At 40.1% G+C, this 144179-nt stretch overlaps 1 protein-coding gene across 2 annotated transcripts; it reads right to left on the reverse strand.

The window, feature by feature from the left end:
* Nucleotides 1–19539: 19539 nt before the first annotated feature.
* On the reverse strand, nucleotides 19540–105711 carry npy8ar (neuropeptide Y receptor Y8a). Of its 2 annotated transcripts, none has more exons than XM_036140539.1 (5): nucleotides 105616–105711; nucleotides 41675–42289; nucleotides 38623–38864; nucleotides 23699–23845; nucleotides 19540–23504 (listed from the first exon to the last, which is right to left on the reverse strand). In XM_036140539.1, the coding sequence occupies exons 2-5, from the start codon at nucleotides 41972–41974 to the stop codon at nucleotides 23054–23056; spliced, it is 1140 nt and encodes a 379-aa protein (XP_035996432.1). In that variant the 5' UTR covers nucleotides 41975–42289; nucleotides 105616–105711; the 3' UTR covers nucleotides 19540–23053. The 2 variants fall into 2 exon arrangements, with proteins under 2 accessions (XP_035996432.1, XP_035996431.1); XM_036140538.1 differs by having other exon boundaries at nucleotides 23648–23845.
* Nucleotides 105712–144179: the final 38468 nt, after the last annotated feature.

A 144179-nucleotide genomic window follows, 5' to 3' on the forward strand; every position in this document is an offset into this window, starting at 1 on the left:
AATGATGGACTTCAAATAGTTCGGAGATGGCCTCGTAACATTTCCAAGCTTGATGGACAGTAACAATTGCTTCTCTCAGATCATTTCTCATATCTTTCTTCCTTGGCATTTTGCTAACATACATTTTCTCCAGACCTGTTTAACCCTCATAATCTGGATACCCTCCGTGTCCTGTAGGTCATAATGACTTCACTAAACCCACCCAATATAAAGAAGTTTAATTGAATTTTAAACACCAAATCTGTTTTGCCTGAAGGAACATCTTGCCATTCACCCCATATTGAGTGAATGCCTGAATTTCCACTCTTCACATGGGAGAAAGACTGCATTTATTCTGGAGATGTCACTCGCTTCTATGACTCTGTTAATTGTATTAGTTTTGTATAGGGAGTTATTTTTTGTATAGGGTGATTTATATTTTGATAGTAGCCTATTTCTATAGGCCGAAGTAGCCAAACTGTGGTGAAAGTAGAATTTAATGCATTTATTCATCTATATGTCATTTGTTTGTGCCAGTGAACAATAGCAGCAAAAAATTAATAAAATACATGAAAATCTTTTGATACCTCCTCCTTTTCTGAATCAGAGAAGAGGAGCTAGTCAACCTGTTCAACAGTGAAATGCACATGATTTGGGGTTTTGTGATCTGCAGCAGCTACATAGGCTGTGAACAGCCTCAAAGACTAGCAATAATGCTACAGCTGTACTTTCTCATATTGCCTCCCTGCTCTTTTTGCCCCCTGTAGGATGGGAAACTCCACACATACAGACCAGGTGGCAATATTGTTACATTTCAATCATGAGATTCTACAGTATATGTTCCCACATTTCTAGACACCTCCATCGGCTGCCAAATCCATTCTGCTGGAGAAAACCACATTCTAGAAAAAGTCGTCACATTTCAAGTTAAAAAGATATCATTTAGTTTTTTTCCCCCCCTGCTTCTAAACTCGTTTTGGGTCAATATGAACCGAAGGCAACAGGAAGGTTAAGACAGTAGTAGGACACATGGCTTTTAATCCTTGTTTAAACAATAATGGCAGTGTAATGGTATCTGTTGTATTTACTAGGCGCATCCAGTCAAACTGATTTTTTTTTTTTAGAATCTTATAAATATCTGGTGATTTTAACCACACCTCCATCTCTGTAACACTTTCAACGTTTCAACATTTTGTCAGCCGCTCCACTTGAGAAGACAAAAGATCAGATTTGTTTTGTGCAAACATCAAGGACTCCTACATCTCTAAACAAGACATCCTCTTGGCAAATCAGATCACAATCTTGTTTTTCTCTGCAGAAGAGTATAAACCTCTTGTTCGGAGGTAACCTGTAATAAAGATAACTGTGAGAAAATGAGCACAGGAAGCTGAGGAAGCCCTGCAGGGTTGTGACTGAGTATATAAACCTCTGTGTGGATAACACCATCCCCAACAAAACAGTGTGATGCTTCCCCTCCTTTAGTGACCTGAAGGAACTTCTTAACAAGAAGAAAAAAAGGAAGAAGTCTGGACGGAGCGAAAGGTCTGAACACATTATTTAATGGGTTTAGTTCAGGAACAAGCTCAGCATCCTCCTCTCCTGCCAACGGCCAAACAGACATGCTGCTTTTCTTTGACCTGAACCCTTCCTGTCACACCTCAAATGTTTTGTTTTCCACCTCGGGCATGGACCCATCTGCTTCTACACATTTGTCTTCAACCAAATCCAGGGATGCTGATGCTTCTTTTGGTTCCCCCTTTTACGCCCAGGCACTCTAACAGAATGGAGTGATCGACCGTATCAAATGCTGCGCTGAGGTCCAATAATACCAGCACTGTTGTTCTCCCACAATCTGCATTTATGTCCTTGCGGGAGCATATAGAATCTCATGATTATGTCATTAAACACCTTGTAATGTTGCATTATGCAATAACGTCGCAATATGTAATAATGTAATAAAATCGGGCATCAAAATGTAATAAAACATAATCGACACCGTACTTTGAAATAACTGACGCTAAATGTAATGAAATCATTGAACGCATTTTGTAAAAGAGAGCGTGAGAAAGAAGTTAGGCACTGGTAAAAACACAAATTTGCAGCATACACGCCAACTGTTTTTCTGTTTTTTTAATTAATTTATTTTTTACTGATACAAAATTAAGCTTGATAATGAAACACAACCAGTCGTTCTTATTCAGCAAGTCACCAATTAAAGCTGGGAGTCTAAAAACTATATTGTAGCCTTAATGGACAAACTTGTCACTGATAACATTTTGTTGTCTGATGAAGAAAACCATGAATGGGTTTAGCATTTACTGAACAAAGTTTCAATTCAATTAAATGTTATTCATATAGCGCCAATTCACAACACATGTCATCTCAAGGCACTTTACAAGTCAATTTCAATCAAATGATCCAGACAGATTGGTCAAAAAGTTTCCTATCTAAGGAAACCCCGCAGATTGCATCAAGTCTTGACAACCAGCATTCTCTCCTCCTGAAAAAGCGTAGAGCCACAGTGGACAGTTGTCTGCATTGTCCATGGCTGCAAAGAATTTAATGTGTAGTATCTGGGACATGATCATGATTACAAGTGTATTTAACAGGGTGAATACAAACTCTGGTTTATTACATAATGCACCACATTATCAATTCTAGGAGCATTTTGTAATAATCTGCACAAAATGTCATAATGTTATTACATATCATTATTACTGTAATACAGAATGTATTACAAAATGCGTTTAAGGATTTTATTACATTTTGCATCGATTATTACAATATTGCGGTTTCAAGGGCGGTCTCTGTACTGTGGTGTGCACGGAAACCTGACTGGAAAACCTTAAAGGGGCTCCTCATTGTTAAGAAGGTATTTAATTGTTTTCTATAATCTTACTGATAAAAGGGAGGTTTGAGATGGGCCTGTATTTCTGCAGAAGTAGTTTGTCTAAATTTTTTTTTTCAACAGTGGTTTGATAATTGCTGTTTTTAGAGACTGGGGGAAAACTCCTGACAGAAGGGAGGTGTTTATTATCTGAGTCAACTCAGATGCTATGACAGGTAAAACTTTTTTAAAGAAAGCTGTGGGTAGAACATCAAGACAGCATGAAGAGGAGCTTAGCTGCTGAATGATCTGCTCTAAGCTTTTGTAGTTTATTTGGCTGAATTGGGACATTTGCTTAAGATGAGGTCTGTCAGGGTTCTCTGTTTGGCCGGTGCTCTAACTCTGCTTCACAGGGGGTTCTAGTTTGCTGGGGGGCGTGGCTTACACCTGCGGCTTGTTTGGAGCGCTGTTCACTGGCGTCTTAAGGAAGGCACAGACAGATGGAAGACGCCAGATCCTTACCCAGTCGTGGTACGACGTGGCCTCTGACCTGATCCTGCAAACCTGAACTTGTGAGTTTTTTCGTATCTTTGGAACCTGACTAATTTGGGATCTCCTGCCATTCTTGTAGTTTTGTGTTTGGATTACTCACCCGCCTTGACATCTCGCTCGACAAACCACTCGGCCTCAGAGTTTCCCTCACCTTCCCCTCCCCGGTTCGCTCAACTAGATGGTAAGCGGCTCGGCTTCTGGGATTTTCTATCTGGTTTAGTCTTTCGTAAACACTCTCCTCCTCTTCCCACAGTTCCTCCGGCATTGACGTTCAGACCTCGACGGATGTCCACACCCGTGCGATCCCTGTACCTGAACCCTTTAATAAACACCTTTAAACTGCACTCTGTCTTCCGTATTGTGTCTGCATGTGGGCAAGACCATGACAAGGTCTAGTTGGAGACAGCTTTGGTTCTGAATTTGATATGGATGTACAAACTGATCCTCAAAGCTTTAGGATTTCCTCAGTAAAGAAGTTAGCAAATTCATTACAGGCTCTGGAGTGGAGTTCAGAAGACACGGACACAGGAGGATTTGTTAACCTGTTGACCATGGCAAATAAAGCATAAGTATTAATGTTTTTCTTGATGATCTCAGAGAAGAAAGATTCTCTTGCATTTTTCAGTTGTAAGTTATATCTTTAAAGTCTCTCTTTATAGATGTCATAGTGAACCTGGAGTCTATTCTTTCTCCACCTGCGTTCAGCTTTCCGACATTCCCTTTTTTCACTTCTAGCTGGTGGAACATTTCTCCAAGGAAATTTTTTTCTTTCCAGAAACAACCTTCATTTTAATTGGAACAATGCAGTCAATGATGTCTGACACTTTAGAATGAAACTTATCTACTAGTTCATCTACTTAGTTAAAAAACAAAGTTAAAGTAGCAGAGTAAGCTTGGATAAAAGTTTCAGTGGCACCTTCCTCAAAGATGCGTTTTCTTACGGCGTCCCTTTGGTTAAATGAGTCACTGGAAATGATACATTCAAAGGTAACAGAAAAGTGATCAAACAGGACAACATCATGTTTAGACCCTTAGTCTAAAATTTGTCCCTGTTTGTGTGTTGGCTGTTTAACTTGTTAAACCAAGGTCTCTAAGTGTGTCACACTTATTTTGCACTTCTGTCTTCAGTATTGTCAACATGAAAGTTGAAGTCTCCCACAATACTTAAACAGTCATAATCAACACATATCACAGATAGGAGGTCATTAAGATCATTTAAAAGTTTGATTTAGACTTAGGAGGCCTGTAAACATTCAGAAACATAGTTTGTACCGGGCTCTGGAGAGCCAAATATTCAAAAGAGTAAGAGTAAAATTTTCCCAGAAAACATCTTTTTACACTTTAGTGAATCACCAAAGAATGTATCCACTCCTCCACCTTTCCTTTGCTGTCTGCTCTCACCAAGAAAATTGTAGTTTGGAGGAATCAACTCCATCAGAATATGTGCTTCATTAAATTCATGCAACCATGTTTCTGTTTAAAAACATAACATCAAGATTATTGTGATTAATGAAGTCATTGATTAAAAATGATTTTCCTGACAGAGATCTAATGTTAAGCAAACCCAGTTTATATGACTTAGTGGTTAATATTGTCTCTGTGGCAGGTTGCATCTGACAGTTTATGACATTTAAGTATGATTTTTTTTCCCTGTTTGTTATCCTTCTTTAGCTTTCTGCCACGTATCATCACAATATTTCACAACTATCTCCAACAAAAGGCCTAAGCTAATGTCACGTCTGATAAGGTTGCTAGTTTTTTACACAGCTAACTGTCAGAATATCCTGTTCCTACACTCGCTCCTCCGCCTTTGCCACTCTTGAGCGTAGTTTATCTAACAGTGTTTTCAGTCCTTAGATGAACTGATTTTTTTTGGCTAACTTCTTGGAGAGAGCCCAGCTAACCGTTACTTTAAGGAAAATAAGTACATTTCCACAACACAGGTGATCCTATGCAATCGCCATTTTGCTAGCATGATTTGGGTAGCCATCGGCGGTAGGGTTGTTTGGGGTGTTTTAAAAGGTTTTAAGATTAACATCTTTGAGGAGCCCTTTGGGTACACTTCTGTCTAGCTTCCTGTCATTATGTAACCCCCCATTTCTGTCTAAGATTAACATTTGTTTGATGATTTTAAAAAGTTAAGTATCACAAAATAAAATCTGTAAAGGGGCAAATACTGTTCCATGGTACTGTATTTTATATTCTGAGACATTAATGTTAACATTGAGCATTTTGGATGTATGACATAATGTTCAGGAAGGTAATGAAGTTGACCTGGTTGTTCTATTCACAGCAGAACATCTAATAAATTCACTGTTGTGATGAGGAAACTAGTTTCAGATTTTTCTCCTCATCTGATAGCAACTAGCCTGATGAATTATGGATCAGATATCAGATATCTGCATCCCTGAGTTTTATTACCTAGGAGGAACAAACCAGAGGAACAAAGATGTTAGAGGATGGCATCATTTATTCAGCCTCCTTCATCTGTTTTTGCTGCCTGTCTGCGAAAAAGGGAAAAGAGATCTTTAGCAGTCTGCGACTTCATCCTTAAGAAGGAGTTTGGCACATTGACATCCATCACCAATTCTCTTTTATCCTTTTGTATGAGAAGGAGTCTTGAAGTGCAGTGGAGACAGATCCTGTTCTAGTGGGATAAAAAAAACAGTCTCCTTGGGGCTTTAAGGAGTGTTCTTGAAATACAAGAGTATTTCAACAACATCTTGATCAATACAACAAAAAGGTAAGCTTTGAGTGCCTTTTACTTAATGTCAGGGTCACCACAACCATTCAATGAACAAAAGTTGATCTAATAAAGTGGCCACTTCAATCTGACTTTAGGTAATTGGACATTTTTTCAGCTTCAAAGGCTGCTTTCTTTAAACTTTAAGAGAAAGTCAACCATACAGTATGGTTTCGAAAACTATTTAAAAAGAATACAGGTTAGACATAAATTGACTTTAATTATTCTTATTCTTATTATTTTTGATTCAATGAAGCCCACAGATGTCATAAAAGGACTGAAAAAGCACCATGCAGTACCTGTACTAGGACCGGTCCTTGGGGACAGGTGTTCTGAAACCTTTAGCTGCCTCTGCTTGAATCGAATGATTGAATGACCTTAGCATGTAATCAAGTTCTACAGAGTCCTTTCCAATGACCTAATCATTTGATTCAGGAGTGCTAAAGCAAAGACATACAAGTCACAGGAGTTCAGCTCCTAAGGGCTGAGGGTCCGGGGATTCCGTAATAATCTTTTGGGAACTGCCCATACCGGTATGATCCAGGATACCATTGGATAGTACTGGGGTCCCAACCAAGAAAATGTTACACACACCCGCCTACTACCGCATTTTAATTCTCTGTTTACCAGTGAGTACCAGATAGGACAAAATATGGGTTGTGAGGACAGTCTACTGGTTTCATCTTATTTTGCCCATGTGGTATATATGATAATGCTGAGCACTTACTGGGCCTAACTGGAAAAGATGCACAATCCCCCATCTGGGTACCATTAAATTTTGTGTCGAGTTTAAAGAACTTATTCTTGATCATTGTGAGATAAAAAATACTTATACCTAATAGAGAAGCAGAGAACAAAACATGAGAGGCTGATGAGCTGAGAGGAAAGGCAAAGCCATTGTACCTTTATAAGATGCTCCTTTAGTCTGAAGTTGGATGTGTTGTCTGCAATACATTCCTCTGAATAAATGTTTAAAGAATCTTTTTGAGACTCAACTGATTGATTAACGCTCTGTCTGTGTTTCATTGTGCAGACTTTATGCACCCCACTAAATCAATTCTACTTCTGCCACTTTTAAGCACATTGAAATGAGTAGATAATGCTAATATTTTAGATGTTGACATTTGAACCAGACATGCTCATAAATAATACAAACAGCTAATAAAGACAATAACTGTGTGTAGTACATGAAAATGTTAAAGGGATTGATACAAGCAGATTCTTTTTCCTTTGGAGACTGAAGGGAACCCATTTTTTCTTCATCTCCAGTTCAGTCTTACATTTAAAATATGCAACATGCTGAGTATTCAGGCTTTTAATTTTGAAAAGAATAAAATGGTTTAATTTCATCTGTTTCTGTCATACAGGACATGGCATTTTATCTCTATGGACTATATGATTCTTTAATGTGTCACATTATTTTTCTTTTTGCGCCATGCAATAACAAGGCTGGTAATGTTTTGGCAAGTTAAATTCAATTAAATTGCTTTTGATTCTCCTCAAAAAATATTCTGAGATTAGACCAAGTATCTTTTTTAGAACCACAACAATTGATTGGTGGATCCAAAAAGAGTTCATTTGTGGCAGGTATGGCCTGCATAATTACCAAATCTCAAACCTGAGCATCCCTGTGTTGTTGTTTTTTTTTTTTTTTTGAGGAACTGGCCCTGAAGCCGTGTTGTTGATTGACTTACTGCCTCTGGTTGCCACCCTGTTTTCTGTAATTACAGAGTAAAATTAGTCCTTCCCTCTAATAAATAATAGCATCATTAGTCCCTCTACATGAAGACGCAACAACCTTTCAATGACTTTAAAAAGTCTACACACTCCTGTTATAATGCTAGGTTTATGTGAGGTTGTCATAATTAGTTCCTGTCTGTCTTCTGCATGCCACCATGCCCACCTGTTCCTCTGTAATCAGCCTCTTGCATTGTTCTGGATTCCTGCACTACTTAAGTGCTCCACAGCCACCCAGCGAGTGGCAGATTATTGAAAGCTCTTGCTAGTAGATGTTCAGTGGTTTTCTTTGCCTGATCTTCCCGTTTAAGACCTTGTTTCTGTTTCTTGGAGTTCCCTGCTTTGCCCTTGTCTGAAGTATACTGAGCTTCTGACCTCTGGAAAACAAATCTGCTTCTGTACCCTAACCTAACGTTTGGATTTGATCGCCTGCCTCTGATTATCTGTGCATGACCCTCACCCTATCCCTTGGATTACAAACTGATCTCTGCAGTTCTTCCTGAGTAAAGCCTGCTCTCACCACTGGCAGGTAGAAATCTGTTTGCTGCTACAAAGGTTCCTTGATGAATCCAGATTTAAATAAATTAAATAAACCTTTTCAGTGCAACTCTGTGTCTGGCCTTGACAAATACCTAATTTCCATCTAAAGAAAAGCAGTGCCTGAGCACATTACTGCCACCGGCCTACGGGTAAGGGTGTTCTTTCAGTGGTCCAGTGCATTTTATGTGCTAAACACATTAAGAAAATTCCAGTTTGGTTCCATTAAACCATAAGACTTTCATCTTTAAGTGTTTGAGAGATTTTTGTCAGGCCTGAATACAAGAGAATCAAAACCAATTTGATTATGGACAAGAAGGCGCAGATGATTTTTTTAAGACCAGAGTTGTGTTATTTCTTTGTATCAGTTAAAATATGAACTGCAGCATCCAGAGCTATTTGTAAAAGTTAGGGGGATGATGGATCTAGAGTCTAGACCAGCAGAGAAATAATTAAAATAGTCCAGGTATGAGGTGATAAAATGATCAATAACCTGCTCAAGATCCTTAAACAAGACGTAGGGGAAGAGTGTAAAAGTGGGGTGACCCACTTTTTGATTTTTTGTTCTACAGAAAAACTAATCCAGGCATTTATTTTTAGTCGAATTGATTACTGTAACGGTGTTTTCACAGGTCGGCCTAAAAAGTGGATCAGACAGCTGCAGCTGATCCAGAACGCTGCTGACCGCGTCCTCACTAATACTAAGAAAGTAGAGAACATAACACCAGTTCTAAAGTCCTTACACTGGCTCCCTGTATCTCAGAGAATAGACTTTAAAATACTTCTGTTAGTCTATAAATCCCTGAATGGCTTAGCACCTAAATACATCACAGACTTGTTATCAGTGTATCAACCATCCAGACCACTAAGATCTTCTGGCTCCAGCCTGCTCTGCAGAACCAGAACCAGAACTAAACACGGAGAAGCAGCATTTAGTTCCTATGCTCCACTGATCTGGAACAAACTTCCAGAAAATTGTAAAGGTGCGGAAAGCCTGAGTTTCTTTAAATCTAGATTAAAAACACATTTGTTTAAGATTGCCTTCAACTGTTCTAGTTAACTGAATCACCACTTTTTTGTTCTTTTTTCTATCTACATTTTATTCCTACTTGCTTTTATTCTGTTTTATTTTGCTATATTTTAATCATGTAAAGCACTTTGCATTGTCTTTGTTCTGAATTGTGCTATATAAATAAATTTGCCTTGCCTTGCCTTATAGGCAAAATTAAACATGGTTCAATGGACAAAAACAAATGAAACGGAAATATAGTAAAGAGAAAAACATCTACTCTTATTTGGATTGTTGTCTAACAAATGAAAATATAAGGACGAGTCAATTAAAAACAGCTTTGACAGTATAACATCAAAGTGCTACAATAGCTTAATTTGTCCCAGGTATGAGGTTATTTGATCCAATCCGCAGGTTAAAGTTAGACATCTATTTATCCCCCATTTTTGTAGGCATAAAAAATGTATCTTTCCAGATAATGGCATTTTAATTAAGGTTAACTGAATCAACACACAACCAGCTCCGTATGGTTTGCTCTTCTTTTATTCACTTCTGTTGAACAATAACTTTAAGGTGACGTCATGGTGGAACGACCCAGGTGCAGATACAGATTCTGGAAACTTCAGCTCACTTGATCTTCCATGATGGAGATCCCACGACACAGCCCTGTAGAGCGTGACATGACCTCCTGGGGGAACTCAGGAATTATATGAGGGGAGCCCACCTGGACACCCCCAACAGAGAACTGAGGAACTTGAATGTGAGGTGGGTCAAACTGCCCCTTATTGGAGAACTCAGGAACAGACATGAGGCGGCTCATCTTTAAACCCCTCATTGAATTTGGGATCAGACAAACAAGGCAGGAGGGAGGTAGATGATGATAAACACCAGAAGGCAAGCCAGAAAAGTCAGTATGCCAGCTAAGACTCAGGGTTGAGCTGCTGTGACATCAGACCGTGTCTGAAGCGTGCAAAGGCAGAGGGGCAAGCCAGCACCTCAAAGCCAGAGACAAGTGGCTGCAGACAGGCAGGAAACACCGGGTTGGGCCTTAGCAGCAGCGTGGGGCTGAGCAGCAGAGGAGGGAGAACCTTTCTTTGCCTTCCTTGAACCACCAGGGTGCAAATTCATGTAATTCTGTTTTTGCACAGGGTAACAGTTCCCCCAACTGTTACCCTGAGCACGTCTTGATTCTGGAAATGGCTTCAGACACGATCTTTTCCAATTAGCGCTACTCGACTTGACTTGATAAGTCTCTACTCAACATGGTTGGTTTTGTTTTCCATTCCAATGGGGCTCGAAAGGGCACAGGATTTTGCAAAGCATTGTGGGATGTGGTCGCCGTTTTCCAGGGCAACGGCTTTTGTTTACATCTGTGATTCAGATGCCATGGTTTGAGAGAGACGCAAAGTGCTTGAAAAATCGATGGTACTAAAGAGACAGTTAATGGACAAGCTAGACCCTGTTCTGAAGGTTCAATATATCAAATAAATCTTTAGGGCATTGATCTATATGAGCATGATGACAGGATAAAGGATTTACATGATACGTTGCACCACCCATCACCATTCTCAGAAGCTGAGCCTGCTTTCTATCTCACCAATGGAGTCTTTTCATACCGGCCATGAGTTCAGAAATGTTTAGTTTTTAAGGAGTCATTGACAAAGCAACTTTGGGTACGTCCAGGATTTCTGAATTTTTCGTCTTAAAGAGAAAACTCAAATACACACCTTCAACTCACAGTGCACCTCCTCCAAATTTGTTTAAAATCATTTTAAGCCTGGCATCCACACTTTCTAAAATGAATTTGGTTCTAATAAAATATCACAGTTAACCTCCAAGGAGTGAGAACAATTTGTGATTTAATGTCTAAATTGATCTCCTATGCATGGAGGAAATAGAAGGTCTCCTTTCTTTGTTTGCTACCATCTTGTAAAATTAGGGTGATCAGACGTCCCCGATTTCCAGGCACAGGTCATCCAAAACGGGGATTTCAGTGTATCATGATGGAGTAAAAAAGTTTAGAGCAACAAGAGATATTTACCCGGTCCTGCCGCTGTCCTGACGTAGTAGCTGAACTGGGCCGAACGCATCTTTCCCGCTCCGTCGGCGTTGCAGATCAGGAAAAACAAACCAACACCAAGCCAAAGATTCTGCGACATCGTCGTAAAAAACAGTGTTATGGATTAAGGCTGTGTAAAAAAAAAAGAGTAGCTAGTTTCCAGATGCCCAAGTATCCCATAATGCAGTGCAGTTGTTATGTCACCCTTTCAAGTCCCATTGAGTAACATCTCAGTGTGGGCCTAGTTGTCATAGCAAGAGTCTGAAAAGAAATGTAATATGATTTATACACGACACAAACACAATGATATAACTGCTGCTCAGTCTACGGCTTTTTGTCAGACTCCAAGCAAAAAATAAAAGAAAGCTGAAAAAAGGATGTGGGCGGCAAGACAAAACATTCTGGAAAAGAACTGGAGAGTGTGGGAAACCATAGTCTGACTGAAAGACACATGTGAAGGGTAAGCTGTTGCAAATGTATTGCTGCAGACCTTAAGCCTGGGGATTTAACTGAACCTCCCAGTGGTGGGACGTGATTGCAGTGAGTGCAGAACTTAAGGATGTCTGAAAACTGTTTAGCTCCCTGTGCAACAAACTGCATCCAGGTCTGGAGCAACAAGATACACATTTCAGTGAATGTTTGCTGTCGAATATAGCAACCGGCTCAGTGTACAGGAGTGTTTGGACATCTTTAAGCAGTCAGCATTTCAACTGTGTGCATAAGTGTTTTGCTGCTGCAGATAGAAAATTTTTTATTGTTGTCTTCCCAGCTTTTTAAAAAATAAACTTTTAGTATTTTAGAAATTTCTCTGTTTTTGTTTTACCACATTCCACAAATCCTTTGTGACAACTGGAATGCGAAAAGAAGAAAGCTAAGAATAATAGATGGGTAAATCCCTTTGTTTGGAAGGATTTGGTTAACAAAATTATGAGCCATGAAGAAGTTGGTTTAAACAAATTATATTCCATTAATCACTAACTCAGTATCAGGAAATACAGATGCTAGTATGGCAGAGAATACCTGAATATAAAAGTGCTATCACTCCAGCAGCAATGGCACTAATTGTTTCTGATGGGAAGATCTAATTACAAAAACATACATGGACCAATGTGTAGTCCTTTTCAGTAAATTAGAATATGCATTGCGTTAGGTTGGTTTTTCAGATTAAAAGTAACTAAAAGAAACTAAAGTTTAAGATGGCGTTAAACATAATTTTAAGAAAGCCCGCATTACTGTTTACATAAACCTTTTCTTTATTGATCTGACATAATATTCTAATCTTTAAAGTTGTGTTTTCATTAGTTGTAAGTGGAAATTCATCATAAAAAACAGAAAAAAATGATTGAAAACATCTGCCTGTGTAATTAATCTATATGATGGGTTTCACTTACTGTAACATTTTATTAATACGACTCTAGAGAAGTGCTTTACCAAGATAGTTTTGGATCTAGAACCCATTCCAAAGCACCACTGACTTTTAGCAACACTGAAAGTAAAACGGGTAAATCGAAACACGACTCCGGTAGATGGAAAGTAAAGCAGACACCATCTTGGATTGTTCTCACCATTTATGAGCTTCCGTTTGAAGTCTAATCAGAATCAGAAATACTTTAATCTGGGAAATAGCCCATCTCTGTTATATATACTGCTAGTTATGATGTTTTAAATTAACTTTACTTCTTTTCTCCATACCTCTTGCTGCACAGTTAGCATTCACCTAGCAGAATCAGTAATGCATGGGTTCTCAAAGTTGATTGTGCCTCCATTACCTCTTTTTTTCTAGGCTTCCAGGTTCTGGTGGGATAGATGTTCTCATGTATGAGTTCACTCCATCTACATAAAATAGTTGAACAAGAATCTTATAGACTTTCTTTCGTGTTCCTTTTCATTTTTTTTGTTCTCCTGCCTTGCTACCATACTTTCTGTTGTCCACCATTGTGTCAAGGAATCACTGATGCTTCTGCCCCAGGGATAGCGTGACTGTTATGGACCAATGAGGACCATGACTGACAGGTAAGGCTAATGGATTACAGCGCTTCTCGTGACATGGTCTAAATCCGCTGGCCAATTGATAATATTAAGGCATTCTCCCTCCATGCATTCATTGAAAGAAAACTATTTGGGCTCCATAAATGTCTGGGCTCTCTGCAGAAGCCCCGTTAGATCCAGGGTTGAACATAGTTCTTTATATCAGATTAGTCATCCTTCCAACAAGTGCCCTTCTTAACCATTAATCAGAAATATTTTAGGTCTGAATGCTTTCTGTGGAAACTGCAGCAGTGTGGCCATATTTCCAAGAAATTCAATTCCCTTTTCATGTGCACACTGCAGCAAATTGTCTTATTTTAGGAGCAGCTAGTGTGAGGAAGAAGTTGTAGTTCTTCCTCTTGATTTACCGTGACAAGTACACAGAGATAAGATTTTTCCCAACAGCTTTTAAGTGCCTGAGAACACAGCTGCTCTGGGGTTGCTGGGACAGAGAATTTGACTCTGCACACAACCACCAGCCATCCTGGAATAACGCAAAAAACCCTGAACTGCACAGGGATTTGCCAAGCGTGTGCATGGGTGAGTCACACTGCATAAATTAGCATGAGTTTACCTCATAAGAAGAATAAACAGAGAGGAAAGCAGGGCAAGTGTAACTGGTTCGGCTTTAGGATTCATTTCAGGGGAGAAGAGTATGACTTAAGTAAGATTTTCCTCCTTTATCTGTCTCTACTTATGGCTGAGTGGGAAAATGGGAAGAAGTACTGTGTCTCTGTAATGCATCTTAATAATTCTCTAACACATTCTAAATCTAGAAAAATTACTAAAAAAACTGCTTTTTAGAAGCAGTGTAATATGATGGTTTGTGGGAATAACAAAAAAGTTTTGAAGCAGTTTTCATGCTGCATTTAGTTTATTTTTTTAGAACTCAAACTGAACATGTTATACAATCTCAGAAACATAAAACTGGGTGAACTGAAACAGAATGAGAAAAAGGGATATGGCATTTGTCATGATTTGTCTTGATGAACCCAAACAGAAGCACACACACACAGAGCTCGTTTGAGAGTTCTATTTAAGGATGATGGATGGTGGGATAGAAAACTAGAGTAGAACCAGAGGTGCAGTAGAGAGAGTTCTTTGGACTTGAGGCTGCAGTTGATTCAGCAGCGCAGCGGAGGGAGTTCCTGGCTGACAGACGGGGTGTGAATGGAGACTGATGACGATCCGGAGGCGAAGAGAAGACTGAGGGAGGCTCATAAAGGAGAGAAGACAGGTGAGCTGAGTCCGTGCTGATTGAGACGGCAGGTGGAGATGATCTAGCAGAGTGGAATCAGGGCTGAGCTGTGTGAGAGGAGGAGGTGCTGGAGAGTAACAGGGGAAACAGCCAGGCCAAAACCGCACCACGACAGCAATCACATATTTTTTATTATATTGTCAAAGTAAAAAAAGTTGTCTCTGTTTGTGAGAGATCTGGGTTGTTTGTGTGATATTTGTCTTTCCTAGGGGCTGGGGCTAAGTGGCTAAGGGGCGTGCTCCTGCACACCTGCTTTTCATCAAGCTAATCAGCTGCAGCTTTTGAGGACCTAGGCTCTATCTGAATTCCCTCAATAATAGCTACTGTTCCTTAACCTTTCATGGGGTCAACAGTAAGAACGAAAGAGAATAGGTGCCCAGGCTGAGCCCTGAGGTACCCCACAAGACAGGCTCCTTGAGACTGACATAACCTGGTTTGTCAAGACACTGAATGTTTTGCTAAAAAGAGAGTAGAGACACACCTGATAGACTGAACACACCTTGGAGCCTGTTAAAGGTGCGAAGCTACATTATATGCTTATAAAAAAAAGACCAAAAACAGTTTGGTCAGGATAAAATAAAGCTATATACACCAAGCCTCCATCTTGATAGTGTTTTTGATCCTTTTTGAGGGTAGATAGAATCCAGCACCGGGCGCGATGAACAGATATAAACAGAGGTGGCGCCATCTACTGACAGTATCGCAGAACTATCATAATGCCAGTTTGCTTAAATAATATTTCACTCGTAAACAATGCCGGACCGAGTCTGACCCTCTGCAATGCCTCGCAGTTAAGCGGCAGCTCGGCGGGATTGAAGACCAACCATCATGAATTAAATACACAGATCTATAGAAACTTTAAGAGCCTCATATCAGAACGTTTACTCACGTCAATCAACTCTGCAGTCACATCTGAGCAATCGGCTGGTTTAGCTTCTGCTTCAGTGAACATCAATGTTCATATTGTATTCCAATGACATTCCAGTCTTTTCCCTCTTGGAATCTTTTTTTGTTTGTTTTTTCCCCCCACTGGATCATGGACCATTCCCTGCTGCGCATACACAGTGTTGTACTTTCTCTGTTATTAAAAATAAACACGGAAGGCTTTATTTACTAACGAATACAGTAAAAACAAACCGTAAAACGCCAAAATAATAACTAATAGGCCAACAGGACGGAATAATCTTCCATAAAAGCTTTGACTTATACATTTAAAAAAGTCAAATTATGTGGCTATGCAGCTTTAATGAAATCACTGTGATCAACTGTGTAAAAAGCAGGAGAACCATTACAGTGTCAAATGTTATTTGTTTATGTTGTACTTTGACATGATTTAGGTTTGTGATTGGTAATTTTGGACTTTTCTTGGATCAGCCTTCACTTCTCAGCCACTATCCAATCAGCTCAGTCTCCTTCCAGCCAACACCTTGCTCTTAATCAGATCCACCTGCTGCACTAATTAGTCAACTCCGTTCACCTGTCTACATAAACCTGCCTTAGCCAACTCACGCCAGAATATCTGATCTCATCTCGTGTGATGTGCTTTGACTCTACCAGTTCCTGTCTGCTCAGCCAGCTGGACTCTTCAGTTCGCTTCACTGAAGAAAGTTGCCTGTGTCTGCATGCTGCAGGTCTGCCTGTTTCCCCGTGAGCTCCAGCCGCTTGCTCTGCCCGTTCTGGTGGTTTCCCCGGTCCACATTACCTGTTCTGGTCTGCTCACTACCTGCATCTTCTGGTCACCTGCTCATCCCTGCCTGTCTGCACTATCAGCCATTAAACCATCTGTCAGGTCTGGTTCTGCTTGCCTGCCTTACCTGCCACTATCCATCCCTCACAATAAACCTTTTAAAAAGTGTGACTCTGTGTCTGGCTGAATGTTGGGTTATCCAGCATTAATCATCACAGTACATATCGCTTATTTTGCATATAATATGTATACACCATTTTCTGTTGAAAACAAAATAACAAAATAAATAAAAGAAATTCATCACCAGTATGTCAACTCTGTTTAAGGAGACAATAAGAAGCAATTGGACCGGTTACTGTTAGAACTAGCAAGTCTGTATAAGTCTACTTTCATGTTAGCTTCAGCCGTTCGCTACACTTCTCTAACATGCGTGATTTGTTGTTCATTCTGGGAAGGCTTTAGGCCCTGATTTGACTCACACCATCCATGTGTTTCCCCTGTGTAATAACGTATGAATTAAAGACTGTAAAAAAACGGCACAGCAATCCAAAGCTCCTTTCCTCCCCACGATAGAGTTCTTACTTTTGACCTCATGGAAGGTCAAGGAACAGGAGCAAGGAGCTGCAATTAGAGTATTTCTGACGCAGCCCATGACCTTATCAGCAAAACAGAGAAAAGTCCATTGGAAAACAGATGTAATTGGTTAAAAATTTTTTTTTAACAGTTTAAATATTTCTGATGGCCCATTGATATTAAATTCATACCAGATATTGGCGGCAAACTCCCATATAATACAAACATACAAAGAAATTAGAGCAAATACACATACACACATTTACACATTTTGGGTTGCAGAATTGGAATAACCCAATAAAAATGAATTAAAAAAAAGAAAATTGTTATCAAAACAGTTTATTTGGATTCTTTTCTTCACAGATGAAATCACACATAAGAAGTTCATGTACTTTGATACAGCACCAATGTCTAATATACAAAAACCAACGTGAGAAAATACACAGCAGAAAAAATAAGACACTGCCTACTTAAATCAGACAACTATGAAATAAAACCCTCGAATATTATACAGATTTCTTGACTATATATTTTATAATGACATTCATTTGTGTATTCACTCAGAAACCACAATTCTTTTCCTCCCATTAAAATAGTCAAATTATTTAGCGGACCTTGTCAAGTAACATTTATAGATACATTTTATAATATGTTGATTATTCAGGTTTGCTTTTATCAGGATCTGTTGAGTGTCTTACGAATTGTTAAAAATAAACAACCGGTGCTGGAAACTACCTTTTAATTCAACATAACCTCAATTAATACTTTAAAATGATTTTCTTGACCGTTGACACAAAATGTATTTGGTCAAGTGTGTTAGCTACAGATACTTTGAGCTTTTCTTTCCCCAGCTTAGAATCGAGAAAGCCTGTCAAATGAAGAACAAAATGTTTTTTTTTAACAAGAATTGAACTCCACTTGATTTGCCTTTTCACTTTTTTGGACTTAGAGATATGTAGAAATTAAATATATTACTTGGTTTTTTTAACACAGTATTTAGTGGAGTAATGAAGTTTTATTATTACCAAATGAATTTCATTCTATGTCTATAAACACAATCTAAAAGCTTTTTAAAAGTAGTTCAGTTGGTCTTCTACAGGGATTCCCTAAGTGTGGTGCGTGAGCTGCCACTAGGGAGTGCGCGAGATGAAAAATGTCTTACAGTGCTTTTTTCCCCCAACAAAATAAAGATGTGTAAATACTCGTTTCCTTTTTAAAAATCCAAATCAAAAACTGTAAATTTAATCAAAAAATAAAAATGTATTGTAATGATCCGAATTAGACTTTATTGCTCAGTGCTGTTGCACACTTACTCTTCCTTTAAGTTAGATTGTTTTGGGTTTATACCGGAAGAAATGTGTGTGTTCCGGCGGGAGGAGTAGTGTTTCGGGAGACTGGCGGGGTGAAAGCTGTCCCGCTCTGTTCGTCCTAAAATAAAGTGTTAGCAGCAAAACCTCGGTCTGGGGCATGGGTGTCATAACTGAACTTTACAGTATTCACACGAAATTTTATTTATTTAGAAGAAATCTTCTACGCTTCATTTTAAGATGAAATATCCACATTGTGCTGTATATGCGCACCTGGCTTGTGGCCTCTGCTTCGATCATTCTTGCAAATATGCTGAGTTGGCTGAAATCAGGGAAACTGTCATGCAGCGAGACATTTAAGCTCAAAGTTAGTGATGAAGGAGGAGAGGAACCAAGAGAAAGGGAGGGATCAGAGGCAACAGAGGAGAGAATTGCAACAGATCCGGGAGAAGAAAATGAGCGGGAATCAGAAAATGTCTCTCTATCTCTCTCCTCTCTTGACGTCGTTTACATCAGTAGAGGGAAAATTGAATACCCGAAAGTTTTATTTGCAAGATTAAATCGTAAATAAAACACCTACAAACAGCGCTGCTCATGGTGCTGGGACTCTGAACCGGCGACAAACACCAATATGCATGTTATGCCCACACCGCTGATGCCACCGTCGTTGCTGGGGGGGAAATTGGTGATAGACGCGGTTTCTTGACTATGCTCCCGCACAGAGCTGTAATACTTCTCATTGTGATTCAGACAGGTGCAGTTCATTTTAAAGATGCAGTTTTAGCGTGTATTCAGACATGAACATGGAAACTGGCAACCAGTGGGGGGCGGGGAGCTGAGGTTGTTACCGCTGTGAAACAATCAGGAAATAACTATTTATTTCTCTGATTAATAACAGCTTTATTAAGCCGGGCGCTCTGTTATTGTTACTCTATGCCGCTCTACCAAGGTGTAGATCATCAGAGTTTAGTCCGTGAATCCACATGGATGGTCTCTGCTTCACAGACATTTCAGGTTGTGGAGGTGTGATTGATCTGAGTGTCTTTCTTTCTCTCGCTCCAGGCTGAGCCACCGATGCACCTGAAAAACCTCAGGATCCTGTTGTGGATGTTGTGTGTAACTTTATTACAATTTAAATCAAATCATGTTCTAATTTTATTTTCATAACTTTTGTTATGATGGTTGAGTTGTAACTGCAATGGCAATTTTCTTTTTTAAATTTTTTTTTGTTATGCCTGTTCTGGTCATTTGAGCATGCTGCCTTTAATGTGGCTATGAAAAGACTTGTTGCATTTGATTTTTTCTTTGATTTTTTTGAAGATTGGGGTTGTGTCACCCCCTTCTGTGTTGGAACACAGAAGGGGGTGCGTGGCTAAAAAAGTTTGGGAACCGCTGATCTGAAATGTTAGATTAACATCTGTGTTTAGTTTAGGACAAGGATACTTGTTGAGGAGAAGGGATGCACATACGGGGAAATTTATGGCATCCTTAACAGACTTAAGCTGAGCACAGTTACTTTAAGAAAAGACTCCACTTGAATACATCTACCTATTTGGAGAGTTTGTATGTATGAATGGCCTATTTATAGCCATGCCACAGCATCTCATATGGATTTGGATCCAGACTTTGACTAGACCACTTCTTTGAGCCATTCAGTGGTGAACTTGTTGGATTTTGTTAGATGTTTGTCTTGTTTCATAACCCAAGTATACTTGTACTCAAAAACTGATGAGTAGACAAATATGGTTAATCACAGCCAATACATTTAAGAATGAATGTGTGGGCCATTATATAGACAGATAGGGCCAAGTCAGTTTGGATAACTTTTTTTTCTCACAACAAAAGAAAACATTAAAAACTTTTTACCGCATTTACTGAGGTCATCTTTGTCTGACAGCAAAATTAGTTTGATGATCGGAAACATGGTGTGGCAAATTGTCCGGGGATTACCCCGCCTCTTTTCCAATTACCATTAAGAGATAGGTACTGCCCCTAAGGCCCTGTGCACAGATGGACAAATATAAAAATGTAAGTGTAACAAAAATGCAAAAACAGAATAAATTTGTAAAAGGGGCAAACACCTTTTCCCAGCACTGTACTATGCATGAACACACAAACAGAAAGTGATATAACTGATGTTTGATTAATTGAACATACCATCTCTGGTTTGATCACAAGCCTTAGGTTTCTCAACCAAATTTACCGTTTTGGAAATTTAATGGTGAATGTTGGTTTAGAAATTTTGATTCATCTGCAAATCATGCAATATAATTTGTAGCATGAAGGCCAGGATTGACAACTATGGAGAGGAGTTGTACTTGGCTCTTGGGGCAATACATGAATATGTTTTAATTGATGGCACTGACCTAGTGGTTGTCATATAAAACATCTTGTTCTTGCTCTCTGTTCTATGAAATGTTCGGGAGATATCAATGTGCTCTCGGTTCACCTCTCATGTAGCCAGTTTGCCTTGGATTGCTCAAAAAGTGACATTACTTTCTGACCTGGTATAGGGCTGTACAGATCGCCAACTTTAATATCAATTCCCACAGTCTTGTTTGAATGGATTACATCTATAAATGTCAGTTATTTAAAAGTACCTTTATGTATTTTCCCACAAAAAAGGGGAATTCATTCATGTTGAATTTATTGGTTATATTTGCTCAAACCTCTGAATGGTAGCCAACTTAACATTAAAACATCCTACAAGGTTTTACTTTATTCAGACAAAGTAAGGCAGAAGAGTGTCAATAAGAACAATATCTATACTCACAGATATTTTCTATTTGAAACTAAGACACTCAAGTGATTCAAGTATCTAAATGGTCCAAACATCAAATACATTACTTAGTAGATGACAAGAACATCTACAGTGTATAGTTATATAGCACATTGATGGTGACTAAAGTTCTACCACAGCATCCAAATAAATACTAATGATTTTGAGTGTTTCAAAGTTCTCACTAAGCGTATCAATGGGGTTAATTATTATTAAAATTTACTTTCCAATTTGCCTCTGTTCAGACTTTGTATTTATATGCATCCTGGCTAAATCAGGTACAAGTAGACAATCCTTAGTACAATGGAATCAGATGACCCAGGCTGATCGCAGCACAAGGTCTGAACGGAGGTAATTAAAGATGACATAGCAAGCTTTTAAATCCTTTTCACATTTGAATCATTCTGTTGTGGTCTATATAAAGTGGAACTGAAATGCTTTGGCCTGAATTCCTTGTTGTTGTTGCCCCACAGTCTCTCGTTTATCCCTGTTCTGAGGTGCATCTGAGAGTGGTTCGTTTTGGTGCTGTCTCTTTAAATCTAAAGGAGGCACTTCACTGCCTGGCCCCCTCCGGGTCACAGAGCATTCCGCTCCACCCTGTTCGGCCATTTTAGTAGTATGCTTTGGGATACTGTGATGAAGTCTGTGGGTTAATACATCCAAAGACCAAACTATTTGACTCATCCTCTTGTAGCTTCGGCATCCTTCTGCTTAGACCACAAAATCGCAGCAAGAAATAAAAAATGGCGAACTCACGAAACTGGTCAGCCACAAGTCCATGACCTTGTTTAGCTGTTCCGCAGCAAATACTGTGATGCAATTGTTCAAATAAATTAGACAATAGAGAAAACTGAATGGCTTGAAAAATATGACCAAAACAAATTGTAAATTCTACACAGCTCCTGCAGAAACTACATTCAACTTTTCGGCACTCCTAGAGACTTAAAGTGCACAACAAATGTAACCTTTTAAGATCCCATAATTGTAGCCTAAACATAGGCTTTTTGATGCCGGAAAATGTATCCATTTTACTTCAAACATACTTTTCTTTCTCCTGACAGATTTGTAAATGGGGCTGACAATTTATCAAACATATATGTTTGAAGAGAAACTAATCTTTTCCAGCCTTTTTTCCCAGTGTCTAAAAGCCTTGGTTTGGACTAAAGTTTTCAGGTATTAGGGGCTTAAGGGCTAAAAGTGTTTTTTGCAGACATGTCCCTGGACTGGTGTAATTAAGTTGTCAGTTTCTACGATTGCAGACTGTGTTGATAGGGGCAGTAGTTTCTCTAGAAAAAGATTTTTGTATTCATATAAAAGTTACAAGTAGTTATTTTCTTTTAGCATTTTTCATCAACCAGTTGTTTCTGAAAAATCTCCATTTCACATGCCACTCATTCCAGTGGACTGTTTGCGAGGAAGTCCTATACCAAGTTTTACAAACTCATAAATCTGTAAGCCAGCGGATTTGAAGGCACAAAATATACTAATTACGTAAAAGAAATTGGGTCTAATTGTATTTTAAGTCAAGATAGCTTGCTTGCAATTTGGAAAAATAAGGAGTAAAAGTTAAACCACACATTTGCACATGCAATTTACAGTCAAATTGAGTCTTCACCACTCTGGGTTTTGTGCCAACTTGTCTACTGTTTTCTGGGGTGTTGCATGATTTAGACCCAAGAAGTTCAGGTAGTTTGGTCTCCTCCGTTTTTGTGTTCTGGAAGTTACATCCAACATGTTCTTCCACCTTTTCTGATAATCAACGGTCACAATAAGTAAAACAGTCTGTTAAACACTGCCATGAAATAGTATCTGAACCATTTTGAAGTCAGGCCCCAGTGAGGACAGTGTTGGACTTGCTCAAAGTTTTTCAACAGTTCTTTGTGATCTGCTGTTGGGAATTTTCTGTCAGCTACACACAACTCAAAGTTCTGACAAACCACAGCAGGGATATCAGCGGAGAACTTTGTGGTGTGCATTGTTAGGAGTTAGCTGGTAATGTCTTCGTCAATAGAGCTGAGCTGATCTCAGGTCTGGGTGAGGGGACACACACCGATCCCATCCTGTTGAGCGAAGTAGCTTTTGTTATGCCTTCACTGCCTACGGTGGACAAAGGGAAGCTCTCGTAGCTCTCGCCTGCCCGGGTGCCACATTGGCAGCGCTGCAGTGTTGTCCTCAACTCCCGCTGGAAATTGCTGTTGAGGAAGCCGTACACCACGGGGTTGATGCAAGTGGATGCCATGGCTGTGAGGTGACAGGCAGAGAAGACGGCATCATGCTGACAGTCTGGGAGGGCCTGGTGATGCCAGTCAAAGAGAGTGTTGAAGACATTCAGAGGGAGCCAGCACAGCGCAAAGGCGATGACAATAGCCAACAACATGATGTTAATCCTTTGGGCTCCCCGAGTTCTCCTGCTGCGCTCCAGCATGTCCCTGGACAACACAGAATGATACCAGTAACCACGTAGTTCACTGGGGAAGTTTAACCTTAAACAGGGTTACGAAATCAAAATGATCCATAAATATTGTCGACAGAGAACACAAATGAGTCATCAAAACAATGGATTGGAAGACACCTGTGGTGAGAAGACTTTTGAAGTGCATGAGGGAAAGTATAGCTGTGTGACCTGCGTCGTCTCAGACGGATGAAGATCCTCAGGTAGCAGAGGAACACCAAAAGGAGCGGCAGGCAGTACTGGAAGATCAGCAGCGAGGTTGTGTAGGCAAGGCGATGTTTGTCTGATGGCCACAACTCCATACAGATCAAGTGGTCCCTTAAACATGTTAGGGGAAAAAAAAAGTTTTCACAACATAAACACAGGAAAAGTCTTTCTGGTAAGGTTAAAAGGTTAGTACAGATTTAGAACTGAACTGAGCTTCTGTGAAGTTATCAGTATTTGCTCATTTACATGTTGCAGGAAGAAGTCATAATCGCTATGAGCTCAATAATCCTCGCAGCAGTGTAAGCTAACAAGCTATATAGATGCACACAATAGCAATCAGCATCATTTGGAAGATCAGTATTTTCAAACTACAACACCTGGAAAGCACAGCAAAGTACAGTATTGGATCTGCTACACAAATAACACAAAACCTGAAAATTAAATCTGTTTTTGAAGGAGCTGGAAACCACAGACAGGTCAAAGGCGATCTGGTGGATTGATACAGCCAGAATGCTCATCCACACTGAATCATAGACATTACCCAGCTGGATAAAACTGCACTAAACAGTAGTCTCTTGTAAAATAGTAGATATAGCTAACAATGTTGATATTTTAGAGCTACATTTGCTACAGTCTAGGGCAGACTGACAGAAGCGAGGATGCCAAACAATTGGTGCCACCAAGCCCTCTGACCACTGTCAACAAGCAAAACAGGGGAAGTGTCTTGCACAGGGACACAAAGACTGAGACGGTCAGAGTAGTGGGTGTCGTACTCCCAAGCTCCTCTGCCACTGTCGCCCCAATCTAGCTTCCATCAGTCAGAGGATTTGTTTACTTTCAATTACCTCCTAGTACTGTGACATCTTTCTTCTGCAGGTAACAGAACTATTACCAATAACAGAGATTCACAGAAAAATCCAAACTAACCCTCTAAGCTTTGACTGCTTTAGGGTTTCACTGTGTTGTGCAGTTAAATGCATTCGTATTATTTATTAAATATTCAAATAACATTCTGTGTGTCAAGTACTGTCCTGTGAATGCCAGCCCAACTTGGTGATAGTATTAGGACAATAGATGAAAGTAAATAAGTTTGATGGTGAAAGGAATACATTTGTGACATCTCCTCAAAATATAAGAATTGATTAACAGAAATAATTCAACTCCACCTTACTTACTCTTTAATGAGGCTAGTGAAACTTAACTAAAACTTCTAAGCAAAATGTATATGATTAAACAAAACTAATGAACTATACATTTGTGTTGCTGTCATGAATTTTAACTTACACAGGACAGGTATATGATGTTTTATTTCTGGTCCGCTTCTCTTACTTGCTTCAATGTTTGCAGGCTGCTGCTCTTTTGCCAAAATAAAATACCAAATGCTGCGATCTGTTTTGGGAACCCTGGGAACTCTTATTTGACTGGATCAGGAACCAGGAAGTAAACACGGGCTACACTCTTAACCAAAGTAGTCCTGGACCGCACCTCTAGGTTTGAAAGGAGAAAAACATGACTAAGATATTGTTGATGGAGAGCACCAATTGTTTTTAGGTTTTAGGTTGTTTTCTCCCCAGACTAAACTCTGCATCATTGTCAACAGGGCCTTTTCTCTGCTGCACCTCATCTGTGGAATGTTCTATGAGAATGCTACAGACTGTTGAGCATTTTAAGAAAGAGCCGTAGACTTTCATTTTTGAACAATGCTATAGCACTTTAATGTTATAATCTTATGCTTTAAGGCCTTTTCCTCTTATAGCATTTTGAAAATTTAAAATGTAAAGTGCACTATAAATGTAATAATTGTTAAATATCATCATTACACTGAAGAATATTGTGGAAAAGTGACTCAACATTGTAAGCTTTTGCTAGAATACTGACATTTCTCCAATTACCATTTCAAGGAACATTACTTGACATGCAGAAACATTCCTAATGAGGAAAATGTTTCCTTTTTGCTTTAATCAAGCCTATTTCATCCATCAAACTTAAAGCCATTGCAGAGAACTGCAGATAATATTCTGACTGATCCCAACTCCAACATTGCTTTTAATTTCAGTCATCTCTTCATGTAAATACACAGTAACCTGTAGCAACCAATTTTGCATCATTAATAATAACACATCTTCATGTCTTTCAGTGCATGGCCAACCACTTAATGGCTTTCCTCTGATTATGTTCTCCTGGTCACTCAGAAAACATCATTGATGTTCAGACTCTTGGAAAGGAATTGTTACATGTGGTGTGCTACAATATAATCAAAATCAATTCACATAAAGGACATTATAAAAATAAACATATGTTTTTACATAAAAACATTCATATTAAGGTAAGGTAAGTTTATTTATATAGCACTTTTCAGTAACAAGACAATTCAAAGTGTCGTTTTATTATATAAAACAGTTTCTGAATGTCCGCATTCCAACGCATTTGGAGGGTGGACAGGTCTGCAGGAGATCGTACTGATGATAGAGTCCAGGAGAATTCAGGTCCAGAATAAGAATTACCGATATAAACAGAGAGCAATAAGTGGTGAAGGCATGAGGCAATGGTTTCTTTGTGAGAAGTGTTAAGCAACCACATGCAATGATACTTAGGTGACTTGTTAGCTCCTGTAGATCCCTGATAGACAGCAGGTGTTTGGATGCATCCACCAAGCTGCATCTGCATACCACCAACCAGCAGCTTGGTAAAGAGGAAAAAAGCTGTGCAAACCAAAACACACCCAGAACCTGATAGGAAGCTGATTTCAGAGTCGAGGTGTGGCCAGAGACTGGGTTCCAAAATAAAAGAAGGGGGGAGCCAATTTTTCTGTCCCCCTATTTCGCGCAGTTGTACAATTCAAAGCAGAGTAGGCAGCTGACCGGATCTGCCTGCACTGGTGGATATGCTGACGGATGAAGTTTTCAGAGATACTCTCTTCGTCAGAAGGGAATAGAGGTGGTTGATCGCCAAGAGCGATTTCAAAAGGGGACATGCTTGAAGACATGTCCTTTTTTTTCCAACTTATACGTGACAATCTAAATCCTGTCCAATCACAGCACACTAGTCGGATCCATCCATCCATCCATCCATCCATCCCAGGCCAGCCCAGAAATATAGTCCCTCCAGCGTGTCCTGGGTCTTACTCTGGGTTTCTTCTTGGTGGGATGTGCCCAGAATACCTCACAAGGGAGGCATCCTAACCAGATGACAAAGCCACCTCAACTGGCTCCTCTCGACGTGGAGAAGCAGCAGCTCTACTCTGAGTCCCCTCCGGATGACCAAGCTTTTCACCCTATGTCTAAGAGAGAACCCAGACACCCTACAGAAAAAACTAATTTCAGCCGCTTGTATCCACAATGTCGTTCTTTCGGTCACAACCCAAATCTCATGACCATAGATGAGGGTGGGAACATAGATCGACCATTAAATTGAGACCTTCACCTTTTAACTCAGCTCTCTCTTCACCACAGCTATATAGATATACACAGCTTCACTACAGCGTCTGCTTCCCTGCAGATGCAGCACCAATCCGCCTGACCCAGAGAAGGCACTCTACCCTTTTCTGGCTGAAGACCATCACCTCGGATTTGGAGGCACTAATAGTTGGATACACAGACAGAAAAACATTCTGCCCAGACATTGTGTTGAGAACAAGCAGGGAGATCCCCCAAGACAGGGTGAAGAACAACATGACATAATTTGCTGTGGGAGTGAGAACAAATCCCTCAGTTCTTGTGGAGTAGGTAGCAGCCTTTAGATCAAAGCATTTTTCAATGACCAGAGCTGTACCATCTGTTATTAACAAACATGTCCATCCACACCTCCTTCCTTGTTCTCCTTCGTTCTGTCGGCCCTAAGCAGATGGAACTGTGACTGTTGGTGTCCAGAATTTGCTCTTTGTCTCTCAGTAGATGCGCTGACACCGGTTTAACTTTGTTAATTCCTGTTTGTGGGAGATCTTACAATCCCCAAGATAATGGATAGAAAGTCTGTACCTTCTCCTCCAGCTATGCTGGCTTCTCCTCGCCCATTTCCTGCAACTCCTTCCCTTTATCTCCTGGGGAATTTCTGGCTGGACTACTAGCAATGCTAGCAGCTGATCCATGGTGTAAACAATAGCTGCATGTTGCGGCTATTGTTTACACCAGTCTTGCGCAGACAACTCATGTGATGTAAACATACCAACATGGCGGGCAATCAGACAAACATCTACACATGGTTATCTTGATCTTTATGTAGGAGGATATGCTGTGTAGAGTGGGCTCATTAGAAAAGAAGAATCCGAGGATGCTAATAGCCATAGCAAAGCCAATATTTGCGTTAGCAGGGAAGCAACACCAGACGGCACCATCTTTTGTTATTTGTGAGTGACAAATGTCTTTGCAGTTTCAGACATTCATAAAAATACTAGTTTCCCTACCATGCTACACGATTTCCAGTGATGATTCTGCTTAGCAGTGTGATGAACCTCAACGTCTGTCATTTCCTGCATCTGTAAGCCCTGATTAGACATTCGTTTGTCTTATCCACTTCCCAAAAGGTGACTCCATCAAGTAAATTCACCAAAGGTTGCCTTCTTCCCCTGACCCTCCGCAAAAAGCAATTATAACCAAGCATAACTTCCTGAAAGTTGCGGGCGCCGCAATTTTGATTTGCTTGAGTCCCTCCTTCAATCCCAGAGAGCAGTAGTACTGTAGATCGTCACTAGGAGGCGAGGAACCGTGCTCGGGTGATGTGTAAATGGTCGTCAGAACCAAGATCAGCATGGTTAACTGATCCAAGCTCGGTCCATTTCATGAATGGAATGGGTGAAATATAACAAATGTTAACAGAAATATACAGTAATTTTACTATTTAAAAACCATGGCTGAAGGAAGAAAAATAAAGGACACTTCTGCTTTCTATAAGCAAATCTGTATCAGATCTACGAATTTACTTAGACTTAGACTTAGACTTTCTTTATTGTCATTTTGTAGCACAGAGTGCATACAGAACGAAATTTCGTTTTTTCATACAGCTCAGAAAGATTGCAGTAACTCTACAGGATACCTTGCAGTGAATTTACAGTACAGGATAAGAAAAATGCAGTGGTAAATCACAGTCAAATACAGGATAACTTTCAATTAACTTTCGGATAAAGTGCAGCAGTGAGCAGTAGGCAGATTGAAATGTAAAAACAATGTAAGCAATGTAAACAATTATGCAGTAGGTGCAGCAGTGATTTAACAATAGACAGTTGCATTGTAAACAGTTTTGCAGTACGTTTCCGGAAAAAGTGCAGCAGCGATATTGAAGGATACATACAAATGTGCAAATCAGCGAGTCGAGTGTGGTACACAGTCCGTTTTTATACTTCAGCAGTTCAACAGTCTGATGGCAGCAGGGAAAAAGCTTTTGCAGAACCTGGTGGACCTGCAGCGGATGCTGCGGAACCTCTTTCCAGAGGGCAGCTGGGAGAATAGTCTATGGTGGGGGTGTGAGGGGTCCCTGATGATGTTACGGGCTCGAGACACACAGCGCTGCGATGAAATGTCTTTAATGGAGGGAAGAGGAGCCCCGATGATCCCTTCTGCTGTCCTCACCACTCTCCTCACGTTCTTCCAGTCGGAGGCACTGCAGCCTCCACACCACACAGAGAGACAGCTGGTCAGAATACTCTCTATGGTGCTTCTGTAGAAAGTCGTGAGGATGGGCGGGGGCAGGCGGGCTCTCCTCATCCTCCGCAGAAAGTACAGTCGCTTCTGTGCCCTCTTCACCAGTGACATGGTGTTCATAGTCCAGCTGAGGTTGTCCGTGATGTGCACCCCCAGGAACTTGGTGCTGCTGACCACCTCCACAGCTGAGCTGTTGATGAGCAGTGGAGCATGGTGAGGCCGGTTCTTCCTGAAGTCGACGATGATCTCCTTCGTCTTCTCCACGTTCAGGATCAGGCTGTTGTCTCTGCACCAGCCCACCAGCTGCTCCACCTCCTCTCTGTAGTCCTGGTCGTTGTCGTCTCTGATCAGGCCCACCACCGTTGTGTCGTCCGCAAACTTCACGATGTGATTGGTGGTGAACCTGGGGACGCAGTCGTGTGTCATCAGAGTGAACAGCAGGGGGCTCAGGACGCAGCCCTGAGGGGAGCCCGTGCTGAGGGTGATGACATCAGAGGTGTTCTGTCCGACCCGGACTGATTGAGGTCTGTTGGTTAGGAAGTCTAGCAGCCAGTTGCGAAGGGGTGTGCTGAAGCCCAGATGCTCCAGTTTTCCCACCAGATGCTGTGGGATGATGGTGTTGAACGCTGAACTGAAGTCCAGGAACAGCATCCGCACGTGCGTGTTCTTCTCCTCCAGGTGTGCCAGGCTCAGGTGAAGAGCGGAGGAGATGGCGTCCTCAGTGGAGCGGTTCCGTCGGTAGGCAAACTGGAACGGGTCGAGTGTTGGGGGGAGACTGGAGACGATGTGTTCCTTTACCAGCCTTTCAAAGCACTTCATCATGATGGGAGTCAGTGCAACAGGCCGGTAGTCGTTGAAACTGGTGACTTGAGGTTTCTTCGGCACCGGAATGATGGAGGCAGACTTGAAGCATGCTGGCACTGTGGCTTGGTCCAGCGAGGTGTTAAAAATGTCTGTGAGGACACCAGCCAGCTGACCTGCACACTCCTTGAGCACCCGCCCAGGTATGTTGTCGGGGCCTGGGGCCTTTCGCGGGTTGACTCTCCTCAGAGTCTTCAACACGTCGGCAGTGTCAAGGCAGAGGACCTCCTCTTCCTGATGGGGAACAGCTTTCACTGCTGGAGTGCTGTTTAGTGCCTCAAACCTCCCAAAGAAGTTATTTAGTCCATTGAGGAAGTCAGCATCAACTTCACCCACCGGGGGGGAGGGCGTGTTGTATTCAGTGATCGCCCGGATGCCTTTCCACATGCTCCTGGTGTTGCTGGCATCGTGGAAAAGCTCCTGGATTTTCTGGCTGTGGTTCCGCTTTGCAAGCCTGATGGCACGGTTCAGGTTGGCTCTCGCTGTCCTCAGAGCCTCCTTGTCACCAGACTTGAAGGCTGAGTTCCGTGCTTTTAGCGCTTGACGGACCTCCGCAGTAATCCAGGGTCGTTGGTTGGCTCGGGTGATGATGGTCTTGGTGGTGCTGACGTCCTCAATGCATTTGTTGATGTAGGCTGACACGGTCATGGCGTACTCATCAATGTTGATCTTGTCCTCATAAGTTGCTGCAGCTTTGAACATGTTCCAGTCAGAGCACTCAAAACAGTCCTGGAGCGCCTCCATTGCTCCTTCAGTCCACACCCTCACCTGCCTCGCTGTAGGTTTTGCTCTGATCAGCAGGGGCCTGTATGCAGGAATTAGCATCACAGAAAGGTGGTCTGAAGAGCCCAGGTGGGGGCGGGGGGCTGCTCTGAATGCTCCTTTTATGTTTGTGTAAACTAGGTCTAGAGTGTTCTCTCCCCGAGTTGCAAAATCCACGTGTTGGTAAAAATGAGGGAGAACAGTTTTCATATTTGCCTGGTTAAAATCCCCAGCAATGATGAAAACACCCTCTGTGTGTGCAGATTGCAGCTCAGAGATAGTCCGATAGAGAACAGTCATAGCCTCTTTAGTATCAGCGCTGGGAGGGACGTAAACCGCTGCGATGATAACAACAGTGAACTCTCTAGGCAGATAAAAAGGTCTGCAGCTAATAATCATAAGCTCAATGTCCGGAGAGCAGAGACTTGTGACTAATCTAGCATTTTTACACCAGGTGTTATTGATGTAAACGCAGAGTCCGCCCCCTCGGGTCTTACCGCAGAGTTCTGTCTGTCTGTCGGCGCGGAAAGTAGCTAGCCCCTCCAGGCTAACGGCGTTGTCTGGGATTGATGATGAAAGCCATGTTTCGGTCAGAATGAGAGCGCAGCAGTCCCTGAACTCTCTCTTTGTAGAGAGCTCGAGTTGTAAATGGTCCATTTTGTTGTCCAGTGAGCGAACGTTGGAAAGCCAGATGGATGGTAGCGGCGGTCTGAATGGGTTAGCCTTTAGCCTCGCTGCTAAGCCTCCTCGGCACCCGCGCTTCTTCAGCCGGCTACACCGCTTCCGCGTCGCTCTCCTCCGGCGTGAGCTGCTCGTCGAGGCCGCCGCTTCACAGGCCTCCGGGGCTGGTCTCCGTAGGACGCCACAGTCACGTAAGCAGACGAGCGTGGTATTTAAAAGTCCAAAAACACAACTTGATCGTAACTCCAACAGGCGCTCGCGGTCAAGTACTGATCGGCTGGGTAGATGAGTGGTTTCCAGCGAGTTTGGCGGCATTTTTATGCATTTTTATGCAAAAAGTCCGCGAGTTGGTACAGAGCTGTGTTCGGCTGCTGCCGCCAGGGGCGCCGCCGGAAGTGTATAAGTGTATACCAAGGCTTTCTCTCATTTTACACATGCTGAAAGTTATTAAGTTTCGTCTATAGAGTGTTTAATTTAAGAAATTTGTCTGCCTTTCCCCGCTGTCTATTCAGTTTGTTTGAAAACAAAGCATTCTGGATCAGTTTCTGTTTGATAGCAGAGATGCAGTCAGAGACACAATGTTATAGACCACTGCATCCTGGCTTTAATGGTACATAAATCTGCAAATCATCTGCATAGCAATGAAATTTCTCATTGTGCTGAGTTATGATCAATCAAAGTGGAAAGATATATATGGAAATAAGCAGAGGGCCTAAAATTGAACCTTGTGGCACCCCACACAAAAGAGGAGCAGTAGAGGTGAAGATGCCATTGAGCATGATAGAAATGGTTTTTTTAATCAAGTACAAGGTGAACCACTATAAAGTTGTGCTGAAGGTACCAGCATAGTCATGTAGGTGAGACAGGAGGATTAAAGGTCACTGTAAGGTCAACTGACAGAACAACATCATTAGACATTTTTTAAAGACCAAATTTAGTAGTATGCCTGATTATATAAACCAAATTAAATTCTTTCTAAAACAACATATATTTTCAGAAAGTGGTTGAATTTGCATAATTATTTTTTTCTAAAACATTGGAGAGTAAAGAAAGATTAGAAATTGGTCAAAAGTTTGATGAGAACCAAAGGATCATGGTGTGGTTTTCTAAGAAGTGGACATACCACTGCGTATTTGAAGGGAAAAAGAAAAGTTCTTAGACTAGGACATGAGTTAATAAAAGAGAAGAGATAAGGACTGACAGTGTTAAAAACTTCTGTCACCATATTAGAGGTAAGTAGGTCAAAGGGGTACTTTGTAATTTTCAAAGAATGAGCTATTTTCTTCCAGAAGAAAACACAGTGGTTCAAACTGCTCAAATAGAGCAGAAGCAGCAAGGGTAACAGAGAGCTCTGAGTAAACGTTAGCTGATGTACCCGTAGCCTGTCTAATCATTGCAGCTTTTTCAATAAAGGAGAGCAATTTCTCATAAGTGGTGACTGGCATCAAATAGGACTGATGTAGGTGGGTTTCAAAAAGAGTTAAGTGTATTAAATGACACCCTGGGGCAGTCGCTTCTGTCAGTGATTATATTGAACAAAACTGAGACATTGCCTCTTTAATAGGTCTCTGGTACTGAGCATGAGTAATAATAATGAGTAAATAATCATGCAGTTGGTCTTTCTTCTACTGCCATTTAGCCTTTCTGCACTGCTCCTTGAGTCCCTGCATGTTACAGTTGTTCAGCCAAGACTCAGATCTGAGTTTAGAACATTTGAATTTAACAGAAACAATATAGTCCAGGATCTCACAGCAAGTGTTATTAAAAAAAGGAGACAAAGTCATTGGGACACAATCATGTATCCAGACTTATTCAGGAGCAAAACTGTAGGTCAAGGAAAGCAGTAGTAAACTGTGTAACAGTAGCAAGGGTAAAAATGATGACAACCTGCCAGAACTGGCCTCCTGGCTGGATGGGAAGCTATAATTTGAATGAGAATGAGCAAGTGACCAAAGATGGCAGTCTCAGAAATTTCACAGCATGAAATGGACAGCCTTTGGGATATAACAATGTCTGTAGTACGTCCGGTGTGATGTGTTATTCCATTTATTGACTGTGTTAGTTTAAAAGAGGCAAAAAGCCGTGAAAACTCAGAGGCCAGTGGGTCAGTAGGGGAACAAACAAGGATGTTAAACTCAACATAAATACAATAATACTTTTATGCTATATCTTCACTACCTATGGCATTTCCCGTTGTCTGTATGTGCTGTGCGGAATTTATGATAAAGGTTCTGAGTTTGCATCAACGGCATAAGCAGAAAATTTCAAGAAGAAACCATTGCCACTGTTGGATTGCAGTCTAACGAGCATAAAAATGGCCTCAGCAGGGCCCCTTTCCCTCCACCTCAATTCAAGCTTTTTCATATAATGCCAGGTTATGGCCCATGGCTCTGGGAAAACTGCTCAAGACAGCGCTTTGCAGCTGCTTAGAAGATACTAGAGCCCTGTGTTTACCAAAGTTCATGGTGATAGTTAGCATCAACAAGTTCTACAGTTTTAAAGTGCTGTACCCTCAACAGGTAATATTGGGCGATGCAAAAGTATTCACATCCCTTAAAATTTTAAATGTCATGTTGTAACCACAACAATGAACGTATTTGTTTCAACTGTATATGGTAGATACAATATAATGTGTTCTTGTGAAATGGAAAGAAAATTTCCAAATTAAAAGGTTTTCAAAATTATCTACAAATAAAAATGTGTGCAAAAAAGTGTAACATCCATAAGGTTTAGTTCCCCTGCATCAATACTTTGGGGACCCACTTTCTGCTGCAGGCATTTTGGGGCATGTTTGCACCTGTTTTGACGAGACTGAAATATTCCATTCTTTTTTATGAAACTACTTAAGTTCTGTCAGAATCTGGATGGTGGCATCCCAGCGAGAAGCTGCCACTGCCACATTTTGCAGTGGACACTGTGCTCAAATTGATGTGAAGTTAGTGTTCTAATACATAGGATAAATAATCTTTATTGTCATTATGTAACCATAATGATATTTTGGTGAGGCACTGGCTCAGAATTGACACATAACACACAGACACAAATCAAAACATAAAAAGTGATTTGCCTGTTCAATTTTGGTTCATCTTATAGCGACATCTTTATGGTGTTTGCTATGTCCTCTACAGTGCTTGTGTTAAGCTACTGTGGAGACTTCTTATTGCATTCTTATAACAATAGCCAGTCTTCAAAAGACCAGATTTGTGAAGTGTACAACTAATACTTATTTTTGACTTGTTTATTTACCTGAGCTGTAGATGTCTGCAGCTCATCCAAACTTTCCATGGGCCTCTTAGCTGCTTCTCTGGTTAATTGATCATTCCTTGGCTTGTCAGTCTAGGTGGACGTCCATGTCTTTATAGTCTCTGCAGTTAGTCCATCCTCTCTCCATGTTCACATGATGGATTGAACAGAGCTCTGGGAGATGTTCAGAGTTTGGGACATTGTTCTTACAACTGAACCCTGCTTTAACCTTCTCTACAACTTTTTCCTTAACCTCTCTGCTGTGTCCCTTAATCTTCATGATGCTGCTTGTTCTTTAATGTTCTCCAAACAACCTCTGAGGCCAGAAACTGAACAGCTCCATCTAGACTGGGGTGAAATTACACACAGATGGGTTATATTTAATTAGGCGACCTCTTAATTAGTTGCACTGGATTTTATTCAGGGTTATCAGAGTAAAGAGGGGTGCATTGATAAATCAATAAAATCAAATCCCAATTTTATGGTTGTAACATGAATAAATATGCTGATAGGGTTATTATAAATAACCCCTTTATCCTACAAAGAAAACCACACAAACACAAGTTTAGACTGTTCTGCAGAAGAGGACAGAGAAAAACCCAAACGGAGAACTTTTACTTCCTGACAGTCTGGGATCATCTGCTCCGGGCTACCTCTGTCTTTCTGCCTTTATTGTCAGACATCAAAGAAGGGTCAGGAGGATTCAGGAGTTTACAACATGGGGGTTTAGAAACAAAGAAAGGAGCAAGTTTTATTGCGGGTGGTGATCAGTCACCTGCTTCATGCACAGCTGGATAAGGGAGACATTCCTTATCTGGGAAAACCGTTTGTTCTCCCTTTCTAAGGTTAAAAACAACAGAACCTTCCTGAAAGTAAACTCTTAAAACAAACCAAATGCCTGTAACCTGATAAAAATAAAAATAAATTAATTCACATTTCTTTAACATATGCCAAAAGTCAATGGGTCCCTGGACTTCACAGAGCGTTGTAAATACTGGGTCTAATTTACTTTTGTTAACACAAATTATGACACTGTTTAGGGTATGATGATGAGATACAGACATTGCGCTTTATTTTTAATAGAAGGTAATATACTATCTTTCTAGCTTTCTAAAAGATGGTTTAACTTCTTAAAATTTAGAATTTAAAAGTTTCTGATCATGCAAACAGAATAGTTTTTCCATTAAGTAACTGAACAACCCTTAAGCCTATAGTCTGGGCTGTATTTTGTGCACTTGACTGCACGCAACATGAAGCTGATCAAATCCTTTCTCATTATCATTAACATTATGTTTGCCCTCAAGGCTCCGTGAAAAAAAAAACATAATGGGAGTTATGCTGTATTCTATTTGCCTACGAAATAGGAACTTGGACCTGGCAATGTCTTCATGCCCAACTTCATCAGTTCCAGTTGCAAGTTGGAGAACAAAGCGTGACTAGACTACTAACTACATTACAGGCTGGCTGATAGCAACATGTTTCTCTGTATTCTAAGAATTACAACATTAAAGGAGGATGCCTACAGATAAATGTTGTATAGTACTATGTGCACTATTGCTTTAGTGCGATACAAACTGTTGCTGTGCCATGTTCTATATAGGCAGCAGCCATGTTGGATTTTGAGATTGTGGTTGATAAGGAACATTCGATTTCCAAGGGAAAACGCTGACCTTGGGGTCATCACAGTGGAATTTCCTTCTAGCTTTGAACTCCAAATATGATATGTTCAGGTACAGGTTGAAATGCACCATGTCTTGTTTCCTATCTGCATTAAGTCAAATCATGGAAAGAGCTATTTGCGAACAAACAGAAGTTTCTTTTGTTTGTTTGTTTTTTTTTCAAAATAATCTGTTTACAGATAATCAACATGCGTATAGATCATGTTATTCTACTGAAACTGCCATTCAAAGACTGACGATTGGCTCAGAGAAACAGATAGTAAAAAACAGTAGGGGCTGTTCTATTAGACTTTTCCACTGCTTTTAATATTATTGACTATGGTCTTTTACGAGAGAAATTGAAATGTTACTGCTTCAGTTTGCCTGCGATTGCCAGGTTGGAGAGCTACCTAACAAACAGGAACCAGGCTGTGTTTTACCATGGCAGCTTCTCAGAGATTAAATCTTTCTTGTGGAGTTCCCCAGGGTCGCTGTGTAGGTCCCTTACTGTTTTCAATTGTTACAGATTATTTCCCTTTCTGCTTGAAGAATGCAAAAACTATGATGTATGCAGTGTACTCATCTGACTTTAATTATGGAATATTTACCAATGTTTTAAATCAGGAACGGCAGGCGGTGGCTGAATCGATAAATAATAAACTAATTTTAAATGTAACAAAAATTAAAAGCATCATCATTGGCTCAAAGTATTAGCTCAAGGAAAAATCTGAATTAAACTAATTATTAAAGACGTACCAGTAGAACAAGTAAAATAAACTAAACTGTTAGAAATTGTACTGGACAGTGAACTTTCGTGGAACAAAGACATTGTTGTCTATTAATTATGACATCGCTGTTCATAATTTCTGATAAATATTACTATGCAATTAAGGCATCCCTTGTATTATCTCATTTAGATTATTGTTCATCTGTGTGGTCTGTAGCCTTGGGTACAGTAATATAAGAATTGGCAATTGTTCAGACTAAAGCAGTTTGGTTTATCCTCAAATGTGTTTTTAGAACAAATATCAACATGCTGGTTGTTAGTTTATCTTGGCTGAAGGTTGAATACCGTTTTATTTTTAAACTGGTTTATGAAACGGCCAAAAGACAATATACAAGAAGTTATATTTTAGTACCGATGTACACAGTTATCCTACTAGACATGCAGCTGACGGTAGATTCACACTTCCAAAAGTTAAAGCAGATTATTTGGAAAAGTTGGTCTTAAATAGAGCAACGGTTATACCCATGTACCATTAAATATTATTGAGCAAAATCAAATTAATCAATGAAGAACAATATTAAAAAGTTATTTCCAACAGAAACAACTATTATAAAGTATTTTACTTATTTTATATGTTGTATTTAGTATTAATTAAATGTATGTATGTGTGTGTCATATGTAACATATGTTTTTGATTTGCATGTAATATAGCATAACACAGCATTTACATGTTTTAGTTTTAGATTAGAATGACCTTTATTTTGTTCATTTTGCTGTCTCGTGTGTATTTGTGTTTTATGTAGGTTGTGTGAAGACCCCAGGAAGAGTAGCTGCAGGTAACTGCAGCTAAGGAGGATCCAAATCAGCAAACAAACAAACCAACCATTATATTTAATAGCTTAATAACACATCTTCCCAGACAGAGGCCTATGAACTAAGACAATTTAAATGATTGTATTTTTCTGTAATCGAAAAACAGAACTGGACCACAGCTTCCAAATAATAGAGCATCAGCATAAGACAACACGGGCGTAATGGCCACGAGTTGTCTTTGTTCTGGCCCACACACAATTACAGCTGATCCTGGTTACTTTTTTAATCTGTGAGTTTTTTCTGCCAATACTCTCTGTGTGAGATCATAGATAAAAGATTTTGGTAACTATACTTAGTTGGTCACCATGAGTAACCTGTGCTGCTATCCTTCTGTATATACAGTGAAACATTTCTTTTTAAATTCTCACTGATGAATGTTCTGCCTTTACATAGATATACACATAGATAGATGTTTGTGTGAGAGAGATAGAAAACCCTTGGCCTCACCTGAATGGGTTGGAGGGCAGGCTGATGTTCTGGAAGGGGTCGTTAGTGAGGATGTTGAAGGAGAGGAAGGGCAGTGAGATGAAGCAGCCAACCAGCCACGTGAGCCCCACTGCAAAATATGAGTGGCCAGCCGCAGGGGTCCAGCCGGTGGGGTGAAGGATCAGTTGGTGACGCTCCAGGGCGATGAGGACAAGGGAGAAGATGGACACTGTCACAGACATGCACTGAACAAATGGAGTCACCTAGACAAGTTCAGAACAAACACACGTCAGGGGTGCCTTGTGAAAGACATTCAGTGGTAACCATTCATTTCTAAAACACAATCTTTGTAAAGCTGAAATGTGTATTTTAGACTGAATCTAAAACCAGTGAACTGGGTTGCTTTGACTTCGTCATCTGTATTGACGAGGATGCATGTGTTAACCAGTCAGCGTTTACTAGGTTATGATAGCTGACAACATAACAGGTTACAACATCTGCAAACCTGAAGCCGTATTAGTTGGCATCATCAGGCCCGATCATCTCCCATAACCTCCATCTCTTTTTCCATTCAAGTCATCCCTCTCTCAACATTAGTGACAGGCTCTGGTGCAACACTGGACCCTCACCTATCACTTGATAATCACACCAATCATTGGTTTAAAACTTGTTTCTTATATCTTAAGAATAAAACTTTGTCCTTCTCTCAGCCTCACTGATGCTAAAAACTTTTCCACGCCTTTGTCTCCACCAGTCTTTACTACTGTATGGCCTTGTTCATGTGGATTGCTGCAAAGAATATTCAGAAGTTGCAATATTTCTGGGTGTTATGGGACTTTGCGGCAAAAATCCTCATTAATGCTCACAGAGTGGAATACATCACTTTCAATTCTCCATAAACTTCACTGACTCCTTATTACCTACAGAATCCATTACAAAATTGTTCCAATCACCCACCTGTGTATTAATGGCAATACCCCAGAATACCTAAAGAACCTCATCACATTCCACTCATTCATCCGCTCTCTATAACCTATAGTCATCACATTGTCCAGATTTATTGGCTCTCATCAACTGAAATTGTGCCTCTGGTATTATTTTTCGGCATCATTTTCGGCCACCATGGGCTCCGTCTCCAGATCTGAATGACAAAGCAAATAGCACTACACAATACAGACACATCTACCAAGCGCTGAAAGTGAGCAGTTTTTGATCTTATTGATTCAAGTAGAAGCGATCCTCTCAAAAAAATCTAACATTCCACAAACACAACGGGGACTGAAATGGCAGAGAAAAAGAGAAAGATGTAGTTCATCACTGTCCAGGTTATGAGCGATAGGAGAAGAATATCTCATGCGAACAGGGAGGCATCATGTTCAGCATAGGATATTTAAACAAAAACAATCTGTATGTTTTTAATGCATAACTTCTGCTATTGTGGAGTTCAAATGTATCAGATCACAAAAAGCTGACAGTGTTCACATCCATAGACCTTTTCCACATTTCGTCACATTGGAACCACAAACTTAGATCTATTTTATCAGGATATTATGTGACAGATCAACACAAAGTGGTGCATAAACTAACTGTAAAAAGAAAGGAAAATGAAGAATTGTTCACAGTTTCGCACATCAGCCTTTCCCCCAATGATCTCTGCAGTTCTCAAACCTTATGTGCAGGTAATCTCAAAATGAATCATTCAAGTGGCCAATATAGATTAAAAATAATTTAGTTTTCGATAGGAAATGAAACAGTCATATTTCATAGGATAATCAAAGAATGTACAAAGACTGTCAATTTTAAAAAGCATATGAGCAATCATGAAAAAATCTTTCCAGGCACTCCAGCAATCAAGCGATTCTTAGAATTGTATAGTCATAATGAGCTTTTTGGATATTTCCACCTTTTGTTTTAGTATTTATCTTCAGTGATAAGCCCTGAGTCTTCAAAGTTGGAAAACATCCTCACCATTACCCTAAACTTTAGCTCCCTCCTTAGAGTCTCTATTAGATTCAAGTCAGGACTTAATACCATGTAAAGTCAGAAGAAATATGTTGATTAAAATTACAAGACTACTTAAAACCTAAATTTGAATAAAAAAAATTCCAGATCAGGTCATGATGAATTAGATTTTAAAAATCGGTCATGATGTAGCACAACTATGTATTACACACCACTAATCTCAGTGTATACACACTACTCTGAATGAGAGCGCATATAAACGTGTGATCTGATGCTCCATAAAATCCCCTTTATTTACTTTTCTTTAGAAAATCATCAAATTTTTTTATGCCAGTATACATGGTAAGACGTGCTGAAATGTGTGAAATGCAATTGGACTCATCCCTGTTTGTTCTGACACCCCTAATTGAAATCCAGTGCAACCACCTTCCTTCAGTAGTCACTTAGTAAACAGCCCACCTGTGTATAATTTCATCTCAGTAAAAATGCTAATGTTCTCTTTCTGACCTCAGATGTTTCCACCTGGAGATGATCAGAGAAGCAGCCAAGAGACTCATATCTGTGGACAAGCAGCGGAGATCCATGACAGGAGAATCTGTTGAAAGGACTGTTGCTACTCATGCAATCCACAAGTCTCACATTTTTGAACGAGTGGCAAGAAAAACTCCTTGATAAGGAAGCCATAACAAGTCCTGATTGGAGTTTGCCACAAGAACTGAAAATTGACACATCAGGCCAATCTAAATGAGGTTTAGCTATTTCGCAATGAGGAATGGGCGAGACGTTCTAGATGTGACGAGATGGTAGAAGCATACACAAAAGGCTTGCAGCTGGAAATGCAACTAAAGAGGGTTCTATGAAGTATTGACCCTGAATACAAAAGGAGGCGTTTGAGACTATTCAGATTTTTCTTTGTGAAAAAAATGTGATGACCACGCATTATTTCCCCTGCACTTCACCATCACTCTCTACTCGATGTGTTGATCTGTCACACAATATATCAATAACATATGCTGAAGTCTCTAATATGAAAAAAATTTGAAAATGTTCAAAAGTTCTGAAAATGTTCGCATGGCAGAGCTGCGTCCAACAGTAGGTGTGACCCACTGACCTTGCACAAGGCCTCTCCCAGCACCCAACGATCCATGAGCGTGTAGATTACTGTGACCGGCAGACACACCACACACATGAGGATGTCCGAGCACGATAGGTTGGCGATCAGGATGTTAGTCACGTTACGCAACTCCTGTTGCCGGGTGATGATAAATACGAGGCCCGCGTTGCCCAGCAACCCAATTGCGATGACTGCACTGTATGCTACAATCAGGAAAGTAGCCCCGCCTACTGAGGGTGGGCACTGGGACGTGTCCACCCAATCAGTGGCCTCCCACAGGGTGGTGTCGTTAGACATGGCAGGTAAATGGAAGGCTGGGGAGGAAGAGGATGGGATGGGGTGGGGGTTCACCTAAGAGCCCTGAGGCTGCTGCTGAACTCTTCGTAGCAGAACCAAAGTGTGCAGGGGATCAGAACAGAGTTGACAGGAAGAGGAGGGGAAGGAAACCAAAACGAAGTGCTGGTTATGAGCAGGATGCAAGAACTTTTGATGGGGATTCGTCCATGGGAGCTTTAGAAGTGTGGCTGACATAAGCCCAAATTCAAATATAGAAGTTCTGTTTTTTCCTTTTCTGTTGGCATCCTGGTGGATCAGCTCAGCATCAGCAGTTTCCTGCAACGAAACATAAAAACAATGCGGAATAATGAGGAAGGCTCACCAGGTGGAAAAAGGTGAAAAAGATCTGTGGAGATGAGGGACTGAATATTTCATTTCATGCTGTTCTTCTTTTCATCTTCTGTCTGTTTAGTTCCCTCTCAGCAGAGCTGCTTTCCACCCCCAACAGACACTCATTAACATACCGCATTGTAGGTTCAATGGCACATTATGCGGTCCGGATCACCAGGGATACAGTGTTTGTAGACGAAGTGAGAAAGACTTCATCTGAGTGTTTGTCTGTTTAACCCTCACAGTGAGCATTGCCCATCATTTTGACAGGAAATCTGAAATGACACCTGAAAGACGGCTTACTTCAGAGCTGCAGAGCATTCACACAGTCTGCTGGACAGACGGTGAATTAAAGCAAGACCAAAGATGAATGGGCAGGAAATACAATTTCAAAAGAGCAAAAGTCCTGCAAGAAAACAAGGTTTCAATTCACTACAAAGCTCTGTATTCAAACTAAACCCTATTCAGCTGTTGGGGAGAACTGACTTGAAGCTGACTAGTTCTGCTGATTTATTGTATTTTGTCTCTGTGCCACAGTTTCCTTATTTTTAGTACATTTTGTCAGCTTGATTTTTGGTTTCTGCTCTATTTTAATGGTCTTTGTCTATGAACGTTCCCTTTCCTTTCACTCATCCCTTTTTCATGCCACTGTAATCATCTTGACTGTTTCTGCATGTGTCTTGTCAGCTTGGGTCTGTATATAAAGTGATGTGAACACTTATTGCCCCCCTCCACAGATCTCTTTTGTCTAGGGTGTCATCTTTTTGAGAAGACCAGACTGAGAAACATTCTGCCTCATCTCCAGTGCTGGGCAAGTTACTTCAAAAAGTAACTGGTTCTAGTTATAGTGCTGACCTTCCCTCCATTCTGGTCTCATAGAGGTCTAGGTCCAGGAAAGGGGCAGCTAACATCTCTGCAGACTCCACACATCCTGGACACAAAACTGTTCAGCTTGGTGCAACACAGCATCATTTACAAAAACCAGCTGCCACAAAGACACTTTCTTCCCCCCGGGGGAAGAAATTGAAATTAGTCATCTTGCAATTGAAAGGTTGTGGGCTCAATTCTACCTGTCACGTGACAATGTGCTCCCTGGTTACTTCTTTCAATCTGGGTATTGCTTTATGAATGTGTTAGTGAGTGTAATTGGGTGATTGTGGCTATACTGTAAAGTGCTTTGATTGGCTACATAAAATTCAATCAATTTGAATGTATTCATGGTGACATTGCAATGTAGAGCTGTGGATTGTCTGCTGGCCGCTGCATTGTGAGCACGCACCTTCTCTGCACTCTGGGGGTTTGGCCCTGACACTGGGGGTTGTAGCCACTGACTTTCGCCTGTAGGCTATAGCAGAATGCAATGCTTGGAGTCTAAAGCGGCATATTAGTCAGTCATCATTGTTGGTCAGAAAAGCTCGGATCCCTAATTCTCCCATTTGCAGGTCTTCCAGCAGTGCCGATACATGCACCGCGCAGCATTACCCATAAGTGCATTTGACCGTTTACAGCAATTAAAGTGACTGTGTGTGAGAGAGTAACAAACCTTGTCACAATTCATTTGTTAAGCTCACCCTGGTGATCATCAGGGAGAGGAATGGGATGGTAGAAAACGCAGATGAAATGTCATGATTTATTTCAGATTTCAGGCGGCTTAGGTATTCTTTTATATATTTGAAGGGGGGCTTATGTGTAGTTATGTGTGTCCAGTGCAAGTATGAATAACACACCGGTTTTGACTGGTTATAATGAAGTTGATCTATGATTAAAGTCTGATATGGAGTGAAATTGAACATTTGAGAGGAATCATGAGGCAGTTTGGCTGCAAATCCCCACTTTACCATCTGCTTTGCTAATTTCCCCTGTCTCCAGAAGGAGTATACGCATGGGTCAGAGTTGCTGTGAGGACTGCACATTTTCCCGTCAATTTGTTTTTAAAATAGATCCCACGTTTTGCGTGGAAATTGACGTATCAAGTCTCAGGCTCCATTTTGTGCGTACACAAACTTTAGAATTTAGACCCCAGGTCATTGTTAAGAAGGTATTTAGCTGTTGAAGAACAGCGTTTTCAATATGATGAAGAGTAGGTTTGAGATGGGCCTGTAGTTCTGCAGTAGCAGCTTGCCCAAATTGTTGCTTTTCAACAATGAATTGATAATTGCTGTTATTATGGCTTGGGGGAAAACACCTGAAAAAAGGGATGTGCTTATTATTTTAATCAAATCAGACGCTATCACAGGCAAAACGTCCATAAAGAAAGCTGTGGGTAAAACATCAAGACAGCTGGAACATGAGCTTAGTTGATGTACAATTTCTTCTAAAGTTTTATAAAGTTTTATTTTGCAGAATTTGGGCATTTTGGCAAAAGTTGTTCTAACTGGAAATATGTTTGGTACTGGACTTGATACTGATGTACAGACTGCCTCTCTAATCAACCTGGATTTTTTCAGTAAAGACATTTGCAAATTCATTGCAGGGCCTATTGGATTGAAGTTAAAGGGCCCATGACAACAAAATAAAATTTAGTTTTTGGGGATATAATATCATCTGTTGTGCACTGATGAGTCCGTGTGAATGTCAAAAATGAAACCAAAGGACCTGCTCAGGCATGGTCAGCTTTGTTGTTGTGCTCAAAAACAATCAAGTTGGAAAACGGGTTGTCTTTCTATGTAATTTATATCAGCACAATTCACCAGTGAGCTGCATCTAAAACTTTATTTTATGCCCTTATTCTTCTTGTTTAATCAAACTTTTATATAGATTTAAAAATGACAATATCTATAAGAAAGCATGAAAAATGTATTTATTTTACATAAAGTTAAGGTGAACTCTTCTAGTTCAAATGTCAGTACTGGTAGCCCTTCCTATGACACAGCACCAGAGAAGTAGCTCTTGGTGACCCATGCATAGAGAGATGTGGTAGTCGAGGCGTCCATTTTTACCCCAAGATTGGTGGCATTGGGTTTTATATATTTATCCAGAGGGCCGAGCTCTTTAGTTGACAACCCTGGGACAAAAAAACAAAACCTCTTTTTTTTTGTCATTAAAATTAATTTATGTCTCTCTCACAATCCTACTCCTAGTCCAGATATATGGGGAGTACAGTTGATGTCCCACTCCTGCAGCCTTTTCCATGTTGTTCTTGGACTTTTAGAAGCTTGCCTAAGCATTCTCAGTCTTTTATTTTCATCATCAGACATATCCAGTTTAGGTAGTGTTCCTGCTGTCCCATATGTTGTTATTGGCGACTACCTTAAATATGCCATTGTGGGTATAAAAAGGGCTGTGTCATTTTTTTGTTCTCTTTTCCTGAATGAAACAGTACCTTAGTAAAATTAGATTATTTTGATCCTTTGTAACCTTTCCTAAATTATAGCTTTAGCTCAATGATACATTTGTGTGAATGTCAGAAAAATCATACTTGGACCGCTGAGGTTTATTTCAGCTATTGTTTATTTTTTCTATAACTCGAAAGTGAATCTAAAGGTGCAACAACAAAGTATTAAATACCATGAAAGTTTTTGCAACAAGGTTATTAAGACTTTATTTGTGACATTTGCTTTAAGGGATATATTTGTTGAATTGTGCAGGATAAATGTCACGTTGTATGTAGAAAATGATTTGTAATAATTTATCATGGTCTAATTGTTTAAAACCCTAACCTGGCATTTTAGTAGGGGTTTGTAGTAATTAAAAAGCCACTATGTGTTGTCTTTAATTAGCAGAGAAACGCATTCCCAGAACTTTAGAAGCAGCAGTTTTCAGAGCACTGTGTTTGAAGCAGACAGAGATGAAAAATGACAGCCAAGAATATAGACATGAAAGATAATTGTGCAAAGGCTCGGCAAATAGAATTATTCATCCTGACATGTGGGAGATAAGGTTTTACAGAAATGCTTTTAATCTAAAGTTTCAATGGCCACTTAAAACTGAAAGTTATTCAGTAAAATGTGTTGCTTAAAACTTGATCTCAAAAGACGGGTGGGGATATTCCTATAGTTGTTTTGCTGATGGTAGAGCCAGTCCTTGAACAACAAATTTCCATATAGACTGAATTTTTTTTTGATTCAAAGGAGAACAAAAACATGTATTCCCTGCAGATGCTCTAACTTTCAGGTTTTGTTTTATACTTGCATCAAATAAGTTTTCTTACTTTTTATTTAAAAGTAGACTCAGTTTATTACAGCATGTCATAAAATATTAGCAAAACAAATAAAACCCCCACTGATTTATTCCTACTATAAAAACACGGTGAAACCAGAGGTGACCAAAATATCATCATGCTGTATGATCGCTTGTTCCTCTGAAACATTAATGCTGGATGCCAAGCTGGAACATTTCTAACATCTATCCGCAACACTTAACCGTGTGAAGTGTTTAAAATCCATCTGGAATAATCAATTTTGAACGGATGAGAAATAGATTTGTTTGGTCACAAAGCACAGAAGCATGGTGGAAGAAAACCATTCACGTTGTATAAGCATAAACATCTCATAACATATTTATACCTTGTGAAGCATGGTTGTGGAGTTGGGCTTGTTCTGCAGCCACAGGATCTAGGCCACATGCAGTCAAATCTAAATCCTGTTTGTTAGACGGAGAGGTTCTACCTTGCTGAAGGGTCCTGTCACACAGTTTCCTATCTTTTTGCCATTTAAAAAACTGCCATTTATGAAATATTAAGTTATGCATTTGAAGTGTCACTTTTGATGCAACCCAGTTTTGAATAATGCATGTGTACTTGAAGGGTTTGAATTCAGTCTTTTACTGCGTAACGGTGCCCCCAAGTAGTTACCTAATTATTTGTGGAACTAATCAGGAAGTAAGTCAGGCTGCTGTCAGCTGGAGCCACTTCAAGAATTCAACATGGGGGGTTGAGGGAATCATGATTACAGCTTAACTATGCAACTGTGATGAAGAAGCAGAAGTAAAGAGCGTCTCAGTACTATTGCATAAGGTTAAGTGATGTTATCATTCCATAATTGCTGCAAAATTTAAATGACACACATTCGCATTGGTGCATATGTTTGGTTTATATGCAATGTTAGACTGGTGATGCTCATATTGCAGAGTTTTTCAACACATTCAAAAACAAACTGAAGCAGCATGGCTGAGGTAGTTATCAACTTCAGGTTGCTACTGTTTCAGATGCTCTCAAAGACATTTAACTAAAGCCCTTTTGCACGAGATAAGCATTATGTGGGAACCCCGTGTAATAAATAAATTACCAACCTACGTCTACTTTTTCTCTTGGATATGACGTTAACACACTGCGTACTATGTATAATTATCCTGTCTAATTTAGACTGCAGGTTGCAGTTTTTAGTTTATGAATGTGAAATCACTTATCTGGGCTTGGCTTGTTCCCCCAAAAGAACCCCTCTTTCTGGTTATTGCACAATGTAATGAGCTATCAAAAGAAAAGAAAAGAAACGAAATCCTGGAGGAAACTCTGTCCTTGCAATTGTTTGCATCAGTCATGGGCAAACAAATACCCATCAACCAATTACAGTAACAGTTCCAGTTTGGCATGAGGTTTACCCTTTGCTCTCATCTATGCCGCTCTCAGGCACGACGAGCCGAGATAGATAGCTGAATTGCTACCCGCTGCTGTGTTTTTCTTTAAATTTGAGGACATTTATAAATGGTACAGGTTCTTCAAAAGTTGTTAAAGGTGCCATGACATCACAGTATAAACCATTTTATGTAGTTAATGTAAATTCTACAAAGAATTTCATAAAATCAATAACTTCAGCTTGTGTCAGGCCAAACGTCCTTCCTGTTGGAGCCTGGGAGACTTTGTCTCCTTTTTTCTTTCTGCTTCATTCTTCTACTCCTCTAGATGGTGTCAGGGAACTTTGTGGTTGGGTGGAGCAACAGGTGTTTCCTATCTGCATCATTAGTGGTGGAGTATTTAAGAAGGCTGCCAGCACTGCCACCTCTTGCGGTTTTCAGCAGCAACGTCATTGTTCCTTATGGTTTAATATTGTCCATATGCCTTCTTTGAAGATTTCTAATTCTACTCGCAGGACATGCACACTTCCAAGCGTATTTCCTGTCATTTCCATGGTGAATCATGTTATTTGCGTTCCAGTGATCGGGCTTTTTTTCAATGGTTGATCGGGCGCTGTGTTTAGTTACCCGACTAATATCATCTGTTCTGAAATCGGACATGCTGAGTATGACAGAGGGTGGAAAAACTACTCAGAGTAGCAGCTTTCTACTCTGTAGATCAGCCGTTTTTTCTGAAACGACGCACAGAACAAAGACGCACAGCTCAACCTGCCTAACCATAAAGGCGTCTGCCTAACCCATCAATCAGCGGTGCGCTCCAATCAGCACCTGGCGCTCACAGAGTGGGGCCGTGCTACACCATCATGCCAGAGTTGCAAAATGGTTAAAAAAAACTTGGTTTATTATAATTTAGTTTACAGTTCAGCTTGGATTTTATTTACTGCGCAGCATAGATTTGCTGTGCGCGCTGAATCCAGATGCTGTGCCCGAATGCACACGCGCACAGTTTAGAGGGAACAGAAAGAGTTTGGCACGTCAGTCAGTTCGAAACAGTTCCTGTATCGGTGACGTGACTTTCCCATAGCGATACGCGCATCGACACGGGTTTTGCTCTATGAGCTTGACGCATGCGCCGACGCATCAGTGTTGCCGGACCCATCGCTACCCTCAGGTTTGACCCTTAGCTCAGGATTCCTCTCCTGTTCCATGACCTGTTTTTGGACTATGTGCATCATACAAGCTTCTGTTCTGGTGTACATTCCTGGCTGTCAGCTTCCTGGTTTCCTCAACCTCATTCACTATGATTGTAACCTGCTCATCCTCCACTGTGCTCCTACCAAACTCACCTCCTGACACTGCTCAGCTTTAACTCTTTCTGGATCAAGTTCCTCTTCCACCTCCAGGGAACCACCTAGGACCGAGCATTCAAGAAGTTAACCCCCTCGTACCCCTCTCTGCCAGGCAGCAAGAAGGCAGCCAGATCCAGCAGAACCCTGGCTGCCAGCTCTAGTTCCCTGTGGAGGAGAGCTGACTCCCCCCGGAAAATCATGCAGCTGACAGCGGTTTGGCATCAGTCAGCCAGATTTTTAAGTTGCAAACACACCTTCCTTACATTTGACAGCATTTAGAAATGAAATGCATGTGCAGTAATGACCGCATTGTGGTCACGCTCTTCTGTGTTGTTGTTTTTTTTCAAAATCTATTTATTCAAAAACTGACATGAATTTTCCCACGTTTAAGGAAACAATTGAACTGAGTCAACTCCCCCTCAGTAACGTCCCCATAAATGAATTTCAGCCACTCTTCTGTTTCTCTCATCCTTTGGGAGTAAGGTTTTGTTTTCTTTCCACCCTGGAACATATCAGCTTCCCTTATTAGCAACCACCATGAAGTTAGTTTGAAGTTGAATGTTGGATATAATGTTGGCTCCTGTTCAAACCAATTCAGGGAGGCTGATCTGGGGCTGCCGTCTGCACACTTCACCGCCTACTTCCTCTCAAGTGGGGCAGTCAGACATGTTAGCACAACTCACAGTCAGTGTATCAGCTAAGGTGAGGAGAAGGGAGAAGTCTGTTTGCTTAATAGTGTGCTCTGATTGGAAAATATGATTGCGTAGAAAGACAACCCGTTTTCTGATCTTACTCCCCCCCCCCCTTTTTTTTTTTTTACCTTTTTTTCCCCTTCAGACTGTTTTTGAGAAAAGCAACAAAGCTGACTACCCCTGAGCAGGTCCATTGGTATTTACTTTTGACATTCACCCCAGCCTTATCAGTGCACAGCAGATTACATTCTACCCCCAAAACCTCAGAAAATTTGTTGTCATGGCCCCTTTAAGAAAAATGTCTGATAATGATGTACAACAAAGTAATTTTCTCTCAGGGAGTACTCTTGTTTAATTAAACTCAAAGGTTCACACACAATGCCATATTTTAGCACAAGGTCCAGAGTATGAGAAAAAAGTGGGTAGGTCTGCGGATGTTTTGAGCAATGCAAATTAAGTCTAAGAGGGTATTAAAAGCTAAATTTCAGCTACCTCTTTCAGGGTTAAGATGAATGTTAAAGTTTCCCACTATAATGTCCTTATCAGCATTTAACACCCAATCAGAATTGAGAATAAGCGATGATCCAAAAAGACAAAACAAAGAAAAGCGGTTTTAGTGCTTTGCAATTTGGTTGAGGAAAACTAAGGGTTAAATCTTCAAAAGAACTGTAGATAATAATTGGTCAGGGATTAATAAATACATTTTTCTGAAAGATGGTTGCAACTCCTCTTAAGCCATTGTTTGAGCCAGGCTTCTTTCAGACAAGATAAATACATCTAACTATGACAAATTAAGTCATAAACTAGTAAAGTCTTTGAAGAAAGATATCATATGTTGAATAAGCTAGTTTTATTTTTTGTTCAGTCAGTCATATTTCTCTGAGATTTTCATTATTTTTTCCTTTACATTAGTTTTATTCAGTTTGATTTTGGTAATGGGCAAGACACTGTCTCAATGGGGCAGTGGGTAGATAATAGTACAGAAGCTCAAGAGAGGTGTATTAAACTATGACTCTGCTTTTTGGTCTTGGGTTGCCAGCGTTTTGGAGAGCTGCTCTATCCAAATTGGGATGGATGCTGTCTCTTCGGATCTGACCAGGCTTACTTCCAAATATTCGCCAATCAATGGATCCCACATTGTTTTCAGTTTCATTTTACAAGCTTTTGAAAAATGTGGTTTACTTAACTACTCCATGACTATAAGCTCAGTCATAGACACTTGTTTGCCCATGACTGTACATATGCATGATGGCAATCAGTTGATAGCCACCATTCTTGCTTCTAGCCTCCATGTGTGCAGAACTACGACTGTCACAGAAATTTCTCTTTTCTAACATTCTTTTTGGGCCCCAAGGGACAGAGCTTGCCAAAGAATGAGACACACTCACAGGTGTTGCCGCTCCTCCGCTTTGACTAACTTGCATCCACCCACATAAGATAACACTCATCAGAAATCCTGCCATCTGCTGCTCTGTTATTCCTGCACATAGTATGTACACAAATTCATGTTAATTTGGACATATTCAATTACCTGAATGATCTGAACTGAGCAGACTTGATGCCCTATGATAATCGCACGCACTCTTAAACTGGGCTACTATTTGTACTAAAAACAATGACGGTATTAAATCGCCACTATCTCTGAAAATTAGTCTCAGTGTGGAATATGATTTGGTGCTTTTGAAAATATTGTTGAGACACAGGCGGATTTTGGCTTCATATTTTCCCATTGGCATATTTCTCACCAATTAATTTCATTTACTGTTACATGCACAGAATATGAGCGTCTTGGGGTCATACCCTGCACTTTCCCTACCCTAGTTACAGAAAGAAAACCTGAATAAACTGAATTTCAGATGTTATCTGATCACAGGAAACATTTTCTAGGTCTTGTAACACTAATGTAGTTCCTGTTATTTTACTTCTGCATTTCAAGAGGACAGTTAGTCCAATAGGAAACAAAGATGGACAAAGTTGATGTCATTGGCACTTTTTATTGTCTTTGTACTGAAATGTGCTAGACAAAAAAGTTTGCCTTGCCTGGCCTTGGCTATTGGTTCAAGTTCAAATGCAATCAGTAAACTGATGATGAGAACCAATTTAAATTTAAATACATAATACATAGTTTGGCAATTCTCAAAGAACTTCAGTGGATATCATTTCAACACAAAATAACTAAGAAAATAAAAATGTGAGTTAACAGAAAGGTATAGTAAATCTGTGAAATGTAAAATCATTTGTCTGAAGAAGAATCTTAAGTCAGGTATCTGGAATGTTGAATGGAGAATTGGAGTCATGTGTTTTCTTGACAAGAAAACTCAAATTTATGAATAGATCAATATTTTTTGCCCTATGTGTCCTTGTGTGATCCTATGATGGACTTGCAATCTGTACAAGGTGTCCCCTGCCTTTCGCTCAGTGAGCATTGCAAATAGGGACCAGCCCCCCTCTGACCCTACATCATCAAAGTGTGCATAGAAAATGGAGGCAGAAACAGTTTCCCATAATTTGTGGTGACAGTTACCCAAATGCAGACAGAAAGACAAAGTTTAAAGAATACAGTCCACACTTCCAAATGACAGAATGGGAAACAGCTGTTAATAGAAGCCAGAAACTGACACATGGAGGGAAACTAACAGGAGGGCATGGTTTAACAACTCCTACTGATGTGGAGGAGCAGCACCTCTATTCCGAGCCTCGCCCGGATGGTTGGGCTCCTCACTCTATTTCTACGCGAGTGCCTGACCACTCTTCAGAGGAAGCTCATTTCAGCTGCTTGTATTTGAGATCTGGTTCTTTCGGTCATGACACAAATTTCATGACTGTAGATGAGGGTGGAAACATGGACCAAAGGCTCAGCTCTCTCCTTATTTTAACAGATCGGTGCAGTGTAGGCATTACTGTGGCAGGTGCACTGATCCGTCTGCCCCCACCCCCCCACCCCCACCCCCCTCTCCTCTGTTATGTGGTCAAAATAACTTCATACCAACAATGAAGTATAGCAGTGGCTCAGCAATGTCCTGTGGTAGCTTTTCTTCATCTAACTCTAGAAACCTGTAGCATGTCGAGACCAAGATGGATCAAAAGACATCAGGAAATCTTGACATAAAATGTAATGTTGTCAGTGAGGAAGCTGAAGCTTGGGCATCACTGGACCATCAAACAGGACAATAATCAAAGTAGGGCTATGCGGTGTGACTGAAAAATGTATTACGACATAAGCCTTTCATATCATAATTATATAGTTATAATTATTATATAATTATTAATTATTGAGTAATGTTTTGTTTACCTATTTGAAACAAGGACCAGGGGAAAAAAGACTTTAAAACTGTAATTAATTTAAAATGTAATCCTATCTAATGTAACCGTTAACCTTTTAATAGGTCAGCCCTACTAACAACCTTGCTTAGTTTGGCTGTGAGAAGTTGAGGGTCTAAATCCTTTCCTCTGCCTATACCCCCCAGAATACCATGTGGTTCTGGATCGGAGTACGGTGAAATTATTGATAATTTTATCAGAAGTATTTTATATTGAAATTAATCAGATATCTTTCACAATCTATATTGATTTATTGCTCAGCCCTAAATCAAAGGATCAACTTAAAGTCCACCAAGACTGGATTTCAGAAGAAACCCTGTAAGATGCTAAAGTGGTTCCATGGTCTCCTGACTTAGACTGTGCTGAAAATCTCTGTTGGGTTTTGAAAAAGGTGGTTGCAACACACAGACCCAAGAATATTAATGAATTGGAGGCCTTGTTATAAGGTTGCTTTAGTACAGATGCTAGTCATGAAGGGGCTGATTAACAGGTTATCATTAAAGGTGGCATTTTGTTATGAATTTGGAGGGACATTTTGTGATAAAAGTTGTCTTTAGCTATTTTAATTAGGCTTGTTTATTTAAACTTGCTTTATTGTATAATGTCTCAAAAAAAACATAGTTTGCAATGGGGAATGGATCATTTTAGGTGCAAATGTAAAACGGCAGCAGCAGCCTTACCTAATGTAATCTTGTGCTGTTGCACTACACTGATCTGCCTGGTTTACATATGTAAAGCTCTATAAACTGTGTGTCTGTGTCACATGGCTTTCATTCGCTGATCCATTAAGAAGAATGTCAGATCAAGAGGGTTTTTTTTTTGCAGAAGGATACCTGAAACTGAGCAGAGATTTGTAATTGAAATCTGGACCAAAAGAGGATTTCCAGCGACTCTGGAGAAAACTGCCTCATTGACACGTAACTCTGAGCTTAAATTAAAGTGGAGACAACATACTTTTTTAATGCCTTTAATGTCTCCTGGGGTATCTCAGGTCTCCTCTAAGTGTGGACTATTATGGCAAGCCGTTTTAACATAAATTCGGTTTCGTCTGACTATCCGTAATTACATTCCAGATATCTTAAAATGCATTTTGACTAGACAAAACTACATTTTGACTATCCGGAATGGTAATTTAAGATATCTTTATTTACATTCTGACTAGGAAGAATAATAATTCAAGATATCTTCAATTACATTTTGACTAGTCAAAATTCCTTTCAAGATATCTCAAATTACGTCACCGGATTCGTCATTGAAAGCGTCACACATCCGTAGATGTAATTTAAGATATCTCGAACGTAATTATGACTAGTCAGAATTACAATTTAAGATATCTGAAATAAGACATTGCGTGTAAGCCCCTTATTGGCTGTAAGCTGCCCAAAGCTGCCTGAACATTCAATGGCGCTGGCTGTTTTCGACAAAATTGTAAGAAAATGCCACAATATAGAAAGAGCTTTTTAAGTATGGGATATGCAGAGAGGGCGAAAATAGTATACTTGAAGAATGCTTAAGAAATTTGCAAAGAATTTCGGATTTACTTGCTGCCGACGCACACAATGCACTGAAAAACGGCTAGCTGAAAGCGCTACTGTCGACTCATGTCCAAGCTGGAAATAAGGAATATTCCTCAGCCCGGACCAGTTCAGTTAATAACCAGATGCAGTTTTTATACTGTGGTAAAGCATCTGCCTCTTGGGAATTATGGTAAAGCCAGCTAGCTCTTGATTTTCACATGCAAGACGGCACAAAGCATTACAGCACCCTCCTTTAGCTTCTCTGAAAACAAAAGCGCACGCCTCCGGTTCCTGTGTGATGACATATGGCAAGCCGTTTCGTAATTCAAGATATCAGTAACGTCATTTTGACTAGTCAGAATGTCAATTTAAGATATCTTAAATGGAAAAGCTGAATAATTCAAGATATCTCTAATTCATTTAGAGATATCTTAAAAGGAATTTTGACTAGTCAAAATTACAATTCAAGATATCTTAAAAGGAATTTTGACTAGTCAAAATTACAATTCAAGATATCTTAAATTTATTTTTTACTAGTCAAAACTGCATTTCGCCTATCCAAAAATACATTTAAGATATCTTGAATTATGGTGGCATTTGAGATATCTTTAATTAGAATTATGACTAGTCAAAACTCAATTTAAGATATCTTGAATTGTAATTTTGACTAGTCGTAATTTAATTGTAGATATCTGAAATGGGTATTTCAGATAGTCAGTAATTCATTCGAGATATCTTGAATTGACGTCTCCATACAACTCAATGGAAAATCTGATGTCATTTCGACTAGTCAGAATGTAATTAGAGATATCTCGAATAGGTATTTTGACTAGTCAAAATACAATTAGAGATATCTTAAATTGCTAAAACGTCTAGTCATAAAACAATTTGAGATATCTCGAACGTAAGGGCGGTAAAACCGAATTTATGTTAAAACGGCTTGCCATAGGACTATAAAAGGTATTCAAGGGCTAAAAAATTGGATTTTGTAAGATTGAATGACTGTGAACCTGTACAGCAAAAAAACACATACTTCTCCAATTGGATATTCTGGATTGCTGACAACCAATCTGCTGCATTCAAACGGAGTTCTATGAGCTTTCTTGAGCTTGGTATATTCAGGTATATAGATTTTGTTTCTTCTATAAACGAATTCCACAACCTCTTTAGAAACATTCTGCCACCCTGCAACTGTGACTTTGTAAAGACAACAGGATTCCAAAAGGAAAGCTGCCAAATGAGAGCCAGAAGAACGGTTCAAATGGGATATCTGGCTTGGCTCACTCTTACTTAGAAAATGCACGGATGAGTGGCACAAGACAGACTAAGACTGCACGTTGTGATTTATGCATCTGACTGCAGTTTTCTGTAAACAGAGCAGGGACACAAATGCTGTGGATATTTACAGCCGAGTCAAACAGTTGCACAGCTCGCTAGAGGTGACAAGCTGTGAAATTCATTGTGCTATCTCCTGAACACGCTCCTCAGATGAATAACACCAATGCACAAATAAGTATGGCCTACAAAAATCCACTGTGACTGTGTACAGATGGACACGGTGACAAACTTTATGCAGTAGACAAATATGAGCAGTGGCTGTGGGGAATTACAGCGGCCTTCACAGGTCATAAATTGTTTATAACTGCAGGTGGTATGAGTTGGGCCAGCTGTTCTAAAAACAGGATACCTTGGTGTCTAAATCCCAATAAAATAGCAAGAAATCAATCTTTAAGTCCCAATGAAAAGACAAACAAACATATAAACATAAAGAAAAGACAGCCAACACAACCTCAATTAGGATTTAACACATGACTTATATTTTATTAAAGGTGACAGTAAACATCATGTAAGACACAATAGGTAAGTTAAACGTACCTCTACTTTTACACTACATAAAACACATTGATCTTAGATACTTGTTTAGTGGGCTGTTTAGATACTTTTCTATACCCTGTTAATCCTTGAAGGGTTGCAGAAGAGCTGTTATCTCCAGTGGGTAAACCCTGGACAGGCACTGGTTCATCACGGGGCAACAGAGAGACACACAGGCAGGCATTCACACACTCATACTTAAGGGCAAATTAGAACCACCAATTATGGTTTAAATGCATGTCTTTAAATTTTCTGAGCAACCAATGACAACCCAGGCATGTACAGGGAGAACCTGCTAGCCTCATGCTGTAGAGCTTCTCCACAATATAAACCTTGGATCTTCTTGTCCTAAAGCAATAGTTCAAATTGCACCACCACGCACATTGATGGTTAAAACAAATGTGTGTAGGGTGGTAGACATTCATTCTGTTTTTTAACTAATGTCTAAAGAGGAAATGACTCCTGATGTGTCTGTGAGGTGGAACACTAACCTCATCTTAAAAGTCGACCAAACAAAGAAGATGACTGATCATTTGGATAATGCAGGCAGTACTGTGAAGATCATGTTATGTGATTACAACAGGGCAATGAAAACAATTCCACCTGGTCTGCTTTATCAGAAACTCCAGAAGACGCAGGTGGAGGCCTCAATAGTCACCTGGATCAAAAACTACCTAACAAACAGACCACAGTTTGTGAGACTCAAGAGTTTTGTGTCTCAACAGGGTGTCAGGAGCAGAGGAGCACCACAGGGGACTGTACCTACACTACTCCTTTTCAGTCTTTACACCTCAGACTCCCAGTATAAATAAGAAATACTTAGATGACGACGGTCTTCGAGTGATTCAGAAATGGACAAGCTGAGTACAGAGAACTGGTTGATCGCTTTGTGGCATGGTTTGGAAACAATAATTGCATCTTGAATACCAGCAAAACACAGGAAATGAGTGCCGAATTCTGGAGAAACAGGAATTAGTGAAACCTTATTTCCAACACAGGAGAAGATGTGGAGGTGAAGGAGGAGTATAAAAACGTTGGTGTTCACCAAGACAACAGACTGGAATGGAGATGCAACAATGAGGCCGTCTGCAAGAAGGGACAGTACAGACTGTATCTCTTGAGGAAGCTTAGGTCTTTCAGTGTTTGGAGTAAGATGCTGTATTTATTTTTTAAGTCTGTTATATTGTTTCAGTCTGCTGTGTGGGATTATTATGCCTTTAAAGCTACCTATGACAACATTAGTGTCTCAGGTATTTCTCATATTAACAAGAACATGTCCAATATACTGGAAAGATCAGCACAAGGAAGAGAGGATTTTGTGGAAATAAAAAAAACTATTCCACAAACAAGCTCTCAGTGAATTTAGACAGGTCAGAATATTAATAGTTCTTTGTTTTCACCAGATTATCTACAGCTGTAAAAGATGTATCCTGTTATGTTATGTTTTGTTCCAACTCCACATGGTTCCTGTACAACTACATATGGTTTTACCTATACTGGGTAACATTGTCCTTCTATTGGAAGTAGTAAATACATTATGTATTCAGGTTTTAAAAAATCAATCTCTGTGGGAGCTGCAGGCCTGGCTGTTGTTCGGTCTGAATAGCAAGGTTTGTCATAGTTTTGGTCCTGCTCTCACCCCACTCTGTTCCTTAAGGATATCACCTTATCTATTGGTTGTCCCACATGCCAATCATTCTGATGCGCTCACATAACACCAGTGTGCACTCAAATTCCTTGTTAGGTTCCGCTTGCTGGCTTCACATGCACACTTCTAGTGTTTATGTATCCAGTTAGTTTTGGTGTTAGCCATTCATTGTCGCTTCGCTGCTCACACCGTATACTTTGAACGAGGCTCAGAATCGCAAGAAGCAAACAGCATACAAGTTTAAGAGAAGAAGAGGAAGACTTCAGTAGAAAGAAATAAGTCCAAAGTGGATATGGGAGATTTTTTTCACGCGATCTGCAAGCTTTTAGTTCAGTTCTGTGTACCTGCCAACCACTTATCTGTCTTCACCCAATCAGTTTGTGTCACTCCCCTGTCAGTTGTTACCAGCCAGTCAGAGCTATTCATCTGTCAGTCGCTTCCCTTCCTTTAATTAGTTCCACCTGTTTTCTGTAATTAGTGTCACTCCGTTCACCTGCTCACTCCCCTACCTATACCTCCCTCTGTCCCCTGCACTTGTAATGGATTGAAATGTGGTCATCATAAATCAGAGGTATTTGCTGTTTCTGATTGTATCTGCGCATTTTACGCATTGCATACTTAAAATGTTGTTATTTATATGTACAATGTTTCTTGCCGGCAGTTTGGTTTGAATATATTCATGTTTATTTGGTCGAGGGAATGTAGTACCCATATATGACCAGATGGGGGAGCATAGCGCGAGTATGCCGTAGTGAAGAGCAGCGGAACCTCCTCTTCAGTAAATACATGCTGAGCGGAGGAAAAACGTGTCTGCGGCTTATTTACTCAGTTATACCCCCTTTTCAGGTATAAGTTACATACAAACAAACCTGTACCATTAGTAGTGGGTTTGCTGGCTACTGGATAACTCATCAATATGTTTCATGGCATACTATATGTATATATTTTGTTGTAAAGAATGTTTATTCACAGTTAGCTAATAGCTCATAGCCGTCAATGCAGCTCTGTGTCAGTGTATAGCGTTGTACTGTGTGCACTATTGTTTTCATGTTTGTGTGCCACGATGATTCGTGGGGAAACCATGCAGTTGTTTTGGGTTTGAGGTGGTTCTGTATGTATGCAAGTTGTGATAGTTGAGTAAATACATGCTGAGCGGAGGAAAAACGTGTCTGCGGCTTATTTACTCAGTTATACCCCCTTTTCAGGGCTTTTACATCTGGAGGCACCGCTGGGATGGTGATTGTGCGGCTGGGACTCTACACCAGAGGAGAACACCCCACATCAACCATACCATTATCATAACCCAGTTAGTGGAGAGTGCAGCTGCAACAAGGTGATGCCTAACCAAGAGGACTGTGTATACTGAGGTACAGAAAAGCTACTAGGGAACATCAGTTCTACGGTAACTGGCAAAACACTTTTTGTTTGCACACGTAACCACTTAAAAAAAAAAAAAAAAAAAAAAAAAAGTGAGAAAATGGATTCCGAAGTGGACAATCTACAGTTTGAGATTAAAGGAGCCCTCTTCCAACTGACCAGCGACCATCTGATCAAAATAAGCGATTACCTTGGAATTTCAGGAACAAAGAAAGAAAATATTACAGACAAAACTCGTAATGCTCTTGTTTCACTGATCAGCAAGTATATTGACAGTGATGAACTGAGACAACTAGAAGATGAAGGGATGTCAGTATTACTGGGTTTAATGGACATGATACAATCAGTGCAGGGAGTTGTCAAAAACAGCATTCCAGAAAAGGAAGATGAGGAACACGAGAAGCTAGGCAGAGAACTGGAACAACTGAAACTTATGGTTCAACAAAAAGAAACTGAAATTCAAACCCTGGCTAACAAACCTGCAAAGAACATTGAAAATGTAGTAGTCCAGGCTGCCCCAGCCCATGCAAACAGCCCCTCATGGAGGAAGGATTTTAAAATCGCAGGTCAAATTGGTGACCCCGGGCAAAAAGATAGGCTAACATTTTCCAGTTTGGCCCGCCAAATTGAAAACGGTCTCAGTAAAGGCTACCCTGAATCAGAGATTGTGGACGCTGTTATTAGAGCAATAGTTCCTGGCCTACAGCTGCGTAGCTATTTAGAAGGAAAATGTGATCTGTCCCTTCCCACTCTTAGGAGAATACTTCGTTCACACTATCAAGAGAGAAGCGCAACTGAGTTATATAAACAGCTCACCACAGAAGTGCAGAGCAGCAGAGAGACGCCACAGAATTTTGTGATCAGAGCAATGGATTTGCGCCAGAAAATATTGTTTGCTTCACAAGAGGCTGAGTCTGGTCTTAAGTATGATCCTGCATTAGTGCAAAGCATGTTTATGCACACAGTCCTCACAGGCCTTCAAAGTGACAACATAAAGGCGGATCTCCAACCCCACTTATTAAAACCAAGTACCTCAGATGAGCTACTCCTAGAAGTTTTGAATATTGCCTGCGCTAATGATAAAGAAAGACAGGATAAGAAAAGGAACACAACACAGAGGACCACTGGCATGCATGCAATTCAGTCCAATGACACAAGTAATGAAAGGAGGTATGGAGGACACCAAAATGTTGCTGCACTTCCCTCAGATGTGCTGGCAGACCTGAAAGAAATTAAAGCAGATATGGTTTTGCTCAAAGATCTCAAAACAGAGGTCGCACAAATCAGAGAATCCATTCATAACAAGGAGGATAAGACTAAACAACAACCTACAATGTGTCAAGAGGCAGAATACGGTTTCCCCTACCACATGACTTATGCTCATCCACATCTTGCCCCCACGGGACAGGGAGTAACCACACCTACCAAGATGTCCCAAAAATGTGCCAGTTGTGGAGAGATGGAAGGACACCAACAGCTTGGGCAGTGTTCAGTGTGCAAAAGAGTACTCTATTGTTCTAAGGAGTGCCAGGAGAATCATTGGGCAGAACACAAAAAGACCTGCAGGCACTCAAAAAATCCCAAAACAACCTCTGACAACGTACATCTGTGCAACACTATGACAGGTAAAAAGAAAAACACTCTTGCCAAGAAAGACTCTACATTAGTTGACCTGGTTGGAAAAAAATGCCTCATTACCTGCCATTTACAGCGGAAGAAAACACAAGCACTCTGGGACACTGGCTCACAAGTTTCTGCAATTGATGAAGCATGGAAGGCGGAGAACATCCCAGATGTGAGGCTCAGAGACATAACAGAAATTGTCAACCTGGGTGACCCCCTTCAAATTGAGGCTGCTAATGGTACAGAAATGCCATATATAGGATGGGTGGAAGTAATGTTTAAACTGGGAACTGATCCTGAGGAGTTTTATGTTCCAATGCTTGTCATGAAAGGCAGTCAACTCCCCCGCCCCATAATTGGCTTTAATGTTATTGAGCGCATTATTATAAACAGTCAGAAACAAATGAACAAGGATGAGGAGGGAGAGGGACTTCTAAAAATAGTGAAAACTGCTTTCCCAAGTTTAAAAAAAGGGAATGAAAAGGCTTTCATTAAAGCAGTTAGTGTGGAGCGAACAAGCGAGTATCTAGTAAAAACAGCATGTCAGAGGATGAATGTACCAAGCCATAGTACTGTCCAAGTGAAATGCAGAATAAATGCCAAACCATTCAAAGAGGACACTACCTTAGTGTTTGAACCAGATGAAAACCCACTGTGGCCAGAGGGACTCCAGTTTTATGACACACTGTTTCAGGTACAGAAAGGCGTGCAACCTAATGTTATCCTTAGTGTACAAAACCCCACTGATCACGACATCACACTAACAAAAAAAATAGTCGTAGGCACAGCACAGTCAGTCACATCTGTGTATCCATTCCACATAGATGAAAATTCACAGTTGTCTGCTTCTATGAATCATATTCAGACTCACAACACCAAGGATGTTTCCACAGAACCCTGGGATCCCCCTATTGATCTCAGTCACTTGAATGAGGCTCAAAGACAGGTTGTAAGAAAGATGTTAAGGGAGGAGTCAGATTCCTTCTCTCGATCAGACAGTGACATCGGATGTATAGAGAAGCTTCAGTTAAAGATTGAACTAAAAGATCCAGAACCCGTTTCCCGTACCTACATGTCTGTTCCTAAACCACTGTATGATGAAATGAAGGACTACCTAACTGACTTGATTGCCAATGGATGGATTGAGAAATCTCATTCATCCTACGCTTCACCTGTTGTTTGTGTTAGGAAAAAGTGTGGTTCGTTGCGTCTGTGCATCGACTACAGAGAACTAAATCGGAAAACTTACCCAGATCGACAACCAATCCCGAGAGTCCAGGATATTATGGATGGACTTGGTGGAAACACCATGTTCTCACTGCTTGACCAGGGAAAGGCGTATCATCAGGGGTTTATGGCAAAAGACAGTAAACCGCTGACGGCCTTTGTTACACCCTGGGGATTATATGAATGGGTTAGGATCCCATTTGGACTTATGAATGCTCCAGCAGCCTTCCAACGCTGTATGGAAGAGTGCCTAGACGGGCTTCGTGACAAAATATGTGTACCATATTTGGATGATACACTAGTGTTTAGCAAAACATTTGAAAATCATGTTGATCATGTTCGAAAAGTTTTGCAAAGACTCAGAAAACATGGAATAAAGCTAAAACCTAGCAAATGTGAACTGTTTAGGACTGAAATTCGCTATCTTGGGAGGATTGTATCAGCAGAGGGGAATAAGATAGATCCTTCTGACACTGCAGCTGTCCGGGTTTTGAAAGACAAGGAACCAAAAACAGTTGGTGAGTTAAGGCAAATTTTGGGACTCTTAAGCTATTACCGTCAATATATCAAAGACTTTTCCTGCATTGCTGCCCCTCTGTATGACCTAACCAAGGGGCCAGTCAAAGACCAAAACCAGCCACCCTTTAAAGGTAGAAAGTCACCAAGTCGTATGAATTCAAAAGTAGTGCCATCTCACACCCCAATTGAATGGACAGAAAGTCACCAACAAGTTCTGGAGAAGCTGATAAATTGTCTGATTCAGCCACCCATATTGGCATTTCCAGATTTTTCTCTCCCATTTGTTCTTCATACAGACGCATCCAGTAAGGGTCTGGGAGCCGTTCTGTATCAAAAACAAAATGAAAAGTTGCGTGTTATTGCATACGGTTCCCGAACACTGTCGGTGTCAGAAAGAAACTACAATCTCCATTCAGGGAAATTGGAATTTCTTGCTCTTAAATGGGCCATTACAGAAAAGTTTCGTGACTATTTGTACTATGCTCCTTTCTTCACTGTTTACAGTGACAACAATCCCTTAACCTATGTGCTGTCAACTGCAAAGCTAAACGCTACAGGCAGTAGATGGGTTGCAGAACTTGCCGATTTTAACTTCACAGTTAAATATCGTCCAGGCAAAGAGAACATTGATGCTGATAGTTTGTCTCGAATGCCATTGGATGTGGAGAACTTTATGTCTGAGTGCACAGAAGAAATGTCTTATGATGCTGTAGGAGCAACTGTTCTGGCAGTAGAGATGCAGTCCGAGTCAAATGCCTCTTGGTCAATGCCTATCTCTGTTTGCGGTCTCCTGGATACTCAAAGGAACCCTGCTTTAGTAGCACCAGTCCAAATAGAACAAGATCAAAAAGATGACCCACAGATTAAGGTTCTGTTGCAGTCCAAATTGTCTGGAGTGAAGCCTTCAAGGCATGAATTAAAAAGACTTGATCCACAGAGTCGGAGCTTATTCAGGGAATGGGATAAACTTGAGCTGGATGAAAAAGGGGTGCTTTGGAGAAAGACCGCCCACCGGAAACAGTTGGTTCTTCCAGAACAACACAAAGCAAGGGTGTTAAATGACTTACATGACCAGATGGGTCATCAGGGAACTGACAGGACAGTATCTTTGATCAGGGATCGTTTTTTCTGGCCTTTTATGCAGCGTGAAATCGAACAGTATGTTGTGAAATGTACCTGTCTGAAACAAAAAAAACCTAGCCGAGAGACAAGAGCTCCCCTGTTAAACATAGTGACCACACAACCATTTGAACTTGTGTCGGTGGATTTTCTCCATCTAGAGAGGTGTACTGGTGGCTATGAATACATACTGGTACTCGTGGATCATTTCACACGATTTGCACAGGCCTACCCCACAACATCAAAATCGGGAAAAACAGTAGCTGACAAAATCTTTAATGATTATGCACTGAGATTTGGATTTCCAGCACGTCTACACCATGACCAGGGTGGCGAGTTTGAAAACCAACTCTTCTCTCAGCTGTCCAAATATTGCAACATTGCAGGATCAAAGACTTCCCCATACCACCCACAGGGGAATGGTCAAGTTGAACGCTTTAATCGGACATTGATTCAGATGCTCAAAACTCTCACAGATAAGGACAAGGCAAACTGGAAAGACTCACTGAATAAGCTCGTCTTTGCCTACAACTGCACACGGACAGAGGTGACAGGATTTTCCCCATTCTATCTGTTATATGGTCGCTCCCCAAGACTGCCCATAGACACAATGTTCAGCCTACCCACAGAAGCAGGAAGCCATGATCATCATGCGTATGTTGAACAGTGGAAGAAAGGAATGCAGCAGGCGTATACCATTGTACAAGAAAGCGCACAGAAATCTGCCCAAAGAAACAAAAGAATCTACGATGCAAAAGTAAGGAGCTCATTGTTGTCCCCAGGTGACCGGGTGCTAATAAGAAATTTGACACCTCGTGGTGGTCCTGGTAAGCTCAGAAATTACTGGGAGGACACCATACATACTGTGGTCCGACAGGTGGGAAAAGATGTCCCTGTGTATGAATTGAGACCTGAAAACGGGAAAGGAAGATCCAGGACACTCCACAGAAATCACATCTTGCCTTGTGATCACTTACCCCTGGATATTAGGACAAACACAACTGTTAAGCCTAAAAGAAAAACCACAGCAAAAGAGGAAGTCAGGGAGGAATCAGAGGATGAGGATGATGAAGATGATTATTATCTCATGGACACATCATTGCAGTCATCTACCCAGCCAATAACATCAGCACACGACTCACCTGTCACCACACCTGATACAGCTGAATTGGGACCAATAAAGCATACACTGGAAGTTCACCAGCCCGAACTTAGTAACGAGGAGCAGTCAGGAAACAAGGACATCCAGATTCAAAAGTTACCTGATACTGGAACAGACACATCAAAGGCCCCAACTGATCAAACTTTTGAATGTGAAACGGAAATAAGATCACAGCGACCACAGAGACTGCGACGGCCCCCAAAGACATTAAGATATGATAAAATTGGGTCTCCGTCATGTTATAGTCTTGCTACAATGCCCTATTATGCAACGCCTCCAACCTGGATGCACCCTGTACAGCTATGCAACAACCAGCGCTTTTATTTGTATGGACTTTAAATGGCAAAAGGATTGTGGACATTTCCCAAACAACAGGCACCTGAGACGTTAAAAGAACCTGTATTAAGAATGCCTTAGGCACCAGCATTTAGGACATTATAAATGTGAGTGTATGGTCTATACGAAACACTGCGAACAGCTCCCTTATGTCCAAACTTAAATGTTCTGTAGTAGTTTCAGAGAAATTTGTCTAAGTGTTTCGAGTGACATAATGTGAATGAGAAGGTTGTATGGTCCACAAGCTTAGCCCCCTAACTGTTGTACTATTGTTGAACTGTTGAACTGTTGTGGGGTCAATGCTTTTGTTTTTTTCCTTGTAAAAGTACTTCATGATGTTGAGGACAACATCTAACTTTGCAGGGGAGTATGTAATGGATTGAAATGTGGTCATCATAAATCAGAGGTATTTGCTGTTTCTGATTGTATCTGCGCATTTTACGCATTGCATACTTAAAATGTTGTTATTTATATGTACAATGTTTCTTGCCGGCAGTTTGGTTTGAATATATTCATGTTTATTTGGTCGAGGGAATGTAGTACCCATATATGACCAGATGGGGGAGCATAGCGCGAGTATGCCGTAGTGAAGAGCAGCGGAACCTCCTCTTCAGTAAATACATGCTGAGCGGAGGAAAAACGTGTCTGCGGCTTATTTACTCAGTTATACCCCCTTTTCAGGTATAAGTTACATACAAACAAACCTGTACCATTAGTAGTGGGTTTGCTGGCTACTGGATAACTCATCAATATGTTTCATGGCATACTATATGTATATATTTTGTTGTAAAGAATGTTTATTCACAGTTAGCTAATAGCTCATAGCCGTCAATGCAGCTCTGTGTCAGTGTATAGCGTTGTACTGTGTGAACTATTGTTTTCATGTTTGTGTGCCACGATGATTCGTGGGGAAACCATGCAGTTGTTTTGGGTTTGAGGTGGTTCTGTATGTATGCAAGTTGTGATAGTTGAGTAAATACATGCTGAGCGGAGGAAAAACGTGTCTGCGGCTTATTTACTCAGTTATACCCCCTTTTCAGGGCTTTTACACACTCGGCCATCATTGTTTTTCCATGCCTATTGGTGAGTCTTGTCCAGCATTCCCTGTTTTCTGTTTGTTCGCCTGTTGACCTGACACAATTAGCCTCCGGACTTCTGAGCCAGCCTGACCCCTGATTGTCCTGTTTGATCTAACTGCCTGCTCGTTGCCTGACTGGATCTGATTTTCGTATATTAGAGCTTGCCTGTCCCCTGTTTTTGATTATTTAGTCTTATCATTTATCAGTTTTGGACTATTTTGGTTTTTGAGCTCTGTTGTTCTGTTTTTGGCTAGATGCCCATTTAAGTTCTGTCTGATCGTTATTTCGTTATTAAATTTCCTTTAAATATCATCTGCTTGTCCGGCCTGAATACTAGGTCCTTCTGTTCCCCGTTCGTGACACAGGTAAGACGGTCTTGCGCATGTGCAGATATTCAAAGGGTGCCGCTAGGGGTGTTCGAGATGAAAAATGTAATGGCGGTTTGACAGTGTTTTTCCCCACACAATATAGACCTGTAAATAAACATTTCCTTTGTAAAAAATTAAAAACAAAAACTGTAAAGTTAATAAATAAATAAAAATACATTCACACGAAAGGGTCTTGGGGAAATTTCTGGAAAAATCGACAACTCTTACCTTTAACTAAATGTTATACATATCAGAAAAAGTAAGGACATTTGTGTTTGGTTGATCCTTTTCTTTGTTGTAACAAAGCCTCTTGAGAATATACCACCATCTTATACTGTTAGAAAGCTTGTTTATTTCCCTCTAAATGGTGCCACAATGTCTGAGGAAAATACATTTGTGGGTTGAACAGCAGAGCTGAATATTTGGGCTGCCTCCGAGACAACTTCCAAAACTCTCTCTGCCAATGCAAAACTGCTTTTGGAGAAGGAGGTACCTGGCAGCCACACACTACGGAGGCCCTTCATGGAACAAAGAAGGCCAATATGTTTTGTTTCTTCAAACTTCAATCATCCAGTCAAATAAACAACACTAATTATGATCCAATAAAATAATCAGCAGTTTGGCATTGGTATAGAAGATTTGGCAATCAGTTTTTCATGGGTGAAACCCATATCCTCCACTCAAATGTATCGTTTAAAGACAAAGAAACAAGCTTTCCAACAAAATAAGAATTATTTGCAAAAAGCTTTGTTAAAAAAAAGGAAAACAAACATAAATGCCCTTACTTTTCTCTTAATTTCCATATTTCATTCTCTGTTTTCTAATATGTAATAATCTAAATAAAATAAAAACTCTAATGATAATAATACAGTAACCTTGCCTGCAACCTGAATTCTAGTGGTATTTGTGCGTTCACAAACACATGAAAATCCATCTTGTACCGCTCCCACTTTAACCGTTTGTAACCAAACAAAATTGGTTTGGGCCAATCAAGTTGCAGTATTAAGGTTTAAAGTCTAAGTCTTGTACCGAAAAAATATCCTGAAAACCGTTGAATAACTTCCAGAACAAGGTAAACTTTGAATATTCCTGTATCAAAAGTGTTCAAATTAAGTTTAAATATGAAATATTGCGCATTTTTTACACCGATTATGGTATTTCGCATTTGAGTGCTGCCTCCGTTTACGATCGGCCATTTCCGACAGTGTGACGTCAGTTCAAGAACACAGAGAACACGCAAATTGAACTTGCATAGAAACACACATTGTTTACATTGTACAACCGGTACGGCGAACAAGGATATATATGGATGTTTTCCAGGATCTTCTTTCACATACCAAATCTGCGGATCCACGTGTACTTTGAGCAAACGCTTATAAAAAATATCGCTAAACTAATTAAAAGATAAAATGCCTTCTAGGTGCGTAGTTGGTGGCTGTAGTGTCACTTATAGGCCTTGTGCAGACTGCGGTGAAGTTGGTTTGATATTGGACATTCAAGCTCCGCTGAGTCAGTGGGATCTAGCTCACGGTTGATCCGGTTGAAGGACTCCGATTTTGGGCAGCGTCTCTCAGCTGCTCCCTCCTCCCATACGCGGTGGGACCGTCAACAAATCTGATTTGATTTTTGTTTATCAAGAGTGCTCCGCTGACTCCGCAGAGCTTGAATGTCCAATGTCAAACCAACATCACCACGGTCTAGTGCAGGCCAGAAAGTAGCGCTACATACATGGCCGATGGATCAAAAGGTCCGAAAGAAATGGGATAAATTCGTAAAAGAAACGCGAAATGACTGGATTGCCGGCAGTGACAAGTGTTTTATGCAATTCACATCTCACGAGCAAGGAAAGTCGTAGTGTTAGCAGACAGTGTTATTGCTGGATGCACAGTACTCGTTCTGTTTGTGACATCACATATCAGATTGGCCGATTAAGGAATGTTCGGGCTCATTCGTCTATACAGCAAGTTTTATCGAAATTACTTCCAAACGGCGCACATAATTCACATATAATATACATTTATTTACTCTGGTGACTATTTGAATGCATCTGCATTAAAATACATTTTACGTGTGACTTAGACTTTAAGGCAGGACATACAGCTGTTACAAATGCAATAGCTGCCGAGTCCACAGCTGATCCAACATACGCAGGAGGATGCAAGCATAGCTGCTGCTGTCACATCTGTTTTGTAAGAATAAAAGATTTCATCCATGAGAGAAGAAAAGGAAGAAATGCCTTGACTAGCTTACCTTGTTGTGGTTTATCATGTCGCCTGCTGGTTAAATTTTATTTGATGCTGTGACTGGGTAAAACCAACCTTAGGTAAGTGGGCACAAGGTGTCGCTTTGTCCAATCAGCTCAGAAATTTCTGCTGAATGTCCCTCCATTCAACAAACAGATTTGATGGGAGCCGTCTCAGATTGATAATGTGCAGAACGTAGAGTGCTACACATTATTAATGTGGCTCGCCAGATTACCCTCTGGTTCTTCTGCCGCTAAAGCCACTACTTTCATATTTTAAACATCAAAATCTTTGTTTGTCTCAGTAACACAAAAAAGTATGACCGAGACCCCTCAGACACCAAGAACCCCAAACAACGTTACATGTGATTTTAATTAACGTGTCTATGTGTGTCTTTCTCCACATATAAGACACACCGGATAATAAGGCGCATTACATATTCTTCCCAAGTGTGTAATATCACTCCGCCCCTGTGGTAGGGTGACCTGATGTCCCCGACTTCCGAGGACAGACCCCGTTTTGGATGACTTGTCCCTGGCAAAAGGTGTCCCTGGAAATGTCCCCGATTTCAGTGTATCGTGATGGAACTATTTAGTGCAAAAAGAGGTATTTACCCGGTTTTGCTGCTGTCCAGACAGAGTAGAGCTTTGCCGAATGCATCTTCGCCGCCCCGTCGATGTTGCAGTTTAGACAAAACAAACCAACCCCTAGGCAGAGATTCTGTGTTAACAAAATCAGAGACGTCCCTGTTTTCTTTTTAGAGAAATCAAATCTAGTCAGCTTAAGGAGGAAATACACTGGCCGCGTCATGTAAGCGGCATGGCTTACAGGTGTGTTTTTAAAAGCATAAATTTACTCCAGAGGCTGTAAAGTACGCTCCACAGCTGTGGGACTCTGCAGAGAGAAGAACTTTAGTCATGCGTAAGTTATTAAATAAAGACAAATTACCAGTCGTATATGAGTAAGGTATTAAATTATCAGTAATATATCCTATGTTTTGGATCTCCTAGAAGTCTGTGTCTTGACTATATCTGATTAGAAATGACATATTTTAGTTTGTTAGCTTGTTAGCTTGTCACAACTACATCATCCATGGCAGTTTATTTTTGACGACTCTTCTTTTGGGATACTTACGGAAGTGAAATTTGACACAGACTGTTGTTTTCCCATTTATTCCCTGCCAAACGACCATATACGCTTCTGAAATTAAAACTTCAATCTAATTTAGGCATCGAGTAGCCTAAATACACACATTGTACCCACAGATTATGCTTCTAATGTACATTTATTGACTGATTAAAATGAAAAGCTAACCTAAGAGTAGGACGCGCGTATGCTGCACTTACACACTGCAACGCATCCGGTGTGTTTCCTCCTTAACACCACTCTCTCCTGAAAGGGAGAGCTATCTGTCTCTGCTGGGAGGACAGAGTATTTTTGAGAAAATCCAAGGATATTAAGAGTGCCTTATAGTCCGGAAAATACGGTATGTTGGTCTATTACCTAACCCAAATCAAATTCATTGATGTTCATCACTCATTGGTTTGCCGAGGTGTACTTGCAGCAACAACATTGATATATATTTTATTTTGAACCCTATGTGGCCAAACGGACTCAGCAGATGGAAAATGACATTAGAACAATGAAGTTTGTATCAAAACAATAAGTCTCGCTTTAAAGGGGACGAACCTAAGAACAGGGGTAGAAAGGGGGAATGTTGGCGTAAAAAAAGTGAAGATTTCAGACCAAAGCATTGCAGTTCTACGTTATACAGATGAAATTATTTCAATATGCAAAGGAAGAACTGAAAAGCATGATATGCACCTTTAACCTAAACTTTAGGTGTGTGTCTATGTCTGGTGCATTTTTGGTAAAAAAAATTATAATTTTGATTTTCATTCAGAGAAGTTAAACTCAATGTAAGTAAAGTTGCCACAAATTGTACTTAAGAGTAGTAATACTTAAAACTAGCATTATCCAAGAAGAAGTAAAGCGTGTGGTACAGTAAAACTACTCCTAGAAGTACATTTCTTTGAAATAGTTACTTAAGTTCAAGTTCAAGGGGTATGCACTTATGATTTTCTTTTTCATAGCTGTTCTGACAGGTTACATCCGAGTGGAGAAACAATCAGAGCAACAGTTTGGTGAGGTCAGGTAAAGTCATGACAAACACGAAAAAGCCTAAATACCAGAGGTCACCGTCTTCCTGGTGAGGTAATGTTTCAGAGCACAGGGCACCTCTGCCCAACTCCATGTCACTTACTTGGTTTCCTTTGAAGAAACATGGTATAACCACACATTTTTATCCAATGGTTCACTATACATTTGAAGCTCTGTTGGCTTTACGTGTCTCTATTTTATCAGTGCTTTAGCATAAAAAAGGGGAAAGAGGGGAGAAAGATGGCCGAGAGTCTTGCTGTGTGCTTGTTGATAACCCTAAACTGTTTTTGTCCACTTTTTTAGAAGTTACTCAACACACATTTCAACAATGACAAGCGCAACCGAGCAGAAGCAATAAACATTATATTTCAGAAACATAAGCTTCAATTGCTCAGCAGCTTTCTAATAACAGCAAGGAGAGATGCCGGCCGGTATCCGTTGCTTTTTTTGTTGGTTTTTTTTGTTTGTTTTTTATTTATTTATAACAAAACCTTATTGAACTTTTTTTAGAAACAATTACATTCACCAGTACTTCCATCAACAGTGCGCTGCTCTGTGACATCTCCTTCTGTAATCGCTTTACGGTCTTGAACCGTTCAGACAGAAGTATGACGGAGGTCGCATTTAAAAGTAGTATGAACGGCCACCTAAAAAATCGGATTTCAGCAAAAATCTGGAATTTAGCATCACGACCTGCAGTGTGAACGTAGCCTTAGTCTAACACCCCTAAAATGCAACCAACCAAGTGACTTCAGAGCTCACTTCCAACTGTGTTTAATTTAACCCCATTATAAATGCAGCTGCTCGGTTTCTGGCCTCTTCAGAGGTTTCTTAGAGAACGTTGGAGAAGAAACTGCAACAGACCAAGGAATGCAACAAACAGGCCAGTGAGACTGTTGTGGATATGTTTAAAGCAGGGTTAGGTTTTACAACAGTATTGCCAGATGTGAACATCTCCCAGAACACTGTTCAGGTAATGGTCAGGTGCTATTTAAGTAAAGATTGGTTCCTCAGTAAGTACTGATGTTTCATTACATGAAGGTAAGCAATGATTTGGTACTCAGTAAGTGATAGTCAGACATAGTTAAGGCAGCAGTACAAGAAAATACAACTGCTAATGTCTTTCATCAATAGGTTTAAAAAAGAGAGAATCCAACAAAATCAGTACTCACTCACTGTGACCCCACCGGTGCAGAATTTATTCAGAACCCACATTTTTTTGTAACAAACCAGTAGTCCCCTAATAAGGCTTGGTTGTGTGTTCCCCGGTCAATTAGTTCCTGATACATCGCTAATAAATAACCAATGGTCACCTAATAAGGCTGGGCTGTGTGTTCTCCAGCTTTTGATATGTTCCTCTTTGGTTCCCTTGGTTCAGCACTTTAAATCGTCTTGTTACTTAAAATTTCTATATAAATAAACTTGCCTTTATTAACGATCTTCCCAAGGCATTCCCAAGTTACTCAAATGTTGTGTACCGTATTGTGAAGTGTTACCCTTTGTGGAATAGGAAATAATAGTTGTAAGAATTCCTGTTTAAAATCTCCATCAAGCCATACAGGAAACACAGCATGAACATGGACAAGAAAATACTCTGATCAGATGACACTAAAATTGAAGATTTTGACCTACATGCAAAATACTATGAGTGTTGGAGAACTAACAGGGACAAAAGACCTGGTCAGAGATGAAGGGAAGATGGATGGAGCTAAATCCAGGAAAATCCTAGAAGAAAATAATTTAGAGGCTGCAGAAGACCTGGAGGCTGGGATGGAGCTTCACCTTCCAGCAGGACAACCACCCTAAAGTTACCAGAGCAACATTGGACTGGTTTAGGTCAAAGCTGATTGATATGTTATATAGACCCCTTGCATCTGACGTCACAGTCATGTGATCGGGGGTGCGCGCCTCCATCTTGGTGGGCAGGCTAGCCTGACAGCCCATCTACTACATGACAAAACGGGTGATTTAGAGCGTACTTTTACTTTGTTTATTTTTGGAATCTAAGCAATGCCTACGACTTGTTGTGCTCCCGGTTGCACACAGAGGCATTCCAAATCGTTGGATGTACGTTTCTGACGTTTACCGAAGGATGAGGAAAGAAGAAAGAAATGGATATTTTCAATGAAAGGAGCGCAGGCAGACACTCCCAATGGACTGGGGGAGCCAACATACTACGAGAGAATTTGCAGTCTACACTTCATCTCCGGTAAATTACAACTTAATTCGGCTCTAGTCATTGTTCTACTTAAATAGCGGCGGAGGGGAGGTAGCTATCGCTACACAGGCCGGAGAAGCGCCCCGTGTAGCGATAGCTACCTCCCCTCCGCCGCTGTCTGAAGCAGCAACAGCGGCTTCTCCGGCCCGTGTAGCTGTTGCTGCTTCAGACAGCGGCGGCTCTCCACGGGCCGGAGAGCCGCCGCTGTCTGGAGCAGCAGACAGCGGCGGCTCTCCGGCGGCGGAGGCAGCAGCCGCGGCGGCTCGCAGCACCCGCTTCCTGCTGCTCCAGACAGCGGCGGCTCTCCGGCCCGTGTAACGATCGCCACCTCCCCTCCGCCCGTTCATGGGCGCTAGTACTTCTGTGTTTACGCTGCAATGTCGCTGACACCCCCACCCATTTTAACAAGACAAAAACACCAAAATAATCCGTAGTGAGTGATGTTTTTTTAACCTACCGGGCGGGTCTTCCTCTCTGCTTTCTGCTGTTACACAAACATGTCTGAACATCCATCCATCCATTTTCTGACCCGCTTAATCCCTCATGGCGTCGCGGGCGTTTGATGGAGCCTTTTTCCTGATATAAAATAATTGCAGCCGTCCAGTGGTTTCATGGCTTTCGTGCTCTCTTGTCCATACTGGCCTGCGTGTTTATAAAGCAGCTGTGTCGCGGTACGGAACCCTTGGCCAGCATTTCACAGACTCGCTCCGTCCCTTCAGGCTTTTGCTGTGTGGATCTGGCAATCTGATACCATCAACCATCAACTTACTCTTAAAACGATCTTGTGATACGTTATCTAAAGAAGAAAAATACCTGGAGAACTCGTCATTTTGTCAAATGGCGTGCCAACCAATATGGCCGCCACGCAAGGGGTTCTGGGTAACGGAGTCACGTGGTTGCAAGGGGTCTATTGGCCCAGTCTAATCCAAAATCCCCATAATAAGGGAACATTCTGGTGTCTTTTTCTGTTAGTCATTTGAAAAAGCACTTAATTATCCCTCATTGTTAAAGGAGCCAATCACAGGCTTAGTCCCAATCAAATATCTTCAAGACATGTAGCTTGATATTCATTCACAGGAATTTAAAGATGGTATTTAAAACAGTTCCAATCAAGGTGTTAAAACTTTGGAAATTGGATATGACTGGCTTGTTGAGCTTTTTCTTAATGCGATCAGAAAGGATGAGAAATGCCCTTTCAAGCTGTGCCAACTGATGCTTACATGTGCTATTTCACTCTGATGGGTACATACAGTGCTTTGCAAAAGTTTTTTTTAAAAATTACCATGTTCATTTTCATTAGATTTTTAGGAATCACACATTTAAATCCATAATGGATTTGCTTCAAGTGTTTGCGAGCAAATGTGTCCTTGCATCCTGTACAGAAGTTATTTCTCACCATCGTCCGCCTAGAAGAGCTGTTGACTTTTTGCTAATTGGCCGTTGCAGGATCCGTTGTATGGGTCCGGCTATGGCCTGCAGCGAAACAGGCTAAGATGACTGAGGAATTCAACCAGCTTAACAAAACAATTATCTTTCACGGTCTGAATGGAACAAAGACTGGTTCTGCCTCCTTGAAAACAGAATAATCTGAAGATTTATGCTTTAGGCATTCATGCCAGCAACGTTTGCTCTCTAATGAGACCACATGAACCCTTTATAGACATAAAAAAAAAACCTAGAAGGCTTTTTTAGTTGTAGTGCAAGGCTCAGGAGATATAAATAACTCCAGTTGTGTGAGTGGGGAACTGAGACAGCCTGATAGTAGAGCCTTTTAATCTGTTTTGGATTAAACTGGATCATGGTTCACTTGATGCTGAAACAGAGAAGACCGATCTTTGAAGACTTTCCAAGGGTGTCTTCTGGTGACCGTGATCGTTTTGCGTTATCTTGTTCTGCACGCTCTCGTCCCCGAGGCTGCAGCTCTGCAATTTCTCTCCTTGCCACGTTGGAACGCACATATGATCAGAGCGGCTGAAAGAACCCTCAAGGTTCAGCGTGTGCTTTAGGACTGGAGGCGTCCACCCAGCTTGAGGGACAGCTGGTTCACACAATGGAAAGGGAGCTGGGAGTGGGAGCCCAAAGAATAGAAGGAGAGGACAAACTCAAGGACAAGAAGCAATAAACACAAGCAAGAACTCTTTTTCAATGCCTGTCACATCAAGGCAGAGGACATATTTGCACTTTTTAGCTGACTGAATGTGACTGTCGCTGTTTGTCACTTTGGATAGACTGTTGTTTACCGGAGACACAGCCTGGTAAGGTCCTTTAAAAATGGCTGTGAGTTTAGAAAGTGCTGATTAAATGTGGGAGTGTAAATGTTCAAAGAATGCTACCCCTAAGGATGTGTCAGTCGCTGATGAAAGCAGACAGCATTACATGCAAAAATCAAACACAAATGACCTAAGGGTTCCTGTCCCACGAGACATAAACCAGGCTCTAAGAAATCAAACAGCCACTCATCAACAAACTCTTGTTATAAAGTTATCTCTCCCACCTGTTGTGTCGATTTGGAGCCCCTGAAGTCACAGTTTCACCGCTGTGAGGTGAGCCAGCACCTTGATCCAGTTTCTAAATGAATCTGAGTTGAATCAAGCAGAAAATATTTTTTTTATTATTATTTGATGGCTCCTAACATGCATCTCTCCCTAAATTTATTTTCTGTAAACCCTGAAAGACTGACAAGAGGGTGAATTCTGCATCTGAAATATGGATTGAATAATGATGATCATTAATGATTATCAGGCTTCTTGCTTTACAGCAAAGTCGACAGAATACCAAGACCGGACAGAGTAACAAAATGACCTTTCCTAATGGATGAAGAAGTTAGTTCTCTAAGATTCTGTGTTCAGTCTGAGAAGTCACCTTTCCTGCATCAACCCAAAAATGTCTGCATGTTCACTTCAACCTCAGCAGCTTTATGCTCACTGTAGACAAAGTTTCAATGGAAAGCCTTCCACTCTGTAAAGCAGCACAAACAGGACTAAAATCAGACAGACTGGCAACACAGGTATGTACAGCCTGGTACGATATAAAACTTCCATCAAATTCTATGTTAATATCCAACAGTTTAACACCCAACATTATCCCAAGTTCTTACCACATAATCTAAAATCTCTGCTGGAGTTTTAATGTTGCTATCACAGAACTGGAAACAAGCTTTGCTAAGGTTCTGGCACAATGCCTTGTTGTACTGACTTACTGCTGATAGTAGTCAGGAAACTCCCTTCCCCCTATTGTTAAGGAGAACACCATATTTGTTCTTCTGAAAAAGATCCCAAATAAAGATACATTGTTTATGTGGTTCTATAACTATTGATTGACTGATGGTTGCTGAGGTAATGCTGTCTGAGGATTCAAAGATCTCAGTTGTCCCCCCAAGGATGCAGAAGATGTGCTTTAATCATGGGAGTGCCATGCATAATATTCGAATTATAAAGGTCAAATACAAGAACTCAAATCTAAATTTAGTTGTCATTGTCTCCTTTTATCCAGTTTAGGAGCAAAGGACCACAAAAAATTCCACCATTGGTCTTGGTTTCGGGCATTCCTCTTCAGACCCACCTGGCCTAGCAGCTTCACTGTCATCTGATCTTCACTAAACCTGATTTGGCCTCCTAACTTTCCCCACTCCTTGTGGCTACCCTACTGTATGTCCTATCCTGTCCTGTTTTCTTTTTTTTTCACAAGTTTGAGATGTCCTTAGGCCAACAAAGCCAATCTACTGTGAAACAGGTTTAACCCATCAGAGTTTTCATAAAGAGATCCAGCTCAACTAAACCTGACATTGAGGATTGCACAAGCTTTACTTCAAAGCTGGCTATCAAATAGATCAGTTTACTCCATGTTACTGACTCTGGATATGCGCACACTGATAAACATTACGGCAATAAGAGGACCAAACCAATAAAGAAGGAAGAGGGAACTTGGACATAAGTGTTGTGCAATTAGGGTTTTGGATCATGAATATGAAAATTAAAATTAAATTCATGAATTTTGGATTTGTCTAGTCCTAGTAACTGTTAATAACTGCAATGTATAACTGCAATTGGCAATTAATAATTATGATCTTAAATCACCATACAATGTAACTTATCAACTGTTAACCTGAAAAGGTTTCATTTGACTAAACTTCAGACAGCAAATCACTCTTATATAAATTAAGTACGAGCAGGTTTCTCTTTATCTATGAGTTTATTAAACCAAATCGCCCTGATAAAATCAAAAACATTTTCATTACAAACTCCTTAACTAACCGAAAACACACATCTGTTAACTAATAATCATAGTAAAAAGAGGAAAGAGATAACAAAGGAATGATCAGCTCAGCACGCCTGAGACTCAGCGACGGGAATACTTCAAATACATTCAAAACGGCTCAAATTGGACCCTTGATGGACTCATGGCTGGCCGGTTGCTATGGGTTACCATAAACCAAACAGTGATAGTCACATTCACAAACTTTGCATATGAATCTCAGCTCATACTCTGAGGCAACATTTCAATACTTCAAGCTCACAGTGATGGTTTAGGACTGTCTTACTTCTAAAACCTACTTTATGCAGCCCTAGCTAGGAAGAAAAATAAGAAAATAAAACAAATGTACGTGTTGATGTTGAAGACTGCTTAGAGATGTAGGCACCGACACAGATACAGAAAGTGGCTGCAAAGCCTGCTGGGACATGTAATCACAAAGATTTGTGTCTAAATGCAACATAAGAAAGAAAAATTAGTTTCTTCTCTGAGTATTCTTCGGTTTCTCCAGTTTGACTCTGCTACAGCATGGATAAAACTAATACCTGTTAAGGTCTTGACCAGAGTTAGCCCAGGTATAAATAAATCAAAGAAAAGCACAATGTACAATATTGGGGAATTTCTTCCTCTTCTTAAAACCTGTTTCAACAACAGTGTCTTTGGTCAAAAGCTTCTAGAAAGTTGCTGCGATACAGACTACTACAGGGGACCCTTGGTACCTCCAGCTATCACTATCTCTAGAGGTACTATGTCAACAGACGTTGATCAAATACATTTAAAATGTAATTGCACTCTGAAAACAAAAACTAGAATGAAAAGTAGAAATATCAAACTTCACACTAACCCATAAAGCCCGATACAGAAACTGCAGGTAAGGATTTCATATTTTGTGTGTGTGTGTGTGCGTGTGTGTGTGTGTGTGTGTGTGTGTGTGTGTGTGTGTGTGTGTGTGTGTGTGTTCGATCTGTGCAGGTCACAAATAGATAAACTGTGACTTTCTTTTCTTCTGTTTGTATTTATTTATTGCCGAAACGGCATGACAAATGAGAGTCAATGTCCTCCTAGTGACAGAGAGGAGGACGGCGGGATGATTAATGGTGTTTCCATCTAATACGATGGCAAGTTCCACCAGCGCACGTCATGTCATCAGCTCTCACACAGGGCCCTCAAGGTGAGGCTATAACCTCAGTTGTCACAAAAGCAGTTTTACCCTCAAGGCAGAAACCCTTGGACATATTTTAGAGACTCAACAGAACCTGACATGGGAGAGGTTGTGTTACTGCGGGAAGAGTCAGGATGCTATGACTAACCGGGTGACAGGTCTGACTGAGCCTGACTGTCTCTGGTTATTCCAGAGCCCTGTCCTCGCCTGTATAATCCTTGTCTGACAACAAATCCATTACACACGGTTTAAATGATTGATAATGTATAGTAATAGAAGAAACAGATAATGTTGAATGAAGTAATTCTGTTTCAATAGAGTCTGTTATAGTTGTACTCGTATTATGACATAATGGTTTATGAATGGTGTTTAAACAAGAGTGTGAGAACCAAAAAGACACATGGGCATAGACAATTAAGCCCAAAACTATTCATACCTCTGACAAATTTAGATCCATAGTAATCTTTGAATTTGACCATAAGATAACAATAACAAGTACAACAATGATAGTACAACGTACCACATAGTTACCTTCATTGCTAATTGTGAGACTATGGGGAAACTCAAGGTACTACTGTCATGTTTTCAGCAAAATGAGACTTGAGCAGGCAGCAACTGCAGACACAGTTGGTACGTTTGAACAGTTTATTGTGAACACAAATGTACCGGTTGCTATTTCTCTTGACGGGATTTTAGGACATCATCGAGGAGGCAAGGTAAGTGGTTATTGATAACTTTGGATAAATGAAGATAGATAGATGGATAAAATGTGAGGCAGAGATCTTACTGTTATTGGATGGGTTGGGTTCCAGGAAGACGTCAGCATATCCACACTGGCCCTGAGCCAAGAACAAGATTTGAGTGTTTGGTGGTGGACTCATTCTTTGAAACTACTAGGTGTTTTTCTTTTTTCCAATGTTTTTTTCATGTATAAATCAATGTAAATAAATATGTAACTGTAAAAAACGTAACATGAAAATCAAAATGTAACAAGATGTTCCTTGGAGGTCAGAGAAAATTAGAGGGAAGACAGGAAGGTGAGGGTTTGGACTGATGATTTCAGCAGGGCTTCTCAGAGGATTGTTGGTGAAGATTCTGTCGACGCTTTAAAAACGCCTTTGCCCCCGTCCTGAGTCTAGCATTGTTGATAATTATAGATTCATATTTTGTGGTTGGTTGTTTATCTGATCCAAAGTCAAATCAAATTACAGCTCTCATGGCTGCTCACACACGGCCCTGCAGCTGCCCAATAATGCGTAGTCCCGCACACACATGGATGGATTGGCAGTTCAGGGTGTCAGCCTGCCTCATTCATTACATAACCGAGCTGAACTAAAGCAATGCAGCTCATTTCAGAGCAACCCGGAGTCAAGAGGGGAGCCGGTTGCATGTGTACGCACAGCAAGAGGTGGCATAACTCTGGCTGAAGTTAGAAGCACAACCTGAATGGTGACTAATTGTAAGTTATGGCTAATCACTTACAAAAAGATGTTAAAATGGAGCTTAAGCGGAAATTCAATTGAAGAAACTCTATTGCCTACCTCCAACCAATCAGAGACTCATTCGCCTCTGATGCAAGCCAATCAGTTTTGAACTACTCATCCAAGAAGCCAATCAGCATCCTGGGTTCATCCTAAAAGAACTTCAAATCCACATCTCAGCCTTCTACTCAGCAAACAAGCAGTGGCTGTGCAATGTCTGATTTGGACTGAGATGACTTGTTTCAACCCACCTCCATCCCCTTCTCCACCATCGTAGCCAAACTCCGTCTGGCTTTGTATGGTGCTTCTACAACCTCGTCCCTATAAGAGTGTAATTCCTCCCAGACTCCTACGGAATTCCCTGTCATATCTCAATCGGTCCGGCAGAAGACCGCCATGCTGAGCCTGGTTCTGCCAGAGGTTTCTTCCCAAAGGGGAGTTTTTCCTCTCCACTGTCGCTTCATGCTTGCGCATCGTGGACAGTTTATGCAAACCTGTGTTTATCCAAGTTGGACATCTGTCTTTCTGGGTCCCTGAGTGAAGTACTGGTGCCAGCTTACGCAGTCTACTGGATCCCACCAATTCAGCTCGCAAACCAGCCTCCTATGGACTAAACCAACTTTATCTATCTCCACTCCACCACCAGTTTCAGGCCTGGGGAAACATCCCTGTTCTCATAGACATGCTTATGCATATTGAAGGATAATTCAGTGTGAATGTTTCCTGTCGTGGTCTAAGCACCAAACTCTTAGAATATTGTATCAATAAATTCTTCTAATTGTCTCTTCTTTCCGTGTGAGTTTTTCAGATTGAAATACAATTTTGGTTACACAATGACAACAAAAACTCTTGATTCTTATATTCATTCAGCTAGAAATGAAAGGTGGAGGTTTACTCTAATAAGCTTCAACAGGGTCCTCTGAGGAACAGAGAGTAGAAGGACTTTCACCTGATATTACAGTAGACCTAAAAGCTCTGGCTATGATAGCTCTCTGGGAGCTTCTTAGTGAATTTGCATCAAGATGTGAACATTATATGGTGCTTGGTTTGGTGTAATTCAAAGCTTTTATTCCTGAAGTAGCTAAAAAATATTGAAAGGTTATTTAGATCGCCACATTACTTTTCACTCCTGCAGCTGGTCCAATACTCTGATGACAGAAAAAGGTTTTGCGCAATAAACTGAGAAAATACAACACATCTACACAATAAGTTCAAAGGTAATCCTCGATCTTCTCTACTACATTTTCTGTGCCACTTCAAATGGGTTGTTTAATGGGGCAGTAATAAAAATAAATTAACCATAGCAATCGATCACAAATCCAAAGAACGATCACAGATTAATTAATTCCTTTATTTTTCTGAACAATATGTATGATATGTAATATTATATAAACTAATCAAACAAAGATAGTGTTATTCAAAATAAAACACAGATACTATTTTATGTATACAGCAACTGAAATATTAATACTGATAGGACAAAAGATAAGGGTCCAGGATGATGCTAAATTTTCCACTCTGGTAAAGAGGTTTGCTGTGGTTTATTCTGACTTAGGTTGAGCTACTTGTTTGATATTTGTTGAATCATTAAAAGCAGTAAGTTAGCAGGCAGTAGTATGTATTTCACAATATTTATCCATTATATTTTGGTATCACTAAATCCTTTATATATAAATTGCAATTTTTTGCTGCATCAAATTTCATTGGAACCTCCTATAAAAACTCTGGACCCCCCTTTGCACCCCCACTCCTACTTCTGTGGTGCCACCACTGGTGTGGACATCAACAAAAATGACTGGTCAAAGACAAAACAAAGCATTACGTTGTTTTAATATAAATACAAACAGGGGTATGATTATGGGCTTAACTGTACACTGTGCACTTTATAAGGTACACCAGTTCAATTGCTTCTTAACACAAATGGTGAATCAGCCAGTCACATAACAGCAACTCAGTGCTTTTCAGAAACTGTCACTTTGAGAAAGGTTCACTTTACTGCACTTATTCTCTCTTAAAAGACCAAAATCCAATAGAGCCCAATCTGTAGTGATGCCATTATGTCAGTATGGACAATAAAGCAATAAAGTATCCAGTGTACATAAAACTACATTTCAGGTAACATTTTCCATATGTATAAGTCTTATGTTTACTGTAGAGCGATCTTGTTAATAACCCCAGAAGGGCTCAGTGGAGCAACAAGGCAAATACTGCGACACTGCATTTATTTACACCATCCCGCATGGTCTCAGACTCGCTCTGCCGCTCAACCATAACACTTTATATGTGCCGTTCCACTTGGAGGCTTTCTGCCTTACCTAATGGAGTGGAAATGAGCTGATGAGTAACTAGAACAATCCCTCCACACCCGACTGATTATCAAAAAGAGGCCTGAGGAGCCCTTCACAAGCTTTAATGGCATCCACTGGCTCTCGTTCTCTCTCTCAGATCAGTCAAGAAAATAAACACACTGCCAGAACTGAATGAGTTTTCTAATTCATGAGATTGCAGAGTGCAGCTAAAAATTTTGCGTGATGTTTTGGCACATCCAGGCTCACACTACATGAGGCTTATCATTCATATCCATACTAGTTAAATGTGGAAATCCTTTAATTGTGTGATGCAGAAGGAACCTGCTGAAATAAGAATAACCTTAAATTGTCTTTGATCAGTTGTTAATTTGGGGTATGTGGGGGTGGTGGCCTAGTGGTTGGAGAGGTAGGTGCTTGCGTTACTGAGAGGCCCCAAAGGTCTCTTGACCTAGAACACAGATTGCTCCCCATGCACCACTCAGTGTTGAAAGCACACTGCTCTGCTCCCTAAGGTTAAACACAGATCTATAGTCCCTCTCTGGGACTATAAAGGGAAATCTTTTTTAATGAGAGCTCACCTCCAGCAGGCACAGTTTGACATGTGAACCACTGCAGTCAGATGGTTTACTTTGCCACAGTGCACATCACTCAGATTTTTTAGATCTCTATTTAGATTAAAGTTTTCATACAAAACAGAACTTTGTATCTAACATAGAATGTGAGGGGTATCTCACAAAAGATAAAACATAATCTAAAAGGACTATAAATTTAGGCTTTGTTTACATTTTAGTAATACATTGCATGTCAAAAAGTAATTGTACCCTGCTCAAAAATCAATGGAAAAATCTTTACTGGCATTACAGCAATCAAATCCAGGACTTTCCTATCTGGCATGACCCCCGTAGCATCACACTGAACACCCCCACCTCCCAGAGCTGTGTGCTCCAGATTTTCCTTTTTGCTTTGCTAGCATGGCCAGGTTCAATACAAACATCTGCAGACGACACCACAGTGGTGAGTCTCATTAGTAACAACAATGACACAAGGTACAGAGAGGAGGTGAAACTGGTGGTGTGACAACAGTAACCTCTCCTGAAATGTCGAGAAAAGCAATAAAATGGTCCCCGAACTTCAGGAGAGGTGGTGGTGAGCATCCCCTGCTGACCATCAATGACAGCGCTGTTGAAAGGTTCAACAGCATCAAATTCATGGTGGTGCACATTGCACATAACCTGACACAGTCCAACAATATGACTACCCTCACTAATAAAAAAGCTCAGCAGCACCTTAACTTCCTTCAGTGAATAACAAAAGAAAGTCACCTCCATCAATCATGACAACATTCTATAGAGGGACAATAGAAAGCGTCTTTACATACTGCATTACTGTGTGGTAAGGCAGCTTTTCCGCTGCAGACAAGAAACCCTACAAAGACTTGTGAGGACAGCAGAAAAGATCATCTGTAGCCTTCTTCTTACCAGGCTGACATTTATAAAGGCATCAGAAAGGCCACAAACATCATGCTGAACCCTCTCATCTCTCCAGGCACTTTTTTGTGCTCTTGCCCTCTGGTAAGAGGCAGCAGAGCATCTGAGCCACGACATCCAGACTGTTAAAGAGCTTCTTTCTTGGGGCCATCAGGACAATTAACTCTCTTCACAAGCTACCCTGCATTTCACCTGGTAACACCAGGGATGGATGACATGAAATGAAAGCACATACACTTTTTAGATTAAAAACACATTTGTTTAGGACTGCCTTCAACTGTTCTAGTTGAACTGTTTTACTGAAACATCATTAGTTCAACTTTGTGGTCCAACTGTTTTTAATGTTTGCTTTTAGTTTCTATTTTCCCATGTTCTATTTTGTTTCTACATTTTATTCCTACTTGCTTTTATTCTGTTTTTTTCCTATATTTGAATCATGTAAAGCACTTTGCAATGTCTCTGTACTGAAATGTGCTACAAATAAATTTGCCTTGCCTTGCCTAAGCAGACTTGTAAATGCCACAATAAAATAAGACCAGAATTGACTTTTATTGTCTCATAAATGAGTGGGACAGGATGAAGTGGAAGGTAGATTAACATATCAGGGTTTATGTAGCACCGCTCAGGTCTGTAGTTTGGTCTGGTGAAAAAGGAGCTGAGTCAAAAAAGTGAAGCTCTTACTATAAAAAACTACATTATGTTTAAGAGACAGAATTCATGACTTAAAGGAGCAATAAGTAAGATTGTTACTGTAAAATCAACCTAAATCATTCTCATTTTTCACCTGGGATGGAAGTAACATTCCCTATAAACAATCGGTCCCCTCCATCAACAATGTTTTAGTTACATTTTTCTCCTTTCCAACCTAGAGGTATGGTATGGAACTACTTCGGTCCAGAGTGTTGCCTGTGTTTACTTCCTTAGCCAGTATTAAAGTTCCCAAATCAGAACTAGAACAAAATACAACATCATACTTAAACTCTTCCACTAGGGGCAGTACATCCTCCCCAACCCGGAGAAGGCACTCTACCCTTTTCCGGCTCAAGGCCATAGTCTCGGATTTGGAGGCACTGATCCTCATCCCAGCCGCTTCGCACTCGGCTGCGAACCGCTCTAGTGAGAGCTGTGGATCACACCCTAATGAAGCCAATAGGACCACGTCATCTGCAAATAGCAGAGACGCGATCCAAAGGCCACCAAAACGGATCCCCTCAACACCTTGGCTGTGCCTAGAAATTCTGTCCATAAAAGTTATGAACAGAATCGGTGACAAAGGGCAGCCTTGGCGGAGTCCAACTCTCACCGGAAACGAGTCCGACTTACTGCCGGCAATCCGGACCAGACTCTGACACCGGTCATACAGAGACCTAACAGCCCTTATTAAAGGGCCCAGCAGTGTTGTAGTACTCGAGTCCGAGACTCCTACATTCAGATCATTCTGACTCGGAAATTGAGAAAAAGACTCAACTTTTTTTATATCATTAGGCTATAATTTTAATATGTCATTAGAATATTATTTGGTGTATGATTTTAATATCTAAATGTCGTACCGCGCACGTGACGTCACCATCTTATGAGCAACGCCCCTTGCTGCTAAGGTTGGGCAAACAGTGTGAGAGCGCACGTAGCAACCAGCCATTACACATGCAACAGACACAACGATATGACCGACTTTACAGCTGTTAAACTTTCACAAAAGGATGTCCCAGGCGCCCATTTTACTGGTAGAACTGTGGAACAACATACCAACGTTCAGCTCAAACGATGGCTTGAGTGTCGAGGGCTTAGAAAGACTGGAAAACGGGCCGAGTTGATAGGAAGGTAAGTCGTTGTTTTTCTCCTGCTCGGCGTTCATGGCGTCATCTGCTGTTTTTTTTTTTTCTGTTTGTAGTCACCGTCCAGGAATCGGTATAAATTTTCCGGCCCGCCGAACAATTTAGTCCGGTCCGGTGGCCAAATGTATTATCATTATCCAATGGCCGTATCTCCTCGCTACATCGACCGATCTGCACCAGATTTGTTGTGAGTAATGGGGGAACGTTGCCGAACGCGTTTGTGGGAATCTCCCGGTGGACGGGCGAGGAAAATGCGTGACAGCATCTGCGGTGGCGGGGTTCGCCGCAGCGGTGTGCGGGCACCGCAGCGGTGTGCGAACCCCGCCCGCTGGCCGGAGCCGCGCCGGTGCGCGAACCCCGGCCAATAGGCCGGAGTGCGCTTGGCTGCGAGGGCCGATCGACGCCGCTTGCGGCTTTAACATCCTTCATATGCAGCCTATCAGCGTACCTCGAGTCGCTGTTGCACGTCCCATAACAACAATGTTTTAAAACCATGGTTAGGAGACGTCTTAGACTTGGAAAAAGCAGTCGTTTTACCGAGTAAAACCAAGGGTAACTACAGCGAAAGAGTTATTAGTGCAATGGAATGTTACTGCTTCATGTCATACATCACACGTCACGTCACGGCATGTTCCTGCAGCGAACTTGGATCAATAGTGACTCGACTCGGACTTGACTCGGATGAGTAGTGGACTCGACTCGGACTCGACTCGGATTTTTTTTTTAATGACTTGGACTTGACTCGGACTTGAACACTGGTGACTCAAACCTGGACTCGGACTCGAGGCATAGTGACTTGACTACAACACTGGGGCCCAGTACTCCATACTCCTGGAGTACTCCCCACAGCACCCCCCAAGGTACACGGTCGAATGCCTTCTCCAGATCTACAAAACACATGTAGATAGGTAAACTCCCATGCCCCCTCCATGATCCTGCTGAGGGTGTAGAGCTGGCCCAGTGTTCTATGGCCAGGACGAAAACCACACTGCTCTTCCTGAATCCGAGATTCGACTATCCTACGGACCCTCCTTTCCAGAACCCCAGAATAGACCTTCCCAGGGAAGCTTAAGAGAGTGAGTCCTCTGTAGTTGTGCCAAGAGCACATATGGACACCCTTATGCTTGAACATGGTGTTCGTTATGGACAATCCATGAGGAGCACAGAAGTCCAACAACAGAACACCACTCGAGTTCAGATCAGTTGGGGCATTCCTCCCAACCACGCCTCTCCAAGTCTCGCTGTCATTGCCCATGTGAGTGTTGAAGTCCCCCAGAAGAACAAGAGAGTCCCCAGGAGGGGCACTGTCCAGTACCCCCTCTAAGGAGTCAAAAAAGGGTGGGTAATCTGAACTGCTGTTTGGCGCATAAGCACAAACAACAGTCAGAACCCGTCCCACCACACATAGGCGGAGGGAGGCCACCATTTCATTCACTGGGTAAACCCCAACACACAGGCACCAAGATGAGGGGCAACAAGTATGCCCACCCCAGCTCGGCGCCTCTCACCAGGGGCAACTCCAGAGTGGAAGAATATCCAGCCCCTCTCAAGGAGACTGGTTCCAGAGCCAGAGCCATGCATCGAGGTAGGTCCGACTATCACTAGCTCAGGCTCCTTCCCCACCAGAGAGGTGACATTTCACATCCCAAGTCCACGTCATAATTCTGGTTTGCTGAAATAATAAAATAGTATTAAATAATGCTGGACTGAGCCTGGCCCTCTGCAATGCCTCATCGTAAAGTGGCAGCTCGGCGTGATCCAAGACTAACGATCTACAACAACTTTGAGAGCCTCATATCAGAACATTTACTCATGTCAATGAACTCTGCGGTCACATCTGAGCCTTGGCAGGTTTAGCTTCTGCTTCAGTGAACACCAACATTCATACTGTATTCCCAGCGACATTCCAGTATTTTCCCTCTTGGAATATTTTTTTTCTCACTGGATCTTGGACCATTCTGCGTTTTTTCACTGGGAGATGCTAATAACCGTTGTTATTTACTAACAAATTGAGCAAAAACAAAGCGTAAAAAGCAACTAATACGCCAGCAGGACGTGATAATCTTTCATAAAAACTTTGTATGCAACCAGAGTGAGCTACTGACGTATAAATAAAATTTTAAAAGTCAAATAACATGGCTTTGCACCTTTAAGGAAATAGGTGATCGAGCTGAATGCCAGATTTTATTATCCTTTCAGCAGGTGCCACAACAATTTGGTTAATTTAGTCAAGGCGGCTTCTATACTTACAAATTAGAGATTTCATAATTAACTCCCTTAATGATTAATTATACCACTTCATGTGTGGAGAAGGCCCTATCCCTGCAAATTAGTGAGAAATGCATTTCTGTTTATTATATAACTCTGAACTCTAATTCTCCTTACTTCATAAACCACCAAGCAAGCTTGGGAGAAAGATCATGCCATTGCTATAGATGATGTTGACTGGCAGGAAGTCTGGTCTCAAGCCATGAACATTTCTGTGTGTAACCACTCCAAATCCATACAGTTCAGAATTGTGCATCGTACGCATATAACACCTGCTGTCAAGAACAATATGGATGCTAATATTTCCCCACTCGGCTGGAAATGCGCCTCTGAGACTGGTAATTATGTTCATTGCCTCTGGTCATGTGTGAAGTTACAAAGGTATTGGTCTAGTATTGTGTCTGACAATATCTTTGGTGTTCCAATACTGATGAGCCCTATGTGCCTGATACTTGGTCTCCCTGATGGTTGGATCACTGACAGTAAACATAAGAGACTTTGTAATATACTGACTCTTACTCTTCTGGAACAAGAATTTTACTAAAAAAAAAAGTCATGGCACAACATTGTTATGGACAGCATTCCCAGCGAATGCATCACATGCGTCCTTCACTTCAAAATAGATGCCTTCTATAAGATCTGGTGCCCTACTTGCAGCATATCATGCCCACACTGTCATTATGCTTGCTTTGTGGATTTCTCAAATCAGCTTAGCCTGTTTTCCTGATTTTGTCTTAAGTGGTCACTACTTAATGTGCACCTTATGGCCTTGCTACAGCTGTATGTTCTGTACTGACCTCGATCTGATCATTGCCTTGTTTTGATGCGGGGGATTGAGGGGGAGGGGAAGCAAGTTGGAGGATGTACCCACAGTCAATTATTTTTTATTTTCTTAATTTTTTACTTACTGTAGCCTCATGCCCACGTCGGATGTGACATCATCACACCTGCTGTTTTTTTGCCTACTTTTTTTTTTTTTTTTAACTACTATCTTGGTTGTCCATAACTTCATTCAATCTGTCACTGTGATGGCTAGTTGACACAACATCAAGAATGAAATGCTAGTATTTCATTTGTGTTGTATTTTCCTTTATGGTTTTCCTTGTGAATGGGTCATTTGAACACATAATAACTGTTGTTCTTTGTTAGCTTTCAAAGCTAATTTAGCCTTATTTCCAATTCCTCAAAACAAACCTTGTTTCTTAAACTGAACAGTGATATCACTACAGCGTTATAATGGTTATTGGTTTTAGTTTTATTCTTATATACCAGTCAGGTATTCATAAAACAGTAACAGAGACCTAATACGGTTAGGCTGTTATTTCCTGAAAACCAGGTGGTGCCCCTACTTGGTAATTTTCTTATCAGAATCACTAAATGTTAATAATTGCCTTTGGTACTTTTTTAATCATTATTCATAGTCAGACTAAAGCTATTGTTGCACAACATTAGGCTCTACTTTACTAAGAATTTTTCCTCATAATTCCCTCCTCGCCCATAGCTTTTTCTCGTCTCTTCATTTGCTCAACTGTGTAGTGTTTACTGATAAAAACTCCTTATTACAAGACGCCTTGGTCCAGTCACTCCACTGTTAGATCCTCTAGTGTTTTTGGCGGCGTTCTGCTCATCATTATATTGATATTAATAATCCCTCTCCCACCCTTGTTGTTTGAGTGCAACCTGTTCCATCCCTATTTCATTTCAGTGTATTAGTGTGATCCAAATTCCAGAATCAATTACCCATAGAGACCACAGGCCAATTCAAATAGCTATTTATCGGGTCCCTGCCTAGATTTGAATATCTGGACTCACATGCGTACAGCTGCCTAAGACAATCCAGTGAGAGAACAAATGGTCTAATCAGACAATGTTTGGTCTCTGGAGGCTGAATCTTCTGCTGAAGTGGATCCTCAGTGGTTCTGAGGATGAAAACCTCTACCAAGTTTCTCCTTTTAGGAACTTTAGAATTAGAGCTAAAGCAGTTCTTTCAGGTCCCGAGAACCCTAATAGACTCTAATAACACAAGTTCAATCTTTTAACAAGATTAAATTTGAACATTTCTTCTTTGTTTAAAGTTAAGGTTAGTGCTTCATGTTCAGTTTAATGTTTTTAATTGTTTTTATTCAATTAACAAGGAACAGAACATGTATTTACACTGGATTACTTTAATCATGAGAATTAGATTTTTTTTAATTTTATGTTCCAATTGAGGTCTTAATTACCTTTGCATTGATAAAAGTTTAACCCTGATAAATATAAGGAAGTCTCCATTTTAATGTAAAAAGAGAGAAACTGGTTTGAAAGGTAAGAATTCATCCTTCAGACATATTTTTGAGACGACCAACTCATTTTTTAATTGATTTGACTGAGACTGATTGGTTTAGGAAACTTCAAACAGTTTAGCAGAGCTTAATCTGTCATACTGAATGGTACAGCCTCCAGTGCTGATCAAGGGATGCAAGCAGAACAGTTTGAATGATTTATTCTTTTTACAGGAAGTGGGTGGAGTACTGTTCACTGACAAGTGCTTCTGGGGAGAAGAGGAGAGTAATGTTGCTCTCATTTGCCTGGGAAAACAAAATTAGGAGCTGGGAATGGGGTAAACCCGAGTAAAAAGTGTTCCAGTTTATACAGTAGGAACAGTCTAGATTCTAAAATAGAAAAAAAAAAAAAAAGATTAGGAATCCAATATGGCCATAGCCAGGAAAGCTGTTGTTTTATTTGTAGTATCTCTTATAAACGGCCCTTAAAAGCTGTACTTTCAACATCCAAACACCTTTAATTTGTTCGGTTCAGAGTTGCAGACGCTACATGTAACATTGATTTTAGACACACTCTTACAACTGTGTAAAATAAAATAAGTTTCCATATTGGATCCAACAACCGGCATTAACATTTTTTTTTCTAATTAGAAAGGTCTGACTATGGCAGATGTTACAGTTGATCTTTTCAGTCAAAGGCTGGGATTTCTGAGTTCAAACTGCAAATGGAATGCAACATTAATACCATGTAGACCATGTGGACTTCCAGGATGTTTTTCAGAATTTAACTGAAAAGCAGACGTACTGGTCCACATCTTTGAAGATTATGAGGGAGGGTTCCTTCAGAGGTCCAAGGGAATAGACCCAAAAGAGGAAGCAGGCAGGTCAGTCTGGGTTGCTAAAATCCTTGGGCAGATGTGTGTAAAAAAACTAAAAAACGTAACAAACAAACCAAAAACAATGGAGATCGGATAAGGTGGATTGAGAGCTGTCAAACACCAGCAGAGAACTGAAGAGATAGAATACAGGTAAGTTCTTAAATAATTCTATTTTCAAAGAATATTTCAATATTTCAAGGGACCTTTAAAGATCTGACATTAAGCTGATTTCTGGAGTAATGTCAAGTAGTAGGAGGATGATGAGCAACAGGTGTGGTAGCTGAAGGAAAATGGCAGTGAGAACAGAGGGTAAAGACTGGCTCACTGGTTTTTCCTAGAGGGCAAAAACTGTCCGGGTGCATTCTCCAAAGACCACTGGATATTAACCCAATCCCACTACACACAGTTGATTTCCCTGTTTAGTTAAATGTGGAGCAAATCTCTTTATAGAATAGAATGATCCCTTGTTGTCCACCGTACAGAAACTCAGGTGTACCAGCAGCAAATAACAAATTTACAAAATAAGAAAAAAAAGTGTACAGTTATTAAAAGTAGCATTTCCAGGAATTAAAGAAGTGTACAACTGAGTAGGGGTATTTTAAGAAATGTGCAAAATGTGTATAAATATTTATGAGTGAAAAACACCAACAGACTGTGCAAAAAAGAGATGTAAAAACTTATTAAGTTTGCTGGGAGCAGTGATGGTTCCAAAGTCTAACGGGAGGAAGAATCTGTTATAAGCTCCTTTGTACATCTAGGATGCAGCAGTCTCTCACTGAACAGCATTGGGTCAGGACCTACTGTCCAACAGTGACGGTATATCTGCCAGAATCCTTCTCTCTCCCATCACCTGCACTGAGTCTAGGGCGCATCCCAGGACAGAGCTGGTCTTCCTGATGAGTTTATCTAACCATTAACTCTCAACTGTAGATAAGCTGCTGCTCCAACAAACTAAACCATATAAGATGGGCTGATGCCACCAGAGTCAAAAAGGATGAAAGTCAGAATATTTTGCGGTTCATGTGTAAAGCGTCTTCACTTGTCTTTTTCTTAACTGTAAAACAGTTTCAGGTTCCATTCCTAGAGGCAGTTTCAGGCTTCGCTGAGAATGTTTTTCAAAGTTCTCTTGAGATCACGTGTCTTTGCTGATTATGGTAACATATTGTCTTATCATGCTGTACCACCTGATAACTTGGCTATTTTGAAAGTAGAAGGGATAACATTTTCAGCCTCTAGATGCACAAAGCTGGTAGAAACATCCCCAAAAGGCTTCCGGCTTTAGCGGCACCGAAAAATTCTTCTACAAAGACTAGGTGAGGCTAAATTTGTTTTTGTTTACAGAATTTTATTTGTGAAACATTCTGGAAACAATGTGGAATTTTCCATCCACTTCACAGTTTTGACTTTGTTGCACTGCATCATAAAATCCTAATCAAATTCATTAATAATTTGGGGTTACAACAAAGCAAAAGGTTAAACAGCTGCGAGATGTGTATTTCAAGCAAATGTTAGAGTATGTACTATATATCACGCCAACCTTCATATTTTACCTGACCTCTGTTGTCAGTCAGTTCATCTGAGCAGCTTGTAAGGCTGCCATCAGTCAGGGTTAAAACAAAAAAGTATATTACCATATTTTAAAGGTTGTCTAATAAAAAGACCTGTCATGAGGTGAACATTGATCGGAAAAAATAAAAAATATAACAAAATAAATAGCCTTGGTTTTATCGGTTTTCTCTTTGAATTTAATTTCGGTTCCCTGATGCTTTATGAATCAAGCAATCTGTCTAAAAATAACAGGGATGCAGTCAGCAGGGTTTCATACCCCCTTCAGTCATATGAGGCACAGTTATTGATCCCAGCCCACTGACAGCCATATTAATGCGGGTCCCTCAAGGCTTCAAGACCACCATTAACCAAGCTGTAGTTATGTCCTTCTGTTTGCTGTTAGCTTGTATCGATTGCTCTCAGGTGGAAAGAGATACATCAGCATCACAAAATGTAGAGAGGAGGGTGTAAAGACACACCTGGAAACCTAAACCCAAAGCATGCACGTCATGGACGTTTTTGTTTCCGTCCTATTCTTTCCTTTGCCTCCATCTGACAAAAATTGATTTTGTGTTTGCATAGTTTACCAGTTTATATCCTAAAAAATTTGTAAATTGATGGATGCAAGACAAGAAACATGAAATCTTAGTTTTTCTGAAGGATTGCAAAATGCTGTCATTACTCTGCCTCTCTAGGAAACAAAAACAAAGCACGCATTTCCAACAAACAAAAGCAGTGGAAATGCTACCTTAAATTTACTGACCGCTCCCTGCCAGTATGCACACATAATAGCTGAATGATCAAGGAAGTTCCCCTAAGAAAAACTAGTTTCATTTAAAATACGGTAGAACTTGCTTGGAAAGAAAATAGTTCAGAGAAATTTTACACATATGAGCCGAAGTTTCCCAAAAGAGTCAGACTTGGAAAGCGAAACTCACATTAAAGGTATATTTGCAAAACAGTACCAGTATGTCTTTTTATATGTGAACATCCAATCTAAGCCCTTCTTTCCATTTTACTGCTGACAATACCCCCGATGTTGAGTGGGATGTAAGGATGTGTCTTTATTTGGGGGTGAGTCTTTTTATCTACTGCTGTTTTCAGTGGGGTGTAATTTACACAAATATCAGAGGTCAGCACAAAATTCTGTTTTAGGGTCACAGTTTATTTTGGTTCAGTATGAAACATGAAAAGGTTTCTACTGAGTTATTTAAAGGAAATACTAACTCTCACAGAAACAGACAAAAAAGCCCTTAATAAGTAACTGGCCTCTAAGGTAGAATAGCAAGGAGGTATTTCTCTAGAATACATTTTGTCAGACTTCACTTGTGGACTTCAGAATATCTAGAAGTAGAATGGAAGGAAGAACTTTCCGTTACTCCTCTCCTCTGAAACCAGAGCCCAGTTTTTGTCCATGAGTCTGTCTACTTTTAAGGCATAACATTTCCTTTTTGACAAAAGCTATAGTTAGGGTGGCATTTATTATTGTGAGATCTCACTCTGGAACATAACCTGTTCTTACTTTTCATTTAAGCACCATTTGTGCTATTAATAATGGCAGCCATTTACTTTGTTCTCCCTTTTAATTTATGCTCTGATGGCTGGGAGTTCTGCTGGATGTTTTATTCCCTTTATAAATAACTCATTCAGTTAAATATCCTAGGAATACAACTTTTCACTACCTGAAATTTTTCATCCAGCTGAATCCAGTACGGTTTTGTTAATTTATTAAAATGGACTGTGTTTTTATGAATCTGAAACTGTGTGACTTGATTATTATGGAATGGACTATTTGAAAATATTTAGACAGAACTAAATTGTACATAACTGAAAATAATTTTGACCTGTTTGTCTTGTAAAATGTCTTGATATTGTGGCAGACCACTAGGAGGCTGTACTCACACCCAGATACCAGAAAGTTAACCTTTTCAAAAATATGTTTGTTTTTTTTGCATGTTTTCTGTGGTTGTAAGCCAGTCTTGTGTTGGGGGTTAAATACAGAAACAAATTTTATCAAGATCCCGTGTCGTCTTCCTTTTATCCTCCACAATATGACTTTTATTATGGATTGGAGCTAAGTTAACTAAACTAAACCTTTTTTTGAAAAATCATATTCTATATATAATAACAAAGACCTTTCAGTCTAATAGACTATTGCAACATCCAAAATAAAAATTATTTAATTGATTTATTAGATGCAGAGAAGGCTTTTAATGGTGCTAATTGGAAATTTCTATTTGCTACCTTTGTCGTGGGTCAGATTATCATAGAGCTCACCCAGTGATTTGTGAGAAAAAAAAATCACTGGATTTCTCAGAGATCCGGGGTCCTGGATCAAAATGTGCTTCTGTGCTTTTTTGTGTCTCTGCTCTGTCTTCTGTAACCCCAGTCGGTCGAAGCAGATGACCGTACACACTGAGCCTGGTTCTGCTGGAGGTTTTTCCTTCCTGTTAAAGGGGAGTTTTCCTCTCCACTGTTGCTTCATGCTTGCTCAGTATGAGGGATTGCTGCAAAGCCATGGACAATGCAGATGACTGTCCACTGTAGCTCTACACTCTTTCATGAGGAGTGAATGCTGCTTGTTAATACTCAATGCAATCTGCTGAGTTTCCTTAGACAGGAAACTTTTTGACCTATCTGTCTGTGTGATTAGATGGAAATTGACTTTGTAAAGTGCCTTGAGATGACGCGTGTTGTGAATTGGCGCTATATAAATAAAATGTAATTTAATTTATTTGAATTAAAAGTGTGTAAAGTAGTTATAAAACCTCTAAACAATAAAAGTCACAACAAAGGTATTAGAGCATCAATAACCCCTTAAGATAATTGCTATTTTGTGACTAATTGGTCTCTAACAACAAACCATGACAGATTCTAAAATAAAAATGTTATAAGTGCCAATTAGGGAAGCAAAAGTCAATTTAATGACTAAAACCCCTGAACAATAATTGTCATGTACAGAGTGTTTTAAAAGTACTTATACTATACTATAATAAGGGTGCTTTTTATTTTTATTTGCAAACCACATGAACTGGTAAAATACAAAAGTTACTGAATTCAAATCAGAAACAACAATTCAGTTACACTCACAGTCAATCAGAAAATGGAGCATGGGTTTCCCGAATGTGCCAAATGCTTTATGTCATGTTAGTGTTTTTTAGAGAACCAAAATGGCAACAGCACATTAACAGATGCATGAGAGAGTGCATCTGTTATTCTCAGCCCAGAATTTTTTAGATTTTGGGATTGTATTGAGAATTTCTTTCTCAGCACTGTAGAAATGGTCACAGAACCACTGTTCAGCCTGAAGCATGTAAAATGCCCATCCATCCATCCATCCATCCATCCATCCATTCATCCATCCATCCATCCATCCATCCATCCATCCATCTTCTTACTCGCTTAATCCCTCATGGGGTTTTTTGAATACATTTTATATGCAATATTAAAGGGCTGCACGCTTAAAAGCGTCTCTGCGCTCGGACTGATTTTCTCCTTGCGCGAAGGAAAATGTGTTTTGACAGGTTGGGCGGAGACAAACCTCTTCTGTAAACCTCCTCCTGATTGGGCCTTGCAGACACGATCACACAGGAAGTAGTGTCAGGAAGCCTTTGACTGACAGCTCGTCATCCATAAGGGAAGACGACGGCTGGAGGCGGGACAATGGCGGAGGCTTCTCCAATGTTTGCGGTACGTAGAGTAAGTGAAATTTACAACCGTTCTTGCCCCCAAAAAAGCACAATTATTCCTCATAGAGTAGTGCTATCTTTGCATAAACAGCTGTAGAATGACTATTTGATCGAATTGTTCAGAGATATATAGTTAGCAGTTACAATGTTTCGGCACGAGAGAAAAATGTTGACTGCTGTCTGGTAGCCTTTGCTACTGCGGCGCTTCAGTGATGATGCTAACCGATGCTAATGTAACAGGTTAATAATATGACTTAGATTAAGCTTCAAATTCCACCAAATAAGGTATTAATGTTACATAAGCAGGTTTTGTTGTGTTAGTAGCTATTATATAAGAGCAATGACTATGTCCTGCTGCATTTGAACGCACCTCAAGCAGGCAGGCACGTAGCCCCACGCACACAAGGGGTGGGTTAATGCTGCTTTCGGCTGTTAGAGGTAAGACGCACAAACTTTGGGTTCTGGTATAAAAACATTTTTCTTGCTTGATTTACAGTTTATAGGTGATATATTCTTACCTCTAATTAAACGAGAATATGCATTTTGATTATCTACTGAGTGTTAAATGGCAGATGTGAGTCGAAGTCAGTGTGTTGTTTGAATGTACAATAAGCTAACTTGCATTGTTGTTTTATAGTGGAGATATGGTTAGCTTAGCAGATTTTTGTATTAATTAGTCTTTATTTTGCACGTTATTTTCTTGTTCAGGAACGTATTTTGGACCAAATTGTACAATTACTCATTGCACTCTGTCTTCTTCAAACAGGTACAGGTTAATTAATGTAATCTATGTTGGTTATATCTATGTTTATGTTCTTTAAACAGAGAGATTAAATGTTGTCAACCCAGATCCAGCCTCTGTCCTTTTTCGAGCCACATGCAAACAGAACACAACGCAGGGTGAACCAGTTACACTAACTCTGATGTTAACTTGTATTTCAATGTTTGTAGTGTTTTTCACGGCTTAAATTATTCTCTCTCTTTCTCTGATTGTTTGTGCATGTGTGTGGTTCATTTTGGCATTGCAGTATTGGCATTCACCCCTTGACGATAAGTAATGGAAAGAGATACGTCAGCAACATTCGAGGATTTGCATTTAAGTGACAGCAAACGTCTTAGTTTTATTAAACTAATGAGATGACACTCAAACTTACAGTGCTAAGGTAAAATGCTAATTCTATGTAATGTAATGGTCAGAAGTTGTATTTACCCAGTTCCCATTCTAAAAGTATGTTAAACACAATGTGAAGTCGTAGATAAACTTGGAAACCCGGGTTAGACGCACCACCATCCACTTATCCCAATACAGATGGTAGCCTAGCTGACATATCTGCATAAACTAATAAAACAAAAATTTTAACTCATATGTTTTATTAAGTAGACATACATCAGTGGGACATTTTATCTTTTGCAGCTTCTACCTGTAGACTAATGTAGTAAATTGTTTATTTAATCAATAATGGGATATTCTCAGGTTTTGATGCTAAAAATAGGAGAAGAAGCTAACTTGGTTAAATGTGTTCTGGTCCAAATCTATCATATTTAGAATCTTCACTTTAAGTTACACAGACATACATGATGCAAATAGTTTGCCTGAGTTTTATGCTATATAATTTCCTAGTCATGCTATTGGATCTTTAGTGAATGCGCTGCAGGGTCAGAGCTGACCAAGGGGTAGAGAATGTGAAAATGGCCCAATACATGTTCACAGTGTGTGAAAAACAGATCAAGGAAGTTTCATCTCTGGAAAAAGTGTCCACAATCAAAGGTTTCACGCTTCTGCATGTCTTTCAGAACCTGTGTGGCCTCAAAACACTACAGCCCACTGCACAACCTAGAGACTGATCACCTTCTTCATATTTCCTCCAGGGCTTAGTTTCATGATTGGGAAGAAGGGAAGGGTTTGCCCTTTATTTTTTCTGGTTTGTTTTGCATATGTTATAATGAAGTGCAAACATCTTACGTAGAATATTATTCAACAGTACTTACTGGAATATCACACTTGTAAAACCATCAAAGAATAATGAAGGAAAGTGTATGAACTTTCCCCATTAAAAAAAACTAATTAATATTTCCTCTCCTTTACAGAGGACCTTTTTGGAGTTCAGAGCAGCTCTGGCATACCGAAATGATGCTTTACCCGATGGATCAGCCAGAGAATCTTGAGGTTTTCGCCTCATTTTGTAAAATACCATGTTTGAGCTTTTATGATCATCAAATAAGTGTAATTGAAGTACAGAAAATGTTATTTACATTGCAGACCAAAAATTCAAAAAAATGGCCTATACAGCTGTAATATAAATTCATAAATGGCAAGTGTAATATTAAGATATATCATCATAGTAATGATAGTGACTGTATCACAGTCAGTATCATAGTACTAGTGAGTGTAAAAGTCAGACACCTTTTTTATATTTAACATGCAGTACTGAGTTTTTTCAATATGCACTGTTAATAAGAAACAAATAACACAAGCAATCACAAATGTACCATTATTTAGTTAGCTGTTTTATCTTTCTGTTTATGTAATATAAAGTAAAAACAAAGTATTAACACTTATGGATGACGAGCTGTCAGTCAAAAGCTTCCTGACACTACTTCCTGTGTGATCGTGTCTGCAAGGCCCAATCAGGAGGAGGCTTACAGAAGAGGTTTGTCTCCGCCCAACCTGTCAAAACACATTCTCTTTCGCGCGAGGAGAAAATCAGTACGAGGGCAGAGAGGCTTTCGAGCGCGCAGCCGTCCTCCAGCGTGCCCGCTGGATAGAAAATCATGCACGGTGAGATCCACAGCGCTCGTGGGAGGAGCTGGTGCGCGCGGAAAGCGATTTTCTCCTCTCCAAGCGGAAGTTTCTCGCGCGGTGGTAGATAAACCATGCGCAGAAGTAGTTTAACATACATGCGAGTATGTTTATTTTGCTCGCAGGAATTTTTTAATAAATGTGACGCCATAAATAACAACTACAGAAGCCGTGTCATAAACATGACGTCATCATGTCTTCCAGTATTAGCTACTGCTAATAGCTAATAGCTACAGTCATCGTGTGAAATGTTTTGTTTTGGCATTGTTGCCAAGTCCGCTAGATTTTTTTCTTAAAGTCGCTTGTAAATTCAAAGAGTCGCAGATTTTTGGACAAATTTCTGAACATGCAGTCGCTTATTTGGGGTCTAATATAAGCGACTATAACCACCAGTAAAGAGACCTGCTTCTGCTTTTGCACTACAGACGGTGAACGGGCCGGCTAATATCCCTCCGCATACACACATATCTCTGTTTGTCCCTCTTCCTCTCAGGGAGAAAACCCTTATTATTATCCTTAGTTGTCACTTTATACATTTTGTATTAAATACTCTACATTCTTCTGTGATGGTATTAAGGCATTGGTTTATATTACTCTTTGCAGGTGTAGAAGCAGACTCAGAGGATGTTATATTGCTCTCTCCCTTTCCTCTCCTCTTTCTCTTTCACCATTTCTTCCTTTTAGCATCTTGTCTCATCTGTTTCTCTCCTTTTTATCTCCACTACCTTCCCCTTTCTGTGTCAATTTAACATGAAATAGTCCCAGCATAAAATCTAATAAAGCTTCTCGCATATATAAATCAAGCAGAGCACTATGGCGAAAGCAGTAAGGCTCCACTTGAGAAAGTAGAATCTGTTGGGCTCTCTCTGGCATTAACACAACAAGTCTTAATGCTACATTGCCAGACAGGACACACACAAAAAAAAGATAGAAAAAAAAATAGACAACGCCAGTTTGTGAATCCACTCCTTCATTTATGGTTTTATAATACACACCTCACCAGGCAGGGGTCCATAAAAACAATAACTGACAGAGATTGACAGCTGTTTGCCTGTTATTTCCTGATAGCCAGGTGTAGGTGGTGCCCTGACTTGGTCATTTTTATTAAAATACTAACTTCATTAACAATTTCTCCTGGCACTTATTAGTAGCTATTCATAGCCAAGCCAAACCTATAATTACACAACAAACAAAAAATGAAAAATGCTCTTAATGAAAGCACTTGCAAGTACAGGGGTCTTTTTCTGTTTTGTGATCTCTTCAGAATCAGAGCTAGCGGGCACTAAAAGGAAAATTAAATACAAAAAAATGGAAACTCATCAGAAATGAAACAGGCGGCTTAACTGAATTTCTTTGAAGATAACATCTGTGAATTTATCTGGCCAACACACTCACACGCATACACAGTCATCCTATGGGGACTTGGTTGGTGTCTCCCTCAGATACAGTAGGTGACTCTTCACAGTGCGACTACATAAACACACTTAGGCCCTTAGGACAGCATGCGTAACACTAGTACACACATACACCCACGCAACCACTGACACAAGCTGCCTGGTAAAGATCTTTCTAAAGAAATAAGGTTTGATAATGTTGGTCCATAACTCATACGAATGACAAAAAAACCTTAACCTCAATTCTCCCATATCATGGTGACACGTTGTTGGAAAATGAAGTTCTGAGGCTCTCGAACTATTCATCTGTGAGTGTAAGCCTGTAAGACCATAAATTATGAGTTATTTGTTTGCAAATTTACCAACAGCTCAAGAATTAATACCCTGGTTCTTAGAGCCAGAGAGGTTTTCTAATGACTTTAGTGTTGAAAATAACAGGGTTAGGGCCAGTCATTTTTCTAATATTGTTAAAGCGATCTTGGATGAATACAGGCATAAACTGTGAAAACATTTACCTAGAAACACTTCTGAGATATATATATATATATATATATATATATATATATATATATATATATATATATATATATATATATATATATATATGACTGTATTTAATTTATGGCATTTTAAGTGTCTCGTAAAATTGTTTTTCCTAATTATTGACTGAAGATGCGGTTTGTAGGCGCTCTGTTTTATTATCATATCACAGAACAAACAATTTAAATCAAAGGTAAATCCATTTGTACAAGGTTCATAACAAAGGGTAAATGAACTGAAAGCATATGGCACTACTTTAGTCACACCTTAAAGCACTTTTTCATGAGAGCCACATTCATCGGGCGGCACTCACAACATCTCACACTGATACACAGTTCAGTAGGAAATTTGGGGATGGTGTCTTTCCTTGCCCAGCAAGCATACTACATGTGGCAGGGAATGGAAGGGGAATCAAACCCACAACCCTTTCACAGCAGTAAAACTACTCTTCCCACTGATCCACAGTCACTCCTGCATTGCAGTGACGCAACATGATCAACGTGTCATCTCTGAGAGCTGCTTTTGTTAGAAAGCAGCCAACGGGCATCAGACCAATCAGGCCCGTGTAAGAGATGCAGCAGACTGGAAACTGGCTGGCAATAAATCCAATTAAACTTTTCCTTTTTACATCGGTTAAGATGAACGAGGTTTTATTACTTGCTAGAATAATGACAGAGGATATTAACTTTCTTTAAATTCAGCAAAAAGTTTCCCAACATTTCGGTTAAATTGAGGCACATCTGTAGATTTATTTTGAGGCAAAACCTTGAACGCATTGCCTTCCTTTTAACAAGCTTCAGTCCACAGTCAAGAGTTCTCTTCCTGATATTTTGGCTGATGTCACACAGTGAAATAGGTCTCGTACCAATAGGGACTTAAAGGTCACTCAGAGAGGAAGAAGCCATTAGCCCAGTGATGTCCAGAGTGTGGCCCTGGGGCCATTTGTGGCCCCTTGATTGATTTTGTGCGGTCCCCCAACTGCAATTTAAGGTTGATTTTGCCCACCACCAGTACAGGTGGTGGGTGCAGATGGAGACTTTTCATTTTTAGTTAGGGCAAAATCATTAAACACAAGTTAAAATCTTATATTTGAAAATGTCAGGCTCAACACAAAGCACTTGTCTTCTCATAACCACACATTGTACATTCTCTTTAGTTTCATAGTAATTAGGATCATATTTATTCAACGACTTTTACTCAAATGCAAACATTGGTGCACCAAAATCTATTTTTAATGAATTTATTAAAATTGGCCAAAATAAAACAAAGACTGACCCTCTTCTTAGTGCGGAGAATAGACAAATGGTAAATGGCTTGTACTTGTATAGCCCTTTATCAAGTCTGACCACCCCAAAGCGCTTTACACTACAGTCAGTCATTCACCCATTCACGCACACATTCACACTCTGAAGGTGGTGAGCTATGCTAGTAGCAGACTGACAGAGGTGAGGCTGCCAAACATTGGTGCTACCGGGCCCTCTGACCACCACCAGCAGGCAATTTGTGTGAAGTGTCTTGCCCAAGGACACAAAAACTGAGACGGTTGGAGTTACAGGATGATCCCTAACTTTTGCGCCCCCGTGGCCCCAAGAAAAGACAAGTGTTTGTTAATTTTCTTTTTTTTTTTCAATCAAGTCCAAAAGATTTTGCAAACTACATGACTGTCTTTTAAAAAGTCAAATGTGCAAAACCCTGGATCTACAGAAAATCTGACTAGTTTAATTAAAATATTGCACGCTCCTATTTTGTGCAGCAGGTAAGCAATAAATTCACAATACAATTTTTGGGTAATTTTAGCTTTTTCAATCATCACTTTTTGGCCTTGATTTTGGCCATAATCCATAATGAGGAAAGAACATTATGTGGACATACTGAAGCAATATTTTAAGTTTAAGTTTGGGCACCAATCAGTCTTCCAGGGGCCTCGTGTATAAAGCGTGCATACGCACAAAAAACCTGCAGCACAATATTAAATGCACAAGTCTGGACGCATAAAAATAACATTTTCTGAAAGTGTGCAGTAATTTTGTGCAGCAGCCACACAAACTTTTTCAATCATTTTCAGTTCTTCTTTTTCACATCAAAATCATTCGGCTGTGGTCTAAATAAAGTGGAACTGCAAAGCTTAGGTCTAAATTCATTAATCAAAGCCCTTTTTAACCCCAGTTGTGAGGTGTGTCTGAGAGCAACTCGTGCACGTCACACCCCGTCCCCCGTCGAGGTCGCAGAGCATTCAACTTCACCCCGTTCTTTCATTTTTGGAGTATGCTGGAGGACGGTGTAATGAACAACCAATCATTTTGACTTCTCAACTTGCACCTTCAGCATCTTTCAACTTGGACTTCAAAATCGCTCTAAAAAATAAAAATGGCAGAATCACGAGACTGGTAAACTGGTAGCCATGGTAAGCCACAGTATAAAGATATCCACACAGGCTAAATTCAAATTTTCTCTCTGTACACAACAAAATGTATTTAAGGGCTAAAATGGTGGATTTTGCATGATATGTTCCATTTAAAGGGCCACCGAGAGTGCCTTACAGCCCTGCCTGAAAACTAAATTCAAAATCAGACTAAATGCAATGAAATAAAATGAGCATTATTTGAAAAGAACTGAATTAGCAGTGCTGCCAGGCACAAAGCAGTCAGTTCCAGCCAGGACCACCTTCTTCCATCTGACTGTGCTTCCCACTCTCGTCTTCATTGTGAATCTGTTTATGGGCACTCTGCTACAAGTGTAGACAATAATCACGCCTGGTGTGATAAAATAATGTTCTTTTTTTTATGAACTGTCCTCACAGTAAGCCACCAACACTAAACATGGTGTGTGGTATATGTCAAAACGTTGACATGTGCCACTTGGAAAGACTGAGGCACAGCAGCTGATATCCAGTGATTTTCCATGGTGTGCTTTTTTAATATATAATGGATCATTATGTTTTTTTTATTTTATTTATTTATTATGATGTAATTGTAATGTTTGTGGTGTGGACCCCAGGGAAAATAGTCTCTACTAACGTACAGACTAATGAGGATCCTTAAATAAACAAATAACCAAATATAATCAAGGGTTGCAGGTCAGATTACATCTCACTCAACATTTTACCAACATGTCTACTGAACATTACACCTCCACAAAGCGACTAAGAGCAACTCATAGGAATGTGTGTTATTGCAGTGTTATTAGATCACCACATTTGCATCTCAAAGCAACATGCAGCGGATCATCTGACACAATGATTTCACCATATAAATCTGACATGCAGCTGTCAGACAATGGTGCCAAATTTTGTCGTCTTCCCTCGGATTTTAGTGCAAATCACATTTTCAGACATGAGCCAAGAGAGATCTCTCTGGATGTATTTTCATCGTGGCAGTATGACTGTTACAGTATAGAAAACCGGATCCAGCACAAGTTCATTTTTTATTTTCATTTCTTACTGATATGTTTACCTTTAAGATCCAATCTGTTCTTTTTTTTCTTTTCTTTTTTTTTTTTTACATCAGATCATGAGCAACGCAATAAGTTTTTAGCCAATCTCCATCTCGATTGACTCAGATTTCTGTAACCCTCAACTCAAACCCTCTTTGTGGAGAGACTCAGAAGTTCAACTGAGACATATCCAGAGGTGACACGGAGACCTTTCTTTCTGCCTCCTGCAATAAATTGCACAGCCACAAATTCCCAGTCACGACCTATTAAACACTAACCAACTGATAAAATCCGCAGTTGTCTGCGCGGCGGCTGAACTTTGCCCACGTTTGCATTTTCGGGTTGTAAAATCAGCCTATTGAGGGTGAGAACTTTCCCTCCGCCAGGCACTCCCGGTCTGTGAGCCTGTCGTTCAGCCGCCGCCGCGCTGCTGCTGCTGCTGTGTCGGTCAGTGATGGAGCGTCTGGCGGCTGGAGCGTCTGCAAACAGCCGGGAGAAGCCGCAGTCTGCGCCTCTTTTCACGGGAACAGCGAGACGAGACAGACAGGACAGGACAGGACAGCGGATGGAGGAAGGAAGGAGGGAGAGGGACTCACCGGTTCCTGCCGTCAGGTTGGGTCTGGCTCTGCTCTCTGCGCGGATCCAGGAGAGACAATATAAACTGCGTACGTGTGTGCGCGTGCACGTGCAGGAGCCGCCGTGCAGTTTGTTTGGGGAGGAGGGGGGGGGGGGGGGGGGGGTGGTGGAGGCTGAGGGGTCCAACCAGGTTAGATCCTCTGAGAGCGGTTCGGAATTGGACCGATTAGGTTCCAGGACTGGTCTCAGGATCTCGCAAATACTGAGGTAACAAAACGTTCCCGCCCAACCTCTGAGTAGATCCGTACCAGACAGGTGCTTCCCAATAGATTGGATCATAAACTGAAATCTGATTCCTATCATTCATTTATTTCAAAAAGTGAAACTCGCTACACAGCGTGATACGTTCCAATAACTCCATTTGCCCATCTTGATTGGCCAATGAAAACCCTGAATTTGGTTTAGCAGAAAATTATAATATTTCACAAGGAGCATTTTTTTTTTGTATTATATAAGATTTATTTTTTGTCCTACAAAATCGTTGTATTTTTTATTTTATTTTTTAATATGTCTTATCTGGTTGTGTAGCACCAGGAATTGCTGTACTAATGCCAAAGAGAGTCCAACAGATTTTACTTTTACAAGTCAAGCGTTACTGCTTTCTCCATAGTGCTCCACTTGATTTATGTATGCAAAAAGGTTTTTTATTAGATATTATCCTGGGACTAATTTACGTTCAATGGGCCCAGAAATGGGTAGATAGAAGAGAAGGAAAGGAATAGAAAAAGATGAGACAAGATGCTTAAAGGGGAGAAAAGGTGACAAAAATAGAGAGGAAAAAGAAAGTATCCTCTGAGTCTGCTTCTTCACCTGCAAATAGAGATATAAAAAGAATAGCAAAACCAACTGATAAAGTATTACAGGTACAATCAACCAACGCCTTGATACCATCACTGAAAAATATACAGTATCAATGAATACAACATGTATGAAGTGACAGGTAACGATAATAATAGGGATTTTCTGTATAGAAGTGAATCTGTAAGTACCTGAAACCAAGCACCTAGAATAGAATTCAATTTATTGTCATTGCATTGTCACAAGTACAGAGCAACAAAATGTGGTTTCTCTGCTTTTAACCCATCCCCTAGGGGAGCAGTGGGCTGCTATGTGCGGTAGTTTCCTGGCAGATCGTGTCATCGGGTTAATTAATACAAGTTAATTCCCAAAGAAGCTGGCTGTTTACAGGGAGCTGTATATTGGAAAGTTGAGTGGAAGACAAAAGTTTAATATAAAGGGTGCATAGAACAGGAATAACTATGAGGTGAACGAAAGATGAATGACTACAGTCTGGAGAGGTTTGAGAAGCAAAGGCCGCTGAATAGTTTGAGGCAGATTCACAAGGACTGCAGCTACAGTCAGAGGTTCAAGAGCCACACAGATCTATCCAGGACATGGACTACAACATTCCTCAGGTTAAGCCACTCTTGAATCAGAATTTTTTTTTGCCTGTGCTAAAGGAAGAGTGGATAGTCATACAACCCTATTAGTCTGTGATCCAGTGTGACGTTTCCACAGTTAGTGATGCAACAACACATGAAGCTCTCTGTGTCACTTGTCAATGTTAAGGTCAGAGATCATGATAGAACCATAAGAATGACAGACTATGCAGAAATGACCTCCTTAGGAGAATCCTAAGGCCAAAATCAGTGGTGAACTAAAAGAACACAAACACCTGCTTCTCATTCCCCAAAGCCCACCATGATGATCTCAAACGGTTTTGGTAAATTATTCTGTCGACGAGTCACAAGTAGACCTTCCTGGAATGCGTGTGTCTCAATACATCTGGTGTAGAAATAGCACAACGTTTCAGAAAATAATTTCAGTCATGCTATCTAAGTAAAAGCATGTTCATATTCGGTAAGTTAGAATTTGTGTTCTGATGAGGCTCGTTTGTCAGATTAAAAGTACCTTTTGATACTACAAATATTAACGTTCATGGAGCCCACATTTCTGTATTAAACATGCTTTTTATTGTTCTGATGTAATATGTTTATCTTAAATGTCATGTTTTCCTCAGCTGTAGAAAGGCAATCATCATAAATAATAGAAACAAAGACTTAAAACCATCAGTCTGTTTTGAGTTAATGTGTACAATTTGTTTCACTCAGTGATGAAGTTACTGATGTTTCATTAACATTTTGATTTATTGAATATCACTTTATTGTGCACAGACTTTCAGTTCTCTAATTGATTCTATGTCCATTTATAGTCATCTATAGGCATTTCCTCTCCACCACCTAAAAATAGTACCACAGTGAGCAACAAAGATGCACCAGCCCTGCCTTGAAGGTGCTGTTTATTTTCCAAGTCCACTTTTTGTGATGTCAATAAGAAGGCAAAATCAGGGGCAGATTGGGACTGTGTACTTTAGGCATGCGGTTAGGTCTTAAGATATGTTTAGCCAAGTTCCATAGACAGCTGGACAGTGCAAGAGAGCATGTAGCTAGTCATCAGGTAAACCTGCCATGCTGTTTGGACATGTTTTGGTAATTGGAAAACCTATTTGGAACATAATTTGTCATGTGTAGTGTGTCATATGAGGTATTATGACCTCCAACGACTGGAGGATTTTTTTTTCAGTTAATGGAGGCTGGAGAAGCAAACAGTGGAACAATTATGGGGATAAATAATAATAACAGGGATAAATCTGATTTGTCAGCTGTAATATTTTCTTATTGAAGTCAGAAATGTAGAATTAAAAGTTTTGTCTCATGTTTTGTTGTTATGTAGTTGAGCAGTATTTGCGCGTCTCCTGACAAAACAACCATTTTCCCTTTATTTTTGATAATAATAATAATTTATACTATCTTTAATAAAAGAAAAAAAAAGGTAAATAGCAGAAGTTCTCCATTAAAAACGGTTTTGTGCGTTTTGGGATTATGTGACGGCCGTTTCTGGCTCGCATTCAGAAATTGAAATTTTGCTTAGAACTTCATGTTTCTCTTAAGGCAGCTTGTTGTAAGTTTTTGAAAGTTGAAACCTGAGCCTGTTTAAACAACATAGCAATAGGTTTGATTCCTGCCAAGTGTCAACCCATTTCACACCTCCAAGCATGTGACCACATTTCTTCTGTGAGCCAGAGGGGCGATCAGTTCCAGGTGAATCTACATGCCAATCCAAGCTCTACCGAGGTCTTGCCAGCAGGTCTATAAAGCTTGGAACTCCACACTACTCCAGACATTTTCAACTAAGAAAGCTTCCTGGATGGGAGGCGAAACGTCTTCAGCTACTGAGCAGAAGTCGAGTTGTTTCATTTTTTTAACCTTTTATTCGATTGATCGTGACCTGGATGACTGAGAATCTTCACCAACATACAGGTTAGATCTGTTTTACATCATGAGAACGCATGTTTACCTCTAGTGTTGCTTTCCTTCTCAATGGGGCTGTGGCTCCTATCTCACTTCAGTTTGACTCCTTCTTCAGCCTTCTATTTATTTCTCATCCTTGCTTTTTCATTCTTTTGTATAACTCTTTCCTGCTCGTCTTGTGCTATATCTTAATTTGTTTCCTGTTTTCTTAACCACCCATCGTGGTATCTGTCCCTGACCTTCAGCGGATAAGGTCAACTCTTTTTTCATCTCCTTTATGTTCATATACTTGCGTGTGTATATGCTTTTCATTATGTTCTTGCTCCCTTTTCTCCTATACTCTCCTCCCCTGAACTTTACACAACACCTTTTCCTTTTTAGTCTGCCTATCTGACTGTACCCTAACCCTAGCTCTTTAGTCTTCATTTCTGCAATCCCTCCTCTGTCAAATTTCGGTCCTTAATTCTGTAATTTTCTCTTGATCAATGTTTCCTTCCCTTTTTACAGATAAATTTTGATCCTGTAGTTTACCTTTTTTATTTACTCTCATGCTTCAATTTTGTTTTTCATTTCTATTAATATTTTCTCCTCTTCAGTTTTTGTTCAGCTGCAGGCTTTCTGTCTTTCCTGTGGTTTTTATTTTAATCATTCCTGTCATTTTGTGGTTGTTATATTTTTTTCTTTTGTTCAATGTCTCACAGTCCTTGGGTTCTGCTGTCTAAGGATTTTTTCCCCCTTTTCCTATTGTGACCGGACCTGCTGAATGAAATCATGTAGCCATGGGCTGGTCACTGGTCTACAGAGGTTTCCCACAGTTTACATGTTTTATTTTCAGTGATATACAAGAGAAAGTGCTTTGAGTTTTCTTTGGATCATATCAGTCCCATTAAGGTTGTACTGATTTTAAAATGAAAGCTGGCAAGCTGTGAGCACCATGCCTGTTAAGCTGGTCACTGCAGACTTGAGCTGAGCAGGTAGTTGGAATAGTTAGCATTTGAATACACATCACAGACAAATTAACATAACTGCAATAACTAATTTGCAAAAAATTGTTTTCAGCAATGTTGTAAATAATTGCAGTTTACTCTTTTAAATTAAAGCCCTTAGATCTTATTGAATATTGGTCTTTGAGATATTGTGCATGTGTTAAAAATGTGAAATAAATATATTTATTCTATAGTTTCAAACTGGTTCATCACTACCCTCAAGTCTCTGCTGCGTTTGAAACCATAAGACCTAAATCAACTCAGGCTTCCTTAGCAGAAACTGAACTAAATGTTGTAATGTAAAGCTACCAAAATGCTAGAGGATTATAAACCACCATCCTTAACAGCATCAATAATATGTAAGAAAGAAGCATGAAGGCAAAATTGTGAGTGATGAATAACACTTCGCTGTGATAATGAATTTAAAAATCTCAGTAACATCAAGGAGAGATAAAAAAGCAATATAACAGAGAATAGAGCGTGCTCCGTTTTAGAACAGAAGATTACACACTGTGTTTTCCTCGGCCTCTGTCCTGTTCCGTAATGAAATCATTTAAAGATCTGACCCTCAAAAGCCAAATATTAATAGACACATTAACTCTGAGCAAAATATCAGGACAGATAAGAGAGACCTAACAGTTTACACGCAGTAATTGCTTTCAAATCACAAGGCCCGTTGAACGGCAAGTTTATTATTGAACGGCACACAAAAGGCAATTCAAAGACCTTTTGAAGCAAAAAGGAGATTTCTAAAACATTAAAATGAATTGAAAGACAAACATTATAAGTCAAATAAAAACAATGATACGAATAGTGGTAAATAGCAAATTTTAAAATAGCTAAGAACTGATCAAAGAAATGCATATCCTGATCAGTTATGCTTACTGTGTATGAGTTTCAGCCCATCTCAGGATTTTAGGGTTAGTTCAGAGTTGAGGAGCACCTAACAATGCTATTACAACAGTGACCTACAGAAAGTACCTTTTTACATCTTTTTGACACACATCCATTAACTCTGGCAAAGATGTTTTTTTTTTAAATAGTCATCAACTTTTAAATTTCTGTCCTCTCTGTTATCTGTCTTCATAGCTAGATTGGGCATTCTGTTAAGCTGGGACACCATTATGGAGGGGAGCATCGGCTGAGCTACTGCTACCAACAACTTCATCATTTCCTTCTATAGATGACACACATGTATGGAGGACCAAGTCTACCATATATAAAAATAAATACATAAATAAATAAATGCTAAATAAATTAGTATGCATACAAGTAATTGGCGCCAAAAATATAACAAACAAATAAATGTAGGAAGAAATTAAATTATACAGTGAGACATACATTTATATATCTCTTTTAATTAGCTATTTTATTTATTAATTACTTATTTTTTAAGTATTTATTTATGTGCATGTTATAATATTTTTGTCTGTTTTATTCTTTCTTTGTATTTTTTTGCCCTATTTATTTCCTCCATGCTATTTATTTCTGCCTGTCCTATTTACATTTCTGCCAGTCCTTTTTACATTTCTGCCTGTCGTTTTGACATTTCTGTATGCATTTCTGCCTCATTATGCAAATGAGGAGGGGTGGGTCTTAAGGGGTAAACTTCTGCCCATTGGTTGGTTAGCATTTTACTGCATCCGTGGAATCTACATGGCACCGGCCTCAGTCACAACAAAGATGTCTACCTACGATGAAGTTGTCAGTGAGCTGACATTTAGCAACTGTTTTTCAAAACAATGCTAACGTTATAAGTATTGACTTTATTATTTTTGGTTTGGACGCTCTGACAGAACGTGTGTTTCAGTTAGCGGCACACATGGACACAGATGTCGACAATATAGTTTTTCAGAATCTGGAGGAAGCGGCCCATCTTCTTAACTCGGTCGCTAACGCTAATCACACACCTGGCATAGCTGGTCGCCCTGCTTATATACTGCCTGTGGACGCCCTGGAAGGACTTTTACATGTGGGATTTCCTGTTGGTGCCACTGCAAGGCTTTTTGGAGTCAGCAAAACAACAGTTCATCGTCGGATGGCAGAGAATGACATATGGTGAGTGTACCATTACATGTGATGCCAATAGAACCAGTGTGTAACGTTATCAATTCACAAGAATGACACAGGAGAAAGACAAACCCTTCCTAGCTTGTGTTAATTAACATAGTTATGGAACTAAACAAGAATGCATAGAAAGTAACGTTAAGTCGCGCACACACAGTGACTTCAGACTTTCCTGAAAAGACTTCAGACTCGACTCGGACTCGAGGTGCAGGAGCAGCTGCTCCGCCATTCATCATAAATGTATGCTTTAAAACTTCACACAAGACCCAAACAAAGAAACACTGAACGCAAAAAAGTTTAGAAACCTGTGGTGAGTAAACACATTTAGCTCAGCATTGGCTGAGCTAAACCCCATTGGCCGTGGAGCGTGCTGAGGCTGGTTCTTCCTGAAGTTGACGATAATCTCCTTCGTCGACATTTTGACTAGACAAAACTACATTTTGACTATCCAGAACGGTAATTTAAGATATATTTATTGACATTCTGACTACAAAGAATAATAATTCAAGATATCTTCAATTGCATTTTGACTAGTCAAAATTCCTTTCAAGATATCTTAAATTACGTCACCGGATTCGTCATTGAAAGCGTCACACATCCGTAATTATAATTTAAGATATCTCGAACGTAATTATGACAAGTCAGAATTACAATTTAAGATATCTGAAATAAGACATTGCGTGGAAGCCCCTTATTGGCTGTAAGCTGTCCAAATAATTGCCTGAACATTCAATGGCGCTGGCAGTTTTCAACAAAATTGTAAGAAAATGCCACAATACAGAAAGAGCTTTTTCAGTATGGGATATGCGGAGAGCGCGAAAATAGTATACTTAAGAATTTTGCAAAGAATTTCGGATTTACTTTCTGCCAACACACACAATGCACTGAAAAACGGCTTAAGGAAGCTCAAAGCGCTACTATCGACTCATGTCCAAGCTAGAAATAAGGAATATTCCGCAGCCCGGGCCAGTTCAGTTAATAACCATATGCAGTTTTTATACTGTGGTAAAGCTATCTGCCTCTTGGGAATTATGGTAAAGCCAGATAGCTCTTGATTTTGACATGGAGCTTAAGCGAAAAATTCAAACTGAAGAAACTCTATTGCCTACCTCCATCAATCAGAGACTCATCCGCCTACGACGCAAGCCAATCAGCTTTGAACTGCTCCTCCTCGAAGCCAATCAGCATCCTGGGTTCATCTTAAAAGAACTCCACATCCTCATCTCAGCCTTCTCCTCAGCGAGCAAGCGGTGGCTGCGCGTGTCTGGTTTGGACTCTGATGACCGGATTCAACCCACCTCCATCCCCTTCTCCACCATCGTACCAAGCTCCGCCTGGCTTTCCTACGGTCCTCCTTCAACCTCGTCCCTATCAGAGTGTAATTCCTCCTGGACTCTTATGGAATTCCCAGTCACTCCTTAAAACGGTCCGGCAGAAGACCGCCATGTTGATCCTGGTTCTGCCAGAGGTTTCTTCCCAAAGGGGAGCTTTTCCTCTCCACAGTCGCTTCATGCTTGCTCATCATGGACAGTTCATGCAAACCTGTGTTTATCCAAGTTGGACATCTAGCTCAAACAGATCATCATATGGACTGAACAAACTTTATTTATCTCCACTCCACCACCAGTTTCAGGCCTGGGGGGAAATATCCCTGTTCTCATACACCTGCTTATGCATATTGAAGTATAATTCAGCGTGAATTTTTCTTGCCGAGGTCTGAGCGCCAAACTCTTAAAATATTGTATCAATAAAATTCTTCTAATTGCCTTTTCTTTCTGTGTGAGTTTTTCAGATTGAAATGCTAGACAGCACAAGGCATTACAGCACCCTCCTCTGAAGACAAAAGCACACCCCCGGTTCATGTTAGAGGCTGACATTTTTCGGGAATCCCGTGGGTCACGTGACTCCCGTGGGAATCCCGCGGGATGGGAGTCAACATTAGTAAATATCACGTGATTGGGACGGTACAGGATTCATTCAGGATTCACTTTTAAGATATCTATAATTTAGTTTTCACTAGTGAAAACTGCATATCGCCTATCCAAAAATACATTTAAGATATTTTGAATTATGGTGGCATTTGAGATATCTTTAATTAGAATTATGACTAGTCAAAACTAAATTTAAGATATCTTGAATTGTAATTTTGACTAGTCGTAATTTAATTGTAGATATCTGAAATGGGTATTTCAGATAGTCAGTAATTCATTTGAGATATCTTGAATTGACGTCTCCATACAACTCAATAGTAAATCTGATGTCATTTAAACTAGTCAGAATGTAATTAGAGATATCTCGAATAGGTATTTTGACTAGTTAAAATTCAATTAGAGATATCTTAAATCGCTAAAAAGTCTAGTTATAAAACAATTTGAAATACCTCGAATGTAAGGGCAGGACAACCGAATTTATGTTAAAACGGCTTGCCATAGAGGGAAAGCTTAAACAGGCTTGCTGTTGCGATGACCGGGATAACTGAAAATTTGCACAGGGATACAAAAAACATTTGTTTTTCCAAGTGAATACCTTCCCTTACAGACGACAGATTAAGATCTCAAGATCTTACTAATTAAAATCCATCTACATGATGTTGAATTTCTATATTAAAGCCCTCCAAAATATCGACATTAAGTAAATTTGACTTAAGTTGCTGTCGATGTTGCTACTAAACGGTCCGATTTCAGGGGATACTGTCACTTCAGCCTGGCAGTAACATCTCCAGAGGATGCTCAACAAATTTCATCCACATCTGATGTGGAATTTTAAAATAAAGGCCCTTCAAAATCTCTATATTTAGTCACTATGTCCTCAGTTGCTGTCAAAGTTGCTACAAACCATTACGTTTTAAGTGGAAATAAAAAAAAAGCAACTCAAAAAAAGATTTGTTGAGTTCTTTATCCAAATTGCTGAGGTTTACATTTTCACACTATGTACATATTAATTACATACACACACACAAAATAAAACAGGGTCCAGAAAAAAAAACTGAAAAAGAAAATTTTACCCATTAAATGTTCAAAAATATTAAGAACATTTACATTGTTTGCTGACACAGAACTTTGTTTTCAACAAACAAAACATTGTTTTCAACAAACAAAAAGATTTTTTCAATTCTACAAATACAAAACTTAGAATGTAACTCTCTCTACAACTTCAAAATCAAAGCACAAACTATTTTGAAAAATAATAACCTTCATAGTTAACTCCTATTAGGTATTTCATCATTCAATGGAATTTATCTGAAAATGTTTTTAAATAAGGAAATCTGTTCAGTGATTGTTCCTTGGCTACATCGTCATCCAAAATCCCATTTGCAGCGCAGCAAAGTGTCATGAATCAGTACTAAGACCGACACTTCAGATTTAGTCCTACACTTAACTCAAATTAGGATTATGATGTTGATAACTTTTAAGCACATCTTTGAGCCAAGAATTTTTTTTTTTTGCAATTAAGTCAACTGTTAGCAGTGTTCTTATGAGTAATTCTGACAAGCTTGATAAATATGGGCCCAGTTTTTTAAAATATTACATTTCCAAGAGTAAGTATGTTGAAAATGCATTAAGAAGTGATTCTTATGTAATATATTAAAACTAGAACACTAGGCTTGTAAGTAATGATCATTATTATAATACAATGTCATTTACTTATTCCCTAAGCCCAAGATGACATCCTGAAATGTATTGTTTTGTCTACAGCCGAAAGGTACTCACTTTACTGTCATGGCAAAAGAAAGAAACCATCATTTTATAAGAAATCACATTTTTAATAAGCTGGAATCAGAGAATTGTTCTTTTTAAAAAATGACTCAAACACAGAATCATTCAGAATGAATTATTGCAGCACTATTACAAAGCACAATGATTAATGTTTAAATTTGTTTAAACCATTGGTTAAAATTAGTCCTTAAATTTCACTAGACTTGCACATTTTTGTTCTTGCAATTAGAATTAATAGTTTATCAGTGATTGTTTGAAAAAGATCTACCTGAACAGGGCAAACGGCAAAGTATTTTCCTCCACTATCTGTCTATCCTTCTTTATCGACAACATGACCCTCAATTGGTTACATACTTCTTAAATTGTCTGCAAATCTCTTTTAGGTTGACATGGACTATGGCATTAACTGGGAAAGTCCACATGGTCACCACCCTGAAGGAGTGCCAGCGCCCGATGTTCAGGTTCCACAGCCCTTGACTGGAGTGGAATTGCAAAGACCTCAAAGACCTTTTTCCAATGTTCTGAATGTTTACAGTGAAGCAATTACCACACTGGCCGACATATTTGGAGAGGTTTTAATTATAATTATTTAAAAAATTCCATTGATTAAAATGTAATTTTTAACTTTTAGTATGTTCAGACATTTAAGTTAAAGTTAATTGCGGATAGTTAACGTTTGGTGATACTGACCATAAGTAATGGCACATTTGATTTTGTATGTGCTCCAAAACTATAGCTGAATAGAAGGGTCTTTAAAGTATAAGGCAGTTCTCATATTTGCTTAAATTATGTTGCTCACATTTAAAATTGTCTCACCAATTTATTGATGACTAAGTGTGTGTTGAGCTTCAAAAAAAGAACTTAAGTCAGTAATTCATTTGCCGAATGTTTTTTTTACTACCAGTGCTTGTGAACAAATACAACTAAATGAGATCTGAACTTGTGTCGCTGTCTCTATCAGTGCTTGTGAACAGATGCAACTAAATGAGATCTGAACCTTTGTCTCTGTCAGTGCTCAAATCTGACCAAATCCAGAGTAGGAGGAGGACATGCTTGCCATCAGGTCATGAACAATGTCTTCATAGTTTGTTGTATTCTTTGACAGCTTCAGAGTCAAAAAACAATTTGATGACTGTGGTAGCGCACAATTGATGATTTCCATCTCCAAGTTTGAGGAAACAACTCCCCAGCCAGTCCAGAAGGTGAGCAAAGTCTTCAGGACTTCCGGAGTACCTTACAAAAATACACAGGGGAAAAAATTCAATACACACACTGACACTCACATACTACATAGAGCGAGTCTTACTCCAGAACAAAGGCAACGTACCATCCTCTATAAATTTACAGAGGAAGGTCATTACTCTGCAATGGTCCTCCAGGCTGACGATGTCCTCATCGATGTCCTCATCCCTTGGCCAGTTGATATTGTCCAGAATCATCTACCAAACATTTAATAAATTAGTTACTTATATGAAATTATGTTTCTATACCCTGATAGATTTTAACAGATACCTTATAAACTAAGATGCAACAAGCACATAAATGGGAAAAAGTAATTAAATATAACAAATGTATTTGCATTACGTGTGGCATGATCTCTGCATTGCAGGCCCTTGGGAATAGGACTTGCACGGCATCTGGCCTGGAGCTAAAAAAGTCCCAGACACCGGTGTCTTTCAGGCCTCGTCGGATTTGTTTAACCTGCTGGGTTGTCCGTCCAAGAACTTGTAAAATTAAACAAAATCAGTGGGGTCTACTAAGATACATTTACATGCTTTATATTCCAAAACTCATTCATCTCTATTCATCCACAGTCTGTTAGGGCTCCTTTTGATTCCCCCTCAGTGCTACTCCCTCTGGTTTGTACTCTGGGCTTTAACTGAAAAAAAGCATGCTATTGTCTCTTTAAGAACAGGCCAAATTACAAGGACTATAATCGTAGATAGCTTACAGCATGGATCAGTATTTTCTCCCTCAGCCACCACCTGTTGTTCATTGTGACACCAGGCTGGTCCCAGGGCAGTGTCACAGAAAGAAATTGGGATTTGTCTTCTTCTGACAGGTCCTTGGTTCCTTCCAACTGATCAGTGACATCAGCACAGGAGAGCCAAATACAATATTTGTAATATAGGCAATTAAAAAAGTAGATGCTTGGCAATACATTTTTACAACTATTTGATAATAGTGTGGTTTGGAAACACTACATAATATAATCTTGGCAGACCAGTGCCAAGACATCCCGGACATCCTGATCCACACAGTCTGACAGGGATATGGTTGCCATCTCTCGACTGCCGCCAAAAAGTACATGGATGATTGCTGTGCTTAGCCCAGTGAGACATGGGCCCCCATTCAAGAACGAAGGACCAACCGTCCTTCCTGCAGTCACAAATAAATCACCCTACAGGAGCTCCTGACTTGTTGAGGGAATAAGGTGGTCACTCTCTCCCTCGAAGAGAAGCACTCTCCCTTAAGGGGAGAAACTATTACCTTAGAATAATATAATCCAGGTTTGAAGGTTCCAGGTGTTGTACCTTTTGAACAGGGCCGGTTCTAATGTGGTCCAGCTAAAAAAAAGCTCATAAATCCTCCCATATTAAAGTTTCACAAATCAGATATAGGCTTCAAAAATCCCAAAATGGGTTCAAACGATTCTACTATTAGCGTACAATAATATAATCCAGGTTTGAAGGATCCAGGTGTTGTAGTTCCTGAACTGGGCCGGTTCTAATGTGGTCCAAATGCAAAAAAGCTCAGAAATCCCCCTTTATTAAAGTTTCACAAATCAGATAAAGGCTTCAAAAATCCCAAAATGGGTTCAAACGATTCTGCTATTGACGTCAAATAATATAATCCAGGTTAGATGGTTGCAGGTCTTGTAGTTTTTGAACTGGGCCGGTTCTAATGTGGTCCAAATGCAAAAAAGCTCAGAAATCCCCCTTTATTAAAGTTTCACAAATAAGATAAAGGCTTCAAAAATCCCAAACTGGGTTCAAACGATTCTGCTATTGGCGTCAAATAATATAATCCAGGTTAGAAGGTTGCAGGTGGTGTAGTTTTTGAACTGGGCCGGTTCTAATGTGGTCCAAATGCAAAAAAGATCAGAAATCCCCCTTTATTAAAGTTTCACAAATCAGATAAAAGCTCCAAAAATCCCAAACTGGGTTCAACTGATTCTGCTATTATCTTAGAATAATATAATCCAGGTTTCAAGGTTCCAGGTGTTGTAGTTTTTGGACTGGGCCGGTTCTAATGTGTTCCACATGAAAAAGAGCTCAGAAATCACCATTTATTAAAGTTTCATAAATCACATCAAGGCTCCAAAAATCGCTAACTGGGTTCAAGCGATTCTACTATTACCTTAGAATAATATGATCCAGGTTTGAAGGTTCCAGGTGTTGTACTTTTTGAACAGGGCAGGTTCTAATGTGGTCCAGATGAAAAAAAGCTCATGAATCACCATTTATTAAAGTTTCACAAATCAGATAAAGGCTTCAAAAATCTCTAACTGGGTTCAAATGATTCTGGTATTACCTTAGAATAATATAATCCAGGTTTGAAGGATCCAGGTGTTGTAGTTCCTGAACTGGGCCGGTTCTAATGTGGTCCAAACAGCCTGCTGTCAGTATTGGCGCTCTTTTTTTGGACTCTAGCCTTCTTGCACCAAGTTTTTTGTTCATTGTTATATTTTTAAAATAAACCTTTTAAGTGCAACACCATGTCTGGCTCAAATATCGGGTCCCCTGTCTGTCAGAGCTGAACAATATTACATTTTTTTGTAAAGGATTTTCTATTGAGAAAAGGAAGTAGCTATACAAGAAATGTTCTTTTTACGCCTTTCCATTCATTTGTTCTGTGTTTTTTTTTTTTTTTTTTATGCCATTAAAAGTTTTGTCAATGAATGAAATAAATTTACTCAAATGATTATGGGGGTTACATTGTCCTGGGTCTTTCTGCATGGAGTTTGCATGTTCTCCCTGTGCATGCGTGGGTTCTCTCCGGGTACTCCAGCTTCCTCCCACAGTCCAAAAAACATGACTGTTGGGTTAATTGGCCTCTTTAAATTCTCCTTAGATGTGGGTATGTATGAGAATGGTTGTTTGTCCTGTTTGTCTCTGTGTTGCCCTGCGATGGACTGGCAACCTGTCCAGGTTATACCCCGCCTCTCGCTCATTGACAGCTGGAGATAGGCACCAGCACCCCTCATGATCCCAATAGGGATAAGCGGATGGATGGAAATAATTATGGGAGGCTTTTCTTCGGCAGAGTTAGGGAATCTGGTTAGATTTGATATGCAGAAGGAACTAAGTACAAAAGACTTGAGACTGAGGTTAACCTTTCAGCAGTAAAGCAGCCCTAAACTTACAGCATGAGCTGTAATGAAATGGTGCAGAACAAAGCATGTTCATGATTTAGAATGGTCCAGTCAAAGTCCATGTGTAAATGAAATGCCCATACTGTATGCTCTCTGTTAAATGTGACTGAACTTGGGGTATTTTTTTAAAATAAATTGCAAAATGTTCAGTATGTAGGGCTACATATAGACTCACCCAGTGAGGTTTAAGAGAAATGCTCATTGTATTTGTAAAACCAGCAGTTCACCTTATGGCACCACTTTATGTGGGTCTGTTCCATAAAATCCCAGTAAAATATATTGGAGTCTGAGGTTGGTAAAGGGGTATGAATATTTTTTGGAAGGCACTCTATCTTGCAGATTCTTATCATGTTTTTTTATGTTATATTCAGAGAGTATTCCTACAAATGTCTGACATCTCTTTGCTTTTCCATCCAGCTGTTGTGTAACAGTTCAGCCCCATCTTACAAGAACCAGTGATAAAAAAAGGAGTCTAAACAGACACTGGAGCATCACGTAACAAGATGAAAACCACCAAACCTGAGAGCTCAACAGAGCACACATGTGTTTCTCACAGCACACACACAGAACAAGCTCCATCTAAAAAGCAGGCTGGGCTCCAAATACACTTGGTCTCCATGGCAACAGTTCCCCACCATCATACCCCTGACAGGTCCCAACTTTGATGTGTGAGGATTGGAAGTTCTCATCACAGCACTTAATTAGACTGCAGCACAACTTTTTAACTGTGTTTCTTTCAGAGGGGGAGAAAGGAAGGTGAAAAAAGGAGGAAGATGTGGGTTTATTGCCAGTGGAAGTGAGATGAGACAACTCATCTCACTTCCACTGTCTTCAGATCTTAGCTGCTCAACTCTTCTGTCAAACAAATCCACATAAAGGGAACAATAAGGAATGCAGTTATTTTGCCAGAGGAGCCTTTTTAACACATGTAATTAAGCCTTAGCCTCACTGTTTCTGTTTCAATAACTTCTTCCAACAGTACAATGGGAAGTTTTAGCTTTTATTTGCAACGTCAAAAACAATATCATAAAACAAAAGGGATTTGTGTTCGTTCAAGCTGTGGGTGATGCAAAAGCCTGCATGCGGAGGAGAAAAGGCAAGTGAAGAACCCGATGCAAGTCTAAGAAAACATGACATCACCTCTTTTAGAAAAGGACTGCTTGGTTGATTTTTTTTTTTTTTAATTCACTTGTTTTAATTCAGATATACAGTGCCTATTCACTCCCCTTAGGATTTTTCATGTTTTGTTGCTTCACATCCTTGGCCCAATTTCACAAAGCAGGGTTAGTAGAAATCCAGAGTTAGTTCTCGGGTAGATTCCTGCATACTCTGGCTTCTCCGGTTCAGAAAGCTCAGAAGCCTTTACTCCGAGTAAAATTCTGACAACCAATTACTCCCTGAAACAACCCCGCTCGGTAGCAGAGTCAGTAGACCATCACAACTGAAAAGACAATGGTAAGACTGTTAAATTACACATTTACTCCAGACAAGTGAACTACTTCATTTTCATTCTTTTGAGTCCCCCCCCCCCAACATTGTTGGTGCCACAGCACATTTCTTCAGTTCAATAATGCCACCTTTAAACAACTTAAAATATATAGCTATATATAATTAATATAAAAGTGGGGTTGGCACAAATTATATACAAGAAAATCAGTGTCAACTCATTGTTTAGATGGATGGGTTTCATGGAGCCAAACACTGGCAAAAAGATGTTCTTATCTGTCTCCAGCAGGGTGTGACAGACGGACACCAGCAGCAGGTGTTTCTCATCATCATCCTAATGGGAGGCAGACTTAAGACTACTGGAGACAAACAGAAGGCGTCAGAGCATTAGGTCTTCCTGAGCGGTACCCAACTGGATCCTAGCTCCTTGTCCTTCTATAGTTACAAATTCTCCTCAACTAACCCTCTGTGTTCTCCTCTCAGGTGTCACATAGTTGAAGTCTCCTTCTCTGACAACCCCTCCTGAAGATCACCAACTCCACAGTCAGTTTCAAATCCCAACAGCCTTCCTGGCACTCCAGTCAACCGCTCCTCCTCCTAACCTGCTGCCGTCCTCGGCGCATCTACACCAGGCCTGTCCATCGTCCAATTTGGAGGAACCATCTAGTCTCCAGCAGCACTTCCATCAACACCAACCGCTACCTGCCAGTCACCTCCAGTCCACCACTGACCATCATCTATGTAAGTCAGCCTTTGCCACTACATCTTGCCTTCCTACATGTTGTCAGTGCTGAACCTCTTCTATTGCTCCCCACAGTGAGACCAGATCCGCCCCGGTTGGCCAGTTCCCAATTCCATCCCCTGCATCCGTCTATTATTTGTTCATCAATAAATCTTTCTTACCACACTGTCGTCTCTGTGTTTGTTGCTTCTGGGTTGATCATGGGAAGTGTAAACATGACAGTGTTATGTTTACACTTTCTAATTTAAAAGTTAAGTTGTGAAGCAGAAGAGGGGGGAAATGACCAGAAAGGGAAAAATATTGCACAATTATCAATTAGTAATACAGCATATTCAGATAAAAATGCAACATTCAAGTTAAACAGAGGAAAGACAGCAGCTGATTCACAGAACAATGTGAGAAAACTATGCAATATGCGTGATTGTACAAGTAAGCACCTCAGGGAAGCTAAAACGTGTAAATAGAAAATATCTGACATCAAATGATTAGATCAAGATCCTGTTGAACCAGTAACATGTTTTCAAACACTTACTAAGCCTGCTGCGAGCAGCAGAAACTGCAAATTCTAACAGTAGCTGGGAGGAAGGCTCTGCGGCAGGGCTCCTTTGTGCATATATAGGATGCAGCAGTCTGTCATTGAAAGAGCTCTCCAGCTCTGCAACAACTCCATGCATGGGGTGGAAGACATTGTCCATCAGTGATGTTATTTTTCTTACTGTCTTTCTGCCTCATTTGTCCTGTACTGAGTCCAGGTGCATCCCAGGATAGACCTAACCCTACTAATGATTTATAATAATTTATCCAGCTGCTCCCTCTCAACAACAGACAAGCTGCTGCTCCAACATACCACACCATAGAAGATGGCAGATGCCACCACAGAGTCAAAGAGGGTCTTCAGGAGCGCCTCTTGCACTCCAACAGACCTTAGTCGCCTCACAGATAGAGTCTGCTCTGACCCTTCCTGTAAAGAGCATCAGTGTTGTGACTCCAGTCCAGTTTATTGTTAAGGTGAACACCCAGGTCCATTTTCTCAACATCAGTTCCCTGGATGTTGCCTGGTATCAAAGAGACAGAGATGGGTCTCCACCTGCAAAAGTCCACTACCAGGTCCTTTGTTTTGAACATTAATTCTGCGTCCCTCCCCAAACGCGCATGCTGCATTTAGCAGCCGTCCTTTTCCCAATGAAAATATTTCTACTGTTATTCTAACAGCCCAAATATGTTCACATGCAGTCAGACTCTCTGTCCTTCTTCTGTCATACTAATACTAATGCCTGCTTTCTGGCCACAAGGACCTCATTTTTGCATGCGAGTTTGCACCTGACTTTCAGAGGTACTAAATATAGAGGCCAACTCTCAGTTTAAGCTTTGGAAAATCGCTTTGTGGGTATTACGTATTTACATTTGCATATCCCCTCCAATAAATTTGCCTGGTTTGGTGATTAGCTTGTGAGCGATATATTCATGATAGCACTAACGCAATAAAGTTTGTTTTCACTGTTCTGCTTATTTGTGTGTTCTGTCTGGCAATGTGGCAATAATAATTGTTGTCATGATGCCAAAGAGAGCCCAACAGATTTGACTTTCACCAGTGGAGCCTTGCTGCGTTTGCCATAGTGCTCCGCTTGATTTATATAGGCAAGAAGCTTTGTTGGATTTTTTCTGGGACTATTTCGTGTTCATTGGACACAGGAATTACTCCAGGTTGAAGCTAGCTCTTCAGGCCGGGACGGCCATCAAGCGTCTGGTCTCACTCCTTGTGAATCCTGGCCTTGGATCAAAGGGTTTCCATAGGCTCCCTGTGTGGGGCCTCTCAAGCAGCTTTTCTCCTGCAAAAGCTGAGGAAAGTTTACAAACAGCCTATTTCCGTGGCGGTCGGCTGTTTAGGTTTCGATGTTGAAGAAGGCAAGGTGCACTTAGCTTCGACTCTAGCTTGAGCACATGGCTGTGGGTCTCTGCGACGTGAAACTTCTCACGAGGGGCCACGGACAGAGGAAAGAGAGCCTCTCCGATGCGACCACCAGCAGCAGGCAAAAGAGGGAGATTAGTCCGGGCAGCTAGGCTTTATAAAGAGGGCACCCTGCGGCGAGGAGACAGTTCCTTAGGGAGTTGTCTGCTTCAGTCTCACATGTATTATTATGGCTTATTTCCCAGCAATGTGTCACACACCATGCATGAAACTATTGCAAAGCTGGGGAGCTCTTTCAGTTGCATACACCTTCATCATAGATGCTCAAAGGAGCACTTCCATGGGTCCTTCCCCGCTGCTGATAGACAGTTTACAAACATGCTAACGGTTCCCCCCCAGTCATCAATCATTTACACCGCCTCTCAGATGCTAATATCCATTTGCACATGTTCTAGCTGCTCTGAAGTGTTTGCTTGTAGAATAATGCATATTGCATAATTTTCTCATATAGTTCTGTAAATCGACAGCTGTCTTTGCTAGATTTAACTGAAATATTGCATATGCTTATCTGGATATGCCGTATGAATAATAATTGCATAATATTTTCTTTTTGGTTTTCTGATAAGTTCATTCTCTTTTGATTTAGAACTTACCATTAAATTATCTTGTTTTTCATTACTAATCTAGTGTAGTTTTTACCACTGTCGTGCCTGAATTTCCCCATTGTGGAACAACAAAGGTATTTCTTAGCTTGTCTTATCTCAATGCAGGCTGAGGTAAAACATGTTAGTTGTTCCCATCATCTGGCTCTATAATGCGATATTGGTTGGTTAATATATTTCAAGTGTCATTACTCCTACCTTTGCCTACCTGTATTATATTCAGCTTGTTGGATTTTATCAACACTTAACAATTTTAGCAGTGATATTTCCATCCCATAATATTCTAAAGCTGTACATCCCTAACCTGGAACCCAATAAACTGTATTTCAGTTTTTTGGTATGCCAATAAATCTGAGGTGGGAACATTTTTAAAAATCTTTTATTAAAACAAAACCAAATAAAAAAAGAGCAGCGTTATGGAAACATATAATCATTTTTGTGTTAACATGTATTTTTCTTAAAGCTCAAGAGACATAACTAGCTGGGGGTCTACAGAGGGGGGAGGACAACAGGCACAATTCACAGGGTGTTTACTTTCAAGGTTTGAAAGCTATTTTATGGTTCTTGAGGTCATCTGGGTTGACCCCTGAAAGTACAGTTGGGTGATAAATCAGCCTTACTTCACAAAGACTCACGGGAGAACAGTCTCCTTTGTTTTGGAGCAGATAGAACTTGGAGCCTCAATGTCTGAGCCCTCACACCCCCAAACTCATTACGAGGGGCTCTGCAGAATATTAAAAGGGGAAACACACGTTGGGTGCTTTAGGCTTACAATGACTGTGTAGAGGGACGTCAGTAACATACTAAAGTGAAGCTTGAAAGTTTTTGTCTCTCTTTGGAAGAAATTCCAATTGTAATAAATATGCATATTTCAAATGTTTGTCTCTGGCAATTGTTTCTCCTTTTTCTACTAAATCTACGAGTCGGGCCTTCAATGAATGAGATAGGAAGAAGCAACAGGCCACGCTCGTCAGCAGTTAAAAGCGCCTTTCAAGTAGTCTTCTATTTAATGCACAATTCAGTTTGTGTAACAGCAGAAAAAAGCCTGCACATAAAAATCAGATGTATAGCAGACAGTTGATAGCCAGCTGAATGGCGATAAATAACAGACATCAAAAACCACCCTTGCAAATTTTCTCGTCCAAGTGATTCCATTGTGAAAAGCTGATCTGTGGATGTCTTATCTGTGGAGACTGAAAGAGAAAAGCGTCTTTAATTACTTCAATTTTTCTCAGAGAAATGATTATGCAGCTGGAACAGCATCCACAACACTCATTATTTGCTTTAGTTTGTGATACAAAAACCAATTAGGAAGATCCCATTATCAAATGTTTCAAAGCGGAGAGCAGAAACATCAGAAAAGGTGCACTGAAGCAATCAGGACTGCAGAGACAAAGCTTTGTATCTTGTTCAGATTTGCTGATGAAGGCTTGATAGGAGGAGACTCAGCGTGGTGGTGCAAGTCTTCAGAAAATGTTTTTTTTTTTCTAGCCCCCTCAGTACACCAAAATGTCAGAACTGAGTTGAGCAGAGGAGACACTCAGAAGAACAATATGTATGGGTTGACCAATGCTCGAGAATTTGAATAGTTTGATACAAGATGCCGTGACTGGATGCTGTAGATTCAGCTGTGATATGGGAAGAATAGACTAAATAATGTTCTTGTGAAATGCTGGACCTCAGCAGAACTTGGTGGGAGTGTTAAATGAGCCAAAATCTTGTCGCTGGACTTCATTCAAAAATTCAAAGATTCTTTATTGTCGTTGCGTGTTACCGTGGTGAAATTCTTTGTGGCCACTACGGCTAGGAGTACACATTAAAGACAAACAAACAAACAGGCAAAGAACAAGGAGTACAGTGTTTTCCCCTCATTATAGTGTTCAAAAGATTAAAAAATAAAAAAGATGAAGATTCAAAAGTATGTATCAGAGTCCGTGGGCTTTTGTAAGATGGGAGTCTGCAACAGCCAAGGAGCTCTGGCTTATTTTGTTTGTTTTAGTGTTTTTGTTTGTGTTCATGACCAAGTTAATGAGAAATGGATGTTGAGATGAGTCATTTGATGAGGATTGTCTCAAAGCTAGAGATTGGTTTATAAGAACTGAGAAAAGAACTAAGACAGAAGAGATGGATTAAAAAAGAGATCGCCAGTTGGTCTGTTTTACATTTCTGGGGAATAAAGCTAGCAGCCCGTCTTCAGCATGATTCTCAAAGAGCTCCTAATTTAGCCTAAAAATTCCCGCCAAGAAGTCCTAGCTTAATAGTGATTCTGATAGTTCCCGACAGTGACTACAAGTGAGACTTTAGTGACTAGGAAAATAATAAGTCATCAGGTTGTTGTTTAAATTCGGCCGAGGCAACCTTTAATAACCAGAACTATTTTAGAACTATCAAAGAACACAGTGGTGAAATGACTAAAAATTGAATCACCACAAATTCTTTAGAATTTGGTATGAACAACACAATGACAAGAATAATCAAATCACAAGTAGAAATATTTTTACCAAGCTAAAACTCACTAATTGCCGACTATAAATGAAGGCTTTGTGGAGCAGACTATCTTCCATATCCCATGCAGATTGGCTCTTATGTCAGAATATTTTACAGACTTTTTGGAAGAAAGCATTCTAATGTTCCTGCTCCAGATTATCAGCAATCCAAGTAGAAGGTCTGAGGCCAATGAGTCAACACTCTGAGCTTTTAAATGGTAACTGGCTTGTAATTACACAGTTCCTTAACTAGTCCGACGGCCCTAAAGCGCCCTATACTGCAATCAGTCATTCACCCATTTACACACACATTCACACCCTGACGGTGGTGCCGATGTATGACAGCCCTGGAGAGGCTGTCATACATCGGCACCATCGAGCCCTTGTTTCCTGATTTGTTGATTTTTACTGCATACTCTTTCTTGGTCATCCTGCCCTCACACTTAATCTCTTGATTGACAGCTTTGTCATCTCAGTCAGACTTCACCTCCTCTGATAGGTTAGATTTTACAGCATGACCAATTTTCATCTTCCTGCCCTCAGAAGTGATAACTTGATTGACAGCTTGGTCAGTGTCCTCCTCCCCTGACTTAGCTGGAAACTTAGCTGGAATAAAGTTCAGCTTCTCCTATCCTATTATGGTTAATTTCTTCTTGAAACCTGTAAACTTTGAACAATTCTACAGTCCTTTATTAATTTTCCTCTTTTTAAACAGTATTCATGCTTATTGTAGAATTATTCCCAGTGGCGGATGGCCCATAGGGGGCGTTCGGGCGCTGCCCTCCCTAGATGTGGAGGGGAAAAGTCAAAATATATATAGATTTTAAAAGTATTATTAATGTCAGTTTTACTTAATAGTACGTGGCTACATGTAATAAGAATTATTAAAACACTTCTACTAATTGACTCTATCAATTGACTCTCATTTAACAGTGCATTTCCACCAACAGAACGTATCATTTCTCTTCTTCTACACTTGTGGGGCTGTGACTCATGGAGCCCTACAAGTGTAGTGAAATAACCAATTGTATACTGTTGCTAGGGAAGATTTATAAATATTTGGCCAATCAGCATCGCCAAAATGAATGGCTTTGGGGCTCCTGGAGTCATAGCCCTAGCTGCACAGTGATAGGTGTATATAGACCATTTCACGCGTGACGTCACGAGCTACATCCGCGCTACACCCGGGTCACGGTGGTCGGCAAAAACAGAACTGTTTTCGCTTACCAGCGTGACAAAACGGGTGAATTAGAGCGTACTTTTAGTTTATTTTTGGAATCTAAACAATGCCTACGACTTGTTGTGCTCCCGGTTGCACACAGAGGCATTCCAAATCGTCGGATGTACGTTTATTTCGTTCACCGAAGGATGAAGAAAGAAATGGATCATTTTAATAAAAAGGATGCAGGCAGACAATCCCAATCGACTGTGGGAGCCATCATACCACGACAGAATTTGCAGTCTACACTTCATCTCCGGTAAATACAACTTAATTTTGCACTAGTCATTGTTCTACTTAAATCATTATATAAATAAAAAATGAGGATATATATTTAAGTCAAGACGTAAACGTTCGTTTCATAATAATATACGTACAAGTAACAATGTATGCAAACCCTCTGGCATGAGTCTGTGAAAAGGATTAATAAGAAAAAAACACCAAAATAATCCTTTTTTTTAAAAAAAAATTAAATGCTTATTGTGGAATCGTAGTAATTTTCCGACTTTTAATTTAAATACATGTACTGGGTTAGGCAGGGAAATCTATTGGCCAGCCCCACCAAGATTTTTTTTCACCAGCCGCCACTGATTATTCCATATTCAAGGGAGAAAGAATTATAACAGTAAGAGTCTGATCTGAAAAATGCTAGTTTCCTTGGAAGCAGATGATCTGCTCCATCATATCAATTGCTCCGTCCAGCTGGCATCTCGGACAAACTGAGCACTCTGATGGTTTAGGTGTTTAGTTGCTATCGACTGGGTTAATTTCAGACTAGGCCTTCCTTCATTCTAACCTTGAACGTCTCATCTCATAAATCAAATAACTTATTGCATGTATCTTTAACATTATTTAGATCCTCCTATTAAACTGCACACTCAGTGCCTTATCTTAGTTTTACTGTTGTAAATATGTATAATATTATAACATTTAGCACCTTTAAGGGCAATATTACATAAAACAAATGGGGGTCTTTACTTGGTTTTGTAATTTTGGGCTGATCACCGGCTACACTTTCAAGAGAAAGAGAGGGGGAAAAAGTACAAATAAAAATGACATGTCGGCCTACAGAAGACTGTCACCATTCCAGGCATATTTAATATCCATCCATCCATCCATCCATCCATCCATTTTCTTACTCGCTTTATCCCTCATGGGGTCACAAGGGGTGCTGGTGCCTATCTCCAGCATTTGCATATTTAATATAAACAAACAAATTCAGTCATGCGCTCTTAAAGCATGACCTATCCCATTCGCTTCACTACCCAATAAGTTTGATAATAAATTGTCCAAAGGACAGAATAAATAGCTATATGTATTGTGTTTCAAAAATATGGTTTCTCCACAAAAATAAATAAATAAAAAAAAGTTCGACAAAAACTTGGGTAGTTCCCGTATCAGTCAATTTGAAGTGGCAAAAAAAAGAAGGCAAAAAACAAAACCGGTGGGGCCTATAATACAATTGTTGTGGTATACCAAATTAATGACAGTTCTCATCAGCGCCTTCTAACAATCTAACAGTTACAATAATGCATAATTAACAAATACTGAACAGAAACTAACCTAAAAGAAAGGCAAGCATAAAATAAAAATCTAACAGAACGACTAAAATAATAAAGAACATAAGCTAACTAGAAAGGAACTGAATCTAACATATCAGAAGAGATTTTTAACATAAATACTGAACAGAAAACTAAACATTAATGTTTAGTTGATTAATGCTGAAGCTAAAAGTCTAGCCTGGCCTGTCTTACTTCTCGACACCTGCACCCGTAACTTAAAGCAGGACAAGTACGAGCTGAAGTGCATTACACATCGCTGTCGTCAGCTATCATTACAGAAACAAATGGAGCTTTATTAAGTTCCCTTCTGATCTCTTCTTCCATATGGGTAAAGACAGAGGCATGGTAAAGTCCTGCCTCCCACGTCATGAGAGGTCCAGTAAGTTTTAGACCAGAAAGTCTGAGCCTGTCAAGACTGACAAGCTGTGTATTGAATACACATAGTGTGAGTCAATTTGGTTTGCAGGGCTAGCTTTGGACGAGTCATCACTCTATCACATGGTACTAAATGATGTGCAAATACATTTTTACTTGTTCTGCAATGTTTGTTTTTTTCTGGTTAACTCCATTTTCAGAACAAGATAAAGCTTCCACAGAAGTTAGAAACTTTCCATTTTTTGTGTGACTCAACTGTCTTCTAAAATCAGCAGGATATTAAATAGCTATTTCCCTCTGTATACTGTGTATGTGCAGTGCTTTAAGGACAATCAACTAAAAACAGAGGACTCATCTTTAATATTCTTCTAATTTCCTACATAGTTTCAAAATTTAGATAGATGTTAATCAAATTCTTAAGAATTAACCAAACAATGCTGATTATTCCATCAGTAATTTAATCGAATCTAATTTATTTCTGAATTTCCATTCCTCTTATTTTCTATTAAGATGCTCTCAAATGGTACCTAAGTGTTCATGGTCTGATTAAAACCACAAAGCTATAGCAGCCAGCTTTTAGAAAGCATAATTTACCCACCACTTTCTGCCCTTAATGACATCCTCATTGTCCCTGGAAGCATCTCGTCTAGTGGATATACTTTGCCCTCAATAAATTGGTCATTTGCGGGATGAATTGCAGCTTTTTGTGTCAGTGAACGCAGTGACTTAGAAAACAACTAGTCCCAGAAAGCCAATTTGAGCTGGAGGTGGACTTTAAGGATTGACTGTAATGGGAGGCAGCTCTCATGAGCCTGTGTGCTGCTGTTTCCCATTGAATTGTACGGCTGCGTAGTTTAGGACACCCATGCTGTAGAGGCAACTGCAGTAAATGGAGGAAAATCCATTTTACATGTCAGAAATGTATGAGATAAAACCCCGTTTAACTTGCGCAAAGCTTCTTTAAAAAAAACACACGAAAACATTAACAATGGATACCCAACAATGTAGAACATTTAAAATATAACAATAAAAAATATGTTGCAGCACAGGGCCTTTCTAGTGCAAATTACCTTCCTAATAACATTTGTAAACAGCTATATAAGAACAACTTTTAAAGAAACGTGAACAATCTGAATCTTGGTGTTTTTTACACCAGGTCAGCAGTGCAAGTCAACTTCCTGAGAATATCTTCTGTTTCATTTATATATTAAACTGTTTTTTTTTCTATTTAAAAATTAGCATCTTTTGTTATCCAATCTGCTCTAACTGGCCTGAGGGAAACTGTGAAAGGTGTGCACAGAGAGGAAGACGTGCACATGCACACAGAGAGAGATAATATCAGCCGGCCTCTACACTCTAGCCTCATAATGGAATATTTGTCAACTACAGCTACTTATTTTTTCCTCAGCTCAGACTTCATCGTGATCTTCAGTGCCCACGTTCCAGTCCTTCTGTTGTTTAGGCTAAATTTAGGTGGTGCTGTGGGTAAGACACTCTCTTCTCAAAATATCAGAGGTTGAACAGAACAACTCGGATGAGAATGGAATTTAAGTTGAAGATTGATTTTTAAATCTAAGATGGGGAGCTATGTCTGAGAAATGGAACTCTCAAAAGAAGCTCAGCAATAAAAACGGTCAAGAGACGTTAACATCTTTAAAAGTTGAGACTATAAGCTAAGAATTCTTATTGGGTGAAGCTGTAAGAGAATAGAGGAGAAGAATAGAGATTGAATAAAAGGGATCCCAGAGAGATAAGTTAAATATTTCTTAGCCTCCAAACGGGGATTGGAGGCACGGCAGTTAGATCAGGAGGTTTTTTAATAAAAAGAGAGAAGATTCTGCCGATACGGAAGGGACAAAGGTCTCTCTGTGACGCGCGAGCTGTCTGTCTTTATATGTTGTGTTTGTCATGTCTTGTCCAATATTTTGTCTCGGTTAGAATGGGATCCATTGTGTGAAAGAGAATCAGATAGTATCAGATATCTTAAGGTAATAGCCAAGAGTAACCCAGGACCAGGGGCGACGTTGGAAAAAGAAACACTTAAAAGGTAAGTGTTTCCCTTTGGTTACCAGAAGCCACAAACTCCACAGGAACAATTTGTTGAGTAATGCTAGGTACGGGTTTCCCATTCAGTGCAGAAACTTGAACAGACAAGGTGGAAGCCGCATACATAACTGGATTTATGATAACAGGATTTCTGCTTTTTGGAGATAGCGGTTACCTGTTATATCTGAGTGGCTGTTCTGGTAATGGTAAGATTTCCGGGAATGTGTGAGGGAATGTGTGCACACCCAGAATCAAATGCTTTGTGAGCAAAACTACAAGCTTTGCACAGCATCACATTCCAGCTGTGGAGTCAACTCAATGGTGAATGGAATAAACATTTAGGTTGACTTACTGTGGAAAGACCAACAAATTTGGCTCTTTGGGACTTGCCACTGAGAGATGCCAGCTAAGACTTAAAAGGCTAATGGAGAAAAAACAATAAAGGGCCCACATGCCAGTCATTCTAACTGGCATGTGGGCCATAATGTACATAATGTATGGACTACGATCAGGATGGAAGGACGATTTCCCCCAGTATAACAAAAAGTGTTTCTGAACAGGATTACCAATTGTCAGTGTAGTTTTGGCCTGCCTCACTTTGGACTATTTTCTAGATTTTCATCCAGCCCAGTTGCCTCCAGTCTCCACTCCATGTCTGATCTCTACCACCTGCCATCTCCAATCAATCCTGACTCAGTCCACCTGCCAATCTCCCTACTTAAACCCTCCTCAGTCAGCTCTTCCTCGCCGGATCGTCTGCTCTCGACATTCTCCTTCCTGCTGCTACCCTGCATGCACCACCCTTCGTCCCTCGTCGCCTTCCTCGCTGTCTTCTTCGCCTCACGCCTGCCTCTCCCTCCTTGTGCCTGCCTGCGATTCTCCCCACGCCAAGAACTCTCTCTGCGGTGCTGCTGGCTCTGCCTGGACCCCAGCGCTCTCTCGCCTTCTCAGGAGGCTTCCTGGCTCCCAGCGTCTTCCTGGCTCCACAGCACAGCACCCGCAGTCCTCCAGCTCCTTCCCGTCTGCCTGCTCCTGCCATCACCATCCTTCCGCTTCAGCGTGGTATAGACTGTTGGTTTCATCCTCCACAACCATTACTTCTTCAATAAATCTCTTTAATGTCATAAGTGTGAGTGAAGCAAAGTAATTTTACCTTTACACAAAAAGCACTAACCAGTAATATTGGCAATCAGTAGTTTGCTTTTGACATAATGTATGAGATGTCAGACCTTATTTTGCTAAAGTAAATTTTTAACAAACTTCTGGAAACTTAAAAGTTTTATTTTCAAGACAAATCTTTATTACTATGTTAAGTTTTTTTTTTATTCATCAAACAACTACTGTGGAACATAGCTGATTAAGTTAAGAGTCTGTGTCGATGTTTGACTGCCAATCCCCTAAATTTATTATGGGAATTGTTAGTTGAACACGAAGAGGGTGTTCTGGTTGAGGAATTGAATTTCTCTATTTGTCCCCCGTGGGGGAAATTTTGTTTCAGTACAGCCCATCAAGATAAAGACATAAATGGGTAGGCAGGAGACTGCGGCCGCAGCCTTGCCAGGTGCCATCATCTTGCAGAGTGGAGAAAGGAATACATTAGGATGATTGAGGGGGAAAAAAGAATACATTAGTCTCTGACAATTCAAGTAATTAACCCTTTTAAATCAATTTCTATATTTTGGGGTATAGAAAAACAAAAAAACAAAATGTCCTGAAATATTTGTCAAATTCTAAAGATTTGGCCTCTGCCTTTGTATTAGTCTCGGGAAGGTCTAGTCTTGGCCTCAAACTTAGACTTAGACAATCTTTATGGTCATTTTATATGTACAGAGTGCATACAAAACAAAATTTCGTTGCATACAGAATTAGTCGAGATTGCAATTGAAATAAAATAGCATTACAATATAAAGTGCAGCAGTGATAAGAATGTACAGTGTAGCAGAAAAACAGTTTTTTAAAAAAGTGTGCAGAAGAATGTTCCATGTTTATAGTGCAAAAATCGTGGTGCAAAAAAGGCATTCATTTGAAAAGTTCAAGGAGGTCCAGTCTTAGAAGAACCAGCCTTGCAATGCAATTGTACATTCCAATGAAATTGGTCTTCTCCATTTAACGTATCCCTTAGGGAGCAGTGAGCAGCTAACACAGCAGGGAGCACTCTGGGTATAAGGGTCTTGCTCAGGGAGTCAAAGTGGCAGTCTGTGAGGATCAAACCAGGTACTTGCAACCTTCTCTGCTCTAACCACTAGGCCACCCCAAATATAGCTAAGCAAGGAGCTGTGAGAGGGAGACTAGTTTACCTGCTATGGGCTGCACAGAGATATTCTAGATGTACGTAGAATGCAAGAATGAACATCAGACACTAAAAAACAAGAAATTAACTCAAATGGCAACAACTAAAAAACAAACAACTAGGACATAGTGAAAACGGAGACAGAAAAGAAACAGAAAAACTAAAACATGTGAGGCTTAGAACACCTCAATACTCCAAAAATCTGTAAACACGACAGTGAAGCAAAATCTAGAACTACATTCCCACGGAATTGTCCTTAAACAGCTTGCTGTTAGGTGCTGCATTTTGCAGAGTGCTCCATTTGGGTCAACAGACAATTAAATCACTGCAATTATCCAAACCCCAATCTCTTACTATCAGTTCATAATTGCCTCTCTCATTGGAAGCTTTTACCTTCAACAGCTGTGGCATTATACACAGACATTTTCGAATGAGGTGACATTTTTCTTTAAAAGAAATGGCCCTTACCAGTGCCCATTTTGTCTCTCTTTAACTTCAGAGCTTCAGTTTTCCTGCTGCCTTTAATGCTCAGGGAAAGAGCAAGCCCTTGTTATTTTGACTGTGAGCTACGTGATAGTGGCAGTGAGTCACTCATCAGTGTGGAAGACCCACCATGCCAATCTGTGTATGACAGCGTAAAGTACTGCAACCTCTTCAGCGGAACGCCAAAGGTTCCTGCTGATTGGCCATGGCACTTTCTGTGCTGCTGATGACCTTGTGTTTGTCTCAGTGTGTGCTGCATCAGGTGGCTGTCACAGAATGTGAAGGTGTGTGAAAAAGGATATAATAAAAATTTCACCTCCTTTTCTGTCACATGTTCTACTCACATGCCGAACAATCCAAAGTAATTGGGAAGAATGGAAAAAACACATCAGTGACATCTCAAAAATCTATTTGTGAAACAAATTCTAATGTTGGCAGTGGCTTATGCATTATCTTGCAAAAGTAGTCATACTTCATTTTTTTTTTTTTTTTACTTTTTGTCATGCTCCAAGCTATAATCTTTGGTGAACTTTAAATTAAACTTGAAACCTTTTTCACTTACCTGTCTGCTATGTTTCTGTTCTTCATATGTGTTCTCCAATGTTCTATAATAAACCTGTGAGGTCAGAAAGAGAACACCCATATTTATAATGAGACACAGTGACATACAGTCAGGGGAGGCAGATGATGCACTGCCTCATCTAAGGCAGTGAGGAACAGTGCCTCACCTCTGATAATGCTGTGTTGCAAACACTGACTGACTCTTTATATCGCCAATATACTTGTTAGATTACACATGTGCTACACACGCTGAAGTTCCACAGTCTGTTTAAACTGTATAATGAATGTGTGTTACATATTTAGTCTCTGGAATCCGCCGTAAAGGAGGGATTAAAATTCACTGACTGAGGCAAAATGTATCATGCTGCACAACTGGGGGGTAGTGCTGAGCCCTGGTGGAACAACGCTTAACAGGTGCACGTTGCTACCTTTTCCTTTTCTATCTGGGGCGCTCCAACAAAGAAAACAATTCACTAATTTAAAGGAGCTGTCAATTTCGGCTTTGAACTAAAACCCCCCTCCTACATCCTTTTCTATTTTGGATTAAAGCTCAGACTAGCTGGGTATCTAAAGACCTCTGAATCTAGTAACAAGTAATAGTAAGTGCCTTGCCCAGGGGCACATCGACATGTGGCAAGGGAAAGCTGGAATTTAACCCACAACCTTCTGATTGCCAGACGACTACTCAACCCATCAAGCCACAGTCGCCCCATCTCTCAATCTAACGAGTATTACCCTGTTTAGAATTCTTGTGAGACCTTTTCATCTAGATAAGTAGGACACGACTAAACAAACCACCTCCGTCCTAGGACCACACCCTGCTTCAGTGGACAGGTTAAACAACCTAGTCGCCTGAGGCCACCTGTTTCCCGACCACCACACAACTTCACTTCTCTCGATGGCAACCCTGATGTCCCATTAATGCCCCATTCACAAAGACTCGCGCTTTGAGCCCCTGCTTTGATGTCTGTGTCTGAGGTCCGTCTCTTCTGCTCGACAAGTTGGTTCAGCTTCAGAACTGACATCTCACAGGTGCAACTCACATCTTCGGAACATCTAGGCTCTTCTCATCAACCAGGTCAAACCGCAGCAGTTCTTGTTGGCAGGATTTGCAGAATCGTTGGCCCCGAATTGTGGAAGAACACAGAAAAGTGGATAACGGCTCAGTCTTGGTGGTTCTCAGAGACAGGTGTTCTTTCCCTCGACCCGTTGATCTTCTTTTCCTGTCTTGGGTCTTTTGTTCTTCTGCTCCATGTTGCGTGTCTTCTTGAGTCTAGATCTGAGCACTGAGTACCCAAATCACTGTTCTTTTATATGTTGAGAGAGCCGTTGGGAGGTTGCAAAAACCTCTAAACATCCAGCAAACAACAGCAAAAAGTCCCTGATCACCTCATTGCCTTTACCCCAGCAGCAGGTCATTGAACCAAACCGTCTGGTTCCACTTCCTCTTCCACAAACCATCTGCATCAGTTTTTTTTTGGGAGGGGGGGGGGATTATTTTTTGGGATGTTTTTTGTAGTTTTTGGACTCTAAACTGATCAGGAAGACATTGGTGGACTAAAAAGATTTTTATTACGGGGCTCATTTTGCAAACTTTGTTGAAGGTGATATTTCTAAGTCGTGAGTTGCTTTGATTTGGGCATTGGCATTGCTGATCTGATCTGATTTGATTCATAATTTAAAAGCAAATTTTTTGGGTTTTTTTTTTGTTATCTGATGACAAGAGTGCTTACTGATTTGAGGTGGGTTTTTTCTGTCTCTTATTTGATTAAGGCTGGGTGCGGTCATTAGACCAAATATCAGCAAAAAAGAAAAAAGGACTTTGAATTTTTGCATTAGGCTGTGAAAAGGTGTTTGTTTTCTAAAACCTAAAACCATATTTGAAACCCCTTGGATTAATTAACACAGTTTTATCTCAAAGCTTTTAGTTTCAAGGTCACACCGCAATGCCTATGGTCTTTGAATCTGGTGTTAATGTTTTTGGCTGCTTATAAAGCTGTGACTAACTAAATGAAATTTTCAACTAAATTAAATTTTATTTATATAGCACCAATTCACAACACATGTCATCTCAAGGCACTTTACAAAATCAAATTCAATCAAATCAGACATACAGATTGGTCAAAAGGTTTCCTATCTAAGGAAACCCAGCAGATTGCATCGAGTCTTGACAAGCAGCATTCAGTCCTCATAAAAGAGCGTAGAGCCACAAGGAGAGTCGTCTGCATTGTCGATGGCTTTGGAGCAATCCCTCATATTGAGCATGCATGAAGTGACAGTGGAGAGGAAAACACCCCTTTAACGGGTAGCAAAAACCTTGAGCAGAACCAGGCTCAGTGTGAACGGTCATCTACCTTGACCGACTGGGGGTTATAAAGGCAGAGCAGAGACACAACAGCACAAAGCACACATTGATCCAGGAATCCTTTCTAGGTTATATGGTAATAGCAGATGATCTGCCTCCCCTGGATGATGTCACAGCTAACAGAACGCCAGACCAGGTGTACCTACCATGAAGAGAAAATTGACAGAGAACAAAAAGTTAAAAGTTGAAATAACAACAATGCAAATTCTAGGAGAATTCAGCAAAGTAATATATTTTAAAGAATTATTTGCAAAAATTAGAATTCAATAACCTTTAGACAACTTATAATTAATATTATGGAATTATTTCTTAGGGAATAATAGACTAATAGAATAATATCTAAAAACGCCAGGGGTTGTATGGTGAACGGACAGACTGAAGGGTGTGTGTGAGCACATCTGGGTGACCAGTGATTAACAACAAAGTTGATAACTTGTTTAAGTGAGCCTATACATTTCACAGATATCATCAATCACAATTAATATTACCACTAATGTTTATACAAATGGATGTATCATCAGACAATTACAGAAAAAACAAAAAGAAAAACAAGCTTTGTTATAAGGCTGGCTATCATGGTGGTAGCTAAAAGTTATCTATTAGTGATAACGGCTAACAGAACATGAGTAAGCTCGTTTTAAAGGACTATTTGCTCATATTAAAGCATTTTAGTGGAAAAAGAGGATTGGAGAGTGCAATATGTCCATTTTTAAAACACTGATGATACTCAGATCGGATGATACTCATTAAAATAAAGTTTCACTGCTGATCAGTATTGTGCTGCCTTTTGACACATTTTGGCTCCTATGAAAATCAGGCAAACTCAAACTAAAGCTGAGCCCTGGTTTAATACAAAAATCCATGTTGCTGGACTAGAATGCCATTGAGCTGAATGGAGGTGGAAAAAGGATAAGCTTCTGGTTTCATTTCATATCCTGAAAAAACGCTGCCAAGCTAACATTGCCAAAGAAACTAAATGAGAACTCTTGTCTAACATAATTAAGTCCCATAAAAGTATAACCTGTGTGTCCTTTTTAAAATGATGGACTCTGTTCTTAAGGATCCACAACCTGTCTCCCTGGAAGCATGTTCGGAGTTATGTATTGATTTTGTGCAACTTTTATAGATAAGGTTGTTACCATAAGAGCCCTCATCTCAGCACCACCTTGTGATCCTTCCAGCTGGATCCCTTGCTCAGATGTGGTGTTTGAGACTGTGTGGGTGTGGTTTTGGTGAGCTCCCTCTCTTGGATAGGTGTGGCTTGGGGAGGAGCTGGCTGCACACACCTGAGACCGATCTTCGTCTGGAGCAGTATTTGAAGCTTAGCCTCCTGTGTATTCACTGCAAGATGGTCACTACTTAGTTGGATCCAGCTCAGTTTGCTTTTCTCAGCGTGATAAGAGGTTGCTAGCTTAGCTTTAGCCTAGCCTAGCTTTAGCCTCACAATGGCTTTCTCCCCTATCCTTCCATCAGTTTCTCAGTCTCTGTCTAAGTCTCCCCCTCTCTCTTACTCTCTGTGGCTGGTGTTTAGTTATTCCTCTGCCTGCTTTAGTGATAATGGTACGTGTAATAAATGTAGTGTTTTTCTAGCTTTGGAGGCGAGGGTGTCAGAATTGGAGACCTGGCTCCATGCTGTTGAAAAACCAGCAGATAGCTGTCCCTTAGCTAGCGCGGAGCCAGCTTCATATGGTGGTCCTCTGCGTTTCTAACAGATTTTCCCCACTCAGCGACACACCTGCTGAGAAGCCAACTCTGGTGATTGGCAGCTCCATAGTCAGAAACGTGGCACTAGAGACACCAGGAACCATAGTCAAATGCCTGCCATGGATCCAGAACGGGCGACATCAAATCCTACATTTGTTACTTCAAGGCTGGACTATTACAATTCTTTACTATCAGGAAGTCCACAAAATGCACTTCGAAGTCTTCAGCTGATACAAAGTGCTGCAGCGAGAGTTCTGATGAAAATCAACAGGAGGGATTATATTTCTCCAATTTTAGCTTCCCTTCATTGGTTTCCTGTTAAATCAAGACTATAATTTTAAAGTCTCCTTCTCACGTACAAAGCCCTTAATAATCAAGCTCCATTATATATCAGAGCTCTGATTACCCCGTATGTTCCTAACAGAGCACTTCGCTCTCAGACTGCAGGTCTGCTGGTGGTTCCTAGAGTCTCTAAAAGTAGAATGGGAGGCAGATCCTTTAGCTATCAGGCTCCTCTCCTGTGGAACCAACTCCCAGTTTTGGTCCATGAGGCAGACACCCTGTCTACTTTTAAGACTAGGCTTAAAACTTTTCTTTTTTGACAAAGCTTATAGTTAGTTTCTTAGGCTACCCTGAGCTACCTCTATAGTTATGCTGCTATAGGCGTAGGTCGAGGCAGATGACCGTTCACACTGAGCCTGGATCTGCTGGAGGTTTTTCCTTCCCGTTAAAGAGGAATTTTTCTTACCACTGTCGCTTCATGCTTGCTCAGAATGAGGGATTGCTGCAAAGCCACAGACAATGAAGACGACTGTCCCTGTGGCTCTACGCTTCTTCAGGAGGAGTGATGCTGCTTGTCAAGACTTGATTCAATCTACTGGGTTTCCTTAGATAGGATGTCTTTTTTTGACCAATCTGTATAATCTGATTGAATTTGACTTTGGAAAGTGCCTTGAGATGACATGTTTCATGAATTGGCACTTTATAAATAGAATTGAATTGAAAATTGAATTGAATTGAACCAGTAACTTTGACCATGCTACACGATGCTGTTGGCCACATCACGCCATCAAGTTCTCACTGCAACCCCCCCCCCCCCCCTTTCACTTTTTTTAAGGAGATTTTCACCTGTTTGGGGCAGATGATCAGCTCTGTTGTACAGCAGTTTTTGTCATCCGGCCCAGTTTCGGAAAGAATGGCAGACCTACCCTGAGTAGAAGTCAAGTCAAGTTTATCTGCACAGCACATTCCAGCAGCAAGGCAGTTCAAAGTGCTTTACATCATGAAAACATAAAGACACCATAAACACATCGAAACAGTCACTGGTTGTGAGACCATTATTAAACAGTAAATTGTATCAGGTGAAAACACCAATACACATCAAATATGTTGGCCAATGTTCCTGTTTAAAGTTACTTTTGGCAAGTAGGCAGGTGGGTTTTCAGTCTTGATTTAAAGGACCCCAGTGATCTGGCTGATTTGCAGTTTTCTGGAAGTTTGTTCCAGATTTGTGGAGCACATGAACTAAATGTGGCTTCTTCATGTATGGTTCTGGCTTTGGGCATGCAGAGTAGAAAAAAAAGCTTATGTGTCTTTTAATATAGTGTATGTAAACTTCTGATTTCAACTGTATGCATGTTCAAGTTTCATCTGCTTAGCTGGTGATGTGAGGTGATGTTAAACAATTTGGGGCCTATCATCCTTCATCCTTTCATTTGTACCATTTGCAAAAAAAACAGCTCCTTAGCCTAATGCTACCAACACCACAGTGCTCATCAGTTGATGCAGTGTCTTTGTTTGAAAATCTCACTGAAAGTCTAACCTTTTTCATATATGATTCCAGTATTTGTGACCAAAGAACTAGAAAACCATAAATTAAATTAAAACAACAGCCATGCCCGTGATGATTGTAAACAAATTGCATTTCCTCTGTTGCTGTTGTTAAAGTGCCATCTGCTAGTAAATAAGATGTTTACATCAGTTCAACGGTCTGTATGTAGAATAGTTTATTAAGTCTAAAGTTAATTAAGTCTACTGTTTTCAATAGATGCATTTTGGATAGATTTACTTGCATTTATTTAAATATAATTTTTTCCATTCCCTGATACATTAGATTGAAGTCTGAATAGAAATAAATGATGAATCATAAATTAGGATTTTTATTACTTTAATAAAAGATATAGTTTATAGATTGGAAAAGAGAGGTGGCTGAAGGTAATTATTCTTTCATAACAGAGTTAGTATTAAACAGGCGGCAGCAGACAGAAATGGATTTGATGGATGTTCTCAGGTGACAGATGTTATCAACCTCTGCTGCTGCTGCCGTGGAGGGTTTTAGCACCAAGAGAATCTCATTTTCCATGGGTCATACGAAAGAAAATTGTCTTTTTTCTTTTAGCATCTTTTTAATAAAGTATAGGGCAGTAAGAGGGGTAATTGTATGCTTCACATGAAAACGCAACATATTGGTGTCAATAGCTCATTTTTTTTTTTTTTTTTAAAGTATGGTTTGGGAGCTTTTTTAAAATCAAAATAAAAGAGCTTTTAATTTTTATCTGTCTATTAGAATGCAATATGTCCGTAATCCTGTCATAATTATAGCAATAATATTACGTAATACCTGTAATCATGGAAATGACATTCTAACATACAGATTCTTCAGTACTGGTAAAGCTGGTGTACCTGTTAGTAACTGTTTTATTTTTTTTGCCGTTGGATTTATGTTACCCAACAGATCATTTCTGAAAGAATATCAAACAAAATTAATTTCATAACAACTTAAAAGGATTGTTTTCAAGTAGGTTTTTGTTGTAGTGGTATGAAGACTTATTATCTTACTTGCAGCAAATACCTCTCAGTGGCTCTTGGGAGATTTCACAGTTGGTCCTGTGGATGCTATTTTATGAAACCATGCACTGCCATGGACGTTTTATGAGTATTTACACAGAAGAGCAGCACAGTTAAATAACAATGACCTTCCGATGTGAAACCTGTACAAGAAAGCACAACTAGTCCACAAATCTGACCAGAGAAACTGTTACAAAAATAATGAGGCATAAAATAGAAGCTCAAGAAATCACTACTACACTGATTTTTACATCCCCTTTTTTCTTTAAATCTTATACTTCCTCTGAGCAGATGTTTATTGCTATTACCTTTTTTCCTTTTTCTGTTTGAGCTTCACTTCAGAAAAGATGATGATAATTTTAATATATAATTAATAATACATTTTTAATGATATACAACAATATAATTAATATTTGAAAATATCGTTTCTCCCTGTCAGCAGCAGCTCTATATTCTCTCCCTCAGGGCATCACCTTCATTGCTTTCACCTGAGTCTAGTTTCATTAAATCCACCTTTCATTGCTTGCTTTTCAGCTCTTCCCTCGTATAAATACCAATCAGTCATCACTTTCCATTTGTCGGATCCTCCATTATGTTACCTCCTGTTTGCTCCCTGCTTCGTGTCTGCATTTCCAGTCTCTGTAAGTCATTTATTTCAGTTATTAACCTAAATTCATCTCATCATCCAGCTCCCATGCTTTTGTCAGCGCTTTGGTCCAACATTCCCTCAGAAATCATGATGAATGAATAAAGTCTTATCTTCTTTTAACTAACCTAAGTTAGTGAGGGTCTCACTTATGCTAAAGGACAGATCTTGGACTTGGTTTAACTGATGATTGGTATGGAGCTGTCAAAGAGATGTGTGACTGGCATCTTTGATTGCTTGCCTCTTTTATTGGAATTAAATTTTTTAACATGGTGCATGGCCCTCGTGCCACTGTACACTCCTGCCGCCTTTTCAACGCACGGTGTTGCAGCTTCCAGCTGCTTTTACAGACTCTGAGCTTCCAACTCTGGAGTGTCACAAGGATGGAGATGTTAACAGCTCCTGTAGGATTTCTAATTTAGTCTTAGAAGGGATAACATTCAAAATACCTGAACAGACAAAATTAAAATAAAAAATATAAAACAGCACACAGCATCCAGAAAGTCGTGGCTCAATGAGTACACGCGCTCTTATATCCCACCTGCCGGAGCACCGGGAGAAGGATGGAAGAAAGACGGAAGGACAGGCTTCATATGTCTTTGTAGATGTTCAAGAACAGGCTAACTGAGTATCAAGCTGCTGTTAGAAATGCTAAGACAGATTTTATTTTCAATTGAGTGTCTGACAACATCAGCACATTTCAAATTTGTTTTAATTTTCTGAACA

This window comes from Fundulus heteroclitus, chromosome 8 (genome assembly GCF_011125445.2).
Source record: "Fundulus heteroclitus isolate FHET01 chromosome 8, MU-UCD_Fhet_4.1, whole genome shotgun sequence".
Taxonomy (NCBI): Eukaryota; Metazoa; Chordata; class Actinopteri; order Cyprinodontiformes; family Fundulidae; genus Fundulus; species Fundulus heteroclitus.

Excerpts from the sequence above, each read along its gene's own strand:
- npy8ar (XM_036140538.1), bottom strand. The coding sequence starts at position 41,974 with ATGTCTAACGACACCACCCTGTGGGAGGCCACTGATTGGGTGGACACG. Across the intron at positions 38,865-41,674 it reads TGGGAGAGGCCTTGTGCAAG|GTGACTCCATTTGTTCAGTG; the intron begins GTCAGTGGGTCA and ends GAACTTGTCTAG. Across the intron at positions 23,505-23,647 it reads CAAAAGTCTTCTCACCACAG|GGACATGCTGGAGCGCAGCA; the intron begins GTGTCTTCCAAT and ends TGTGTTGTCCAG.